We start from the raw sequence: 128,203 nt of genomic DNA on the forward strand, positions 1-128,203 counted from the left end.
TCCAGTGGTACCACAAGCACATTAATAAGAACAGACAAAACAGGTACATGTTCTGTACAAGTTTTATTTCACAATTTAAGGCACATTGAAATACTGTCACAAAGGCCCTTTAAGATGATCAAACCAGTGATAGAAGTCTGTAAAAAGCATCTTAGTTCTTTCTTCTGGATATTGAGTAGAAAGGTAGTTTCAGAGGTAAAAGTAAGGATCAGAAAGACGCTTGACTACCATTTCTCTTCCCTGAGACTTAGATCTCGGAAATGCAATGTTCAGTTTGGTCACTAGACATGTAATTTACTGAACTTCCATGAATTTCAATAAAAGCGTCTATGAGCTTTTAAAGGTCAACAAAGAATACACTAATTATTACTGTTTCACTTGAGTCAAAATCCTTAGGTTGTGCATGCAGTTCATCCACTATATTTGGCCTCTTTGGAAATCTCTTAGTTGCATTATGTTGCTTTGAAAAATTGTGAAAGTGCTGACACATACTGCTGTTTCTTTATCACAATTGTGATTTAGTTACTCCAAAAAGTCAAACTTCATCATGTGGAGTTCATTATTTGTCCATACCCTGTAACTTCTCAGCTGTAGCATTTAACATTTCATGACTTCTCAATAAGCCTTTAAAAACTCAAATGTCCATATCATGCTGTGGGAAACTCTTTATAAGTCACACATTCTGAAAGCCTTTGCTTGATTCAACGTTTGGCGAAAAGTGGTGCCTAGGGAAAAAAAAGTCACATTTTGGTCCGAATCACGTATGTTCTGACCAAGAAATAAAAGAATGAAATAATGTGAGGGTTTATTACAGTTATCAGATGTTTATGAAACATTGACTTTAATAAGGCCAAATTCAATTATTATTATAAATGAAGCATGATTAAATTTGACCCTTTGTAACAGACCCCGGCTCCAGCTTCGAGTTGTAAGGTGGGCAAAGTGACAGTCGTGGTGGGGGTGAGGGGAGAGAGTTGTGGGGCGAAGGTTAATGAGGCTTTTGTAAAGTGTAATGTGGGCCAAGTCACAATGGGTGTGTGGAGCTGGGCCTGCTTTGTAAACAACAACAGTTAAAATTAATGTTTAATTTTTCCATTAAACTATATCAATAAAAACTAAGTGCTTATGTTTTAACAAGTTTAAAGTTTGTGACCAAACAGCAATAGTATTTTTTAGATTAAGATTTATTTTCATGCCAAATCTTGACCACTGATTAAGTAGTGATGAAGACACTTAAATATAAAAACAGTTCCAGCATGCTTTGATGTAATATCAGGATGATTAATTTATTTTTGGGATAAAGTAGTATAAGATGACAGTGGAATATAGACACAGACAATATATAACAACACTGGTTCATGTCAGTATAAACAACCTCAAATATTTACACACCAAGCAGATTTAGACTATATTTACATGTCTCCAATAACCCACGTGCACATGCACAAATGCATACAAATGCACATGTTCTGTTGTTTTGTTTTTTAAACCATCAGTTTTCCATGTCACTACATGATGTCCTTGAATTTTTCCAAAGGAAAGTGGTATCAGAATTCTGATCGGTCATTGGTTAAGATATGTTTCCTTGGAAAACTATGCGGAGCTCTGAACGTTCTTCACAAACACACAGTTCTTGGTTCAGGTTCCGGACTGATCACACCCTCACAGTTCCTTTCTGCTGACGGTGCTAAGAATTCTCAAGATACCACTGGAGTCATGTCCCACAGCTGCATGCAAGCACAAAACCATTGAAATCTCATTTCCAGACACTTTATCAAACATTTGTGTGTGAATAGTACTGACCTTGATGACTTTGTCAGTCCCAGAGGTGAGCAGCCAGCCCCTGGTTGGTTCATACTGTATATGTACGATGCTGTGCTTACTATCATGGAATGTTGCTGTGGGGGCCCGTCTAAACAAAAAAAGTTTGATTCTATGTCATCTAGAATCATAAGAAGTAATTTATAATTCTCACAACACTGATGACAATTAAAGTCCGACTTACTCCTCATCGGTAATGGAGTCATGACAGCTGTCACAAACCCGCACCTCAAACTCAAATCCCATGAGAGGAATAGTGGAACGCTTAGAAGAGCACTTTCCACACACGGCTTGGCCACACTTCCTACAGTGATGCTGGAAGAAAGAACCAAACATGCTGCTTCATACAGTATACTGAAAATTCTGTAATTATTTACTCACCCTCGTGTGGTTCCAAACCTGTATGCTATTATTTGTAATAAAAATACAAAAGTTTTGAAAGAATCATTAACTAGGACTTGCCAAACAATTCCTATTGAACTCCATACGACTATTGCCGAATATTCACAATAAATTTGCGATGATTTTGCTGACGATATAAAATTAAACAATATCATGAATATCGTGATTATTTTAATGCACTTTTTTATTTGGCCATTACGTTTCACAAAGAGGGCATCGGTAGACTTGTTTTACAATCCTTCAGCGCTGCACAATCAAAATGACATCAAAATGGTGATATGTTCAAATGCCATTATCAAAGATAAACATGGGCTGTGTTTCAGGATAAAGGGGTGACACACTCTTCGGTGTTCGCGCAGGGCTTTTGGGCTGGTGTTTTTGCACTTTTAGAGCAAATCACATGCATTGTGAAAGAAATGACTAACTGTAAAACTACTTCAGGTTAAAGCATTCGTGCAATTCCAAACATTAGTAACCCGCTACAAGTTATTTTACAAATCTACAAACGCGGCACAGTATAACAGAAAAGGAGGAGATGACAGCGTTTCACCAGATGCAGAAGATTGTAAACGGTTAAATACACACTGCACTTTCAGTGTCAAAATATAAGCTCAGAAATGGACAGAAGTATATTACTTCTATTGTACTTCTATTTCAAATTTAATCCTGAAAATTATAATTCAGTATTATATTATAATGATAACTTCACTGGGTAAAGTGTTACCATACTTTATGCCGTATTTAACTGGGTTTCAAAAAATAAGTAGTTTTTTCACACCTTGTTCCTTCACAAAAAATGTTTTACTAAAAATATATGAAGGTAAATAATGCTTTTTATTAAGCTACTATGTTTAATTGTATATATAATATACATATAAAGGTGCATTTTAATGAAAATGATTAAATATCACTCTCCCTTGTGATTTTTGTTTTGTCGTTTTTTTGTTGTTGTTTTTGTGATAAAACTGGTGGAAACATGCCTTCATTATTTTAAAATACATTTTTATTCAATGCCTTTAAAATACTGAATCTACTTGGCTACAAAGGCTGTTTGGATGAAATTATGTTTCCTCTGATTTAGAAAAAACAACAACTTTTGAGCCATTTGAAAGCAAATGTAATTATTGAGTCTAGAGATATACTTTTGTAGCAATATTGCCCAGCCCTATGCCCTATATTTATATTACATGTGAAAAATAATTCCATTTTTGTGTCAATGATGTTGATGTGGCATTTTTGAATCTGGACAAGCTTTGGCAAAGGTAAAGATTATGCATTTTGGTCTGTTCTTCACAAAATCTATCATTTGGCTTCAGAAAACATGGAATATAGACCAAGAGTCGCATGGTGCTTTTTTGTCCTTTTAAGAGCTTGACAGCCCCTGGTCATTTTCCCAGTAACTATCCTTCAAAACCTTTGTGTTCCATGGAAAAAATTGTTTAAAATAAAAATAAACAGTATCAGAGATGTACTGTGTACTGTATGTACTGTGAACTACCTGCCGCAGGCCAATTTTTTTAAAGTCCCACATCTGTTTGAAGTTCCAGAAGAACGGCTGTTCACACTTCTGACACGAGTCACTGTCTAGCCACTCGGGGGTCTGAGACAGAGAATATGAAATCATTTAAATAAAACACATACTGTACAATATGTAACTAACATAATTAGGTATACCCTGTTGAGTGGAACTCTCCCTTTTTGTCCTAGATGCTTCATTCTCTCTATATCCTTCCACTTTCAGTGAGTTTTCTCTCACCTCCTGTCGTGTGACGTCCATGTTCCAGATAACTATTCCTCCATCTAAGCCACAGGAAATGAGCTGACGAGTGTGAGGAGCATAACACAAACCCTGCACTTTATCACTTCATCAGACACACACACACACACACACACACACACACACACACACACACACACACATTAGAACACAACAAGCATGTTTTGTTTTTCATTTTTCATATTTTATATATATTCATGATATTACTCCAGCAATTTCCTACTTGTGTCCCTGCAGTTCGATGGCTGTGCCTTTTCGGCCCCCGATGTCCCACATGATGATTGAATGATCAGAACTTCCAGAAAATAAAACCCTTTGAACGGGATCCCAACACAGAGCAGTAACATTGCCTGCAAACATAAACATACACAGGGGCAATATTAAAAGATTCAATATGATTTTTCCTTATGCTTTTAATTATTCTGTGACTGTCTGTTTAACAATAACATTTTGCAGGGCCCATTTCTATGAGCTTAAGTAATGGAATACTGGAATAAATGGGGCACGTACTGTTTTTGATTAAAGATTACGAGGGCATATCTTTTTTTTTTTTTTTAAATAATGATGTGCAGGGATAAATTGTTATAATAAACACGGCAACATTCCATTAAAAAAAAAGAAAGAAAAAAAGGTCAATTTTGATTTCATGACAACTTTAAGTAATGGTGTTTTTCATATTCTGTTCATGTTAAAAAAAATTGTGACAAATAAGCCAGTCTGTTTATATGTAACTTTACGCTGTCCACAGATAAACAGCTTTTAGTCTGAGTTAAACAGTATGTCTATTGTATTCTATTCATTCATTAATGTCAGCAGGTGCCTTCTGTGGTTATTATTTCTGATATTTGAAACACTCTTTGTTATGCAAAATTATCCGGTTCACTGACTGAATGTTTTTACTTCGATGAAACGTCATTTTGAGGGAATGTGAGTTGCGTTTGTCAGCAGCTAGAGTTTGTTAACACAATACTGTCACAATAGACAGAATATTTTGCATAAAATCCTTAATGATGGCAAAATAATCTATAAAGGCAAAATACTCTGAATAGGCAACTTTAAAACGCTATGTCTCGATAACTGATGTTTAATGTTTGTGTGTAAGTATATGTGTTGTGGTGTGCAACATGTTTGATCAGCAGACATATTTTTTTACATGGTAATATTATCTCCAAAATAGGAAAAAAAATCTGGTTAATATTTATTGACTTTAAAATCAGTAACGACAGAAATTTAAAGGTCAGTGTAATGTGAATCCTTTTAACAAATGACCAAACAAATGTAAGACAAATGTTTGGAAATTAAGTTTTATAATGTTACTAAAATATATATATATATATTTTGTACAAATTTGAAGTCTTTTTTGTGATTAATGTAATTTTATTGCAATTAAAATATTGAAATGGTGATATAATGTAAATTATTAAATAAATTATTATTAAAGTTCAAATTTGGGTTGTCTGGGGGAGACTGGTTTTGAGATATGATGGGGGTCCAGTACTCAAAAAAGGTAGAGAACCACTGACCTTGGGCACCACCAGCTAGGTGGGTGCCAATAAGGGCAGTCTCAATAGGGATGTCGACTAGGGCACCAAAATGGTCAGAAACTGCACTGGATTATGAGGATGTCCTTGAAGCTACTCTCCATATTTAAGAGGTAAATTTTGGTTTTATTATTACTTTGGCACAGTGTATTATATTGTGTGTGTGGATTTGTAATGAGTTTATCTTGATCATGTGCAGTTTGTGTGAGTAAGCACCTGTGTGGCCTTTAAAGGTGGTGACCAAGCTGCAGTTGTCCTGCTCCAGCTTTAGGATTGTTACTTGACCGGAATGATCTCCAACAAAAGCATGTCTGGTTTCCACATCAAATCTTACACAGAGATCGTGAAGGAACCCAACCAAGTCCTTATCATCTCCTGAATCACTTTTATCCACACAATTTCAGAGCATTTACAAATATATTACCCATACCCCTCTATTTCAAAAAGCATTTAACTATTTATATTACATGTGTAATAAAATAGTAAACTACAGTACAAACACTTAATAGTTAACTATTTGTGGTTTTGTTTTCATGATTTCAGTTACGAGAGCAAATTATTTAAAGAATCGTATTCCTTATGATGAAGGCAAGTCTTTTGAATTCTATCAAAACTGACTTCCGTCATGGCTCTCTACTTTACTGACAAGATATAGAGCAATCTGTAAACATTTAGTACGATCTGAAATGTGTGAGAGGTTTTAGGTTGAAGTAGGCCACTCCGATCACTTGGCTGTAGCATATGAATGGATACTGGAGTCCAGACACCCATGCTGTGGTTCTGTATGAGCCCAGCTGCTGTCCACTCTCTGAGCAGTGCCACGTAAAGCTCTTGTCCTGACCTGTGCTTAGAACCCACTCCATCTCTAAGACAAACAACACCACAGTCACACCACCCTGATGAGCTAAACACAAACAAAAGAAAAAAATACAATGAGTGAAGGGGGGGATCAAATTACCAGCATAAACACAGCATCTCACCATATGTTTTCAAGAAGGTTAGCTAGTTGCATCACATTCATGACCATAATGGAACAACTAATAATATAGTTGTTTTGCACCTATATTGTACTTTTCTGTATTTTATATGACCTTCTATAACATAACTATTAAATGAGTAGCCATCTACTGTTATTTGATTGCTGTTATGTAAATGGAACTTTCTGAATCATCTGTTTGTTCTAGAATAACCATTCAATGAAAACCAGAAATAAACTGCCAATACAGGGTTACTTTCACTTAAAGGGTTAGTTCACTCAAAAATGACACTTCTTTCATCATTTACTCACCCTCATGCCATGCCAGATGTGCATGACTTTCTTTCTTCTGCAGAACATAAACAAAGATTTTTAGAAGAACAGCTCAGCTCTGTAGGTCCATACAATGCAAGTGAATGGGCTCCTTTAAAGACGTTTTAAGATGCATCCTTTGATGCTATCTGCATCATTGAGAGCTGTTTGAAGTGCATTTGGACTGCAAACTGCATCTTCTTCCTCTCGTGGTGCAGCAGCTCTGGTTAAAACGGATCAGTTTAATATGATCTCATGTTAAACAGGTCAGATTAATCCGTGAGTGCTCGATGATTAAGAAAACAATAATTAATTTTTTATGATAACTATTTTATTTCAGTTCGTTTTTCAATAACCGTTGTTAGTTAAGTTTTAGTTTTTCATTTACTTTGCAATATTTATTTTATTTCAGTTTATGAAACAATTTAAACAAATAGTTTTCATATTAGTTTACAAAAATAAACCTAGGCACAATCATGATTTAAAGCTCGATTACACTTCCTAGTGCTTGACGCATGCACAGAGTGCTAGAGGGCATTAGAAAGTGTAATTGAGCTTGAAATCATGATCGCCAAGAAGACTGCAGATGTCACGGTGTACAGTGAAAAAGGAGTTCTGTTCCGTTCTCACCCAATACCAACTGGATCACTTCAGAAGACATGGATTAAACCACTGGAGTTTTATGGATTACTTTTATGCAGCATTTATGTGCTTTTTGAAGCTTCAAAATTTTGGTCACCATTCGCTTGCATTGTATGGACCTACAGAGCTGAAATATTCTTCTAAAAATCTTTGTTTGTGTTCTGGAGAAGAAAGAAAGTCATACACATCTAAGACTGCATGAGGGTGAGTAAATAATGAGAGAATTTTCTATGAACTATGCCTTTAATCAATAAGAAAGGTCTGCTTTTAAAATATTTTTCATATCATCCTTTCTAAAAATGTGGAAGAATATTGTTAAATTGATGATGGTGTTGATAAATAAGATGATTATCGACATGGTGAAAGATACCTAAAAAACTACTAACAGAAATGACAGAAAAATATAAAAATCATGTGACTAAACTCCTCACTGATTATGCTTTTCTGTAAATATTACATAAAGCCACATCTTATGTAAAGATTTTATCTTAAATCTCAAATCAGAGGGACAGAAAGTGATGCTTTCACATGTTCATATGATGTAAGTTTAGCACTTACCTTAAACTAAACATGCAGTTAAAGGTGCACTCAGTGATTTTTTTACTAATAGCTAAACCTTTTAAACAAAAAGAAATGGTAACAGTAGAATAGTATTTCTGAAAAATATGTTTAAAGTGATGTACACACAAATACGAAGACTCGAGAAATCAGTCTTTATTCTTGCTGGACAGACATTCATGAGTACTGACATGCTGAGATCATATGACTGCCCAAATATTAGGGCTACTCACTTTATCTCAATAATCCCTTGTAATTGGATGCTTTCACTTGCAGTATAAATGAATCATGGCTGAATGAGCATAGCGCATTTCTACAATGGCATCTGTACCTTAGAACTTATGTTCTAGCGCCGCTAGGTGTCAGTGCATCATAAACACAAATATTACAGAGGGCACCTTTAAGAAAACAAACTTCATGCATGCGTGACAGTCTGACACTAGATTTGTGACTCACCCTGATATGTTCGTGCAGGAGTCATCTTGTTATAGTCCTCTGACAGGACAAACTCCTAGAAAGAGAAGAAACGCACCCATACACACAGAGAAAAAACAAAGGGGGAAACATAAGTGTAGCTCAGTCTTTGTATATTAGAACCGGCTATTGACATATTATTAGGTACTAGATAGAAAAGAGTTGTGTGTAAGACTATAACAGCAGTTCAGTTTAAGCTGCAGTTAGCAATAATGTTTAATCAGCATACCGACACAACGCCATTATCCATCCCAACAGATATCCTCCTTGTCTCTGGGTTGAAGGACATACATGAACATGGAGCTACAACATAAGAAAGACAAACTTTGAGTATGAGTATCTCTCCCAACATAATATATGCTGCAGGCATTCAACCGTACACATTGACACATGCCCTCTTCTGGGAGCCAGTGACTTCTAGTCATAGTCTGCAATAGTTAACTAGAGAGCAAGCAAATGACATAATTACTGAGAAATGAAACTGATGAATGTTGGATTCTGTCTGAACATGAACACAAGAAGACGTTTATGCCCAGACTCATTGCATGCCCCATTATGCTTAGACAAGAATTAGGCCTAACTGTTCTGGCTCTCAGAAATCAGCAGCATGTTGGAAAGTGGACTCACCAGACATTGTGTGATAGACGCTGGGCCAGTACTGACCGCTGTCCCTCTTCAACCACACACGGATTGTCCTAAAAAAAAAAAAAAAATGATAATCTTAACTATGTAGTTATTTCGCTTTTTGACCTAAACAGGGTACAATACAGTGCACAAATCAGCATTACAGATGACGGCTGAGAATACAAGCTGTCAATACGTACGTAGGCTTTAAATAAGAAAATGTTCACTCATCCACTGAAACAGGCATATCACAAGATTGATTTTGGGATTAAAGTAATGTTCTGGGTTCAATACAAGTTAAGAGCAATCGACAGCATTTGTTGCATAATGTTGATTACCACAAAAATGTATTACGACTAGTCTGTCCTTTTCTTTTAAAAAAAAGAAGCAAAAATCAAAGTTACAGTGAGGCACTTACAATGGAAGTGAATGGGGCCAATTCTGGAGGGTTTAAAGGCAGAAATGTGAAGCTTAATTATAATTTATAATTATAATTATAATTTTATAAAAAGCACTTACAATAATTTGTTTGATAAAACTCATGTACTATTTGAGCTGTAAAGTTGTTTATTTAAATAGTCATTTTTACAGTTGTTTTAGGGTTTGTTGACATTTCATCGTCATTGCTAGGAAGTTTTAAAACTAGCTATAACTTTACACAGATGCGGTTAGTAAGCGATTTTATCACACTAAAATCATATTTAAATACGTACTGTTTATGTCTTGTGGCTTTACTTTTGAAACTGTGAGTATTTTAATGTTAAAAAATTGGCCCCATTCACTTCCATTGTAAGTGCCACACTGTAACCCCGATTTTTGCTTTTTTTTAAAGAAAAGGAGGGGCAAACCAAAATATTTTTTTGTGGTAATCAATATTATGCCACAAATGCTGTCCATTGAGCTTAACTTTTATTGAACCTGGAATATTCCTTCAAGATTCAATAAAAAAATCATTCAAATGAGGACCACGATTAATTGGAAAAACTGTGTCTGTGTGTGATTGTCTGGGGAGTTGGCAAAAATATAAAGGCTGCTTGGCTTGGACAAGTGAAAACCGTTCATGAGGACAGAAGGGAAATCTAGACATGAATTAGAAGTGGCTGATCTTCAGGGCTAGTCTGCAGCTGCGTAAGACAGAAAAAGTATTTTGAACTGGCAGTCAATGTAGAGACTTGATCGGAGGTGTGCCATGAGAATTTATTGAGATAAAAAAAGAAACAAAAAAGTGTGATAACTATTTCGCCATATTTGTCAACTTCATTTGTATTCCAGCTTAATTATGAGGTCACTGACTAATCAGAAGCACTATTTATTTTTTTACATATTCAAATAGCAGTAAATACAAATTATGACAACATCTTACTTTAGATCTTGCATCCTGTCATCCCATCCCTGATCAACCTATATTATTCCTGATCAATATATCTATATTTCTTTTCAAATAATATACACAAGCATAACTAACCAGCCGCCTTGAACATCCCACAAACCCATTTATAAAAGCAGGCATGCAAACTAATATTACAATGTGAGAGGAAACATGAGTTCTCGCACTGGCTTGCTTTTTACGGAAGTAGGGTCTGACATTAACGGTGAACTCGGTGGCTCATATTAGTTTTACTTGCTTGCAAAGCCAATCATAAGACATGCATTACTCTGTGCTGTGAACTCAATGCAGCTTTAATCTGAGCACTGAATCCGACTGTAACGTAGACCGGATGTGATTTGATGAGTAGGAAAATAAATGCACAGCACGGCGTTGTATGTTTTTGCATTGAATGGAAATGGGGGCGGATACAGCGGAGAAGCTCGCTGTTTTTTTTTTTTTTTTGTTTGTTTGGTTTTTTTTTTTTGGAGCGGAACCGCAGGCAAATGCTCGGAATACTTTACAGTAAGTTCAGTAATACATGCACACGATGTTCCTCGAGATCAGCGGCTTAAGGGGCCGTTCAGACCGAACATGTTGGTGCGCTAAAAAAAACACACAGCTAGACGCAGTGCAACGCATTTAACAGAACGCAGCGGTCTAGAGACGCGTTTTAACAGCTGAAGTTCTTAACTCGGCGTCTAAAAAATGCTGAATTAACATTGAAATGCGGCGCAACGGTAAACAACGTCAGTCCAGCGCATGTTTAGATAGAAAAACAATTGAAAATGGCGGTAACGGACGCAAAACGCATTCGGTGTGAACGGCCCCTAGGGCAGCCGTGTTTGCATGTTGAAAGCGTATTATTACCTTCCATTTGCGCACCAAAATGTGATAATTACTACTGGATATACTTTGGACATTTTACAAGTCCTACAAACAAACATCGATTACTCAACCAGCTGAATATATAGTTTTCTGGTGAAAGAGAAAATAAGCATATTGCATTATTCATTGTTACTGACATTTAATTATTATTATTATTATTATTTCAAAAGTTATTTGTTAATATTTCAGTACCGGTTACACAATTATTGTATTTATGTGATGCTCTCGAATATTAGTACATATAATATAAATGGTGGGTTAACCTGTCTTGAGATACGCTGATAACCCCGTCCTCTTTGGGAATGATCACAGCCGTGTTCACCACATCTTGGAAACCCTCGATTTTGCTCAACAGGACGGGCTTTCGTGTCTGCGGACGGGGTTGAATCTCTGCCGCCATGCTGCTGTTGTTTCTCCGTCACCTGAATTCTCTCTCGGCAGCATAACACGCGCTCTGCAGGTCGATTATTAAACCAACAACACGGTGAACGGCAGCAGTCAGTCAGTCAAGGATGCTGCTAGTCAGCTGATCACCCCTCGCAATCAGTCAACCGCTTTACATTGATACGCGATCTTTATGTCATGTTCGGTACAGAGAGACGTGTATTCGCACGACCTTGTCTGTGTAATCAGACGATCCGACTTCTGAATGAATCACATATGTTTGCGTTTGCGATGTGCAGTGTTGACCTCAACGAATACCATATTTCTAGAACCGAAAGTTGAGGGTCATTTCTTTCTTTTTTCCATTTCATGAAAAGTTTTAACATTTTTACATGGTTCATTGCACCAAATCTGGGACAATGCTTTGGCAGCCGTGTGGGCTTTGTTTGAAATTATTATTATTATTATTATTATTATTATTATTATAGATAAGTCCAGTGTATTTCTTTTCAGCCCTTTTTTTTTTTCATTAATTCAGTCCTAGTCAAAACAGTCTGTTTATTCTATTTATAGTTTAGCCTTATCATGTACCAACACTGGCACAAAACTATTGCAGCCAACATGTTCTCACAACTCTGCAACACACTTAAAGTGTCCCATTTTTTAAATCAGTTTTGTTTTATACAGATTAAATCTTAAATATCCTTCACATTGTGTCACACAAATTATTCACTATTTTTACTTTTAAAAGTAAAGTGTCCAATCAGTGTGCACTTCAGAATCTTGCCGGATGTTAGTATTTCTCTCAAAATGTTTATGAATACAGAGATTTCTGACAGCTTACACAACTGACATACTGCTTTTGACATACTATATAGTAGGGAAGTATGCATATTTAGACGCAACCTTTTCTTTATTGAAAAGATTCATGCCACATGTTTGTCCTTTGCTACAGATGCAGTTTGTTCATGTCTGATATTGTTTATTGTGAATCTGTTCTTCTTGTGAAATTAAAAATATTTCCAGGTTGTTGTTTTGTTTGTTTTGTTTTTTACCAATGAACATGGCATTTCTGTTATATAGCTCTCTGTACAGCAAAGCAGGTTATGTATTGATTGACTAGTTATAATTTGTATAAAATGAAATGTGGTGATCCTAGATTTAGCACTAAATACTTTTCCTATACACTGCAATGGACTTGTTTGCTTTAGTAATATATATATGTATATATATATATATATATATATATATATATATATATATATATATATATATATATATATATATATATAGTTGTGCTCAAACGTTTACATACCCTTGGAGAATTGGTAATATATGTACCATTTTTAAAGAAAACATGAGTGAGCAGGCAAAACACATTTCTTTTATTTCTTATGGGATTCATATTCAACTGTAGGTTATAACAGAATGGCACAATCATAAAACAAAATATGGCAACAAAGAAAAAAATGAAATGATCCCTGTTCAAAAGTCTGCATACCCTTAGTTCTTAATACTGTGTATTGCCCCCTTTAGCATCAATGACAGTGTGCAGTCTTTTGTAATAGTTGTCTATGAGGCCCCAAATTCTTGCAGGTGGTATAGCTGCCCATTTGTCTTGGCAAAATGCCTCCAGGTCATGCAAAGTCTTCGGTCATCTTGCATGAATCACACGTTTGAGATCTCCCCAGAGTGGCTCGATGATATTAAGGTCAGGAGACTGTGATGGCCACTCCAGAACCTTCACCTTTTTCTGCTGAAACCACTGGAGGGTCAACTTGGCCTTGTGCTTAGGGTCACTGTCGTGCTGGAAAGTCCAAGAGCCTCCCATGCGCAGCTTTCGTGCACAAGAATGCAAATTGTCTGCCAGTATTTTCTGATAACATGCTGCATTCAACTTGCCATCAATTTTCACAAGATTCCCCGTGCCTTTAGAGCTCACACACCCCCAAAACATCAGTGAGCCACCACCATGCTTCACACTGGGGATGGTATTCTTTTCACTATAGGCCTTGTTGACCCCTCTCTAAACATAGTGCTTATGGTTGTGACCATAAAGCTTTATTTTGGTCTCATCACTCCAAATTACAGTGTGCCAGAAGCTGTGAGGCATGTCAAGGTGTTGTCGGGCATATTGTAACCAGGATTTTTTGTGGCATTGGCGCAGTAAAGGCTTCTTTCTGGCAACTTGACCATGCAGCTCATTTTTGTTCAAGTATCGTCGTATTGTGCTCCTTGAAACAAACACACCATCTTTTTCCAGAGCAGCCTGTATTTCTCCTGAGGTTACCTGTGGGTTTTTCTTTGTATCCCAAACAATTCTTCTGGCAGTTGTGGCTGAAATCTTTCTTGGTCTACCTGACCTTGGCTTGGTATCAAGAGATCCCCAAATTTTCCACTTCTTAATAAGTGATTGAACAGTACTGACTGGCATTTTCAAGGCTTTGGATATATTGTTATATCCTTTTCCATCTTTATAAAGTTCCATTACCTTGTTATGCAGGTCTTTTGACAGTTCTTTTCTGCTCCCCATGGCTCAGTATCTAGCCTGCTCAGTGTATCCACGTGAGAGCTAACAAACTCATTGACTATTTATACACAGACACTAATTGCAATTTAAAAAGCCGCAGGTGTGGGAAATTAAACTTTAATTGCCATTTAAACCTGTGTGTGTCACCTTGTGTGTCTGTAACAAGGCCAAACATTCAAGGGTATGTAAACTTTTGATCAGGGCCATTTGGGTGATATCTGTTACCCTTATGATTTAAAAAGGAGCCAAACAACTCTATGATAATAAATGGCTTCATATGATCACTATCCTTAAATAAAAGACCATTTTTTTGCATGATCAGTCATATTTTCAAAATCAATGCCAAAATTTCACAATTTCTGCCAGGGTATGCAAAATTTTGAGCACAACTGTATATATTACTAAAGACTGAGTGTTGGTATATGGTCAGTTATATCCAGAAAAGGCGACAAACACATTCCCATAGCTTGTAAAAATGAAGAATAAATATAAATACTTTAGTTTTGTATGAAAATTAATAATTTGAAAAAATCTTAAAATGACAATACAAATTGCAATAACTTATAAGCCTACAATAACTGCATAAAATACTTATAGGTCATTTATACAGGGTGGTACTAGGATGTAATCTTTGAGAGGGCATTTTGACCTTTTGGGTGGGCAATATGTTCTCTCTTTGTCTGATTGGGGGGAAGGGGGGTGTAGTCCCCTTTAGTTGTTTCGCCATCCCCCTAGCCCCCCTTTAGACCGGGTCATAAGTTCATATAAAAAATACAACATTTGGAGCATTGCTAAACAGGTTGGCCTTCATATTACATACTGTAAGAGATAGGCCTATAGCTCATATTTTTAATGCCATACAAAGGCAAATAAACAAAACACATGTCAATAAACGTTAGGACAGGAATCAGCGCATACGTCCATAAAGTAATAACATGTCACAACAATTTAATACTTGTACGAGCTACTCCACACACTTTCCATGGCTAATTCACAATCATATACGCATGCTCCTGTTTTTTTTTATTTTATTTTTTTTATGATATGCTAATCATCTATTTTCAAGTGCCAATAAGATGAGGCGTTTTGACGCATTGTACTCGGGCAGCGCTTGGGAGGCGGAGTCAAGTGCTCAGCGAAGAATAAAACCACTGCAGCCCGCGAGCAACCTTTAGTGAGAGAAGAATCATGGACGTAAACTAAACAGAAAGTTACCATGGTAAAAGTTAGGCATTTCGTAAAATTGCAGCAACAACATCAGTTTCCCTTGTAAATCAATAACCTTTCCCCCCAGGGTCTGAGGTTTTGCTCAAGTTTACAAGGCATCGCTCTTTAAACACTAACTACAATTACACTCTGACAGAAAGAATGCGCGAGCCAGTTAGCATTAGCCGGCTAGCAGCGTGCTGACAGCAGCGACAGGAGGCGAACAAAAGATTTCTCTGAATTTGTCCGCTTGCTCTGACACTCGGTCCATGTAGTAGGGGTGATTATCAACACAATGCCCGTGTTACTTTTTCTGATAGACACGTCAGCCTCCATGAACCAGCGCTCCCATCTGGGCACTAGCTATCTGGACATTGCGAAGGGCGCAGTTGAGACTTTCCTGAAGGTAAATGAACACAATTTTCTGCTCCACACTGTCTCGCTTTGATAGAAACGTACTAAAAACAAGCGTTTCTATTCGGGTTTTCCCCAGCTGAGGAGCAGAGATCCGGCAAGCAGAGGAGACAGATACATGTTAGTGAGTTTCGAGGAAGCACCGGCTGGAATAAAGGTACAAACTGTTTTTATTTAACTCCAGACACTTTCAGCTTTTGGTTGTTTGCTTGCTGTTAAAACACGACGGCTTAATCTGTGATGTGAAAACATCAACCCAAAACGAACGTGTGTGTGTTTAAACATGGCCGACATTTTGTTCAGTGTGGCAGCACAGAGCTGTGTGTGTTGTGGACTTGAGAAAACCGAGATGGGGTGGGAAGGCTAACCTAACTTAGTTTTCCACCCAGAGAGGGCGAGAGAGATCCTCAAAGCTAGCTATCTGTCCAGAGCTGTCTGCGCTCTACATCACTGCCTCCGTGAAATTTTCCCAGCAATGTCCAATAACAGATCAGTGTGTCTGTCTGAGGTGTGATGTTGAGGGTGATTGGATGTCTGGATGTTTTAGAAGGGATAACACATACTTTTGCTCTGCCTTGTCTTGGTATTTCAGGCTGGATGGAAGGACAGTCATGCCACTTTTATGACAGAGCTGAGGAACCTCCAAGCAACTGGATTAACAACATTTGGCCAGTCTTTAAGGACCGCTTTTGATTTGCTCAACCTCAATAGATTAGTATCGGGGATAGACAACTATGGACAGGTATGTTATGGACCAGTGACTGGTATAAAGTCTCTGGCCTGACCTAATGAGCCCTCCCCCCACACACATCTCACAGTTTTACAAGCACCCAATAGGCTTACACTGAGCCAACACAATCCCAAGAGACCCTGGTGAAACATGGTAGTAGTTAAAAAAAAACACTTTGGATGCAAATAAGGGCCAAGACAAACTGAACCAGGTCTTGTGTGGAGACTAGTGTTTATGCTGCGTATTAATGCTCAAGTTCTAATTGTTCCAGGTTAATCTTGGTATGCTTTTAGGTAGTATACAAAACACAAACATTTAAATTCTCATGGGTAATGGGTAACAAGTATTTTTCAAGACGGCTATTGTTTTTGAGCATATAGGATAAGTAGTGAAACTACTACAGATTGACTGCATCATCACCTTGCATACATTTGACAATAACAGAAGTTGTTATTGTGGCCATGTGTGATGAATAAAAAAACCACTGTGGTAGATTAGGTTCTATTCTTAGGTTTCCCTTGGAGAATTTCCTGCTGCAATCTATGTGGTTATGCAACTCAAACAAACATCTGTTGAAGAATATTATTAAACTGGATTTTTACATTTTCTGAAGAAAAAAAAACTTGCAAAACTTGTGGCTTTAATGCTAAGGTATTATGTGGTGTTTAGGGTGTTGTGGTTGGTTGCCAGGTGTGCACTAAATGGCCCATGTCAAAAGAGCCCACCCCCATGTCTGTAGTATTCTGGTCTGTCATGTAATTTTATAGGCTATGTTTACACTGCAGCTGAATGTGGCCCAAATCTGATTTTCTGCACAAATCTATTTTTTAATTTTTTTGTATGGTCGTTCACACTATATTTCAAATGTGGCCCATATGAGACACTAGCCTGAACAGCTGATGCTTGTTAAGTGACCCGCATGCGTATAACAAACAGACATGTTGATTATTTTAACATTTATAATTATTGGGGGCCTGGGTAGCTCAGCGAGTGTTGACGCTGACAACCACCCCTGTAGTCGCGAGTTCGAATCCAGGGCGTGCTGAGTGACTCCAGCCAGGTCTCCTAAGCAACCAAATTGGCCTGGTTGCCAGGGAGGGTAGAGTCACATGGGGTAACCTCCTCGTGGTCGCTATAATGTGTGGTTCTCGCTCTCGGTGGGGCGTGTGGTGAGTTGTGCGTGGATGCCACGGAGAATAGCATGGGCCTCCACACGCACTACGTCTCCGCAGTAACGCGCTCAACAAGCCACGTGATAAGATTGTCTGTCTCAGACACGGAGGCAACTGAGATTCGTCCTCTGCCACCCGGATTGAGGCGAGTCACTATGCCACCACAAGGACTTGGAGTGCATTGGGAATTGGGCATTCCAAATTGGGGAGAAAAAGGGATAAAAATAAAAACATTTATTATTTTTAAATTTTTTTTTTTTTTTTTTTTTTTTTTTTTTTGCTGAATAGGACACTTAATGACTATATAATAAAATATCAGCAATTGATGGAAGACCACATGGAAAGTAATTTTAAATCAAGTAATTTGCAGTGATGTGGTGGAATTTCATTACCATTGAAGCTCAAGAATGTAATATGAGCGAGACTAAATAAAATTATTTTGTGAACAGTGGTAAAATGGCATATATATTATACACACCGTACTGTGCAAAAGTTTTGGGCACTTGGGAAAAGTGTTGCATAGTGAAGATGTCTTCAAAAAAGAATGCCATAAATAGTTTTAATTTATCAATTAAATCAAATCACTTTTATTGTCACACAACCATATACACAAGTGCAATAGTGTGTGAAATTCTTGGGTGCAGTTCCGAGCAACATAGTCGTGACAGTGATGAGACATATACCGATTTACAATAACATCAGATTTACACAACACAATTTAAAATATAATGTACACATAATTACACACAACACAATATACAAATAATAACATACAATGTACAGTATACAATACACACAATATAGAATACACATTATACAATAAAAAAGTATATATAGTATATATAAAATATACAGTAGGTTGTATTGTACTGTATTGACATTCAGGCTGTCGGTTGATAGTCAGTTGCCATTGTGTTGTTAAGAGAGAATATAATTTATGACAGTCCAGTGTGAGATATAAGAGTAAGAGTAATAAAGTGCAGTGCTGATGTATTTTGATCGTGGGAGATCAAGAGTTCAAAAGTCTGATTGCTTGGGGGAAGACGCTATCATGAAGTCGGTAGGTGCGGGTCCTGATGCTGCGATACCGCCTACCTGATGGTAGCAGTGAGAACAGCCCATGGCCCGGGTGGCTGGAGTCTCTGATGATCCTCCGAGCTTTTTTCACACACCGCCTGGTATATATGTCCTGGAGGGAGGGAAGCTCACCTCCAATGATGTGTCTGGCAGTTCGCACCACCCTTTGCAGTGCTTTGCGGTTGTGGGCTGTGCTATTGCCGTACCAGGCGGAGATGCAGCCAGTCAGGATGCTATCTACAGTGCAGGTGTAGAGCCGTGTGAGGATGTGGCGGTTCATTCCAAACTTCCTCAGCCATCTCAGGAAGAAGAGGTGCTGATGAGCCTTCACAACGGCTTCAGTGTGGATGGACCATGTGAGTTCCTCAGTGATGTGGACACCCAGGAACTTGAAGCTGCTGACTCTCTCCACTGGTGCTCCATTGATGGTGATGGGACTGTGTTCTCTGTCTTTTCTCCTAAAGTCCACCACAAGATCCTTTGTCTTACTGACATTGAGGGAGAGGTTGTGCTGCTGACACCAGTGTGTCAGAGTGTGCACCTCCTCTTTGTAGGCTGTTTCATCATTGTCAGCGATCAGACCTACCACCGTCGTATCATCAGCAAACTTAATGATGGCATTGGAGCTGTGTGTTGCCACACAGTCATGTGTGTACAAGGAATACAGTAGTGGGCTGAGAACACAGCCCTGTGGGGCTCCAGTGTTGAGGGTCAGTGATGAGATGTTGCTGCCTATTCTAACCACCTGGTGTCTGCTTGACAGGAAGTCCAGGATCCAGCTGCACAGCGAGCTGTTTAAGCCCAGAGCCCGGAGATCCTCATCAAGCTTGGAGGGCACTATGGTGTTGAATGCTGAGCTGTAGATTACAAACAACATTCTCACATAAGTGTTCTTTTTTCCAGGTGGGAGAGAGCAGTGTGTATTGTAGATGCAATGGCATCATCAGTGGAGCGTTTGTTGCGGTAAGCAAACTGCAGTGGTTCTAGTGATGGAGGCAGCACAGAGCAGATGTAATCTCTGATTAGTCTCTCAAAGCATTTGCTGATGATGGGGGTCAGAGCAACAGGACGCCAGTCATTTAAGCAAGTGATTTTGGATTGCTTTGGAACAGGCACAATGGTGGACATTTCAAAGTATGTGGGGACTACAGACAAAGAGAGGGAAAGGTTGAAAATGTCCGTAAAACACCAGCCAGTTGGTTCACGCACGCTCTGATGACGCAGCCTGGAATGCCATCTGGACCCGCGGCTTTGCGGATATACACCCGTCGGAAGGATCGGGTTACATCCGCTACAGAGACAGAGAGTGAACTAACCTCTGTAGCTTCGGCCGCGAGAGCTCTCTCCGTGAGGACGGTGTTATTTCCCTCGAGACGAGCATAAAAATATTTAGCTCATCCGGAAGAGAGGCAGCGGTGTTCACGGCGGAGTTTTTATTCCCTTTGAAGTCCGTGATGATATTAATTCCCTGCCACATGCTTCTAGAGTTGGTGGTGTTGAACTGTCCTTCAATCTTACTCCTGTACTGGCGTTTTGCGGTTCTGATAGTTTTTCGGAGGGCATAACTGGCTTGTTTATGCTCCTCCGCGTTCCTGGAATTAAAAGCGGAGGTCCGCGCATCAAGTGCCGCGTGAACATCACTATTAACCCAAGGTTTATTGTTCGGGTAGATCCGAATTGTTCTGGTTGGAACGACGTCCTCTGCGTACTTTCTGATGAAACAGGTTACGCTATCAGCGTATACCTCGATGTCGTCATCAGAGGCGGACCGGAACATCTCCTAGTCCGCATGATCAAAACAGTCTTGTGGCAGAGTCTGATTGGTCCGACCAGCACTGGATCGTTCTGAGGGCGGGTGCTGCCCGTTTCAGTTTCTGCCTGTAAACAGTGGGTCAGCATTGAGGTATTTAAAGTCTGGTTTTCGGTGTGCTATTGTAGAACCAATGTCCAAAAGTGTTTGTCTATCATAGACAATGAGGCAGACAACATCCAAGACAAAAAAACATAAGAATTGTAGACAAAACAAACAACTGCAACATTGAGTTGGAGCTTATCGCATATCCCAGCTAAGCTGGGGTCAGAGTGCAGGGTCAGCCATGATACGGCGCCCCCTGGAGCAGATGGGGTCAAGGGCCTTGCTCATGGCCCCAACAGGGGCATCATGGAAGTGTTGGGGCTTGAACCCCCAACCTTCTGGTCAGTAACCTAGAGCCTTAACCGCCGAGCCACCACTGCCCCTGAAAAAAAAAGCATTTTTAAAATATGCTTTGTTTAATATGGTATGAGATGGTTTATTGAGTTCTTTCTCTTAATTGCTTAGTCATGTATTAGAACTGAATGTAATGACATGTCTCAAGGAAAAGGGGCCAATTACAATTTTCCTCTGGCTGCTTGTGATGAATGCGGAATGCTTGCTGAGTAATGAATCTATCAACTGACTAGCAATTCTAGTTCACTTAATTGTTGTAGAAATGACATACCAATGCTTTTAGTATTATTTTGTCATCCATAAAATCTACACTATGCTGACAATACTGTTAATTGTGTAGTCTTAAAGGGAAGAGATTTTGATTGAGTAAATGATTACACCTTATTATCTCTGTGTATGTGTGCCAAAATGTTGCTATGGCAAACATCAAGAACAGTGAGTGTATTTTAAGCTCTGCATTTGTCTCAGCTGCACCTCAGGTTATTTTTTGTTTTATAATTTGTTTGTTGTATAATTTTTGCAGGGTAGAAACCCCTTTTTCTTGGAGCCTGCTATAATTTTGGCCATAACTGATGGAAACAAGCTGACCGGCAGTTCAGGGGTCCAAGATGAGGTGGGTCAACATAGGCCGGTCTTGAGGACTTTGTCTAGTCATCAGTTTCCTATTCTCCTCTTTATCTCTTGCTTGCTTTCTCCAGCTTTTTTTCCGCTCACCCATTTTCCTCTGATATAATTCACTCCTCTGCTTCCTTTTGCATGTCTTAATTTTAGTTGTACTCTTATATGCATGCAGTATGACTTGCAGATCTGTTAAAATAAGTCTTTAGCTGGTAAGAGGAGAAAAAGGTCAAGTCACTGAGAAAGATAACAGGAGAGTTGTGGACACAACTGCAATTAAAGAATGTACTTTTACAATATCCCTTGCAAAATCTCTGTGCTGACATGTACAGTACATTTATTTCATCCTATTTCTCTCCTGCAGTTACATTTACCACTGACAACACCGTTGCCAGGCAGTGAGCTGACAAAAGAGCCATTCCGATGGGACCAGCGACTATTCTCTTTAGTGCTACGCATTCCAGGCCACACCTCCCCTGATCCTGAACCAATGGGTGGAGTTCCACCCGACTCCTCTCCTATTACGCCCATGTGTGAAGTCACAGGAGGTGTGTGTTTCTTTAGTTTATGTACCTTAATTTTATACATTTGAAAGTTTGGGCACAAAGAAGGGATATAATTCTCAAAGGCTGAATTCAGTTGTCATAAACATTGCAAGCTAATTAATAAAAATACTAATCTTTTATTGTACTACTGTCATAATCTGAGTGCTTTATACTTTAATGGTGGGCTATTAAAGTAACTTTGAACAAAATCCAGTTTGATTAGTGTGGCATTAACAAGCAGGTCATTGAGCAAGTTTGAAATTGTTGAAATTTGAAAATATTGGCAGAATTGACAGGCAACAATGCCTGACAAATGCTCTGTCAGGTCAGACCTGTAAAGTGGTATTTAAGTGCTGTGGAAATGTTTGAATTGTGAATGAAGAAAATTGCTGATTTGTCAAGGGTAAATTCTGCTGAACACAGGTGTGCTGACTAATACAGCTGTGTAATAGAGACAAACTGAACAATACAATAGAGAGGAAGAGAGTCTGTGCTCTCGTGCTGATCAAATACTTAACACAATAGGGCAGCTACTTTGTAGTGTGTGCACTTGCATGTGAATAGCTGTGGCCTGGCAATGAACTGATAAGAAAAAAAGCACACAGACCAGGGGCCGGTTGCATAAACATAGCCATTAAGACTTATTCTAACAATTAGTCTAGCTAAAGATGCCATAGAAAGCCTGTTGCATAAAACAAGCTCATAGTTGTCTTTAGTAAGACAGTCTAATTCACATTGCATTGTGGAAAAAGTAAGACACTGAACAGCTTTAAAAAAAAAAAAAAAAAGGCCAAATGTGGACACTCAATGCAGTTTTCATTTGCTGAAAATATTTGCTTATTAGAGAAATACAATGCTTCAAAATGTATTCTAATTAACACATTTAGTGATTTTAACCCAAATAATAAAAATACACAAGAAATTTTGTTACCATCGTAGAAGTCAAAGTCTTCTACAAAGTCTCAACTCAAGCCCCTACTGGTTCAGCTGACAGTTATTTTCCATGACAACATGGAATGTAAAAAAAGTTGGCCTGGGGGTGTGCTGTCTTACATTTTGGTCTTAAATTAGACCGATCTAAGTTTTTATGCAACTGACTGAAAAAGTTAAGACCAAAATTTTAAACTACTAACTAGTCTAAAAAAGTTGTATGCAACCAGCCCCTGTTCAGCTTAATCCAGGCTGTGGTTTAAATTTAAGTTACTGTTCACAGTCTACTTCAGATAAGAATAGCTCTGAACAAAATGTACATTTTTAAATTGTGTGTAGGCCGATCATACAGCGTGTTTTCCCAGCGAATGCTAAACCAGTGCCTGGAGTCTCTGGTGCAGAAGATCCACAGTGGAGTAGTCATCAATTTTGAGAAGACGGGTCCTGACCCTACACCAACTGAAGGTAAGGGAGGCTCATAAAGAAGAGTTCAATAGCTCATATTTCTGTAGTTAACTCTTCAGAAGTATTTCAAAAAAGTGAAAAGAATGTTACATAATAGTATTTTGCCTATAACGGTAAATGCAAACAAATGCTGTGGATCTACAGTACTTGCATGTCCTTTTGTATGATACACATGCATTTTTGGATGAAATGTAGGTACAGTTTATTTGTTTTTACAGCATTGTCAGTGAGTTGTATGGATGGATGGATACTTATTAATCCAATGTAGGAAATTATGGTGCTTTTGCAAATAAAAATTTTTTTAGAAATAAAATAGAAATCGCAATATGACAGTTGCAAAAGCTGCGATTTCATTAAATAAATAGTTTGCACTCGCTGCTTGTTGCGCTTATTGCATGTGCATAGAGCTGATCTCTAGTGTTAAACATACTCCAAGAGCACATGATGCTGAGTGAGCGTGTAATATTTACAACACTCTAGATTCACTAATTGCCCATTTGTGAAATTCCAAATTTGCTTTGTTGCTAAAAGTTACTATCCAAATCTAAAGTAACCTCATTACAATGGGTATTTGTGGACAAGAGTGGATGAGAGCATTTTTATGCATTACAAGGCCATTATCAACTCTACTACTTCCTTCAGTGTACCGCCAAAACAAAGGCCTGCATAGCTTTGCAGCATGCAGGTTAAGAAAATATTACATAAATATGGTATTGTTTCATAATAATACTAATAATAATTAATATTATACAAAATTATATTTGCATAATTTCTTAAATTAAGAGCACGTATTATGGTTTTTAAACGTGCCTAATTTTGTTTTAAAGGTCTCATACAATAGATTTACATGCATCCAAGGCCAACACTTTAATTTGCTCATAATTTAAATTGCAGCATTACCTTTTTTCCCCACTGTCAAAAACGACTCGTTCAATGATCCGTTCTAAAGGATTCATTCTAAACTCCTCCTTTCAGAGAGCCTACTCTGCTCTGATTGGTCAGATGTCCCAGTCTGTTGTGATTGGTCTACTGCTTAGTGTAGCGTTTGAGGGCGGGTCAAAGCTGTTAGCGAGCAGCCAATGAAGACCAGAGGCAGGTTTTTTGTTACCAAATTAGGTTATTACAGGAAGTAAGTCTGGAATTACTAAATGACTCATTTCAGGTGTTCAGAATTGGTTCTTTCTTTTGGGAGTCAATAACTCCATTTGTCGTGCACTTTGAATTTTGAAACTTTGCAGACTTTTTTACATTCACAAACCGCTATATAACACACTACATGAAAGGTAATATTTGAAAAACCATAATAGGTGCTTTTTAACTTATAATTGGACTCCAATAATGATGAAAAGTGTGCTGAGACCCTATCACAAAGTTGACAAAAACAAGTGCACAGTGAACAGATACAGTGTAAAGATGATTTCATGATAAAGATGACATAAATAAAATTATCATATTTTTCCCAGATTGTCCAGCAGAGGTGAAGTATGGACCTCAGCCATGGCACAGCTGTCATAAACTCATCTATGTCAGACCAAACCCTAAAACTGGTGTTCCTGTGGGCCATTGGCCTATCCCAGAGTCTTTTTGGCCTGATCAAAACTCACCTACTTTGGTACGAGAAAAGTGTGTCTGTGTGTTTCATTCCCTGTGTGTTTTGTATGTTAAATGCTAGGTTTATAACGATATTTTGTATAGGTTTGCACTGTATGCTTTTGTTTTTTCCAGTGTCATGAATCATGTAAATACAATGTACTGTTCCCCTGCAGCCTCCACGTGCAGCTCACCCACAGGTAAAGTTCTCATGTGTGGATTCGGAGCCCATGGTGGTGGATAAAGTGCCCTTTGACAAGTACGAGTTGGAACCTTCACCTCTCACTCAGTATATACTGGAGAGGAAATCACCACACAACTGCTGGCAGGTACTGCTCATCTCAATAGTTAACAGTTAATAGCTAAGTCTAAAGCAGCATACTCTAATCACTCAACAGACGAGCTATAAATCAAATACTGTCCTTGATTGCTACTGCTGTGGCTGAACATTAACTGCTGTAACATTTTGTTCTCTTTTAGGTTTTTGTGTGTAACAGTGCTAAGTATGGAGAGCTTGGGCAGCCATTTGGCTATCTGAAGGCCAGCACAGCTCTCAACTGTGTCAACCTTTTTGTCATGCCCTACAACTATCCTGTGGTGCTGCCTTTACTTGGTAAGTTTCATTTTTTACCATTTTATTAAACTTTTTGTAAAGACAAGTTTGAAGGGAATAATTAATTCAGAGAAAAGTCTGAAACCCTGTGTTTGCTTCAAAACAGATTAAAACTAGCCACACTTTTTTTCTGTGTGCGGCAATGAATCTAACCGTGTTTGTGCATTTTTACATTTTTAGATGACTTGATTACTGTGCATAAGTTTAAGCCTCCAGCTAAATGGCGACAATCTTTTGAAAACTATCTTAAGGCAATGCCCCCCTACTACATCACTGTAAGTAATGAAATTACTCATTCATTTTATTATTACAACAGTGTGTTATAGTATGTGTTGAAGTTATTCCTTAATATTTTCTCATCCTGATCCTGCCAGGCCTTGCGGAAAGCACTTAGAATGATGGGAGCTCCAAACCTGTTAGCTGACAGCATGGAGTATGGCCTCAGCTACAGTGTTGTGTCCTACCTCAAAAAACTCAGTCAGCAGGTAGTTGCCAACATACAGCCTGCTTTTAACATCTGTATTGTGAAATCATGAAGTTAAGTTGGACTTGCGTGTATGTATTACAGACGAAGGTGGAGGCTGATAGAGTTTGTGCATCAGTAGGAAAGAAGGTGGCACCAGAGGGTGGGATTAAACTTCGCTGCAGAAGCTCCGCCCTTTCTCTGGCTCACCGGAAGGATTTCACACAGCTACTGCACAGTATCATGGGAGATGGGCCAGCTCTGCCATTGGAGGCAAACCCCAAGGAGTTTGCTGGGTTTCAGCTTGCTGCTCTGAATAAAGTACATGTACATAGAAAACTTTGTCATGCCAAAATGCTACACACAATGTGTTGTACTTTTCTCATGTGCACAGAGAATACACAAATTACATCTCAGTGAAGCCTCTGTTCTAAAAGAGACTCTCAGAAGTAGGTCTGTTGCGATCATTAAATAATCGTCTGATCATGGTTATTTAATCTAACCACGGTTATTTGAGAACTGCGATTATTGTGCACTTCAAATTTCCAATTACATTTTAATGCCCAGATAAGGCAATTTTAAGCAAATTTACAGTATAGATCTAGTGACAAAAATGTTTGTCATTCAGTTGAACTCCGAGTGTCACTGAGCCACACCGCCGATGTCCGGAAGAGTGCGTGAAGCTCTTGAGAGCTCTGATGCGTGTGCATCCAAACTCCTGCGAAAATATAAACTAAAAAATCTAAACTTTGATAGTGAATGCAAAGCGCTCCGGCGGGTTTATACCCAGTTATAATGGCACAGAGGACGGGACACACGTTTGCTCCATTTCTGTCGAGTAATAAAGGACTTGTGGGTTTAATCAAAGAGCATTAAAATAACATATGAAAGTGAAGAAATTAGGACAGAAATAATATACTATTGCATAATAAATATATATATATATATTTTTTTTTCCAAAAACAACTGTGTAAATGTAATGTTGACCAAAAAGAGATATTTTTAGAAATATTTTGATATTTAAAACATTTTTCATGTGATTTGTAAGTTTTTAAAGCCTTAAAAGGAAATGATCCCTATTTAATTATTTGTTTCATATATTTGAAGTTAAATATGTAAAAATGACTTAAGGTGGGGGCCTGGGTTGCTTAGCGAGTAGGTCTCCTAAGCAACCAAAAGGGAGTGTAGAGTCACATGGGGTAACCTCGTGGTCGCGATTAGTGGTTCTTGCTCTCAATGGGGCGTGTGGTAAGTTGTGCGTGGATCGCGGAGAGTGGCATGAGCCTCTACATGCTGGGAGTCTCCGGTGTCATGCACAACGAGCCACATAAGATACACAGATTGACTGTCTCGGAAGCGGAGGCAACTGAGACTTGTCTTCCGCCACCTGGATTGAGGTGAGTAACTGCGCCACCACGAGGACCTACGAGGAAGTAGTGGGAATTGGGCGTTCCAAGTTGGGAGAAAAGGGGATAAAAAAAAAAATAAAAAAATGACTTAAGCACACATACACTTTAAGAAATATTACAATTTATGACAATTAATTGTGAAAGCCCTAAAGGAGATAATTAATCGTCATTGTCCTGAAACAGACAATTAGTTGCATAATCGCAATAATTTGTTAGGCAAATAATCATCAGCCAGATTTAATAATCGTGGCAGCCCTACTCAGAAGACTTTCTGAATGTTCAGTTAAATACACACAAATGCAGTTAAACATCTCAAGTGGTAGAAATTCTTAATGTTACAAGAACAGATGAGGCATTAATGTTATTTGAATGATAACCCACAAGTGTTTTGGCAGTTTTCTCATGGCACATGTGTGATTTATGCACCAGTATCATAAAGACAAATGTATCACATCGAGGCACAGTGCCCCACTCAACACAGTTTATGCATACTGCGTATCTGGTACTAGGTCAGTTTTCACTGATTCAGCTCCCATAGCTTCTCCATTATCCTTCATTGCTCTTTCTCTATTCACACAGGCTTTGAAACCACAAGGATTGCGGAACCCATATGATATCCCAAGAGCTCATCTGCTGGACCAGCTGAGCCGCATGCGGAGGAACCTCCTGCATGCCAGCATCTGCATTCTGAAAGGACAGGATCAAGGTAAAATTCAGAGGGGCCATAAATGGATATTGATATTCTTGGGGCAAGCTTGGTTGTATTTTACTCCATGATTTCAAAGAGAAGCACGAGTCTCTGACTACATAACTATATTTTTTTTTAAAGTAATCTTACCTTAATGTAATATTATCTTACATGGTATATTTTGATAACTGTTATTTTTATCATTTTAAAATCATTGATTTTCCTAGATGAACTTCACAGTGTGCCTATTGCTCAGATGGGCAACTATCAGGACTTCCTGAAGAATTGCCCGGCCCCTCTGAGAGAGGCAGACCCAGACCAGCCTAAACGTCTGCACACTTTTGGCAACCCCTTCAAACTGGACAAGAAGGTACTGTCAGTTTTTTTGTGTTCTGATTATTGAAGTATGGACTTTCAGAAAGAGGCACTAAAACATATATATACACACATTTTTAGCCATAAATCACTCTGCTTTTCTCTGTCAGGCAATGATGGTGGATGAAGCAGATGAATTTGTTACTGGGACTCAAGGCAAAGGCAAACGTCCTGGAGAGCCCAGCAGTACTGCAGTGGGAGGGGCCCCGAAACGCAGGCGCTGTATGTCTCCTCTGCTTCGGCCAGGGCGAGCATACACTCCTCCAAAAACACCACCCAGAAGTTAGTCTGACCAACACACTCGTGTAGAAAAACTCTTTTAGTTGCTTTTATATGCACACAAATTTACATTCTACATCAGGTACTGGATACGCTGTCACACGTTACAACATGAATTCCTTAGCCTTAGAAAGTTGTGTAAAAATTTTCCATGCTTTTGGACTGACAAGTGTCTGATTCCTCATAGCTCCAGAAAATGATCATACAGCATTGGTGAATGACATTGCTAACCATCTCGAGCCAAACCACGGCCCAGACAGGGAGCCGAGTCCTGGGCCAGAATCTGATCCCCTCCAGCAGATAAACCACTTTCAGCTGGATGAAGCAGAGAACCAGCAGGAAGAAGTGCAGGAGAACGGACAGTCCAGTGAGAGTGAGCTGTCTCTGGGCAGTGAGGGTGAAGAGGAGGCCCCTCGACGTTACCCTTCCCCCTGCCAGCTGAAGAAGATCCGAAACAAAGAAAGCGAGGAGCTGAACTCTGAACTCCGAGTGCTCATCACCAAGGAGATAAGGAAACCTGGGAGACGTACGTCAAGTAACAAAATATTCATACATGTTTGTAGGCATCTGCAAATTAACTCTGCCCAAGTTTTTTCACCATTTCCTCTCACATTACGTGATGCTCTGAGGTAGTGTCGGAACATTTAAACCATATGTTTTGGGGGTCTGAGTAGCTCGGCGGGTATTGACGCTGACTACCACCCCTGGAGTCACGAGTTCGAATCCAGGGTGTGCTGAGTGACTCCAGCCAGGTCTCCTAAGCAACCAAATTAGCCCGGTTGCTAGGGAGGGTAGAGTCAACCTCCTCGTGGTCACAATTAGTGGTTCTCACTCTCAGTGGGGCACGTGGCAAGTTGTGCGTGGATCGCAGAGAGTAGCATGAGCCTCTACATGCTGGGAGTCTCTGCGATGTCATGCACAACGAGCCACATGATAAGATGCACAGATTGACTGTCTCAGAAGCGGAGGCATCTGAGACTTGTCCTCCGCCACCCACATTGAGGTGAGTAACCGTGCCACCATGAGGACCTACTAAGTAGTGGGAATTGGGCATTCCAAATTGGGAGAAAAGGGGATACATTTTTTTAAATCATGTTTTGCACATTCAATTTGAAAATATGTGTGGAAAAATGCTGCACAATCTGGAAGATTTTTTTTTTTTTTTTTTTTTTTTTTTTTTATGGGAACCTTGATTGCCTTTGCTCAGAGAAATTCACACTTCACAGTGTATCCACAGCAATTGAAAAATGGCTGCTTTTTATTGTCATATTTTCATTTATTTTAGTTATTCACTTTAGTTATAGTAGTTATACTAAAGGGTTACTTAATTGTTAATACATAGTTGAAATACACAATTTTAATTTTTTTTTTTTTTTTTTTTTTTACATTTATATGTGCAGATAATGTTGAGTCATCCCTTGTGCTTTAACTTACATACAAATTTGCCACTGATGCAAGAAAATTATTTGTGGTTTATAAATTATATTATGCATAAATATTAGTGCTGTCAGTCGATTCAGTTTTTTTTAGTTAATCACAGATTTTGAAATTGCTGAAATTGACACTATACTCACTACTCAGTGCATTTATTTCCATCTTGGTTAAGAAAACAAAACGATATTTGACAATAAAATGCTTTACTAACATTTTCTAAACAAAGCCTTCCACAGTATAATGATAGAAATGCACTAAAATAGCACCAATTCAAGTAACATTAAACGTTTCCCAAAGTCTAAGCGGGAGGTTGATTAATTGAAAAAACTAGTCTCCACATAGGTAGCATTTTCATTGCAATCGGCATTAAATATCTTAAGTGTTTCTCAACTGGTGGGTTGCAGGTCTGTTCAGACTGGGTCGCAGACAGCAGGGAAAGAACATGCATGGTTCTCCCATTAAAAAATGTTTGCCAGCTGCCTAAGTAAAATATAAACGCTTTATACACGCAAAAGGCTTCTCATCTGTAACGCGATATTTTCGCGATGTGATTTAAAGCTTGTTTTTCGCGCAAGTGTATTGGACCAATTATCTGTGCCAATGATCTGCTCTCTGATCCATTGTATCTCTGGTGTGCATCAACGGCCATTTGAATTCTAGTGTGAATTTTTCTAGTTTAAATCGCTATGGAGGAAGTCAAACCTCTCAAACAGGCAGCCCCGACATTATAAACAGCAGTGAGGTGGAACAGAGCAACACTGTGCTTTGCGCCAAAATAAAGTTGTTGTTTGTAAAATTACACATCACCTATACAAAAATGTTTCACGATTTTACAGTAGTAACAGGAACTGATATTTTGACATGTTATAGTTTCACATTAAATAATCTATTGTATAGAATCTGTACTATTTTTCATTAACACTAATTTATTATTATTATTATTATTATTATTATTATTATTAGAAAAACTAGCTACATTGACTTATAGCCATAGTAATGAGGGGCCATCATGGTCTTATGCCTGTGCTTATATATTATTACACTGTAAATATAAGGGCAAATACATAAATGGCTTTAAAGTCTGAAGCTCTAAGACTTGTGGACAAATTATGAATAAAGTTTTCCTCCTGTGTAATATATGTTCTGTTAGAATGATGTTTGATATTAGGAAATAAACTGGATAATAAATTTAATGGGCTCATCAATATGCTCATCAACTTTTAAAAGGGGGAAGAGAACTTCTTTGTTGTTGACAACAACAAAATAATGTCATGATGCATGCATTTATACTGGAAAACCATGAACAAAACTATGCAAGATAAAAGAAAATGCGACCCAGGATACATTAAATACAGGTTATGTTTTTTACTATGGTGGGTCGCCATTTGATATCCAGTGTAAAATTTGGGTACTGAAGCAAAACCAGTTGAGAACCACTGTCTTAAACTCTCCTACTCCACAGTATTAATCAGCCTGCAGACTGTGGCTATTCACTTTCCTACAGCAATCGTAAAGCTGAGTTTATGATTTGCATCAGGGCGGCAACGCTAGCGTCAAGCACCGCTTTGAACTCCACATGAAAAGCACTTGCAGACAAAAACGTTTATTCTGTGTTTTGGTGATGGTTAAGACTTGACCTGCTTCTGTGGTAATTCAGATGTGTCTTACATATGCTGAAAAATACTTGATTTCTATCACAAGTCCCATCTGGGCTTGTTTTGTACATCAAATAGCATTAGGAGGTCCTTTGGCCGTCATTTGATCACTGACAGGGAGCGCTACTGTGTGTGTGTGTGTGTAATGACTCCAGGCGGGTACATTACAAAGTCCCCCCCCCCTTCCAACCAGTGTTTATGCTTGTTTATGCTGTTTTAACAGTAAATGCATTAATTGCGATTAAGAAAAATGAACGAGTTAAACTTTAATTAATTGCATGCGTTAATGTGTTTATTTTGACAGCTCTAATAAATATTAATTACAGTACCTTTTCTGTGGACCTTTTATGGGGCACTCCAACTTGGAATATTGTCCTAGGGCTAATAACTGGGGACCTGGATGACGATCAATAAGCACAAACATTTTTGCCCATGGACCTGCATTGGCTGTACTTGCTAAATGTAAAAGCTAAATCATTGCTACAAATGGTTTCCATTTGCCGGTTTTATTTGCACATTTGTATTGAATGTTACAGTTTCTTGGTAAATGGATTTGGCCTCCAGTTTTTCATTTCCTGATTGATTTGACATTGCTCATAACAGCATTGCTTTTAACAGCATACTGTTTGTCAAACCTCATCTGTCTGCAGGAGAATTGTTAGCAGGTATTTATCTCCACTTCAAAGTCCCCTTTTCCTTGTGTGTTAATGCAGGTTATGAGAAAATCTTCTACCTCCTCAAGCAAATCCAAGGCAGTTTGGAAACGCGTCTGATTTTCTTGCAAAGCATAATCAAAGAGGCTGCCAGGTACTCCTTCCTTCCGTGGGAAAATGCAGTTTATTGGAGTAGATGTTAAAGGCTACATGCGATACTAGTATTTGTTTTTGTGAGCCCAACTCCATATATTCACAATACATTATAAGCAAGTTTCCACTTGTTCTGTAATGATGCACACGGAAAACAATTCTAGGTATTCTCTCTTTATCTCCATATTAATAGCAATCCTGTTCTGTGTGCATAGACTAAGCTCTTTTTTTTCTCTATAACTAGATGTCTTTGTCCTACATAGTAGTTTAACTTATCACCTTTTTCAGAATACACTGGATACAGAATGCCTTGATAGACTGCATGAATGATTAGTGTGTGAATGATGCATTTTGGCTTTTGTGTGTGTAGGTTCAAGAAGAGGGTCTTGATTGAGCAACTGGAGAACTTCTTAGAGGAGATTCACTTAAGAGCCAACAGCATGAATCATCTTGATGGTTTCTGAGCAATCTTATTTGCCCTACTTGAAGAACTTACACACAGATCTGCACTATTTATGTAATGTTACTTGGGACTCTTGTGTTTCGGGTCTTTAGCAGTATTGAAGCTGATTTTATTGATGAGGAATTTGGGTCTTATTTCTAAACCTCAGGGCTGGGGGGGAAGTAAGAGTTTCTTTTTCTATGAAACAGGCACAACAACGCACTTCTCTTTCTCTTTCTTAGTCCAGTTTTCTTTCTAATTGTGCCAAGCTGAATTGATTAATAGCATCAGATTCTTCCTTGGCTCATTTGCTTTACTGCATCCCCCCTAACCATCTGCTGTGACATTAGACACGTGGCATTGATCACCAATACAAATATGCTTTCCTTTAATTTCAGTCTGGGAAAGCACCTTTACAAACTCTTCACTGCATTCAGTCTCAGACCAGACAGACGGTCAAATTACTGGTGGAAGTTCCTAGGTTGGATTTATATAATATAGAGACTAAATCAGCAATATTCTCCATAAATAAAAGGCGAGTTATCAAGCAATTCTTTAATGTTGGAGGATTGAGTTGCTTTGGGAGACTATAACTACTTCTAGACTTGCACACACCACACTCCAAAAGTAGTTGTTTAATCTACTAATCTCTGGAAGGATGTCATTTCAAAAGATTTCACAGTTGGCAGCAGAGGGACATCTTTCTGGCATTTTGTTTTCGTAATTCTTAAAGCGATTTTCTTTCTTCTACAACAAAATTAGGTTCTGCTGATCCTTTTGCAACTTGGACATCAGATGTTCTGTACTGATGTGGCTTGCAGACCTTAATAACCGGCAGCATTTTTGTACACAACAAAATTAAGGATTGTTCACTTATCTGAACTTTGAGGTCTCTTAATTTAGGTATCTTTGGAAAAACCTTTTCAGCATTTAGTAGCCAATTTTTATTTACACTGAAGCTACAAAAGGAACTATATATAAAAAATTAAAAAAGAGGCAGAATTGACTTAAAAGATGTCAAAATAACTGGGAAAAGGTTTTTTCCTCCCGAAAATGTAAAACATCTTTATTGTATAAGCATCCAGGATATGGTCACTTATTAATTTACATGGGAGGCAGTTGCTGCTAATGTATTCCTACATTACTACCAAATATACAGTTTCCCAGTTTTTTTTTTTTCCCCGTCTCTTGTCCTGTCTCATCCTTTTAACCCTGCACCCTAATGTAGGGACCAAGTCTTTGCCATATGTGTATCGATAAAGATGAATCAGTGGCTTCTTTAAAAAATAAATTAAAAAAAAATATTTTTAATATGATGTGTATATATGTACATAGTGACAATGAAAGTATTATTTAAGAGAATGTTTGTTGGAAAGCCTCTTTTTGTATGTATTTGAATAAAGTCTATTTTATACTGTGAATAGTCATGCAAATAAATGCAATTTTTCTGTGAATAACTTTTCAGTAGCATGATGTTATTAAAAGGATTGCAAGTCTTGCCATCTTTAACCTACGTTGTGATTTGAAGGAATCTGTTTTGAGAAAGAATGGTTGAAGTGATTTTTTTTTTTCCTTTTTTTTCTTTTTCTCAGCGCTCATGTTCAGGTGTTGTTCGTTTATTGGCATAGGACATATGCAATTTCAGAGGCAGCCCTGCCATATGTTCTAGATTTTTATGGGGAGTTTATGGTCTTCCGAGGCACTAGCTTATTTGATCAAAAGACTCCAGTGTAGCCTATGAGGAAGTTTATCTTGCAGATTTTTCACTGCAGCACAACACTTCAGACTCCCTCAACTTAAAGGTGCACTTAGTAATTTTTTCCTCATTAAAAAAAAGTTAAACTCTTAAAGACATACATTTTAATTTTGCAATGTGTATATATAGGAAATAATGAGCACTCACATTAAAATCAAGACTCCAGTCAAATCAGTAACCTTATAAAAGCTGATTTATTCTACATGGAGAGGCTCATCACATGATCAGCAGAAGTTCGCTTAATCTCAGTAACTGTCCTGTTATTTGACACTTTCACTCATTGATTAAAGTAATCATGGCTGACTGTGAACACTACATTTCTACAATGTCATCTGAAACTGAAAACTATTGATTTTAAATTTAAATTATATTCAAACCGCTAGGTGTCAGTGTAAGTCCAAGATGACACAAAGACAAAAGTTACTGAGTGCATCTTTAAACTTATTCAAACTTTGTGTTCTGGCAGAACTTTTTAATTTCAGACACATATCGCTAATTTGCTATCAAACTTATTTAACTTTCTTGTGCAGCTGCATTTATGATTTATTTCAGTATTATACATTTGAATTCATAAACCACTATATGTAAATAAATGTACTTAAAAATGACAGTCAGCATGTGGGCAAACAACATCATGGGTTTAAAGCTGAAAATCTTTGGGATCTACTGAATTTAAATCCTTGAAATCAATAACCGATGGTAACCAAAACAATTCTACCGGAAATAAGATAATTTATTGAGCGTAGAGGAAATAAATGACAGCAGACACTTTGAAGTGCAAAAAACCCTTATGTAATAAAATTTTATTTACAGATATGTACAAAAGTCTTGTCCCTCTTCCTGAAGTGTCAGTTGACCCTCCTAATGGTCCCCAGATATTCCTCTCACCCTCTACTCCCATGAGGGAGGTTGGGGTGTGCTGAGTTGGCAAAATCATTTGGATTAAAGTATTTATAAATGTAGGACTCCTGTGTGTGTGTGTGTGTGTTCATTATTTCAAGTAGATGTCACTGCATGTATCTTCTCAAGACATCTGTTCTGCTGGATTCAAAACTCGACCTATAAACAGCAATAAACCTGTGGAATAAAATCCCAACAATGAACCTCAATCATGTCTTACATCTGCAGACTGACATATGTTGAAGCAAAGCAGATTTCATGCAGGTCTATCTAGTTTTTAGTATTTACCTGTACTGATTTGACGTAAGATGAAGAAAAATGGTCGATCTGCTTTAAAAACTGCTGCACGAGATCTTTTCAATAGCACCATTGCTAAAGAAGAAAGAGACATCAGTGAGTGGTTAAGCTCTGTGAAAAGAGCTTTTACTAGTAACTTGACCTTAGAATACACTCTCCAAGTGAAATGTAGGTCCAACTTCAGCCTTAAAAAGTGCGGCTACAAAGTGGAGCATTGAGATGCCGCAAGCATGCTGGAGGAACTGATCAACAGTCCATCCTATTTGCCAGTGGATTCATAGATCTATCTGACAGTTCAGCTGTATCCAACATGTTCACTTAAATCAAATACTACAATGCTGCAGTAAACAGTAATTGTGAGTGTAGATTTGGAGTCTAAATACATTATTTCCTGAGAACAAATGTCTGATTATAATTATTCAAGTTCTTTTAGGTATAATGCTCTAGGACAAGCTTTGCTAAGTGCAATATCAAATTCATATTTCAAAGCCTGAGACTTCATTATCTGATTAACACAACATGAAAAAGACAAACTGTCAGGTTCTTACCTGTGACTGAAGCTGCTTTTGTCCCTTCCTCTGTCACCTCTATTCTTGCCTCATGGAAAGCCTCAGATACAAAAAGTCCTTCCCCATCTGTAGAGATATTGGCGGTAAACATACACTTCTCAGGCTACAAGATTACTAGCCACAAGCTAAAGACTACTAGGGCTCTGGTAAATGCTCAGTGTTTTGAAATGAGTTTTCCATAAACAGTTCATTCCCCAGTGTAATGGCTTTATATCAAACAAAAAGTCCAAATATCAAAAAATTAAATGAACTAGTGTTTGAAATAAAATGTGTCCTCACCATTAGTGATTGTGTTTAAACTGAATGTCTGTGTTCAATAACACTACCTGAGATCCCTCTAAAATCTGCTGCCGAAGGACTGAAGACGTCAGAGATACCAAGAGACTGTAGAACAGGCTTCAGATTGAACCTGCTCTGCATTTTAAACCTGAAATACACACAACAGCAGTGCATTCCACTGATGTTAAACCCCCGTATGTATGAAATTACAGTACATTTAACATGATGTATTTTTTCACAGTGTTACCTGGGCAAAAAGATATCCATCTTGGTTCGTCTTAATCCAGTATCCCAAAGTCCCACAGCACGGGCTGTGAGCTGTGATTCTAGCTGTGATAGAGGGGTCTTTCTGTCACCAGGTAATGCCACCAACAGCCTGAGTGAGCGATCCAGGTATGGCAGCTCCAATACAGTGTATTGCTGATCTGAAGGCAGGCGAAACTGTCCTGTGTGCAGCCAATACAGGTGGACAGATAAAGTGAGGGCACTTTCATTATTTACGTAACGTTCGTTAATATGACGGAAGCATTTCTTTAACACTGTAGTGCTGAAAATGTTTATACACTCACTGAGCACTTTATTAGGAAGACTTGTACACCTACTTATTTATGCGATTATCTAATCAGCCAATCATGTGGCAGCAGTGTAATGCATAAAATAATTCATGATTGTTGGTGCTAGACAGGCTCATTTGAGTACTTCTGTAACTGCTGATCTCCTGGGATTTTCACGCAAAAAAGTCTCTAGAGTTTACTCAGAATGGTCCAAAAATGGTTCTGTGGACAGATATGTCTGGTTGATGAGAGAGGTAAACAGAGAATGGCCAGACTGGTTCAAGCTGACAGAAAGGCAATGGTAACTCAGATAACCACTCTGTACCTGAGCAGAATAGCATTCTCAGAATGCACAACACGTCGAACCTTGAGGTGTATGGGCTACAACAACAGAAGACAATGTGAGGCACTTTATTAGGACCATAGTGTTCCTAATAAATTGCTCAGTGAGTGTATATTTCAATCAATCAACCATCGTCCACATATACCTGAATTTACATTGAAAACCTGGGATTAAAAATCTTATGTAGACAGAAATAAACAGAAAGTTTTCAAACAAAGAAACGTTATTATGACATAAAATAAGACATATTTAAGATTCTGCACTAGGTCACTAGTCAAATAAGTAAATTTGTGACATTGACCATGTTATCTAAAATTCATGCAAATTTTTCATTCTAACTTTTCACTCAAATTGTTATGCTGATAATATACTTGATGGAAAAAAAAAAACTATTATTTTAGACATTGCAAAATAAAATAATATTCTCAAGTCGACTCAAACGTTTGAACAGCAACTTTTGAAAAAATATTGTTTAGCACTTCTTAAAAATATATAAAAAGCATTGTGTGATTGGAGCTGCTGTGTTTCTTAGTGGTCCATGATTAAATCAGTGTCTTTTCCATAAATGTCCCCCATGGATGTCTTCTACTATGACTCATAGCAGAGCAGTGAACTGCTGATTTTCATTTAACTCTTGTGCTCTTTTTTTTTTTTTTTTTGCTCCTTCCCTTACCAAAGTTGACTTCAGTTGACTGGTACATCATTGGCACTTTGACTGTGCTGCCATCAGAGAGGGTGAAGGGCAGGTTTTGAGTCTCTGTGAAGAGGAATTGTTTCTGCCAGGCTCCTTGGAACACCACTGTACTCAGTAGAGTCATGTGTGGCAATATATCCTGCCTGGAGGCCTCTTCTTGTGGTTCATCAGACTGTAGTAGCTCCTCTTTAGCCTGAAGGTGGTCATCAGCTGTAGAAATAAGATTAATTACATTTAACTATAGATGTAACCAAACACAGGGGAACTAAATTTAATAATTTAAAGACCACCATGTCTATGGTGGTTACAGCCCTGCATGTAACGGTCTCTTATGTTTTTGTCATATTTTCAATATAATTTGTATATTACTTAAATATTTACACTATACACATACTGTATAAATCTAGTATATACACTAAGTTTAGAAAAAATTCAAGTAAAGAGCCAATGAAAAGCAGTTAGCATCTAACCAGAAGTGCAAATAGTGATATAACTATGGCACTATACAAACTGAAATGAGACACTCACATAATCTAAAAAACCCCCAACAAACAATACAAACTCACCTTTACTATGGTAGTGTGCCCATTGCTGTAGCTGAGTGTAGTTGGAATTAATGAAGTTTACACTCAGTAGGCTATTGTTACCCCATCCCAAGGCATTCTGAGTAAACTCTGGCAGGAGTTTCACACCACTTTGGACAAATAAGGCATTAGCAAGCTCGAGCCGCACACCCTTACTGGAATTAACCAGGTCACCTTGTGGCCAAGACAGAACATCCTGCACACGAGCATCTATGAAGAGACCACTATATTGTCATGACTGCTGTATCATCATAACCAAAATGTTTAGTTAATATTTGTCATTAGGACACCAACATGCATGATACAAGTAATATATGAACGCTGAAAAATCTGTCGATCTGCGATTCATTTCTCAAATTCTTTTAAAGTAGTTAATCCAAAAATGAAAATTCTGCCATTATTTACTCATATCTCATGTCTTTTGAAATGACTTTATTTCTTCCGGGGAACACAAAATTAGTAATTTATGGCAGAATGTCCAAGCGCTCTTTCAAACACAATGAAAGTGAATAGTAACCACGGCTGTCAAGCAAGATTTTATTCCAGGTTCAATACAAGTTAAACTCAATCGACAGCATTTGTGGCACAATGTTGATTAACACAAAAAAATTAATTTGATTCCTCCCTCCTTTTCTTTAAAAAAAAAGAAGAAGCAAAAATCAAGGTTACAGAGAGGTACTTACAATGGAAGTGAATGGGGCCAATTTTTGTAGGGTTTAAAGGCAGAAATGTGAATCTTAAATTTGATAAAAGCACTTACATTAATTCTTCTGTTAAAACACATGTACTATTTGAGCTGTAAAGTTGTTTAAATCGTCATTTTTACAGTCATTTTAGGGGTTTAGGGTTTGTTGACATTACATCCTCATGGCAACGAAGTTGTAAAACTGGCTATAACTTTACACAGAAAAGGTTAGTAATGGATTTTATCACACTAAAATCATGTTAACATACATACTGTTTACATCTTGTGGCCATACTTTTGAATTTGTGAGTATTTTAACATTTACAGATTGGCACTATTCACTTCCATTGTAAGTGCCTCACACTAACCACAATTTTTGCTTTTCTATAAAGAAAAGGAGGAGCAAGTCATAATTAACTTTTGTGGTAATCAATATTATGCCACAAATGCTGTCTATTGAGCTTAACTTGTTTTGAACCCGTAATATTCCTTTAAAGGTGAAATGACATGCAGAAAATGCCTTTATTACCTGTCAGATATCACTGAAATAGGTGCCATAAAATATCACACCTGTCTCTGTAACAACTCTAGGCTGGGTAAACAGTGGAGGAAAAGATGTTCGCGGGTCACGGTCAGATTATATGTTTAGCCAATAAGAATACTTTCTGCCTGTCAATCATTGTGCGCATTCACAGGGCAGCCCATAAAATGCTCGTACAAGTGCCGGAACGGTGTCCTGCTCACTAACCCCTGTGCCTCTGTGGCGCTAAAAAGATTGCTCTGTTTGTTTCGAGTGACCTGTCCAGCCCAAGACAGCATCATCTGTCTATCTGTTTTTTGATCAATGGCAGACAGGGGGAGTGTTCGAAAAAGCAGTTTGAATACAATTTTTATTTTTGCAGCTCTGTTTGGTGATGCTCATGGCAGAAGTTTTACACACTTCAGCTTTAGTTTTCAGTGTGATCCTCACACAAAGCTATTATATAGCTCCAGAATACTCAGAATATAGTGCTTCTGTGCATGAGTCATATGGACTACATTTATGATGCCTTTATGTCCTATTTGGAGCTTGACAGCCCCTGGTCCCAATCTGCTTTAAATGTATGAAAGAGAGCAGCATGAACATTCTTCAAAACCTCTCCATTTGTGTTCCATGGAAGAAATAAAATCACAAAAGTTTGAAATAATTTGAGGTTGTGCCAAGGAGAGTCAGGCTCTTACCGTTTACATTATAACCCAGAGTTCTATCAAGCTGTGCTAGAGTGTTCCCTCTGGCACCTAGCTGCAGAAGGCCCAGACACAGTGAGATGCTGGCTGGAGACATGATCAGGTTGGAGTTGTTCTCTGTCTCAGTAAGTGTTTGGTAGAGGCTGACACCAAACTGTGTGTGAAGATCATTGAGACTGTTGCCCAAGCTACTGTTGCAATGGCTGTGCTCCACTAGCCACAGGCAGACAAACAGGGACACAGACAGCTGATGCATGATGTCAGATCAGAGGATCAACAAGTCAAAACCTGGAGAGGGGGGGGCAGCTGTCAGTAGGTGGCTCGTAATTGTATTTTTTACTCTGTGCTTGTGCATTGTGGAATTTAAATGTATCCAAGTGACTCGAGTGTTTTGACTACGTTCACCAAATGAGTGTCTTGTGTGAAATTAGTTAGTCACTGAATCAACGATCAAAAGAAAATTTTCATCCTTTTTTTTCATCCCCTTTTTCTCCCAATTTGGAATACCCAATTCCCACTACTTAGTAGGTCCTCATGGTGGCGTGGTTTCTCACCTCAATCGGATGGTGGAGGACAAGTCTTAGTTGCCTCTGCTTCTGAGATAGTCAATCCGTGCATCTTATCACGTGGCTTATTGTGCATGACATCACGGAGACTCCGCATGTGGAGGCTCATGCTATTCTCCACGATCCATGCACAACTTACCACGTGCCCTATTGAGAGCGAGAACCACTAATTGTGACCATGAGGAGCTTACCCCATGTGACTCTACCCTCCCTAGCAACTGGATCAATTTGGTTGCTTAGGAGACCTGGCTGGAGTCACTCAGCATGCCCTGGATTCGAACTCATGACTCCAGGGGTGGTAGTCACCGTCAATACTCGCTGAGCTACCCAGGCCCCCAAAATTTTAATCCTTTAAAATTTGTATATCTATGTAATGGTAGCCAGCTGGTAGGTAGCTGTGCAGTGTGTAAACTTCACTCCCCTGGCCTCAAGAGGCGCACTAGCGACTGACGCTAGAGGCTGTAGCCTTTAGCCTCCTTGATAGCGCGCCCACCTCCCACACTGGAGACGCCGGTTCAAATCACATTTGGAGCGGGTCGAGCAGGACTGTTTACATCTACAGACCTACAAACAGACTTTAGTAGAGGTTTTAAGCATTATAAGAACAAAGCAAATCTATAATTTCCCTACAGTTTGTGAGCTGCTGAGCATGACTTTTATCAAAAGACAACAATAAATAGTCTTATAATAATTATAATTAGTTTCAATAATGTCCGTATGTTTTCATGTATAAAAAAGCGGGTCTGCATATCTATTGACTTCAGTAAAATGCCTAAGTGTTCTAAGAACACAGCAGATCTATCTTTTTTCCTACAGTTTGTCAGCTGCACACCAATATAGAGGTAAAAAACAGGAGCTGATGTTAAAATAGCTTTACATATTTAACACAGATCTAGTAATCTGCTTAAATTGGCAAAAACAACCGATCAAACTATTACCTTACAAACATTATGTAAAAGAATAACTTAATGAAGACTCATGCGCTGATATAAACTCCACTTACAATGTGTGCTTAAAAGAAGGATTGTCCTCTGTTTTTTTCTGCAGTGCATTTCACATTTATAACTCTCATTTGTCTGTTCCTCATCTCTAGATTATACATTTAGATCACCATCAATGCCTGATAAAAAACATGGATAAATGAGCATTGTTGAAAGCAACTTTGAATGAATGGAGCCGCGTTGATTAGACTGTCTGATTGATGGCCTATTACGTAAGGGTTGTTTCGGCTCATGAAACTCACCTGTGATTGGCTGGATGGCTGCTCAATCAACCCAAAGTAACAAAACGCAAAGAATACTGTACACAAATCCACCATTTGGACTCGGTATGGGTTTAGCTTGGAAAAGTGCGGGGAACAAAAATCACCTTTTTATAGAATGAGGGGGACATGTATCCCACGTCCCCCACGGCTGCTACGCCCTTGAATAGTTTACAGCGTAACAGCAACATTCTATTACACAATATTTAAATTGTAATATTCCAGTCTGGCTGTGAGTTGAAAGAGCTGTTAGATGACTCTGAACGAATATGAGAGCTAAGTCCATATTGCCCGAAATCAAAAAAAACTTTGTAAACAATATTAATAGCCTGCAATATGAAACTTTGAAAGACAATATTGAAAGACAATACAGAAACATACCAATTAAACATTTGCAGAAATACTTACTAAACTGATGTTGTCATTCAAGCTCCCAAAAAAGTACTGATCGTGATTATTGATCTATGTAGAATTGCTGAATTATTATTATTATTATTATTATTATTATTATTATTATTATTATCATCATCATCTAACCTGTTGGCTCGTCCTCTATGAGAATTCTTTAAGTGTCAGCTGCGTTTCCTCGAGACCTTTCAGTGATGTTCACTTTGCTCCAACGTCACTCAGCGCACTTGCTTTAAGTGTAGGAAGGACGTGGGTTCGCCTTGATCCTCCACGACTGGACAACTGATTGAAAGAGTTGTCGATCATGAGACCTTGTTTAAAGGGAGAGCTCCGTGTTTGTGGTCTCCGGCGGCGATGTCCGTACCACTCGGTCAGAATTCCTGCCTCCTGCCGGCACTATAAGGAGCCAGGCAGAGGGAGGCATTCCCCCGACCAGCAAATCCGCACTGGAGCTGAGAATAAGGCAGACACACACATATACACACTGGCACACACACATAATAGAGAGAGGAGGTCGCTTCGTTACAAAAGTGGCTTGTTCTGTTGATGGGGCAATCAAATTACATCCCAACTATCTCTCAAGAATGTGGCCTGAACTCTGGGCCAGCTTGCTGCATCAGCATTTCTGCATGGGATGCAATTCAGTATGAGCGTAATTACATTGTTGGTAACACTTTACAATAAGGTTAATGCATTAGGTATCATGAACAAACAATTAACAATATACATTTTTTAAATTATTTATCAATCTTTGTTAATGTTAGTTAATAAATATACTGTTGTATAATCATCCCTTCAGTGTCAGTACATGTGCTTGGTTACTGCACTAATTTATTTGTTAGTTTTAAACATAAGGGGGTGCAACGGGGGATAAAGGAACTACCACAGCACTTTCCTAAACACCTGTTTGTCCCGATGCACTGCAGAAATACATGAGGTCATCACGTCCAATGTCTAAAGGTTGATTGTGAGGTAATTTGAGATGACATTTAATAATTTTTTAAATGTTACAAAGTTGTGTAGCTAATGAGAATCCCTAAAATGATCACATTTGTTGTGAAACAAAATGCAGTCATTGTCATTTTCTGTTTTGTTCAAGGTGATAAAAAAAAAAAAAAAAATATATATATATATATATATATATATATATATATATATATATATGTGTGTGTGTGTGTGTGTGTGTGTGTGTGTGTGTGTGTGTTTGGGGTAAAAAGTGCCCTTGTTGCAGGGGCTAAAGGCCCCCACATAAAACATTCTTAAGTAGGGGAATAGATTTGCTATGAAGTATATTCAAAGTATATTCAAAGTGGGCACACACTGACTGATCAAATCACAATGGAGATTCATTTGAGATGTTATGAAATGCCGAACTGGAAATGGTGGACCCTTTTCTGAAGAGGTTATTATGAATACACATTATCTTAATTTGTTACTCACAAAAGCATCTTCTCTCAAACGTATTAAAATAAGTTGACAAATTTTGCTCTATAACTATTGTCCCTAAAGCTTCACTATACAACCCCTTTTCCCTTCCCCTAAAAACAACATTCTGTTATTATTTCTTTTCACACAAATTAGGTTGCTCCAAAAATTTTCAATATATATATATATATTTTATCTCAATACTTTGCAACCAGAAAAAAAAAAAAAAAAAAAAAAAAAAACACCCCATTGTACCCCATACTTACTAAAGTTTTCTCAGTACATTATGGATTGCTTCTAAGTAAATATCCAAATTACCCAGCCCTATACATTACATAGACATTTACCTAGTCTTTTTGTGTAGAAGCAGTCCTGTTTGTTATAACTTGATTCTTATCAGTGGATACTGATATTTAAGGTTATTTCTCATTGTCCAGTTAGATCTCCACAATAAGGTTTCCATATCAAATAACCCTATAATGCACTGAAAGCACATTTTCCCATGATAAATTGCAAGCGGGAAATGATCAGTAAGCATCGGGTATTTGGACTGTGCCCATCAGAAGGCATGTTAATTAGTAGAGCCAACTTGGCAACAGTCAGTGGAGAAGATTCTTTAATTCCAGGTTTCCATCCATGGAATTTGAATTTTTAAGGACATGATGGGAAAGTCACGGTAATTTGCGCAAGAACAATGGACCCGAAATCAATAGCAGCCTAAGTAAACAACTCTTTCATCTTGAGGTCAGTTTTTTAGAAGGTTGCTATGAAAACCCTCTTTGAAAACAGAAATGTGTTCAGTGGCCAAAATGTTCATACTGTAATTGTAAAATTCTCAGCAGTGTTAATTAAACTGATGAACATGTATAAAATGTTAGAAACTCTTTTTTTTTCCTTGAAGGAACAGGGTTAAAAATAGGTAATCCCTAAGTGGGAGTAGCCTGTCAGGGTCAATGTGTGACATACACTGCCTGGACATGCTAGGTCCCAGTTTAGCATTAAACTTACATACTTAAGTGTGTTATAGAGAAGGAATGTTGATGAGGCAGATAGACAGAAGAACAATATAGAAATGATAAAAAAAAAAAAAAAAATAGGAAAGGACACATAAAAGATGTGATCGCAATATTTGGGATGAATGTGCAAATTTCAGAAATTGAGCAGATTGAGGGATGTGGTACTGCTGGTGTAGTATGCAGTGTCTCTGTGACTTGTTAGATAGATGATAGATAGATAGATAGATAGATAGAAGGTAAATTAAGCATTGTATCTTAGCATATTTTCTATACAAAATGATCTACTGGCCTGCTCCAACATGTGATGCTGTCTTCACTAGGACGACTTAACTGTATAGGGGTCTTCTTACCAAAGTGATGTTCAGTAACGTGCATGTAGTGTTGGGTGTAACAGTAGTCTTCCCAGGTGCTGTGTGCTGAAACTGAGCTCTGTGACATTTGGAGAGTACTCTCTATCATTCACCTCTTGTGCCCTATTTCCGTAGCACTATGGCTGCTGGGCCGGATTAACAGAATCCCAGAACAGTGCCGGAGCGCAGTAGCACTGAGAGCCGGTATCGCCGTAGCAATGTGCCAGGTACGCTCATGGGATTAGTTGGGTGGGTGCTGGCACTGAGAGAGGGGACCAAACTCAGGCACGTCTGTCCTGTGTATTTATGTATGTGTGTATGAACATCAACAGTTTACATGGGTGTACTAAAATCTGAAGTTTATGAGGTAAACAGTTGCAACAGCAAAACATATTTTACCTTTGGCCCTACATAATGCCATTACAGTAATTTATGATATTTATGGTTTTGTTAAAGGAAGTAATGGAAATGAATAAGCAGGGGCTGGAAACAATAACGAATACCACAGGATGTAATGTTTAAGTGGATGAAGAAGTTGAGCTTTTTATATCAATCTCCAAATATGTAACACATTTTCTACGATAAGAAAGAGAAGAAAGACTAGAGAAAATCACTGAGTGGTACAAATGTTGAAAATTAACATTAACATTTTTCTTATCAGGATAGATACAAGAGCAGCATCAAACATCAATCATTTAAGCCAACCAAAGCAGACAATGGCATTCTTTGCTTGTTTTTTGGTTGTTATTTTTGGTCAATAAATGAGATTCATTTTCATTGTTATTTAGAATTATAATTTAGATTGCCTTTACCTACAGTATAGTATTGTGTTAAAACAAAGACCAAATATGCAACCATGCACAAAACTTTTCAAAGGCTTTTCCTTCCTTGTTAACAGCACTGCATTCTTTGTATTAGTATTTGAGTTTATATCACAGCACTGCATCCTTTTGTGTAATATTAGCCAATGCCATGAATGTTTCATATATCTTTATGTGTAAATCCTCCCTCCTGTGTTTGACAAGATAAATAGATTTATTATGCATAATATGCAATTTTTCATGAAAGAGTAACCACTGTAAAATCTTATTATAAGTGAAATCCCATTCAAATACATTACTTAAAAAGTGAACAAAAATAAAAGCAAATAGCTGCTAACTGCTCTAATAAACATTAGTTTTAATACAACATCTTGTTTAATACTTGCATCTTGTCTTTTTTATTTTTTTAAATAATATTTTTTTATTTTAGACAGAGGTCTAATGAAATCACAGTGTAGCTCACTCACTGGGAGATAATTTAAAACAAAATCATTTAAGCCCTTTAGACTTCAGCCAAAAGGATCTCCTCACTGACAGAAAAACAAACATGATTTTATTCTACAATTTAAAATGTTTTATAATATAAACACTACATTCAGAACAAAAGCAATTTTCTTAAACAATACAGAGCTGTTGAAACAATAATGAAGACATTATAGAGAAGTAAATAATTTCTCTTGTGACATTAATTTCCCTATACTGTATATGGTGTTTAGGACATGCCAAGTTCAGCCATTGGGTGGCAGAGTTATATTCCTTCTTTGTGGCCAGTTAAACCGATTTCCTGCTACATAAAAGCAATAATGCTAAAACTACAGAATACCACACCATAACAAAACACAAGCATGACAAAGTAAATTTAATTTATCTTAAAATCTTTCATTATGAATGTTATTTTTCATGCATGACATGTTGCTAATAAAACAAATTTGATATAGAACAACAAAGCTTCAGAGTTTCTCACAACTGAATATTTAGCTGCTGACAATTGTAGACAAGAAGATATCAAAATGTTCCTCTTCTTGCAACACCTGCTGAAATGTAGATCTGCTAACTGTGTGTACATATTTATGAGATGATTGTCCTGCAATCGCTAGACTATGTGTCAAATATAAAACTCCTGTTCGTCTTCCTCTGGGCCCTGTTTGCTAAAGTCATTTATTGCTGCAATGCCATTGTCATTCTGTTGTCCCTTGTCCTGCAACGCATCTGGCTGTGACACATACATATTCTTTGGCTGGGGCTTGTATACAATGCAAGGTTTGGACTTTTCAGAGACACTCTGTGTTCTAGGTGTTAAAGCAGTCTGTCTCATGGAGAAGGAGGCATTATTATTGGTCAGTTTAGCAAAGTCAGAGCCTCCATCTGATGGAGGAGCAGACTTGGGCCGTGGAGGCGGGGCCTTTTGATGAGGCCTCATCTGTGGACAAGAGTAACCCGAAACCACTGACAGGTCCACTGTGCTGCCGCTGATGGTCTGTCCCGTGTCCACATCTGTTTCTTCAGCACCCACCAGCGCATCAACATTGACACGGAAGATTGGGGCAGCCATGGAGGAAAAGCATCGAGGACGGGAGCTTGAAGGGGAGGCACATGTTGAGGAGAGGTTGTCTGTAGGCAAAGAATAGAGGGACTGTGTACGGTGGCCTGTCCATTTGGCCCGAAAGAGTTCCACATCCCTTTGGGTTCTCTCCATGTGGCTGTCCTGATCACACAGCAGAGGCAGAGACGTCTTGGAGCCATGTGTGACCAGAGCAGGGAGGGTTTGGGTTCGTGAGCGCAATGAGTTGCGGTGGAAACGTCGGTTCCGGTAAGAGGCGGGGCCACGGCCGTAGGGTGGAGGAGGAGGAGGAGCCTCAGGTGGAGGAGGGGAGGTGATCAGAGTATCATCAGGTGGAAGATGGGAGAACTTTGCAATGGTGTGTTTGCGGTAATACCGTGAACCTTGAACCTGACAAAGACAGAATGAGAACAGAGCTGTGAGTAGCCTACTCCAGTCACTTTGGGGGATTCAGTCAAGTTGTATTTGAAATCACACACACACACACACACACACACACACACACACACACACACACACACACACACTTCTGAAGATATGTTAGTGAGCAACACTCATGGATGCAATAGTTTTTATACTAAGTATATATTTTTATTATCCCTAAACCTAACCCTCACTGAAATCTTTCGACATAATTATATTTGTAGAAATACATGATCTGGCATATTTATGAGCATTATGTGAGGACATTTTCAAACATTTGAGCCTCACAAGTATACTTTAACCAGTACACACACACATTCATGATACCCTCTCTAATAATAACTCAGGTAAAAACAATCAGTGACGTCCATTTCATACAGAAAGACATAATATGCAAATAAACAGCAATTCACATCAATCCCACAGCAGGAACACCTCTCAGTTCCCAGTTTTATCGATAAAAACATGCATCCTAAATAATCTAGTTATGCTGCAGGCACATTATATTGCATTGTGACATACCTGCAATATATTTCTAAGAAGATGGCACATAACATGTCCATGAGCTTTCTTTTTTATTTATTTTTATGAACATCAAGATTGTAGGTTAAAATTGATATGAATGTATAATGGAAAGTGTATATTTTTGGTACTGTGACTGGTAAGTTTCTTTAAAATTTTTCACCATAGATTTATTGGCCTTCCATTTAATGTAGTCTGGTGTAATAGCTTTAGGAGACCACAAAAGGGTGATATGCATTTACTGAAGCCGGTCGTGGGCAGGACAAGGCACAGTATCACATCACACAGGATGCATTGATGCGGTGCAAGTGGAAGTTGTGAATCTAGTACCATACGCACCAAGGTTATGAGGGTTTTTGTACTTCTTTTTTTTTTCATTTTGAAGTGAAGCTTTATTTGACTAATTCAGTTTCACACCAAGCCAAGATGCTCATTAAGTACTACATAGTTAAAGGAATGTTCCGGGTTCAAAACAATTCAATCTCAGTAACAGCATTTGTGGCATAATGTTTTTGTAATTAAATTTTTTTATTAAATCATATAATAACAAGAAACACTGTGGCAAGGTGGAGGGCGGGGCCGGGTCATGATGCCGCACACCTGGCCCCTAATTGGGCTGATTAGCCCGAGAGGGATAAAGGCCGACTGGAGACGGCAGTGTGGCAGAGAGAGAGTTACGGACGCATCCCTCCCCCTTCCCGGGTTTCGGCACCAGTGTAACACATCAATGGAAAGGAGGAGGCGAGAACTGGCTTGACAATATAAATAATATTTAATGAGAAACTGAACCAAAAAGACGAACACCCACAGGTGTCAGACAGCTGTCCGTAACTCTCTTTCTGTCGCACTGCCGTCTCCAGTCGGCCTTTATCCCTCTCGGGCTAATCAGCCCAATTAGGGACCGGGTGTGCGGAATCACAACCCGGCCCTGCCCTCCACCCTGCTACAAACACACACACACACACACACATATATATATATATATATATATATATATATATATATATATATATATATATATATATATATATATATATATATATATATATATATATATATATATATATATATACCCACAACATTTAAGCCTCAGAACCTCCCCTTCCCCAACCCTGCCTCCCCAAAAAACAATCCTGTTACATACATACATACATACACATACATATGCATATACGCACATAATAATCACACTCACTTAAAAACTATACTACAGTACTCTCTCCACGCCCCACCCGAGAGCCCCCCAAAAATTCCAAATACCTGCCCCATTTCCGGACATACAAATCTAAATCACCCCGTCTTCCCAATGACACCTCCTCATAAGCCGCTACCCTCCCCATCTCCATGCAATACTCCGGATATGGGGGCACACCAGCTGACTTCTAACCCCTCAAAATAACCTGCCTGGCAATCATCACACAGGTCAGAACCCAGTTCTCTATATGGCCATCCCCCACATCGATGACCGCCCCATCACCCAGAACATAAAGTCATAAAGTGGGGCAAAACAAAACCCGAGTGCCCATCTCGACACACCACCAAAAAACATGGGCCATGTCTCCATTCTCCGATTGGCATCTCCAGCAGGTGGGTGTGTCTTTAAGACCAAGCCTATACAGTCTAGAGGGGGTCCAATAAAATCTATGCAATTTTTTTAATTGTATAATATGCACCCTTGCATCTCTATATGCAGACTTAATGTTTTTAAGAATCTTAACCCACACTCCTTCCTCAAATGCCAAGTTGAAATCTTTCTCCCATACTCTCTTGAGAGAAGTTAAGGCTCCGTCCCCCAGACTCTGAATTAACAGGGAGTAGTACACTGATGCCTTTTCCAAAAGCCGCAATCACCTCTCCCAAAGCAGGGGTGTGTGCTACTCCCAAAAATAGTACAAAGCAGGTGGCGCAGTTGTAAATACCTATAAAACTGAGGTCTGGGGATCCCAAAATGTTGGACCAAGTTTTCAAACAATCTCAACACTCCACTCTCATATAGGTCACCGAGCGTAGCAACCCCCCTCACAATCTATTCCAGCCAGCAGAAAGGGGACTTGTCAACACACAATCTTGGGTTCTGCCATATTCTCGAGACAACATTTAAATAAGTGTCCAATTTAAACAATCTGGACACTTTAGTCCATACCGAGTGTAAATGCGAAATAACGGGGTGTAACTTAACTTTTCCGATAAGTTTGATAGAGATGTTTTGTAATGGCGAAATAGGGGCAAGAACTGCCTGTTGAATAACAAACCAGGGAGGGGCTCTCTCAGGTGGAAGTGACCAATGAGCCAAATGTCTGAGACTGAATGCATAGTAATAAAACAAAATCTTGGGTAGGCCTAGCCCACCTTTGTCTATCGGCCTATGTAACTTATTAAAATGCAATCTGGGACGTTTACCATTCCAAATGAAGGACTTCGCTATGCTATCAAATTGCTTGAAATATGAGAGGGGGACATCTACAGGGAAAGACTGTAGCAGGTAGTTAAATTTTGGAATACAATTAATTTTAATAACATTAACCTTCCCAATCATTGATAAATGTAATGAAGCCCACCTGCCCACATCGCTCAAAAAACTTTTTATTAAAGGGTCAAAATTAACTCTAACTAAATCAGACAAATTTGCTGGGAATAAAATACTTAATGCCCTGTTTGGGCCACTGGAAGGCGCCCGGCTGGAAAGCCGTTACTGGACAGTACGCTGTCAGAGACAAAGCTTCGGATTTAGACCAATTGACTATGTATCCTGAGAACTTGGAAAAGGAATTAATAATTCTGTGGAGGCAAGGCATAGATCTAGTAGGTTCAGAGACAAATAATAAAACGTAAAGCAGAAGCTTATGTGCCACACCTACCGCAACCACCCCTGGAAAATCATCCTCCTTTCTTATCGCGGCTGCTAATGGTTCCAGGGCAAGACAGAACAATAATGGGGAAAGAGGGCAACCCTGCCGAGTGCCCCTATCCAGAGTAAAATAATCTGAAATTAATCCATTTGTTTGTACCGCTGCTACAGGGTGTCTATAAAGTAACTTAATCCAACCAATGAATGTACTCCCAAACCCGTATATTTCCAAAACCTTAAAAAGATAAACCCATTCTACCATATCAAATGCCTTTTCAGCATCAAGTGGGATGGCAGTGACCGGAGACTGATCATTCGTTACTGACCACATAATATTGATGAGACGCCTGATGTTATCAGAAGAGCTGCGGCCCCGAATATACCCCACCTGATCTATGTGTATAAGAGATGTCATAACCTTACTTAATCGGTTAGCCAAAATTTTTGACAAAATGTTTACATCTAGTTGGATCAGGGAGATTGGATGGTAACTTTTACACTCGCTTGGATCTTTATCCTTTTTAAGAATCAGACTGATCCGGGCTTGTGTCATGGTTGGAGGAAGCTTTCCATTCTTTAATGATTCAGTATAAACTTCTAACAAAAGTGGAGCCAGTTCTGTAGCATAGGATCTAAAAAATTCTGCGGCAAAACCATCTGGCCCCGGAGCCTTGCCAGTAGGTAGGGACTTAATTACCTTGTCAAGCTCCTCCAAGGTTATCTCAGAATCAAGAGAGTTTTTTTGCTCAGTCTTCAGTTTAGGAAGATCTAATGGTTCCACAAAGTTTCTAATATCTTCATCAGTAGACGAAGACGAGGAACTATAAAGATCAAGATAGAACTCTTTAAAGGCATTATTAATATCAATGGCTGAGGTGAAAATTTTACCACCAGCAAATTTCACTGAGGGAATGGTTGAAAGAGACTCTCTCTGTTTTATATATCTAGCCAAAAGCTTCCCTGCTTTGTCCTCCGACTCAAAGTATAACTGTCTTGCCCTGAATAACCAATACTCCACTTTCTGCGACAAAAGAGTATTATATCTATATTTCAATCAGGTCAATTCTCTGAGGCCATCAGATGACATACAGCGCTTCAGCTCTGCCTCTGCACTTTTAATATTTCCTTCCAACTCCACGAGTTCTCGTGCTTTGGATTTCTTGATGAATGAGGCATACTGTATGATCCGACCCCTAAGAACTGCCTTAAGTGCCTCCCAAGCCAAGCCCACAGAGGATACTGAGGACCAGTTGGTCTCCATATAAACACTGATTTCAGTCTTTAACATTTGTTGGAAATCAGGATTTTGCAAAAGGGATACATTAAGGCGCCAACTATATGATTTCTTTTGCTCTATATGTGGGAACACCTCTAAACTCACCAGGGCGTGATCTGAGACTAAAATGTTTCCAATTGAGCAATCAACAACAGATGAAATGAGGGATTTGGATATATATATATATATATATATATATATATATATATATATATATATATATATATAAAAATCTTTTCTAGAATAAATCTTATGGACTGATGACATTTTTTTATTTTCATTACCAGATGGGTTCAAAAGTCTCCAAATATCTGTAAGATCAAGATTTTTACACATCCTGTGAAGTGTCAATGTTGCTCTAGGGGCTTACACACTTTTGCTTCACTATGATCAAGGACTGAGTCCATCAAAAGATTAAAGTCTCCTCCCAAAATTATATCATGAGGGGTGCCAGCGACTTGCAACATCCCTTCAAGATCTTTAAAAAAGCCCTGATCATCAGCGTTAGGTGCGCAAGTATTAGCCAAAATCAGACTTTGCCCCTGAATTTCTGCTAAAACAATAATTTCTCTTCCTAATTTATCATTAAACTGTTTGAGACATTTGAATTGTAAATGTTTATTTTCCAATATAATGACTCCCTTTCTCTTACTTGAGCCAACACTAAAAAAAAAAAACATGTCCACCCCATATCTTCCCAAATTTTTCAGCTTCAGGGGAAAGATGCATTTCTTGAAGAAACACTGTATCATATTTCTTACGTTTAAGAAAAGAAATAACCTTCCTTCTTTTTATGGGGTGCCCCAACCCATTCACATTCCATGTGGAGAGAGATAGTACACTCATATTAACATTTGACATCTTGATATAATAGAAAAAATTAATTGTGTGCCAAAAACAAAATTATGAGGACCACATTTCAACATTAACGCAACAATAAAACCCCTAACTTCCCCTCGAACAAAACAAACAGAAAAAAAAAAAAGCGCCAACCGCCGTCAATCCTTTTAAACTCAAAGAGTCCATGTACGCCTACGACTGCCCCCGTGACAAATTTGCCATCGGATTGCTCAATTTTGCCTCACAAATTTGTAAGGCAAAATTACATAACATCAAATATTTTGTAAAACAAACCCCAGCCAATAGGCAGAATAAACACAAAGAACATGTAGACTCATTCACAGAACTGTCTCAAAGGTGTGTTCCTTCACAAAACAAATTCCAGTCGATATAAAGCTGTTCATTTTCCTCAGACAGACAAACGAATCTTCAGTGAGCCATCTGATGAGTGCAGCAGATGACGTAATCATTCCAATGTCCCACGAAAATACTCCACAAATCATACTCCAGCCAACAGCAGGCATAAGCACAAGGAACTGACAGATTCATCCATAACTGTCCCGAAGTAGTGTTATTTAACAAAACAAGCTCCAACCGCTAAGCGGAACCAGCACAAAAGGAAACGAAACACGCATCCCGGTTCCTCGGATGGTGAAGAGTCAATTCACTCGGAGACCGCATAAAAGTATATCCCATGATTTACACAGTCTGCCAACTTTATAAAAGTCATCCTTTGTGTGGGCATGTAGATATTTTGCGGTCATGCGTAGTGTCTATTCTCAATCTGCCCGGGAACTTCATTGTAACAGTGATCTTCCATCAATGCAGTTTCTTTAAGGAAAAGCCAACGCAAAAAGAAACAAAAATGGCACCCAACTTCCTCCGAAAGCCAGAGTATGTACAGTGAGTCAATCCACTCACAAGAAAAACACCCAATGGTTACTCACCCACTGTTTCAATAAAAGACATTGCTTGTTTGGGACATGTAAATACTTTGCTGCTGTCCTTGGTGTTTATTCTCAGTTTGGCCGGAAACATCAGAGCAAAAGTGATCTTCCGCTGATGTAAGAGTTTCTTGCATTCCTTAAACCGATCGTGTTTCTCTCTTGTTGAGTTCGCAAAGTCCGGGAACAAGAAAATATTGTGATTCTTCCAAGAAAACTTTCCTTTGCTCCTCGCCTGGCTCAACACGAGATCTTTATCGGATGATCTAAAAGATTTGGCCAGAATCGATCGGGGCCTTTCTCCCTCAGCAGATTTGTGAGCTTGCTCAATTTCCAGCTTGTGGCCTGTTATGTCAAGCAGACTCGGGAAAACTCGTCTAGGAATTTCACCATATCTCTGCCCTCCTCATGCTCAGGAATTCCAACAATTCGAATGTTATTCCTGCGGCTTCTATTCTCAAGATCTTCAAGCTTTTCAAGAACACGCTCCAAATCAACTTTGGTCGCGGAGTGGCTAATTCCCTCTCTGATGACTCCAAATAATCGATTTGTTTCTTAACATCACTCTTGTGACTAACTCAGAGAAATTTTTCCCATCACCGTAATCGATCGACATATTACAGCGAGATCCTCCAAGTCCGCAAGTACCTTTGTCAACATCACCGACATGTTGGACAGTTAATGCTGGATTCCTTCTTTCACCGCGCCATCCAAATCGAGTCCCCAGTCCGCAGGCCTGTCTGGGCTTTCATCTTGAACCCGTAAGTGTCTTTTAATGTCTCCAGAGCCAACGAGACGTTAATGAGTTTGCAGGTTAGTGTATGAAAATGGTGTACAATAACTGTGCAAACTGAATGATACAATTCTCTGTATGTAGCCTTGAATATGTTTCATTCAAGCATTCAATCCACAAAAAGACTGAATATACAGTACTATGCAAAAGTATAAGGCACATAAGATATTTCACAAAAACATTTGTCTTAAGATGGTTATTTATACCTTCAGATTTAGTGTATCAATAGGAAATATAAATTTTAGACTCCCAAAAATTCCCTATGCAAATAGAATAGAACAGAAGAATAGGGAGCCCTGCAACAGTTGGCATGGCCCCCAAAGAGCCCCCTACTGAACATTGAGTCAGTCTGGGATTACATGAAGAGACAGAAGCAGTTGAGACAGCCGAAAAATAGAGAAGAACTGTGGTGAATTCTCCAAGAAGCTTTATTCTATCTGGAGGGTATGAAGGAACATCCTATCTACCAACAACCAAGAAAAACTGTGTCCAGGTATACCTAGGAGAATTGGTGCCATTTTGAAGGCAAAGGAGGTCACACCAAATACTGATTTAGGTTTTTTATGTTTACTGGACTTTGTACGACATTAAGTGATAAATGAAAACTATTTACTAAACAAAATCCAAAATAAATCAAAACTTATAATTTAGTATCTTCTAAGTACTCACCCTTTGCCTAGAATTTGCAGACATGTTCTCTTGACATTTTCTCAACCAACTTCTTGAGGTATCACCCTGGGATGCTTTTTAAACAGTATTAAAGGAGTTCCCATCTATGTTGGGCACTTATTGACTGCTTTTCTTCATTATTTCTTTATTATATAAGTCATCCATTTCAAAACCTTTTTTTTTTTTTTTTTTATATGAAAAATGCCAATATATATTGGTAAATATAGAACAGTTAGTTCCGGTCCTCGAATCTGATTGGACGAGAGACGTTCCATGAGTACTGATGGTCTGACACCATCAGCACTCGGACGCTTCACTGTGTGTATCACTCCGCTTGTGTTCGTTCTAAACTTGCAATTGTGCTATATGGCCCTAAATCAGCACTGCTGTGATTACCTACTGCACTCGGCCTGCAGCCTCGTGCCTGCAGCCGAATCACAGCAGTGCTGATGTAGGGCCATATCGCACTCTTGCTCGTGTGATATTACTTAATCATCAGGAAAATTTTCTGATTATCAATGTATGAAAAAGGCAATGATCCCAAGCCTATCTCTAAATACAGACTTATTTAAACATGACTAACAATATGAAGTCCTGTGTTAGATGATTCCTTGGTTAGCTGTCATACTAATTTGACATTTGACAAAAATAACTAGGGAAAAGCAGCTATGTTCCTGCAACTCCCAAACAAAACACAATGTGGGAATGTGACTTCGATAAGGTAACTGTATACCTGTGTATGTGAAAGAGAGAGAAAGAAAGAGGGAGGAAAATTTCTCTTTAAACTTGTGGTTTGAGTGTGTGTGCGGGAGTGTAACAAAGTTCCACTGTTTCCTCTTTCACAGCTCACTGCACATTCCCTCTATCCCTCTAACTCTCCGTCTAACTTTTTCCTCAGTAGCTTTTTTTGTTTTGTTGCTTTTCCATCCATCCATCCATCCATCCATCCATCTTTGTTCCTCTTTGTGTAGTTTTCTCTCTCACTGTTCCAGTCTCACACATTTTCCACATTCTCAACATTTATGCATTTCTTATTTTTGGACATTGTTCTATTAATTTTTCTAAAGGTTCTAAAGATGAAATGTAGGTGGAGCAGTTGATTACAGTCCACTCTATATGACTGTTGTAAATTCTGATGAGATTTCAGGGAAGTGAGGGGGTCTATGACTTAGTTCACACTGCACACAAATCAGATTTGATTTTCAAATCTGGTCTTTAGGATTGGATACATCAAAATATTGGATTTCTGCTGCATGACTACAAAGCCTATATCTATATACAGTATGTCTGTTCACTCAGTACACGTTCTTTACTCATTTGAAAGATAATGTGTATTATGTGTGAAATCCTCACTGCCATTTGGCACCAGCAGGGGTTACTTAATGAGGCTATAGACAGAGGGCCAAACCCTGCTTTGATCTTAGCTAATCCAGGTCAGACAGAATGGACCTGTATGTGTTTGTGTGTTAGTTTGGTTGTCTTTAGGTATGTTTGACTATCTTTAAATAGTTCAGTATCAAGTCTTTCAACTGCACACACAAACGCAAGAGTTTGTATGGAACTAGAATAAGGACTAAAGTATTTGAATCTGAAATGTGTAAATTTGTAATCTAGAAATGTGACAAAAAATATTTTTTTGGTGTATTTTATAAATTTTTATTTTTAAACAGCAGATTTTTGGTTTACATTTTTTTAGAGGTGGAATTAGCTATAAAAAATCAGATTAAAGAATTACAGGTTAAAATGTTCAGATTAAGAAAAATTCAGAACTCCAAATACAAATCTCTCACATTTAGATCTCAGAAATTCAGATTGGAAACAAACTAGGCCTAAGGTGAAGCAAAGCTGGGTTATTAACATGCGCCACCCAGTGGTCAGCGCTGCGTGGACCAAACAGACCCATGCAGCGCAAGCCAAATTTATGTTGTTGTAAACATTGCAAACATAAAGTAAATTGCTGCTACATGGAAGCAATATTGTTTTCAGACAGTATGAAGTCATTCATTTTCCTTTGTTTATTATGTTTCATTTTACTTCTTGTCATTGCAGACTTTATATTGCCAGAGTATGTTGTAACACAAGCTTGTATTAAACGCAATAGTTAACGTAACATGAACTACAATGGACAAAACTTTTACAGCATATATTAATCTTGGCCAATGTTAATTTCTTAATATATATGCTGACCACTAGTAAATAATAGACCACTGGTGCAAGTAAATAACCCAGCTTTGCTTGAACTTTGGCATAGTTTGTTTACGATGATATAATCGGAATTTCTGAGATCGGAATGTGAGAGATTTGTATTGAAAGTTCTGAATTTCTTCATATTATAAAAAATTTCTTCAGTTTATAAAATACAAATTTTTTGTCACATTTCTAGATTTCAAATTAACTAATTTCAGATTCAAATAATTTAGTCCTTATTCTAGTTCCATCCAAACTCTTGTTTGTCTAAAATATGGCACAAAAATCTTCAGTTTTGTTAAATGTCACATGTCTAGAATTCAAATTAACAAATTTCAGATTCAAATTATTTAGTCTTTGTTTAAGTTTGAAGTTGTCTGGATCACACTTTATTCGGCCTTGGAGCAAATTTACAATAACAATTTGGAACTTTGAAATAGTTGCATGATCATGATGTATCTTCTGTTTATTTGCATATTATGTTTTCCTGTATGCATATATTGTATGTCATTGAGAGAATACATAACCATCACATTTGATTAAGTATTATATTATGTAAGTCATCTGATAAATTGTGTTTTCACAGGAACAAAATACTCTAATAAAACATGGCACATTACTAGCTTACTGACTTTTACACACACACATACAGTACACTGGCATGCTGTCTTACCTGTAGCAATATTTTATTCCCATCGTAATCGCTTGTTTGCCAGCGGACATCACTGATGGGTGTGCAGGGGCGTGGCAGCAGTGGCACAAGTTCACCGATGTCCCTAACTCGAATCTCCATCACAGCATTTTCAGTGGGGGTTGAGCTCTGTCCACGGGGCATTCTCTTGAATGACAGCTGGATTTCTGTGTCAGGGTTGGAGTAGACCACACAGAAGCAGAAATCGTCTTTCTTCTGGGCCAACCTTCGGCGCAGGAGCAGTCTGTACAGACGCACCTGTTCGGTATAGCTCTCGTAGCAACAGTAGACAGTAAAACGCACAATTTCTTTGCCATAGTGCACCTGGCGAAGCGCCCAGAGTGGCGTGCCTGGTGCCAGTGTAACAAAGTCCTGGCTGGCAGGGGAAAGGGGTAACAGGCCTCGTCCATTCACCCGCTCTGTGTGGTGGTATCGCCATGGGGGGCATCTCAGCAAACTGTGGAGACATTTGAGACTCTCCTCGCCTCCATACTCATCTTGCAGAAAGAGGATGACTGCCAGGGCTGGCTGTCGTAGTGTTTCGGTGGAGCGCTGCAGGCGGATTTTAGGCTTGCGGGATAGGCCAGATGCACGTTCTGACACCCTGAAGAGGGTGAGATCAGGGTGAAGCCAAGAGAGCACCTGATCAGCAGCTTGCTGGAGGGTTCTGGCCTGACCTGGGTCAGTGATGATGTGGATAGAAACTAGAAATGGGTCTTGTAGGTCCCCCATGGACAAATCACCTAATAGAATACACGATAAAGAAGACGTGGGAAGGTAGAGAGACAGGGATAACATAATTCATACACATATCCAACTGTACTTTTTATTTATATACTTTATACTTTAAAGACTCATTTGCATGTATAATCAAGCTACAGTAGGTTTTTGCATAGTTGAGATTTTTTATCTGTGTGTCCAATTATACATGATACAATGGGTAATATTTGAAGAAAGGACGATGTGTTAAATACATGTTGTGTGTCAGTTCTGTCTTTTGAAATGTGCACAATGCTGGGTCCATGTAATGTGTATACATTCAGGATGAAACCGAGCTACAAACACATTATCTAGGTCTGTTAGTCCAACTTCGCAAAATTTGGACTTGTACAATTTGAGTCAGACAAAAGCGTTTACAAGACATTTAAAAAAGACGAATGACTGTTTTTGTCTGCCTGAAATCAAACACTTAAAGTGCATGTAAACATGCTGACTGTTTTTCACATGAACCAGTTTCTCCAGGAGTCAGTGTATTTTGATTCCTCTCTTACCATGTAGGAGAGAAATGACAATAAACCTTCTTTTGACTTTGTTAAAAGACAGTACTAATAGAAATAAAAAAACAGATCAGACTCAATGACATTTTTTAATCTGTGAGCTCTCTTGTTCTGTAATCAGGCTGTATAGTGAACACCACAGCCTCATTAGTTGCATTAGTGGATGGTTAGTAACCCTGGAGAAATACTTTGGCTCCCTGTAGGACTTCTGAATAAGGTGTGCCCTTCTGCTGACCCTTTGACCATAACAAGTCCGAGTGTGCGTGCACACACACACACACACACACACACACATTTTAAATATTTATTTATATCCACTCTACATAGAAATACAAAAAGGACATAAATAGTTCAGATGCTTGTTTGCGAGAAACTTGCAGGTTACATGTCAGTATTCAATCATTAGCATCAAGGTTACAAATAACAATGCCTCCTCCACACACTGCGACTACCGATAATGGTTGATACAGAACAGTATCTGGCCAACTGTTTGGCCTTCCTTTTGGACATACCTGTAACCTGTAACCTCCTCACTACAAGCCTGGCATATGTGACATTTTATGATAGCAGAATAAGAATAAACCACAATTTTGCCCAGGAAATGTTCACATGTGATGACGAATTTTGAGAAATGTTGGGTAATGAAACAGCCCCTTTAAACTCAATTACTTACAAAGTAGTCTATTTACTTTGTAACAGCACAAATGATATGACCTAGCAACAACAGCAAAAATCTTTGTTTGTTATTACAGGATGAGAACAGAATTATTGTGAGGCTACTCTCACAAACCCAGTATTACAAATTCCCCAGTAAATACCAGAAAGTGGCAGTACATGGACAGCTGCCTCTTTCTCCACCCCCCCAACTCTGTCTCCTGGCTCAGGGGACTTGTCCCACTTTGTTTGTTGTTTAAGGCTGGGGGCACCAGAGGCAGAGGGAATGCTATGCTCTTACACACTTACACACAAAAACACACTCACACAAGTAAACACACCTCTCTGGTTGCACTGCACTCAACTAACGCACAACTGAGTGCTATTTCCGTAAGTACCCTTTCAGTCCATGAGGTGTATAAAAACCAAGCAGTACATTTACAAGGCAACACTACTGGTTCAGACATCAATAAAACACAGAGAATATTATATTTTTATGATCTCTGTTTGTATACACATATACAGTGGGGTCCAAAAATCTGAGACCACTAGTGAAAATGCTTCCATTTTGTGTTTCTTTCTAAATTTAATGGGATTTCAATTAAAAAATCAACATGATTTTCATAAGTTCTCAGTATTTGGTATGCCTCAATTTTACTTTAATGACAGCATGCACTTGAGCTGACATGGACTCCACAAGTTTGTGCAAAACCTGATTTGAGAATTGTTAAAAGAACATCTTGTCTACTTCATGGAAGCAAGGAAATCAGCCCTTCTGTACAAAAGAGATAATATGGCCAGTGTCATAAATATGCTTCCGTTTGATTAGTGATAATATTTGATTAAATATTTCTTCTTCAGAAACCCCAGGGTTTCAATGTGATCTCAGACTTTTGGACCCCACTGTATATACAGTATCACAATGACCTAATGTGTTCCATTTGTTGCAGTAATATTTCAATTACCAAAAGCTTTCAGCTGAAAACCATGATATTTATGCTTGTTAGCATATGTCTGAACCTAAAGCTGGTCTGTACGTTTCTGTGCATCTTTCTTGTCTAGAGACACAGCTCTCTGTTAAATTATGTTTAGGTGCCTTAAAGAATTCTTGATCACTTTTAACCATCTCTAATCTCAGTTGAGTCCGTTGTGGAATGTAATCTGTTTGGCTGTGATGGACTTAAGCAACAGCATTAAATAAGGCCCCATAATTAGCACCAGCTTAATCATTCCTAATATACAACCCTCAAGCTGATGTCATTCTTATAAAGGTATCCAAAGCTAGTGATGTGTCAGTGATGTGTCATATTGAGGATACAGAGAGGAAAGTGAACATCGACACAGGGAAAATCTGATTAGATGGGACTGAAGAGTTGCATAGGAAATGTTGAAAATGCTAAATCAAATCATCATGTACATTTAATATATCAGCCAAGCCTTAAAGATTGTTATTTAATTTGCTGATTAGGTGCTGCAGTTCTTTTCAATCATTTTTAATGTTTAGCTCAAAAAATCTATGGATAGCTACTAAAACATACTACAAATCCAGTACTTACACAGATATCTGTCCAAAGATGGAATACAGATATAAGAAATAAAAAGAGATGGACAGAAAGATAGAAAAAGCTAAAGAGATAAAGAGAGAGAATTTTCCCCATTCTGATGGTTGATGTTAACATTAACTGAAGCTCCTGACCAGTATCTGCATGATTTTATACATAGCACTGCTGCCACACGATTAGATCATTTGATTAGAATGGCTGATTAGATAATCGCATGAATAAGTAGGTGTACAGGTGTTCCTAATAAAGTGCTTGGTGAAAACAAGGTATGAACATTGGAATACAGCCAAGGGCAGCTAATACTCTTTCAAACATGTTATTCCACTTATTCAATTTATTCCCCTTTATTCTTCTGTCTCTTATATGGTCTCATTTTGTTTTCTTTATATTCTGTCCCTTATTCCACATCAAACCACTTTTCATCCTTCTTCAGTAAATTATACACAGTATATTATGTGGTGTCCTTGATTAGTGTGTGTGTGTGTGTGTGTGTGTGTGTGTGTGTGTGTGTGTGTGTGTGTGGGTGGGTGGGTGAGTGCTTCCTGCGTTGTCACTGGGAGGAGTGTGTTTCCTGCTGCCCAGATTAATGGGCTAATATTGGACATTAATCCCCCCATAGGGAAACATACTGGGCCTGACACAGCCATTGGGAAAAGGTCACACACACACACACACACACACACACACTCCCACACAAACAAGCGGAGGTGTTAGAACTCTCAAAGCACTTCAAGCAGTGATTCTGAGAACAACCTAATCTCATCGTCATGGCAACAATCTATCAAGTCAAGACTAAAATCTTTTACATGGAATCTAGCAGAAAGACAATCTGATTTGTTATTTAGAGCAGTTATTCTCATCTAGACTTTATATTAGACATCAAGTGACAATCCAACACAGTACCAAAAATGTTTATTGTACATAAGTATGCAATAAGCCCTTAAAATCAAACATTTAAATTTATGAATATTACCATGAACTACACAAGCCTAATAATATGCATATTTATTAAAGTGGCATAGGCTGAATAAGAATATTGACAATTTTGGTTTCTAGATGTCCCTTTAATGGTTTCATGCTCTCAAAATACAAATAATTAATTGCACAAAACACACTGTGGTCAGCATAAGCCATGTTATCCTATTTGTTGTGTTGTTTTGTTCATGGTTTTCGAAGATAAGTGCAAATCATATAACCTGTTCATGTTGACATCTCCCTAATTTGGCTAGTTTCTTTTAATTGAACAGATGAATTTGCGGCAAAATGCCATAGTTTGATTGGACGTCAACAACTATAGATGTTTGGGAAGTGTTTCTTCTCTCTTCTCTAGGCTACAGTAACTCAGATAACCACTCTGTACAATTGTAGTGAGCAGAATAGCATCTCAGAATGCACAACATGTTGAACCTTGAGGAGGATGGGCTACAACAGCAGAAGACCACGTCAGGCACTTTATCAGGACATAGTGTTCCTATTATAGTGCTCTGTGCGTGTACATAAGTACGCATGCACACACAGATAGAGAGACTTGAGTCGCGACCAACTAACAGAGCCTTGATGTTAATGCACCACCACTAACAGTGGCAACGGGAAAGCTATATACAAGAATGGCTACGCTATTGCTGAGAAGTATTCTTAAACATACATTTTGGCAATTTACTATGTTGCTGCTGATGAGAGCCACAGCAAAGTAATCCCAACCATGATCTCTATCAATTTCTTTCTTTCTCTCTCTCTCTCTCACTCATACACACGTACACACACACACACATACAAATGCATTACCCTGTTACTCCAGTAAGTGCTTGAAAGCAGCGTAAGCCTCTGTTCCTAGGTCAAAAGTGACTCTTTGAACTAGCAATGAAGGCTTGGGCTGTATCAAAGCAAGACACTGAATCTGTGGCAGAAGAAAGTAGTTCTACTCACGAAAGCGTTTTAGGGACGAAAACCAGAACATGTCTTGAGATAAAACCCTGAACAATGTCTTAAGGTGTGGTAACTGTAGTATAATGAGAATAATTGACTCTGGCCCGTTGAAGTAATTGAAAAATAATGCACACCCGTGGTGTAATGGCCTCTCCTGCTGTCCGCGACCCTGAACTGACCTTTGACCCCTTTTTGGGTTGCAACCTCCCAGTTCATAACCAACGATTTAAAGGCCATCAGTCAGATTTAGCAAATTTGTCTTCCCAAAGTTGTAAAATATGTGTAATGTTTTATTTTAGTCTGAATAGCATAAAAGTGGAGTGTACAATCAAATTGCATGTACTTACTACTTGCTGATGACGTAAGACTGAAGTCAGACCTGAGAAGAGAGTGAATAACAGAAAAGGAGACAGAGAAACAGAGACTTTTGTTAGAGACTGTTAGAGTGATTTAGAGCTTTAGGATCCCACGGTTTCAAAGGAAGGTCCTACATCTGGATAAACAATCCTGGGTGTCATGGTATAGAGGGTGTTTGTGTAGTAGCCTCTCTGGTTTATACACACACAGGTTATGATCAAAGATTTTGTCTTTTGCTGCTCTGGGATGAAAATATGGTCTATTCTCACAATTACATATTTGCTGAGGACATTTAAAAACAAGCAAACAATAAAACTAATCCAAAATGTACCCATATTTATCATACCTTATGTGCATGTACTGTACAGAGTGGCCTTGAAAAGTTTTTCCATTGTACATGTTTTTCTTCCTCCTTTTATCGCTCTCTGGCCAATATTTTTCCCTTTCCTTTCTCTCTCTCTCTCTCTTTCCTGTTTCTCTGGTTATACAAAATATAAAATGCTTTCTAAGCATATGGAAATTCCATGTAGTTCCAAGTAGTTTTAATATAATTCTGTAATACTAAGTGTTTTATATTTGCGAATGCTAAACCATTTGGAGCTGCACAGAGCTCTACAGAATGATGTGATAAGGTGGACTAGTGGTTAATTTTCTGCATGTTGAGTCTTCATTGATGTGTGGCTTTAACCTCGGAAAAAGGTAAATGAACACTGATGGCACACTAATCATCCACACTCACACATGCACAATGAACTCTTGAGCATCACTAGAGAGATGCTCAGAACAGCTCATCCTTTTTGAAAGCCCCTGATCTACTGCCATCCAGTCCATTTACTGTAACTGTTGTTAAAGGTGAAGTGTCACTTCTGCACCACTAGCGTCACTGAAAAAGATTCCCAAACCCTCCTTCCCAAACACTCACAAACAGACTGTCCCAGCTTTAAAAGTAAGCGATTGTAGGTTCAAACTCACCAAGTGTGGGTGAGCTATCACCATTATACATTTGAGCTTAAACCCCAAGTTGCTCCTGTATTAAGTACTGTAAGTGGATTTGGATAAAAGCATCAGCTAATTGCCAAATTAGTAATTAGAAACTGCAAAGATTCTTCAGTACAAGGAATCTATTGGAGTGCTCTGGGACCATTTCCTTAATTTCGCTGTGATACAGAGAGTTGGTTAAAACATGGTTTCAAATTAAGTATACAGTACATACCATATAAACCTATCTACAAATACATTTGTCACATGTTTTCCAAATGATGGATTCAAGCAGTGTGCCAGTGTGTCAACTGTCTTTCTACTGTCCTACTAAACACAGACACACCTACATTCATTTTTATCTAAGACAGCCACTATGATGTAACATACCTAAAAACAACCCGGGATGCATCTTTTCTTATTTTCCACAGCTGAAAGCACAGAATGATTGTAGAGATCATGCACATGACTTTTCTTGCATATAAAAACAACTGATGCCAGTTTTAGGTTATTCAAATATTGGTTACTTCTGTTATTCTCTTAGCTCCAGTGTTTTATTAAGACACTCATTGGCTTTCTATCTAGGCTCCCTTCCACAAACACTTTAAGCAGTAAATCTCTGCGCCAGATGTCTTGGTGTTAATTCCAAGCAACAGATGGTTAAAAAAGAAATAGACCACAACAGGTAGAAACGAAATGAAAGTGTTCAAATATGCGCTTTTCTTAACATTCTCATTGACGTTATTACCTCAGTATTATCCACAAATGAAAAACACTGACTAAAGCCCTATTCGGACGGGATTCGTTTTCTAAACGACGTTTGAGTTACAATTATTACCACACGACGTCTGAGATTTAATGTACTGATTCGGACGGGACTAAATACCTCCGTGTTTATTACAGAGGTGGGAGTGTCTGTTTTCTAGATGTGGGCGTTACAGAAGGTTAAACACATAATTTAGGTGGTAAAATTAACGTATCTTTTAAATTTTATCAGTTTAAATTGAAAATTTCTTATAATTTTACAAATGAATTTTAAACAATTAATTTGATTTAGTTGTAATTTATTAGTTATACTTGCATGTGCATACGTGATAATAATAAACCCAATGAAATAATAAATATATTTCATATATTAAATATCTTTACCAGAGGCTGATATTACAGTGGCCAGTTTTAGCAGTTTCCGCAATTTGGCTCTCCTTTTTGATTTGATTTTATCATAGTTTCCTCGGATGGCCAAAAAAATTTACATCCAAATTGAAAGTCACGCAGTAGGCAGAAGACTGGCGCGCACAGTGCATATAAGTATGATCTTAACGGTAGTTCATTCAGGTCAAAATACATGAGGTGAAGCGTTGTGAAAATTCCGTATCAGCAATCACTGACATTCGCATTCGGACGGGATTAGATTTCTCAGAGGACCCTTGAGTTTGCCGGAAAACAGTAGGTAATTTGCTCTGGAAATATTTGACAGAGGTTGTGTGTGAGAAAAACACAGACTTTAAATCACAAAGTACATCTGTGAAACAGGAATTTCCCTAACCTCCTCAGGGAAAACTAGTCCAGACCGAATAGGGATTAACACTTGAAATGAATTAGATTCTGCGCGTTGATGTTTTAGCGTATTGATGTATATTGCATTGGTTACACTCTCTATCCTGTTTATTTTTTCCCACTTGCTCTTTTAAACGCTTTAGCAAATATTGCTCCTTTATCATCACTCACCCTCCGGTCTCCGCTCCCGAATCGGCGCACTCATCTTCCGCTGAATTCTCCATCTCTGGTGAAAGTGACAGCAACTTCACATGCCTTCCGTTTTCTTTTCCTGCTCTTTATCGCCCTGCGTATAGGCTACTTAAAAAGTGAATGCTTTTTAGTAACTTTCAAGACTTGAGGAGGTCAGGCTCCACTAAAGGTGATGAACACAGCTAACAGTGATAGGACACGCCAGAGTCTGTCGGATCCGGTTCACGAATCGCTCCTGCGTCACCGCAGTCCATCCATTCAATAGCAGTACATTTACCGCTCCCAGGTGGCACAACACAGTTAAAGCGCGTATCACGCACTGTCTGTGACCTAGACGGACGTCATACGCACTGTGTGGATGGTCATAAATTAAAGCAGGCCTACTGATTAGTCTAAACTATTAAAGCCATTGTATCAATAAAATATTGATACACTAAGAAAATATATTAAATATGTTTTTTTAATTATTATTTAATATTAAAAATATTTTAAGATTTGTGATAGGCTTCTCTTTTTAACCGTAAAAAGGCAAGATAAAGAAACCTCAGAAACTTAATTTGTTGGTGTTTTCTGACACATTAGGCCCCAAATAATACAATTTCATGTTTTTCTTAAGTAAGTAACATTGCTTTGCATACGCTTTAAAATAAATAAATTAATAAAAAATATTGTTTCCCCACCCCCTAAAAGGGCAACATATCCCCTGAGATACAAACATTGTGTCAGATTATGAAACATTACAAAATTTAATTTATACATTTTCAACATGATCATATTAGTACAATTCCAAGCAAAATTATCCTCGAAATATAGTTAACGTGTAAAAGATATAAACTTTTATCTCGGGGTCAGCAGTTTTCTCACAACATGCTACCATGTCACATTAAGATAAAGAATGTGAGCTGATGCCTGAGTTTTTATACAAAGTCAAATAACCTCAGTATTTGGAACCCCTTTTCAATAATTTACACAGAAATTTTGTCCACTTGCTCAGTTCTCCTTTCCCCACCTCTCAAATGTTTTTCTTCCAAATCTTCCAGGATACAAAAACCTTTTTAGGGTTAATTAATTCATAATGAATGGGAAGGGATATGGTTTGACATTAATTTTAACAGAGTCAAGACTGATGAAGTATATTATTTTATTGGAGGACAAACAAGAAAGACATGTTCTAATAAAATAATGACGTAGTAGGCTAAACATTAAATGATCCAAATGTGTATATGAAAAATAATGATGGTAGCATACCATGCAGCTAACACAGTCAATCAAACAATAAAATGTGTCATCTTAAATCTATTCTGTAATGCTAATATGAGTTTACACTTAAATATAAACTGGATTACAGGTGATATTATGAGCTCTTAAAGACATCACAGTAAGCTGATTTTATAAGGTGAAATGAAAGACAGTCAGCTTGTCAAATTCAGAATGATTTATGCATAACATTAAAAAAGGCTTTCAAAGTTCAAAGGACTAGTCAATGTAGCCCTCGGGTTCCAGAAGAAGATACTGCTGTAGTGCGTTTGGCACAGGGAGCCTTGGAATGAGTGAGCAGCAGTTCTTCCCAAAGTATTTCCTCAGTGCAGACCGACACAGATGCGCTAAACTACGGGGTTTATACTCCAATGCAAAAAGAGACTCATAAAAGGGTCTGTGAAGCTAAAGACAAACATGTTAATGTTGTTAAATATCATTATTTGTATTAGCATCAATATGTGATAATAAAGCAGGTCATGTTGATCTACATATCTAGTAGTATCCTGTAGTCATAAAAGACTCACATAAAAAATATCCTCAGGTATGGCTTTAACCCATCTGTAAGTTACAGGAACAAGTGTGTATGAGTTAAATAGGATTTCCACAGTTTTAGGTGCTCCTGCGCAGGCTGTTAATACCTTAAAACAAAAGAAATATAAAAAAGATTATGTATGACACAGATACAATTACATCACAACACTACGAAAAGTTTTTGCCAAACTGCTATGGCATCCTGAGTAGGAACTATAAGAAACCTATCTTTATCCAGTGTTATTTGTTTATCTAATGAAAACTTTATGGAATAAGAGGAGTGTTTAACATAGACTATACTGTATATCCCTATATACAGTATAGGGATATACAGGCCTGCTGCTGTTTGTCCTGTTGTGTTTGATGGTTTATCTTTTAATATACTGCAAAGTGCTAATTCAGTAGTTCGTATGTTAATGTAATCTTGTGTTGAAGCAGTAAACGTATTTGGATGGCTGTCCGTATACTGGAGGGCTCGGAGCTTGAGACTCGACTCAAATCCTGATTACCTCCCAATAAAGGCGTTAAGATGAAAGATCAGTACCATGACTATGGCAGGAAGTATTTAGGACAGCAAGCCAGCAACAATCTAGTTGGTAAATTGGCTTGGCAGATACTTCTGAATTGTTCTTCCCCCCAAAATCTGTATAGAGGGAGCACTTGTGCGTTTGAAGGTGTGTTCTTGTACGAAGGCTGGTCGAGAGGGCTACACTGCAAGTTGAACAGGAGACCACCACTCGTCGCAGAAGTGGATGGGCTCATGGCAGGTGAATAGGGAAGGTGAAAATGAGAGTTGGCTCGTGCTGCGTTAGAAAGGGAGGGCTCACACTGTGATTCAAATGCAAGACTGTTCTAAAGAGAGAGAGGTTTAGCTCACGCCGTTTGAACGGGTAAGGCCAGCATGCATTCGAACGTGGAAGGTGAGAATGAGAGTTCGAAAGGGAGGGCTCACTCTGTGATTCGAAACGGGAGACTGCTCTATGGAGAGAGAGCTCACGGCATTTGAACGGGTAAGCCCAGCAAACAATCGAATGGAGGAAAATGAGAACGAGAGTTGGCTCACGCTGCGTTCGAAAGGGAGGGCTCACACTGCGATTTGAATGGGAGTCTGTTCTATGGAGAGAGAGCGCTTACGGCATTTGAACGGGTAAGCCCAGCAAGCAATCAAACTGGGAAAATGAGAACGAGAGTTGGCTTGCACTGCATTCACAAGGGAGGGCTCACAATGCTATTCGAACAGGAGACTGTTCTAGTGAGAGAGAGCTCACGGCATTCGAATGGGTAAGCCCAGCAAGCAATCGAATGGGGAAAGTGAGAACGAGAGTTGGTCGTGCTGTGTTCGAAAGGGAGAGCTCACACTGTGATTCGAAAGGGAGACTGCTCTATATAGAGAGAGAGCTCACGGCATTCGAATAGGTAAGCACAGCAAGCAATCGAACTGGGAAAATGAGAACGAGTTGGCTCACGCTGCGTTCGAAAGGGAGGGCTCACACTGCGATTAAAAATGGTGACTGCTCTATAGAGAGAGAGAGAGCTCACGGCATTCGAATGTGTAAGCCCAGCATGCATTCGAACAGGGGCCACTCTGTGTCTGAGGCGGAAAGTCCATCAATCGCCTTGGAGGGGAGAAGCCGTGATACGAGTACGTGGATGAGCATGTGCGGCATTTGATCGAGGGGGCTATGCTGTGATTCGAATGGGAGGGCTCTAGTTTAAATATATATATGCACATGTACACGTGCCCATGTATGCACATGCACGCACACCTGCCCTTATATGTACGTGTACATGTTTGCGCCTGTGCATGTAGGATGTATTGAGATGGCAGCGGGTGGTGACGTGAGTGACGGTGACAGGTGGTTCTGATAAAGGATAAGCTGATTGGTGATTGATGAGCTTTCCTGATATGGAAACGATTGGATCTGATGTAGCTGTGATATGTGTCTGAGGACCAATGATCGAGAGATTGAATTTGTTGTTCTGATAAACCTTTTTGGGCAGCTGTGGTTGCTGCGCCGGTACGGAATGAATGACTGGAGTAAAATTTTGCCGGGATGCCGGAATGGAGGAGGACTGATTTAAGGTGCTTTTGGAACCAGAATCTTGAAACTGCATGGTTAGTATCATCGGTGAATAACAGTGGGAATGTCTGTAAGTGAGAAATGATGCGAGAGATTGGTAAGGTTGGATGGGGGAGGGCAAGTTGAAAATGTAAATCGAATGCCCCTTTTTTAATTGATCTGTTTTGCTTTGTTTAATTAAGAGTCTGATTGTTTCGTTATCTATAATTTGCAAGTCTGAGAAGTTGGGATGGATTTTGGGTTCGAATTGTGTGTTGACAGTGATTTCTGAGCAAAGCAGAAAGCCGAAAAAGGCTAGGATAAACATAGCGTCGAGCGTGCGGGCTGTGTTTAATGAATGGTAACCAAGGCGGAGGGTTGTTAGGCATTTTGTTAAAATATCAATGTTAGAGGCATTCTGGTGTCTGGGCGTGTGGGTTGGGATTTTTTAATTCCTTTAATGAGCAGAGAAATTTGGGGGTTATTGAATGCTGGGGCTGACTTGCCAAATATTAATTTGTGGAAAAAATGCCTCTCAGATAGCATTCTGGTGTCTGGGCATGCAGGTTGTGATTTTTTAATTCCTTTAATGAGCAGAGAAATCTGGGGGTTATTGATTGCTGGGGCTGACTTGCCGAATATTAATTTGTGGAAAAATGCCTATGATGGTACCTGGTAGAATGCCTTTGAATTGATTTAGGAATGAAATAAAAGATGAAATGGATAATAAGGAAAAAGTTTGAGAACTGCAGCTTATAGGTTTGGTGAAATTGTTTGAAACTTTTCCAGGCTGGTTTGGAGAGTTACATTGAGAAGTTGTTTGTGGGGATGGTCTATAGGAATCTCAGCTCCAAACAGGGAAGTACCGGGATCGGAGTCGAGTCCACCTCTGGAGCTAATGCTCTGAATTTCTGACAAAATCTGGGTCCGGAGATTATTGGACACTTGCGGAGGCTCCATGGCTGTGCCATCTGAGGGAATGGCTAGGGAAATAGCTGTATGGAGGGTGAAAGTAGGAGGGCGGGCTGGTTGAGGCCCACCGGGAAGGAGTGGGGGTGGAGCCGGCGCTGAATGCGGAGGCATCCTCAAGCCTGGGGCGGCTACGAAGGCAGGATAGAGTGAGGAGGGGAAGAGCTGGAAAAGGTAAACATTGGGCTGGAGTGTTTGCCATTAGCAGAGGCAGCCTCATGCTCGATTCCACTACGGAAGCCCAAGGGTAAGACAGGTGGAGAGAGCTGGGGAAGGCTGGTTGAGGAGAAGGATTTAGGGCCTCTGAGGTTGGTGATACGCCGAGCGGTGGTGGCGGGAAGGCTCCTGCATCAGGGTGCCTGGTGGTTGGGTGCGAAGTAAGCGGAGGCTGGAATGGGAGAGAAAGGAGAGATGGTGGCTTGCTAGGCATTTGGCCTGACGCCGACACTGTGCTGGCTGAAGGTCTTTTATAGGATGGAAGTTTGGTGAGGGAGAAATCGCCTTTATCTGGAAAACCGGAGGGTTGAGAGCAGGAGCGCCGCGTCTAGAGGAATGGGTAGAAGGTAAGGATTGATCTATAACGTTTTCAGGGGTTTTAGGTGTAGAGGGAATATCATGTTGGGAAGAAACGTATAAATCATATAGTTGGATTTTACTTAACGTGCATGAAAAGTGGATGTTGGAAGCGGCTAAAGCGTGGTGAAGTTTGTTCACTGTCCATTTTGAAATGACAGGTATAGTTGGGCGGTCGACAGAAGTTGAAGATCTGAGTGATCTGGACAGTGGAGGAGAGGGTTGATTCCTACGTCTTGGTGTATGGTTTGCTGAGCGAGAAGCTCTGCGTCCTCGGCTTGGAGCAGCTAGATTGATAATGGCGTTGGACGGAGGAGTGTCTTTGCCGGGATCGGATGGCTGCGATGAAGTATTGAGGGGGGAGTTGAAGAGTTCCTCGTCAGAGGGAAAGAGATCCAGTTCAGACATCTTGCTGGCTTGAGGGTGGGACCCAAATATCAGGACAGTTGTCACAGGAAGTAGGTAAGCTGAGGCTTATATACTCCTGCATGCTTGCTGTTATTTGTCAGATTAAAATTAACATGCTCCTTCCGAACCTCTGTTAATTAACTCCATTTTATTTTTATATAAATATATTTTTTAAACCGAGCCAGTATGAACGCCCTTGTGACTTGCCTTGTGGCAGTTCTTGCTGGATTGTTTTTGGCGGGCATGGCAGCTGACGCTAAATTTGTTCAGGTGTTGCCAAAACAGACCATCGCCTACTCAAGGGATTTCCTACTCTCCTTGCGGTGCAACGCTGACATCACCTGCACTGGTGCTTTTACGATTGCTGGCTACTCCAGAAAGGGGAGATTAAAGACGAAAAAGCATGGGTCCAGAGGGGGAATTCATAACCAGCTTCAGAAATGGGGAAGCTGCCATCCTCTTCCAGTAATTACACTGTCTAATATCAGGTCCCTCAACAATAAAATGGACGATGTTACACTTTGTGTCAAGCGGGAAGAGGAATTCAGACGCAGCAATTTCATTTGCTTCACTGAAACGTGACTAAATGATAATCACAATGTGGACATCGAAAATCCAGGTTTGGATTAAGGAGGACATGTTGAAGGATTGCTTTGTTCCACAAACTGGGATGTGTTCTTTGATACATGCAGAGACCCTCATGATTAACTGACTGTATTACATCATATATACAGTTCCCTTACGACTCAGTACATTTGACATTGCATTTGCTAATGCATATGTGGAGTGTCCTTCCACACGACCTAGTTGAAACCTCTCTACAATAACGGCAATATTCTAATATTGGCTATGGTGTTTGAGCCCCGCCCTTTTAGGCGGAAAGCTGTCCACTATAAAAGCAGGCACGCAAACACCATTCCTCATAAATTTTTTCCTTCAAGAATTCATCTCTCGTCTAGAAGTTCTCTACTGCTTCGCTGATCTTAATGGCAATGAGAAAACTCTCCACTCCCCTGTAGTGCTCCAGCGAACATCACTCCACCTCGCCGCTTGACTCTTCACTGGTGAACGGGCCACTTCACCATCCTGATTCCCTGCAGCACTTCGGCAGGAGTTGTGTATCCTTATAAGAAATTGTATATGGTTATATTGTGTGTGTATATATACACTATATTGCCAAAAGTATTCGCTCATCTGCCTTTAGACGCATATTAACTTAAGTGACATCCCATTCTTAATCCATAGGGTTTAATATGAAGTCGGCCCACCCTTTGCAGCTATAACAGCTTCAACTCTTCTGGGAAGGCTTTCCACAAGGTTTAGGAGTGTGTTTATGGGACTTTTTGACCATTCTTCCAGAAGCGCATTTGTGAGGTCAGACACTGATGTTGGACGAGAAGGCCTGGCTCGCAGTCTTCGCTCTAATTCATCCCAAACGTGCTCTATCGGGTTGAGGTCAGGACTCTGTGCAGGCCAGTCAAGTTCTTCCACACCAAACTCGCTCATCCATGTCTTTATGGACCTTGCTTTGTGCACTGGTCCGCAGTCATGTTGGAACAGGAAGGGGTCATCCCCAAACTGTTCCCACAAAGTTGGGAGCATGGAATTGTCCAAAATCTCTTGGTATGCTGAAGCATTCAGAGTTCCTTTCACTGGAACTAAGGGGCCAAGCCCAGCTCCTGAAAAACAACCCCACACCATAATCCCCCCCTCCACCAAACTTCACAGCTGGCACAATGCAGTCAGACAAGTACCGTTCTCCTGGCAACCGCCAAACCCAGACTCGTCCATCAGATTGCCAGATGGAGAAGCGTGATTCGTCACTCCAGAGAACGCGTCTCCACTGCTCTAGAGTCCAGTAGCGGCGTGCTTTACACCACTGCATCCGATGCTTTGTATTGCACTTGGTGATGTATGGCTTGGATGCAGCTGCTCGGCCATGGAAACCCATTCCATGAAGCTCTCTACGCACTGTTCTTGAGCTAATCTGAAGGCCACATGAACTTTGGAGGTCTGTAGCGATTGACTCTGCAGAAAGTTGGCGACCTCTGCGCACTATGCGCCTCAGTATACTCTGTCATTTTACGTGGCCTACCACTTCGTGGCTGAGTTGCTGTCATTCCCAATTGCTTCCACTTTGTTATAATACCACTGACAGTTGACTGTGGAATATTTAGTAGCGAGGAAATTTCACGACTGGACTTGTTGCACAGGTGGCATCCTATCACAGTACCACGCTGGAATTCACTGAGCTCCTGAGAGCGGCCCATTCTTTCACAAATGTTTGTAGAAGCAGTCTGCATGCCTAGGTGCTTCATTTTATACACCTGTGGCCATGGAAGTGATTGGAACACCTTAATTCAGTTATTTGGATGGGTGAGCGAATACTTTTGACAATATAGTGTATATTCTCATTCTGAGGGACGATTTAACCTCCTGCGCCCTCCCACCCACCTCTTCTGTGACACCCAAGGGATCACACGAGGAGGCATGGCGGGGCCACGAGGTCGAGCAGGATGAATTTGAGGAGCACACTTTTCCCCAGTCAGTAAATATTCTTTTTGGAGTTCATGCATGCACACCTCATGAACGAGTGCGTACAGACCATTCTTCAGTTCAAACTGAAAAAACATTACCACTGAAGTCATTTCATTTTCATGTGCATTGCGGTAACTCGCCACTGTCTGGCTGCTCTAGCACCATGGACAGTGCCAGCCTTCTACCAACAGGGTGTTATGCTGGGTCAAGTTTTCATAAAGAAAGTACGAACCACAAATGCATCCAACACAGGTTAGAGCACAGTGTGTAATGGATGCCTGACTTTCTACACCTGGAAACAGGTGCGAAACGGCTGTGACATGTCAACTACCTAGAGCTACTGGCTGTCTTTCTAGCTTTGAGAGCTTTTCATTCTGATATTGTGAATCAACACAATCTGATTCATTGGGACAACACTGTAGTGTTGTATATATGTCGCCATGTTGCGCTGGCCCACGTATGGCTGGCGAAACGCAAGTATGCGCTTCCCCCGGTGTGCCTCCATTCTGTCATCAGCAAAGTCCGAGTGGACATGGAAACTGTTCTGTTTATTGCGCCGAAATGGCCCAATCAGTCCTGGTTTCTGGAGATGGTAGAAATACTGGACGGGCCTCCATGGGAAATACCGCTGAAGAAAGATATTCTATCTCAAACACAAGGCATGGTTTAGCATCCCCAGCCAGAGCTGCGCAGCCTACATGTGTGGCGTTTGAACAGAGCACTCTAATTGCGCCAAAACTGATGCATTCAGTCATGAACACCATTTTACAGGCCAGAGAGCCGTCCACGAGAGGCCTCTATGTGCTAAAAAGGAATGTGTTCACTGATTGGTGTCTTTCACATGGCAGAGACCCAGTAAACTGCCCCATACATGAAATTATCATATTTCTTCAAGAGCGAATAGACGCAGGACTCACTCAATGCTCGAAGTCTCGACTGCGTATCACACACCTGAAGCCGGCGCCACTATAGGCAAACATGATTTAATCATAAAGTTCCTTAGAGGAGCAAGACAATTAAATCCACCTCAGCTGGCTACAGTCCTGACTTGGGACCTAACTTTGATCCTAAAAGCACTCGCAGGGTCCCCCTCCTTTGGGCTCGTGGATTTGCGCATGCTCTCCATAAGTCCAATACTATTGCTGGCTCTGGCATCTGTAAAATGGGTCAGTGACTTACATGCACTATCAACTGACAATTCATATCTAGAGTTTGGCCCCTGACTTTCAAAAGCCACTGTCAAACCCAGAAAAGGCTATGTGCCTTAAGTTCTAACCACGCCCTTCAGAGCGCAGGTGGTTCACATTCAGGCCTTCTTCCCTCCTCAATTTAATTCGGATGAGGAACAATCCTTGCATTTGTTATGCCTTGTGTGGGCACTACACGCATACATTGAGCACACCTGCCAGTTCAGACTGTCTGATCAGCTCTTTGTGTGCTATGGAGGATGCATGAAAGGAATGTCCATCTCCAAGCAAAGACTTTCTCACTGGATCGTTGATGCGATTGCCCGGGCTTTCGAGTCGCAGGGTAAGATTTGCCCAATTGGTGTTAAAGCACGCTCAACTAGAGGCATGGCCTCCTCATGGGCATGGACGAACGGCGTGTCTTTACAAAACATATGTTTTGCAGCAGGATGGTCTTCTCAAAACATATTTATAAGGTTTAACAACCTAGACTTAACGTCTCTCTCTTCACAAGTCCTCTCTGTTTAGAGCGCTTGCTATTTCGTTTGCCAAACATATACTTATGCTCCTCCATTTAAGTACAGGCTCCCCATCATTTTACACAGCCGCCTGCATTCAGGCCATTGTAATTTACCATAAAGTCACAAGCACATTCATTATAAATAAACTCCCTTCCCGACTGGGTTTGTGAAGGTGTTAATTCATACTATATGACTATAGTTCATATATTCATTCTGAGTGCTTCCCTCCTGGCCCAACATGAGGGGCACTCACTTGTGGCATACTCATATTGGTCGCCGTCCCGCAGAACTATGGCATCATGTTTCCTCTCTGGAAGGTTATGTCGTGTAGTGTTCTGTTCCCCATATGCATTAGAAAATGCAATGTCAAGTGTACCGAGTCGTAAGGGAACGTCTCAGTTACGTACTTAACCTTGGTTCCCTGAGACGAAGGGAACGAAACATTGCGAACACTGGCCGCACTACAAGACTCAGAGTTCTTTTGAGGTGCGAGCGATGTGCTTCTTGTCCTTCAGTCAGAAAATTCTGAGGAATGGTGTTTGCGCACATGCTTTTATAGTGGACAGCTTTGCGCCTAAAAGGGTGGGGCTCGAACACCATAGCCAATATAAGAATATTGCCGTTATTGTAGAGAGGTTTCAACTAGGTCACGTGGAAGGACACTCCCCATATGCGTTAGCAAAAGCAATGTCTCGTTCCCTTCATCTCAGGGAACCGAGGTTACGTACGTAACTGAGACGTTTTGTGAAGAGACTGTTATAGACACTAAAGTTGTTAAAGTCTTTTCTAATAACAAACCATGGCTCTCAAAAGACCTAAAGATCTGTCTTAATGAAAAAAGGCAGCCTTCCTTAAAAATGACTGGGAAAGCTTCAGTGTTAAAAGGAAGGAATTGAGAGCTTAACTGATTTTAAAAAATGGCCAGTTGGTCAATCAGACCTTAAAGCTGCATGGCAAGGACTTAACATAGATTTGATGAATGTTACAATAGTGAAGACATTAATAATATGTATGCTGATATTCCTTTGAGCACTACAATTAAATTTACACAGGATGAGATCAGGACTTGTTTGGCACGGGTCAAGCCCCACTTGGACCTGGGCAAGATGGCCAATGAGGCCATGTTTTAAAGGTGTGCATCAGTGAACTGAAAGGAGTTTTAACAAGACCTTTTCAGTTCTTATTCAACACTCACACTGTGCCTCATATATATGGAAGGTGACTTTTATAGGACCACTGGCCAAAAAAATGGGTTCAAAAGCTTTAAAAGATTTTCGCCCTGTGGCACTAACATCAATTTTGGCTAAATGTATGGAGAGGGTAATTAGTCATCATCTTAGTTCACAAATTTGTGAGCAACTTGATCCTTTGCAGTTTGCCTATAAGTCTCATAGGAGAACAGAGAATGCTACACTTACTATGGTGGATACAATTGCTAGTCATTTACAACAACCAAAGGCTTATGCACAAATTGTATTTACTGACTATAGCTCTACTTTTAATATAATGCAGATATATCTGCTTTTAAAAAGCACCTTTTAGATTTGGGTGTAAGAGGGAAATGGTTCTTTGAATTCCGTTTTTTTTAATGGATCGCCCACAGAGAGTTTGTGCAAATGAAGCTATGTCTGACACAATTGTTTTAAATACGGGGGCACCTCAGGGTTGTGTGCTGTCACCGCTTTTATTTTCTGTTTACACAAATGAAATAAAACTGCATAGCAGGAATTTTAAACTTTTTAAATATGCAGATGACATGACACTAGTTGCACTGTTATAGGAATATTCCATAGGTCTCTAAGTTGGAACAATGGTCTAAATCAATTTTATTACAAATTAATGTTGAAAAAACAAAGGAACTGATTTTAAATCACCCAGAACCCCTCCTGGAAATAACATTATGTGGGCAGATGGTGGACATGGTTGATTGTTTTAAGTACTTGGGGACCTTGATTGACAGCAAACTAACTTTTTTCAAATAATGTCAATCTCATTTGTGAAAAAGCAAATCACAGGTTATTCTTGCCGAGGAAGTTGAGAGTTTGCTGTCAGCCAAGGTGTCCTGCAAAGAGTATATACCAGCCTGGTTGAAAGTATTCTAGTGTTCAACATAACAGTTTGGTACAGACAACTAACTTTGGTAAATAAAACAAAACTGGGTAGGATTGTTGAAATAGCTGGGAAAATTGTGGGTGCCAAACAAAAATCCTTAGACGACCTATACAATATGATGGTACACAGAAAAGCTTTGTCAATCACAAATGACATAACACTCCTCTTAATAATGAATTTCAGCTTCTTCCATCAGGATAGGACATAAAAATCTACAGTTAATTTATAAAAAATCCTTTGTTGATGTGCAATAAGCCTCCTTAATAAAACAAAGTAGAAGGCAAGAGTTTGCAAGGGCACACTTTTGGCTTAATTTTAATTATATTAATTAATTTTTGTGTGTGTGTGTGTGTGTGTGTGTGTGTGTGTGTCTGTGTACTGTATGTATTGTTTTTAGAAATCAGTTGTTTTGGTGTGTAAATGTGACTGTTTGTGGTTTTTTTTTGTTGAGACCAAAGAACAATTTTCTGCCATGGCTGGACAATAAAGTGAACTGAACTGAACTATATAGCCATTATTTAAAACTTTGTTCCTTTACAATGCTATTAGAAGTTACCTTCAGCAGTGCTTTTGGCCATACTTTAATTGAGCCGCGGTTTAACAGGGTCTGAACAATTGTATGAGGTTCCCACTCTTGTCGAACCACACAACTTTGTAGCACACTAGATAGTGGTGAACACCCATTATAGTCAATGGCATTAATGTCAGCACCATGGTCCAGGAGAAGCTCCACCAGCTTGTGCTGAACGTTGCGAGCTGCCTTGTGTAGAGGACTGCGGCGTTCTTTATCAGCCAAATTAATGTTTGCCCCTTTGGCTAGGAGGAGACGACAGAGCTGAAGGTATCGTTCATCTTGGCTGTTGGCTGTCTTTTCTGGGGCTACTCCACAAAGAACCCCCAGTGGTGTTTCACCTGATGAGCTGACATGGTTCACACAGGCTCCAAATCGTAGATAGAGTTGTGCGTGGTGGGGCAGACCATGTCTAGCTGCCACATGCAATGGTGTTTCATCTTCATCCTCACTAGGCAAGTTCACCTTGGCACCCTGTCTCACCAAGGCTTTTGCACAACTGCAAAAAGATTGTACAACAACTGCTAACAATGTGAGGTCAAAATCATTGCTGCTTGATTTTTCTAAAAACTAATTACAGATACTTTTTGAATAATCCATTTTGCAATTTGTGTCCTTTAAAGTACAGTGGAAGCAGAAAATGTAGTTTAAATTGCATTCATATCAAGCAAAGACCACAGTAGTGACAAATTCCTTGTATGTGTAAGCATACTTGGCAATAAAGCTGATTCTGATGTATAATGCACATACTAAGTGCTGGTACAGAATTCTAAAAAAGGAGTAAAAAATTCCTACTGAAAAATGAACCCCCCGATACTCTTATTGCAAGGTTAAAATGTATTAATTATTTTGCTATAGGCTAAAACCAAGTGTATAGTGCTAAGGTGCCTACACTCTAAGTCAAACATCAAACCTGTATGCCTTTTGCACTCTACATTGATAAATTATTACCTTGTTCAACTATATACTCATTTAACCATGAGACGTGACTATTCTGAGTTATCTGAATTACCATAGCCTTTCTGTCATCTCTAACCAGTCTGGCCATTCTTTGTTGACTCTCTCATCGACAAGGCTTTTCCGTCTGCAGAACTGCCGCTCACTGGATGTTTTTGGTACCATTCTGAGTAAACTCTAGAGACTGTTGTGCGTGAAAATTATCAGCAGTTAAGGAATACTCAAACCAGCCCATCTGGCACCAACAATCATGCCACGGTCGAAATCACTGATATCACATTTTCCCCCATTCTGATGGTTGATGTGAATATTAACTGAAGCTCCTGACCTGTATCTGCATGATTCTATGCATTGCACTGCTGCCACATGTTTGGCTGATTAGATAATCACATGAATAAGCAGGTGTACAGATGTTCCTAATCAAGTGCCCAGTGAGTGTTTATTAAGTATTTAAAAAAAAGAAACAAAGTTTGGAATAATGTACAGATTTTGCTGTTTCGGAATTTTTAATTCACTAAAGTGGCATTCAACTGATCACAAAGTATAGTCAGGACATTACTGATGTAAAAAAACAGCACCATCACTATTTGAAAAAAGTCATTTTTGATCAAATCTAGACAGGCCCCATTTCCAGAAGCCATCGCTCCAACACCTTATCCTTGAGTAATCATGCTAAATTGCTAATTTGGTACTAGAAAATCACTTGCCATTATATCAAACACTGCTGAAAGCTATTTGGTTCAATAAATGAAGCTTAACGTTGTCTTTGTGTTTGTTTTTGAGTTACCACAGTATGCAATAGACTGGCATGTCTTAAGGTAAATATTAGGTCAAAAATGGCAAAAAAGAAACTGCTTTCTCTAGAAACTCATCAGTCAATCATTGTTTTGAGGAATAAAGGCTATACAATGCTTGAAATAGCCAAAAAAACTGAAAATTTCATACAAAGGTGTACACTACAGTCTTCAAAGTCAAGGGACAACTGGCTCTAACAAGGACAGAATGAGATGTGGAAGGCCAGATGTACAAATAAACAAGAGTATAAGTGCATCAGAGTCTCTAGTTTGAGATCAGATAGACTGTAAGGTGTGAGAAGTGCCCGACAAGACAGCCACATCTATGGCAAGTGCTACAGGAAGCGTGGGGTGAAATGTCACCTGAGTATCTGGACAAACTGACAGCTAGAATGCCAAGGATCTGCAAAGCTGTCATTGCTGCACGTGGAGGATTTTTTGATGAGAACTCTTTGAAGTAGTTTAAGAAGATCTTAATTTTTTTTTCAAATTGTAATAGTAATTGTTCATGTTATTAATGTCCTGACTATAGATTGTGATCAGTTGAATGCCACTTTGGTGAATAAAAGTGTCAATTTCTTTCCATAAGACCAAAATCTCTACATTATTCCAAATTTTTGGCCACAAGTGTATATATATATATATATATATATATATATATATATATATATATATATATATATAAATAATTTATAAAGCATCTTGTATTATATTTCAGTTATACTATCTCTAGTATTTTATTATAGGACATGTCAGATCCATATCATACCGTATTGATGGTGGTGTCCTGCAAAGATGTAATGGAGTCAGCCCCTCTTCTGTCATTTGGTTAGGGTTAGCTCCATATTCCAGAAGCAGCTCCACACATTCAGTGTTGGCATTTGCACAGGCTTCATGAAGTGCTGCTTTTCCTCCTGCAATAAGGTTGGGATGTGCACCATGCTCCAGCAAGTACTGCAGGCATTCACTAAAGCCTTGTGCAGCAGCGATACACAGTGGGCTTGTCAGTTCTCTTTTATATTCCAAAGACCAAAGACCTGAAAAGGGACATTGACAGACCATTAAAGTTCTTCTAAGAATTTGAATATTTACAGTAAATCTAAATTCCACACCTGATACGTGAAACCATTTAGCAATTTAGGCAACTAACTAATTTTCAACATACACAGACTGACATTTACCGTAAATAATAACAGATTTTTTTCTGTCTTTTTCATAATAAGAGAATATACCTGTAAAATACAGAAAAATTGAAAGTTTTTCAATAAATCTGCTGTAAAAGCACAGTCAGAGTCTGTAACTTTAAATTATAAGAATCCACCACTTTATAACACGACTGTACAATTTTTTTTTTACGGTTTTGAGTGTTAATTTAATAGATATCAGTGTAAAAACACTGTTATCAGTGTAAAAACACTGACCAATAAATGTTTTTTTTTTTTTTTACATTTTTCATGCTCTGTGGGCATTTATTTAAAAATGCATGTTTGCTGTAAATTTTAAGTAATAAACACATTATAAAACCTATTAAAAAATCAGTTTTACAGAACTGTTCTATAAAATTACTTCCAATACAAATATTAATTATTTAAAAGTAAAAATATATTTGGACAGGGATATTTTAATCTCTACGCTCTAGCACAATACTTGTTTTGATTATAATGCACTGATCCTTCATACACACACAGAAAATCCCACCGGGAATAAAATAATAAAGGATATTTTGATTCAAATAATTTAATAATGTCAAAATGTTAAAGCTAGTGTGTGCAATCTTTTCCAGAAGCATTTTTTGTTATACTGATTGAAAGTCTCTTCACATTCTGATAGCAATCACTAATTTAAGTGGTCTAAATGTAAAAAAAAAAAAAAAATAAAGAAATATATATATATATATATATATATATATATATATATATATATATATATATATATGGAAGGGACAGGACTAAAAAAATGATCGACCAATCATTGCATTCGGTCCGAATGTAATGATAGGATGTCCTTCCTGTCTGTCAATCTATATTTGCATACCACCGCACAACTTGTTCGCGCAGACAATCACACGTCATCAGCGCGGGTTCCTTGACGCTGTGCAGAGCGAGCGCGAGAATGAAAGGCAAACCGCAGCTACCTTATGTTCCTCCTGAACCACCAGTAAAACCAAGAAAAGAAAGACCGTGTTTGAAACTTCTACAACGAAAAACCTTTGGCTCAATAGCGTGCTACAAGCAGAATTAACATTGGCATTGCTTTTCCACGCTGGAGGCACCTGCGGGATTCAAAGGGTCGCCATGGTTGCTGTTTTTCTTTTGGACAGGTAATTACATGGTTTGATTTGTTTTTGATATATTTTGTTAATGTAATTATGTATTTAGCTCATGTAGTTTGTGTACATTTACGAATTATCTCAACGCTAACAGCAGCTACGGTGTAAAATGAAACTTGCTTTTTTACATGAGGTAATCTGAAACCGTTGCGATGATTCCACCAACACGTCTCTCCTCCTGGCGCTAAGACTCTGCTCTGTGTGTGTGTTCATGTGTGATAGAGGAGGCGTGGCTTTGGAGACACCTCTGAAGCGAGGGCGGCCTCTCTGGGTTACACACCCTAGCTTTAAGTAATTGTTACCCCTCTCTTTAAAAATGTGGTAAATTGTAATGTCATCTTATATTTGGCAGAATATAACTTTATTGTAAACCACAGAAAATGAGGTCGGCAAACAGTTCTGTGTTGTGATTGGACAAAATCGTCGTTGCCGGAACTGTTCAGCCAATGAATGCCCGAGAATCAGCTGTTTGAATCTGAGCACCTGTGGGCCGCGGGAGAGCTGTCTGTCTGAAGAAGGAAGAGACAGCCTTCCTGCACAGAAGTCCGTGTTCACGGCAAGTGTTAATGTTTAGCATCAACTAAAGGTAATGTCTTGGTTTTATTTTTGTCAAATATCCACTGCTTTGCTGGGAGTGAAAACCGCTTACTTTGTTTTTAGTTAATTTATTATGAATAGTTCTGTTGTCAAGCTAAGTGATTTAGTGCAAGCTAACAGCAAGGTTAAGCTAAGTTGTCAAAGTGTACAGATTTAAGCTATCAAAACAATACCAGAGCTGAAGTTTTAACCCCTTTAACGAGCTGAGGGACATTAGTCTTAGAAATTTAATTTGATGGTGCATCTGTTAAGTTCAGTACAAGCAAACAAATGTAACTTAGTTTGTAGTGGTCGTTGTATTATTGAGCTTATTTTTAATGTGCTAACTTGGCAGTAAAAGTGAAAGATGCAGTTAGCTCTTGATAGAAGTCCAAAGAGCTAATGTTACATGTGATTATTGTTATAAAGCTGACTAAGGTAATAATGAAACCTTGTTAAATTTGTGTGGCATTTTGACACAGAAAATGTGTGGGAACCGTACTTAAATAGTAATTACAATTAACCCTTATAGTGAATAGTGGATTTTAACCCTTATATTATTTCGGACCATATTTCACTGTGTTCCCACATGTCTTCAGAAGATTCCTGCAAGCAAACAGATGTGACCAAGGTATGGTTCTTTAACATTAGAAAATGGAATAACCAAACTGATGTAGTATGAAGGCTGGAATGTTAGTGTTGCAACTACACATACTATGATTACATTTTTTTATTTTTATGAATTTGCCAGCAGGTTGTTTAATCAAACTGCTTATTATGCCAGACAACACACCCTTAAGTGTTAGAGTTACATTGGCAGAGCAGAGAAAAGTAGAAAATCAGTCAATGAAATTCAGTAACTTCCAGTTGATCAAATAATTCAGATACTAATACTAAGTTACTGATGATAACAATAACAGCAACAGTTATCATGATTTCAGATTTTTACATTTTACACACACCCCCAAAACATCAGTGAGCCACCACCATGCTTCACACTGGGGATGGTATTCTTTTCACTATAGGCCTTGTTTACCCCTCTCCAAACATAGCGCTTATGGTTGTGACCATAAAGCTTTATTTTGGTCTCATCACTCCAAATTACAGTGTGCCAGAAGCTGTGAGGCGTGTCAAGGTGTTGTCGGGCATACTGTAACCGGGCGTTTTTGTGGCATTGGCGCAGTAAAGGCTTCTTTCTGGCAACTCGACCATGCAGCTCATTTTTGTTCAAGTATCGTCGTATTGTGCTCCTTGAAACAACCACACTGTCTTTTTCCAGAGCAGCCTGTATTTCTCCTGAGGTTACCTGTTGGATTTTCTTTGTTTCCCAAACAACTCTTCTGGCAGATGTGGCTGAAATCTTTCTTGGTCTACCTGACCTTGGCTTGGTATCAAGAGATCCCCGAATTTTCCACTTCTTAATAAGTGACTGAACAGTACTGACTGGCATTTTCAAGGCTTTGGATATATTGTTATATCCTTTTCCATCTTTATAAAGTTCCATTACCTTGTTACGCAGGTCTTTTGACAGTTCTTTTTTGCTCCACATGGCTCAGTATCTAGCCTGCTCAGTGCATCCACGTGAGAGCTAACAAACTCATTGACTATTTATACACAGACACTAATTTCAATTTAAAAAGCCACAGGTGTGGGAAATTAACCTTTAATTGCCATTTAAACCTGTGTGTGTCACCTTGTTTGTCTGTAACAAGGCCAAACATTCAAGGGTATGTAAACTTTTGATCAGGGCCATTTGGGTGATTTCTGTTATCATTATGATTTAAAAAGGAGCCAAACAACTATGTGATAATAAATGGCTTCATATGATCACATATTAAATAAAAGACTAAAGAATAGAATAAAAGACATTTTTTTTGCATGATCAATCATATTTTCAAAATCAATGCCAAAATTTCACAATTTCTGCCAGGGTATGCAAACTTTTGAGCACAACTGTATATATGTGTGTGTGTGTGTGTGTGTGTGTGTGTATGTATATGTAACTACGCTATTTTTTTCTGTTAGTCAGACAATGTCTCTCATCAAGAGCAGCTTAATGCTTCATTTGCAGCTCAATGGGCAGAGGGAGTTGGGTTTGATACAGTGCTCTTTATTGAATCGAATTGTTTTGAGTCGTAAATTAAGAATTGATTTAAATCTAATTGTAACACCAAGAATCGGAATCAAACTGAATCGTGAGATTGCCCCAAATTCCCACCCCTACATGGCAGTACCACCATGTCCAAATAATATTTTCCCCATGCAATCCTAATCTGAATCTTTTAATAAATGTATACTGATACAGTCCATACTACAGATAAATTGAGAATTATACAGAAGGTAATTAGTGCCATTATTCACATTATTGTTTATATTTTAGATGCACATTATTATAAATCTTTAAAACCTTAGAAGCATTATTGTAAAGATCCACAGTAACCATTTCTTTGCTTCCATTTGGTGTTTATTTTGAATGGTAGGTTCAGTTGTCATGATTGTTGAATTTCAACTGTCAAAATAAAAGATTGAAAGCATGTATTGTTGTTGCGCTTTTATTGTTCTGGCCAATAGCTTCACATTGTTTTAAAAGAGCAATAGTGTATTGGTTGGTATGTATTTATATAAAATTAAAGTACACCATTCTTTTATCTGCTGAAGTAAAATGTTCACATAATTAAGCATATTGATTCCTGTATAAAACCTGTAATTTGAAGAACAAAAGAACCACAAAAATATGTATACTTATAGGAATATATTGTAAAATTGGTAGACCTTAAAGTGGTTTTAACAAACTTAAAATGTTATTACATCCCAAGCACTGTAAATGAATTGGAAAGTGTTGCATATTTAATGGATTATTTGATTTTAGAAATGTAAAATTTTCTATGAATTTCTGTGAATATATTGAATGATCACATAAAATAAAAGCTTAGATCTGTGAGCACACTAACCATAAACTTTTATATAGGGTTAATTACATGTAATTGTACATTATTTTTGTATTTAACCAATAGAATCTAGTGCTGTAACAGTGAGATCTCATGGATAAACAGTACATTGTAATAGTTTGTAGGCAGATCAAGCAATATTTAATGGTTATCCACTGTAAATTTATTGACAGATTACCTGTTTAAATTTTTTAAATAAGATTCAAAAAAAAAAAAACAGTAAAGTGACTGTTAATTTAAACAATTTTTCTTTATTCTACTTTTAAAAATGTGTACTTTGAAAGCGCATGTTGTAGATTAATTGAATAATTCATTCTGCTGTTATTTAAAAGATAGCAACCTTCAAATTGTGGGCTTTAATTGTATTTATGCAGTATTTCCTTGATTTTATTACATTTTAGAGATGTTTTCTAACAATAAAAATGTGTAATTCTACTCAAATTTGGTCGCAAAATTACAAAGAATATATACAGGGAAAAGCTGTAATTTTACAGTAATTGTTGAATTAAGTATCGTATTTTACTGTAAATTTATGGTAACAGTTTGGCAACTTTTGCTGCTGGACATTTTACTGTTTTTTTATTTTTTTATTTTATTTTTTCTTTACTTTTTTTTTTTTTGCAGTGTACATCCTGTTCTGACAAAACATCAAGAAAACCATGATTATTACTACAGAATTGCCAACACAAACAACTATATCTTAATAATGTCCTTTGCTAATGTCAAGATATCAAGCTAATGGTGGAAATATACATTAAATCTCCATTGTTGGGTTTCCAATATACTGTATGTATAGAGTGGGGTTCTATAAATTCAATATTTGTTTCTATGTTATATACTATACCATGCACAGAACCATGGACTATCCTTCTATAGATCTATAAGTTCTGATTGAAATTGTTTGATGTTAACATTTAGCTATAATAAATTAAATAAATTAAATCCTATTTTGTGGACAAATGCTAAGAAGAGAGATTTTACTAAAAATATTCATAGCAACAACATAAAATGTTTATTCACCTCATCAGACAATTAAATCAGTCTTTGTTGCATCCATCACCACAATACAGAAAAAATTGGATATTGTTGATATACATACGACATTCCTGTCTTTTTTTTTTTTTTTTATACCTGAGGGTCCAAAGGTGGTGTCAGGGTAAGCTTGCCATTCAAGTTCCTCCCGGCTCACATTGTAAAACACATCGACATCAATGTAGTTCCTTTTAAGGAGGGTACGAAGCCCTCTGGTATCTCCCTTCACTACAGCTCTATAGAGCCATAAGGAGCGTAAATGAGCTCTTTCACAATAATCCTGCCCTGACTCACTGTTATCATCCAGCAGTGCCTGCCATCCATTCAGCTGCACAGTGGAGCAGAGATTCTCAAAATGCATAGTTCTAAGCATCTCCAAACTTTTCAAATGGCTAAAGCTTTCAAGGACTTGAGTTTATATAGTCCTAGTCATGTATTCCTATGGCTCTGAGCAGTTTTTTGCTTCTATTTTTAGAAAGTCATTGTTCTCCATCAGTTGGTCATAGCTTATTGGGTCCAAAATTAGTTGTTGATGTATGAGATACGCTAAACCCTTTGAGCTGCAAATATCTAAGTCCATTTGTTGCCTTCCTTTTTATTTGAATAATAGACCTGTCTTTGCCAGGACATTTATGACATGCTTTATTGTTAAACAGATCAAATTTGACATGCTACTTCCATGTATGCCTAAAAAGCAACTACCAGCATTACAAATTAGATATTTATAGTATAGATTTTAAATTCAGTGGCATCATCTCTTAACTGTATGAGATCATTTTGGCTTTCAGCAGGAAAATCTTTACTGGAATTTGCAGAATGAATCGTAGGACTCAAGTGTTGCATGGAGACAGACCCAAACAATGACTGGAATCAGGACCCATGAGTATTGATCTATGCATGACATTCATATGCACAGAAGATTACCACAATCCCTTAGAAATCCAATGTCAACCCAACACAGATTCCTCACCGCAATAATACTGTAACCACTGACAGACAAAATAAAGCACAGTGCCATGATGAGCTAAGGGCTTTCCAAGTGATAAAGGACTTGTAGAGAGTGGCATGTTTAACTTATTTTGGATGAGGTTAGCTTTGTTATGCTTGCATGAAAAGCTCCAATATGTCAATGTGTATCATGTCTCTTTTGACAAAAGGAAGTCCAAGGAATGCAAGGGATGTTTACTAGCAGACATACTGTCCAAAGCAGAATCTCCTTGAACCTTTTAACAGCTCTTTAAAACCAAGATGAAAACACTCATATATTTCATAAATACATCCAGTTGATAATTTACAGTAGGCCATTACCAACATACTTAAATCTGGTAACTGATTACTTGATATTTTGCATGTAATTTAAAAATGTTAAATTTTACATCAGAATATTGAAACTCAAGAATGTGATTACAATTTTTGAATAGAAGATAATCATTTTAAAGAAGTTAAGACCCTTGAATGTACAAAGTTCTGTATTTCTGCATATTTTAGACTAACACAGTGGTGCTAAATACATCAGAGTCTCAAATAAACTAACCATTCATTATTGTTTTCCCTAAACAAACAGAGCAGATGCACCTTTTGTATGCCATCCTACTCATCAAATGTAACAAACCTTGTTTCTGAGCAGTCCACAGCAGTTCATCACTCTGAAATTCTAGCACCTTGTTCAGTTCCTCTGGATCATTGAATCCATCCTGCATGTCCCTCCAGTGGTGGGTTAGCTGGGCATCCAGAACAGGGGGACAAACAAAGTCTCTCCCTGGTTGCTTATAACCCTTAGCCTTGTCTTTCCCAACCCTCTGATCACTTTCTAAAGACAACCGCCTTCTCTCTGTCAAGAATGTGGCCTTACGATTAACAACACACGTCCCATTGCCTTGCGAGAACATTGCTACCAATGACAACACTATCCACTTTCCTTCTGGATTCTTACCTGCCTGTTTTTATGGCTATTTATATTATCACTGTTGCTCTACATAATGTATTTTTAGTACATATGACATGTGATCATTGTAGTGCAATTGCATTATAAGTGTGCCTTGATCATTGTTTTCATCAACAGCACAGCAGAGACTTTGGAGAGGTCAGTTTGATAAATATGCCAGATGCTCAGCTGAGTGGAGAGCACTACTGATGATATCACCACTGAATTACCCAGAAATAGAATCAGACCCTCCATTTCAACAAATCATGAAGGGAGAAAGCATTGTCCTCCAATCAGACTGGCCACACGTCTGCATGGGAACCTGATCCACACCAGTGCTTTACATTGTGACCTTAATTCCAAAAGTGCCCTGAACTGTCAACTCTAATTCCAGAGAGAGCGAATCATTCTTTCCTTGACACAAAATCATAGCTTTTTATTATGACAGTTGATTGACTTGCTCACTTCATTCAAGACAAAATTGTTCATAAACTATAGGGCTTCAGCTTTGCAAAATCACAATAGATATTATAAGGAGTTCATATGCATTGTGTAGGTGCCTGTCACACGTAAGTGTGGTCTTTAGCTGCACCTTAATGTGACCTCACATTTGAAAAGAAGTATTCATAAACAAGAGCAAGTAGAATTTAGCAGAGGGAAATATACACAACTATAAGATTGATTTTGAATCCCCTAATGAGCTGATGACATATGTGGGTATTTTATGGATTTTCAGATTTCAATTTATTTATAACATGCATATATATTTACATAAAACATTACACACACACACACACACACACACACACACACACATATATATATATATATATACAGGTGCATCTCAATAAATTAGAATGTCGTGGAAAAGTTCATTTATTTCAGTAATTCAACTCAAATTGTGAAACTCGTGTATTAAATAAATTCAATGCACACAGACTGAAGTAGTTTAAGTCTTTGGTTCTTTTAATTGTGATGATTTTGGCTCACATTTAACAAAAACCCACCAATTCACTATCTCAAAAAATTAGAATATGGTGACATGCCAATCAGCTAATCAACTCAAAACACCTGCAAAGGTTTCCTGAGCCTTCAAAATGGTCTCTCAGTTTGGTTCACTAGGCTACAAAATCATGGGGAAGACTGCTGATCTGACAGTTGTCCAGAAGACAATCATTGACACCCTTCACAAGGAGGGTAAGCCACAAACATTCATTGCCAAAGAAGCTGGCTGTTCACAGAGTGCTGTATCCAAGCATGTTAACAGAAAGTTGAGTGGAAGGAAAAAGTGTTGAAGAAAAAGATGCACAACCAACCAAGAGAACCGCAGCCTTATGATTGTCCAGCAAAATCGATTCAAGAATTTGGGTGAACTTCACAAGGAATGGACTGAGGCTGGGGTCAAGGCATCAAGAGCCACCACACACAGACGTGTCAAGGAATTTGGCTACAGTTGTCGTATTCCTCTCGTTAAGCCACTCCTGAACCACAGACAACGTCAGAGGCGTCTTACCTGGGCTAAGGAGAAGAAGAACTGGACTGTTGCCCAGTGTTCCAAAGTCCTCTTTTCAGATGAGAGCAAGTTTTGTATTTCATTTGGAAACCAAGGTCCTAGAGTCTGGAGGAAGGGTGGAGAAGCTCATAGCCCAAGTTGCTTGAAGTCCAGTGTTAAGTTTCCACAGTCTGTGATGATTTGGGGTGCAATGTCATCTGCTGGTGTTGGTCCATTGTGTTTTTAGAAAGTCACTGCACCCGTTTACCAAGAAATTTTGGAGCACTTCATGCTTCCTTCTGCTGACCAGCTTTTTAAAGATGCTGATTTCATTTTCCAGCAGGATTTGGCACCTGCCCACACTGCCAAAAGCACCAAAAGTTGGTTAAATGACCATGGTGTTGGTGTGCTTGACTGGCCAGCAAACTCACCAGACCTGAACCTCATAGAGAATCTATGGGGTATTGTCAAGAGGAAAATGAGAAACAAGAGACCAAAAAATGCAGATGAGCTGAAGGCCACTGTCAAAGAAACCTGGGCTTCCATACCACCTCGGCAGTGCCACAAACTGATCACCTCCATGCCACGCCAAATTGAGGCAGTAATTAAAGCAAAAGGAGCCCCTACCAAGTATTGAGTACATATACAGTAAATGAACATACTTTCCAGAAGGCCAACAATTCACTAAAAATGTTTTTTTTATTGGTCTTATGATGTATTCTAATTTTTTGAGATGGTGAATTGGTGGGTTTTTGTTAAATGTGAGCCAAAATCATCACAATTAAAAGAACCAAAGACTTAAACTACTTCAGTCTGTGTGCACTGAATTTATTTAATACACGAGTTTCACAATTTGAGTTGAATTACTGAAATAAATGAACTTTTCCACGACATTCTAATTTATTGAGATGCACCTGTATATATATATATATATATATATATATATATATATATACACACACACACACACACACACATATACATACAGGGTTGGGAGGGTTACTTTTTAAAATGTATTCCACTACAGATTACATTCTGTAAAATGTAATTTGTAAGACTGTACTGGCATACACATACAAATACACTTACATTAAAAATAAATTTTCTGATATTCTGATAAAATTTATGATCAAACGTGTTTTTTCTTGATATAAAATTAATCGTGGTAGGTAACATGTGCATGTAAAAGGGCTAGAAAAATCATTTCAGCTAAATTTTCACATGACAATTTACACAAGGTTAACCATTTCTGCTGCTCCAAACTTTAAAACCACACAGCTGTGTCTCGTTTGGAAGGCTGAATGCTAGGTAGGACGCGTCCTTTGAAGGCTGCAGTATACCGAGTGTCCTCATTTAAACAAGCCTCTTTAAACTAGATAGTCTTCGTAGGACAAACGGAAACGGAACGTAACATGGTTGCTATGACAGCACGCCACTCTTTAACAAGCGCGAGCGCTTTGAGTGAGAAGAGAACAAAGTCCCTTTAGAAGGGAATGTATGAGGTAAATTTTAGGAGAGTTATAATGATGTAAAGAGAAAAGAAAATAGATTTTACAGGTGTACTTTTAGTCTAATACTTTATTTTAATTATATATGAATATAATTATACATATTATTTACTCTGCACCCATCTACTGAGGTTCTTCAACTTGGGAATTAACATTCCTTGCGTTTGAACATCATATGTACGGGCAAATTGTTTTTTTTTTTTAGACATTTCCGTTGAAGCAAATAATTATGGGTTGTGAGTGCCCACGAAGGATACACCTCACGCATCCTCCGAATTCCCGTGAAAGAAGGTCGCATTCGAAGTGTCTTACTCGCTTTTCTGAAACGAGACAGCCTCAATGACGTATGCGGCCGGCAAATGCAACCTCTGGAGGACGCATCCTTCCAAACGAGACAGCCAGAGTGTACACAACCACATATTTTTCCTCAATGACGTCAAAGCCTCCTTTTCACTTATAACAGTGTGAAAGCGCCCTCTGTCTGCTTGTATGAATGTAACACATTACAAGAAAGTGTTTCACCACTGTTCAAACATTCCTTGGATCGCATCATTTATACAGATAAATGTTTTCCATCTGAAAGGACTAAATATTAAATGAAACAAATGACAATAAATGCAAAGTAATCTCTTCAGTAATCAAAATACATTTTGAATGTAACTGTATTCTAATTACCAATGATTTAAATTGTAACTGTAGTGGAATACAGTTACTTATATTTTGTATTTTAAATATGTAATCCTGTTACATGTATTCCGTTACTCCCCAAACCTGTAGATACTGTATATCTATACTGTTTATATATACTCTCACTTAGCACTTTATTAGGAATACCTGTAAACCTACTTATTCATGTGATTGTCTAATCAGCCAATCGTGTGGCTGCAGTGCATACAATCATGCAGATACGGATCAGGAGCTTCAGTTAATGTTCACATCAACCATCAGAATGGGGAAAAATGGTAATCTTGACTGTGGCATGATTGCTGGTGCCAAACGGGCGGGTTTGTATTTCTGAAACTGCTGATCTCCTGTGATTTTCACGCACAGTCTCTAGAGTTTTCTCAGAATGGTGCCAAAAGCAAAAAACATCCAGTGAGTGGCAGTTCTGTGGAAGGATATGCCTTGTTGATGATAGTGAAAATCCCAGTAGATCAGCAGTTACAGAAATACTCAAACCAGCCCGTCTGGCACGAACAATCATGCCACGGTCGAAATCACTGAGATCAAATTTTTTTCCCCATTCTGATGGTTGATGTGAACATTAACTGAAGCTCCTGATCCGTATATGCATGATTTTATGCATTGCACTGCTGCCACATGATTAGCTGATTAGAGAATCACATAAATAAGTATACAGGTGTTTCTAAAGTGTTAAGTGTGTATATACACGTATATATATGTGTGTGTGTGTGTGTGTGTGTGTGTGTGTATATATATATATATATATATATATATATATATATATATATATATATATATGTTTGTTTTATCAATTGATTATATAAAATAGATTCACTTTCTATTTAAATAAGTGTAAAACACAAAATATGGAGAAACGTCAATCAAGCAATCACCCACTTTTAAGCATCACCCATAATTAGCATGTCTTGATTGTATTTACCCAACAGCACAGCTGGGGGGAGTTGACACCAGGGTCTTTCATCCAGTCATCATTTGATAACTCGATGATATTCGGATTTCTTTGCTTGCTTCCCTGAGAAGGGTCTACACACATACTGTATAGAGTCCTCTCTATCTTCCTTAAGAGTCTCAACAAATTCTGATTCAAGCAGGTAATCCAAATCAATGTCTTCTGGCACTGTTTCATAGAACACTCTTAATAGTTTTCCCTCTTTCACACTAAGGCTGAGACTGTAATAAGTTTCATACGCTGGTGATCTGTTGTTCTCAGCAGTTACATCTAAATATAGACAAGTCAGACTGTAAGTTGATCTAAATGTTTATAAGACTGGGATGGGCACTTATACTGTTAAAATTCTCTGTGAAAAATCTGTCATGTGATTGTATTAGAATGGAGAAGTATAAAATGAAAAAGCACTAATAAAGTATAAACTGCTGTTCATAACCTTTCCCCCAGGTTCTGAGTATCACCTGTTTTAATTGGGCAACTCTAGAATGTTTCAAATGTGCTAATAACTTTGCATGAAGTATGCTCCCATGTGTTAACGTAGATGAGACAGTTACAGGAATGTCACAGTAATGATCTGATTTAAGACATGTTTCTAAATATAGTGTGGTGTTATGAGAGGTGGATTATGAGACAGTGAGAGGGGATTTTTAGACATACTTTTCCCACTAGACATAAAGCTGGTGAGCAGCTGGCCAGAACCTTCAGGACAGTCAATCAAATTTGACCTCACAAAATTCTGAGAAAAGCAATAAACTGTTGTAAGCCTTTTCTAATCACTGTTTTACATATTACAAAAGCATAGAGCAAAACCTCTGTCCTCTGTACAATACCTATTTGCAATAGAGTGCAACAGTCGGGTTACAGAAGTAAAAATCCCATTCATTTTTTCCATAGACAAATTCATTTTAAACGATAACTTATAAAACTTAAAAAAAAATGGCCTACAGTGAGCTCCTAAGTTATTAATTGATGGTATGCTTCTGTTGAAGCCATCACTTTGCGTTATTTTAACTTCAAATTTTAGAAATCATGTTTAATAGTGAAATTCCTGGTGAAGAACTACACTACCCATGACCCTGAAGTGAATTATCCACCAATCAAAGAAATGCGGCCAACAAAGCTTTCCAAACAAGCTCTGCAGCGACCACACAACTTCCATGAATCTGTCTTCCTAGACTATCAAACTACTTCGGCAATTAGTTTGTCTACACTCTTAGTTTGGACTAAACTCGTAGTAAAATATCATATAAAAAGACTCTTTACATGCAATACTTTACTAAGAGTGTACAAACTGTAGACAAATGAACTGCCGAACCTCACTGCTATTTTTATTGCAAGGATAAAATTACACATAAATTATTCCTGTAACGGTGCTCTTTTTCTCACAACACAAGAAACCCTGAATTTAATACAAAAATACAATCATTAAATAAAGAAAAGACCATAAGGCTGTGTCTAGTTTTATATTATTTTTAATATTATTCATCATATTTTATGCCATACCTATTTTTCTTAATGTACATTGAATTTATATCACTGTACCTATATTATCCTGGCATTAAAAAAAGAAGTGTCGAAACGAAGCTTCTGCCACGCTGCTTCTGATGTGAAAACTCTAACCATACGTTTCCACTGGCATGTTGTGAGCAAAGCTGTGTGAGCGTTTTCAGTTCTATCCTATGGAAGACAAGCACCATGCTCGCGAGGTGGATTCTCATTGGAATGGATTGAAAAGGCCCTCTTCGTTTTGCTCACCACGTGCCAGTGGAAACGTAACGTTAACATGGGTGCCACAAAAATACACACGGCTTCTGCTCTGTTTCAGCCTGGGATGTACAACAGAGTATAGAGCTTTTCAGCCGACATCAATTTGTAGAAGAAGCCGGGAGTCTAATTCACCATAGGCTCCCTCGAGATTTTCCTGTGTTTTTAAAATGGGGGTTTTCAACTTTTTTTGGTCTGTGTAAACATTACTTGAAGAAGTAATTGAAGAAACATAAATTACACACTTTCACACCTAAAACGTGCATTTTGAAGCAGTGTAATTTACTATTTGTTGTAGAACAAAATGTCCATGAATCATCAAGTAAGGTTTACCACAGATTTTTTTTCCTCAGAAGTTGAATATTATAAAAACCTATAGGAAAATCTCGATGGAACCCATGGCGAATTCTCTTCCGGGTTTTTGGACTACAACCAGAACAGCTCTACTGGAAATATTTCTATGAATGTAGGTTATGATGGCTCAAATTGCTTAATAACAAAACATTACTTGTCATTTTCTAAAGCACTTATTAGCCAAATACTTTAAATCAGTATGTACCGTAGTACTACTATGGTGTAGCCTAATTTCACCTTGTTTGAAGACAGGTATCTAAACACAACAAAAAATGTGCACACTGGAGAAATGGGGAGTCCCTATAGAAATGGATAGGCGCGCCCCCTGAAGGAGATGCACATATATGACAATCTTTTTCAACTACTCTGACACTAGTAGTTGTGGTTAAGGGGGTCATGAAATGCTCTTTTTTTATAGTTGTATTATCTTCCCTGAGGTCCACTGATAATGTTATTTATTTATTTATTTATTTTTTGCTTTAAAACAGTCATAATTTAGTAATAAAATATAATTTTCCACCCTGTCTCTGGCCCTGAAATGCTCAGTTATAAAAATAAATGACAGGGTTTACACATAACGCACATCCAACACATTGCATCCAAATATATTAAACTGTTCATCTCAAGCACAACTGTTAAAACTCACACCCTGTCTACACTGGATGCAAGAGGCACGTCGCGTCAAAAGCAATAGAACACATTATAATCAATGATGCTGTCTACCATGGTGCTGACATCCTGTTTACACCGGGCGTGTCCATTGATGCGACACAACGGCTTGAAGCTGTCTACACCAGGTGCGTCGACACAAACTTTCTAACCCGTTTATTTGTGTTGTTGGCGCAAAATGGAACGGAACATCTGTTTACTGTTGCGGTGTGTCGCGTTGCGCCGACAGTAAACAGATGTCCCGTTCCATTTTGCGCCAACAACACAAATAAACGGTTTAGAAAGTTTGTGTCGACGCACCTGGTGTAGACAGCCTCAAGCCGTTGTGTCGCATCAATGGATACGCCCGGTGTAAACAGGAAGTCAGCACCATAACCTATCACACGGTCATGACATATGAAATATTCATGAATTAAACTGTTTACTCACGGGTTTTGCGATCACGACCAAGTGTTTTTAACTGCCTTATCCTTCAATAACAGTTCCTTTGCAAAGCTTGAACCGTATTATGACTGGTATGTTATGAGCCGAACATACAATCCACTCTTAAATATGCTGAAGGCACATCCACATCCTGTTTCCAGTATCATTCCATCATGTTTATATACACCAACAACTAGAAACAGCGCAGATGGGTGAAAGAATGCATCCATGATGCGTTTGTGCTCAGCTGAATAACAGAGAGCTTCTCCTCTTTAGAGTTATAACTTGACACCACGTCATTTAAAAGTGGCCCGAGATATGTATCAAGCGGTCAAAGATGTCTGTCTATGCATGTTTATGTAGAAAAACATTTAAATCCAGACAGGCACATGAAGGTGTCCTGTGTAAGTCCGCTTAGGATGAATCTCCCATGACAGGCCCCATCTCTCTCCCCTTCACTTGTGTAACTGACTAAGCACCACTGGGCGGGGGCAAGGGTGCAATGATGGAAAATAGGCGTTGCATATGCAGATGTATTTGGTCCATGTGATGTCACAAGTTCCACAAATTCCAAACAAGCCATTTTTACAGCTTGGTTTAAATAAATGCTCTTTTTCTATTAACGAGGAAGTTTTCAGTTCTGAAATGTACAGAATGTTTTTATAGTACAATGACCTCTTATATGTCAAAAGATCAAGTGAAATTTTACTTCTCATGTCATGACTCCTTTAACAACATTCTTTAAAATGTGTCAGTAAATCAAAGTATGTGGAGACCTTAGCCTTAGGACCAGGGTTGTTCCAATTAAATTCCTGAATTTGGTCTGAATTTAAATTGAGGTAACAAAAACCATGTAGAATTGCGATTCTAATTTGAAACTGTAAGGAAGTAGAATTAAAATAGAATGAAATTCAAAGAAATTCATATTCTGTTTTTAAGTTTATTTTTTAATAATACATTTGATTTTTCAGTATATAATGAAACATGTTATAATATTATCACATGCATAACACATGGGGTATTTCCAGAAACATTAAACTGTAAAAAAAAAATTCTTAGATCAAGTAAATAAAGCTGAAAGAACAATAAAAGATTTACTTGATTATTGTAGTTTTTCAGCACAAGTAATGCATCTCAATGCTGCTTTGTTATAGCATTTATTTAAGTTTAAATTGGCCTACAAAACAGTTTATGTGGTTCAATCCCATTAAATCTCTTCCCAGCATGCACATGGGCATGAATATTATGGTTTCATTGTTTGGTCATTTGCATGGTTTTATTTACATTTTTGTTGTTGATTTTGTTGTCACGGTAGGTAATTTATTTTGTGATGTCAGGATGAATTTGTTTCTCTTATGCAGTTATCAGTTTGTTGATTATTACACTTGTCGTGTTTCATGTACCAAGTATTGAGGTCTGTGCGTGGCATTTTAAAATGTATGATTTTTTTCCCTGTGATGACTAGAAATGTGATTTTATTGGTTGAAGACAGCAAGCGCATCGCGTTCCATGAAATATACATTTATAGATATGTACATGAGATGCTTAGAATATTGAACAGTTTAAAACCATGTAAATAAAGCAATTGTCAACTGAGTTTAAAAAATATTCTTAAAGTTGCTTAATTTTAATATGTAATTGTTAAATATGTAAAATTGATATTTAATACATACAACTAATATGTAAAAGTCATGGCATGTTGACATTTTAAGTTCAGTTAATTTACTTAAAATTAAGTACGTAAATTCAGCTTCAACAATTCAACAAGAATCAGTGCAAACCTATGTAATTTCTTTATGTTGTACAAATATGTCACTTTTTACAGTATTAATAATCAATATAAAATAGAATAAAATGTAATCATATTTGAAATGCCACCAATAGAAATTTGAATTTAATTTATTTCACTATATTTAATACATTTTCATTTCACGGACCATGGTGCAGAACACTTCATTTCCCAGAATGCTCTAATTTGCTCAATATATTAAACAATCAATAGATTGAAATTTTGAATCTATTTCATGAAGTTATTTAAAAACAAAGTGGTGGACCATTTCTGGTGCTGTACAGCAAAAACAAAGTCTATTTTGATGGCTGTGTTCATTTTAGCGTTATTTTATTACTATTATATTTTCGATAAATGTTATGTCTAAAATGTTTAAACATGTAAATCTACATATTAGGAAATAAATAGGCACTTTGTCAAAAATAATAATGTCATTATTTGTCACAAAATGTGTCTTATAAAATGACTGTTTTGACAGTGACTGTTTTGAATTTCTTTGAATTGCAATTCAGTAAATTCCACTTCCTATCATTCCAATTCCAATTCAAATTCAACTTCCTGTGGGGCGTTGCCAATTACATTCAAATCCCAACTCATGCATTGAAAGGGAGTTAATTCTGAAATTTTGAATTTTGCACAACCCTGCTTAGAAGGACAATATATTTATTGCTTAACTGACTCATGTTTGCATTTTGTATTTCACATAATAATATACTCTCTTGTCATGGCTGACCACAAACCTCTTAACAACAGAAATCAGTCCAGTTGAAACGACTTAATTTCGATTTAATAACATTCTGCGACGACCTGTATGAACGAGAATCTTCCATCTCTACGGATTCTCCACAGACAGGTGTAGTTTGCTCTCCTGTCCAGCAGGTGGCGGTGTGGCGTCGCAAAGCCAAAGCTGAAGCGGGTTGTTTTCCTTAGCTGGTAGCCGTTAGCATTTGAAGCTTCTGTGAAAGATGCCCGTGTCTGTCATGATGGCTGAACTTGATGAAAATCTGCTGCTGCAGTTCGAAACTCAGGAGCTGGAGGTAAAAAATAGACAGACAGATAGGCGAGAGGTGGATCTGTTTTTGCATTTATTCTTTTACTGTTCGAGGTTTAGGCTAGTACCTGCTAAACAGCTGGGGGTGACAGTGAATTATTACTAGTCATGTAAAGCCAGTCTGACATTAGTAAGACTACAGAAGATATACGATATTAAAGACGAACTTTTATGCTTAACTCTTTTAATCTAGCCCTTAGCTTGTGCAACATCCTTGAGCTTGTGTGTAAATGTGGATTTAAGTACACAAACATGGCTTTATATGACTGTCTCTGTGTGTATTAATATAGCCTGTTTTTCATCTTCATTTCATACATCATTGCATCTCAGGCTCCTGGTGGCATTGCAACACCTCAGGTGTATTCACAGTTACTCGTCCTCTATCTCCTACATGACATGTGAGTATATTCACATATATAAAAAAATTAATGTTCATTTACATTTATATTACCAGTTGATCTTATCATAAAATATATTATAAATCATATTCCTAATTCCTTTATACAGGAACAATGCCAGATATCTTTGGAAGCGGATACCCCAAGCAATCAAGACAGTGAGTTTTATTTTGGTTTCCAGTTAGTTCTATGAAAAGCAAAAATAAAATGTAGAGCTCTGATTAAGTTTGTTTTTACAGGCAAACCCAGAGTTATCAGCTATATGGGCAGTAGGACAGCGTATCTGGCAGCGAGACTTTCCAGGGATCTACACTGCTATTGCTGCATACCAGTGGTCTGAAAACATTCTTCCTGTGATGGAAGCCTTACAAGGTATTGTGATCATGTGACTTTGGGTATATGCTGTTGGCTATTTTATGTATTATTCCTAAAATGAAGCTTATAATGAAAGATTGCAAGAGGAGTTCAATGATCAATAAATTGTTGGTCGGTCATTCGGATTGTAGTTTTGATATGAATGTGTCAGAGACAAGTTTGTTCCAAGTGTGCAAAGGTAAATCTCATGATGGCTGACAACAGTGTGTCTGTCTGAGTCATAATTCACTCCAAAATCCAGCCCCAATTTCTCATTAAGGTAATGTGAAAAAGTTATGTATATATTGTTATGTATATAAAAAGTTACGGAGACATAGTGCGTGTGGAGGCTTCACGCCATCCACCGCGGCATCCACGCTCAACTCCTCACGTGCCCCACTCAGAACGAACCACATTATAGTGGCCACGAGGAGGTTACCCCATGTGACTCTACCCTCCCTAGAAACCGGGCCAATTTGGTTGCTTAGGAGACCTTGCTGGAGTCACTCAGCACACCCTGGATTCGAACTAGCGAACTCCAGGGGTGGTAGCATTTATGCTATATTAATAAGAAAACATCATTGTGTCTAGACAGAATGATTTTCATTAGTGTATTACATGAGACTCCATCATGGGGAATAATTTAAAAATTACAAACAAACTTATGAATGAGGAAGGCGGCCATTGTGCTTAACTGTCTCGAAAATAATGTCACAATGCAATCTTAAAGGTGTCATGCATTGCATATTTTTTATTTTTTTATTTTTTTTTTTTTTTTTTTTTTTTGTAATGTTCACTGAGGTCCACTTATAATGTTAGTAAGGTTTTTTCATCAAAAATAGTCATAATTTAGAAATAATTGTCTATTTTTGTATCCTGTTTTTGGCCCTCTGATTAAAAAGCTAAATTTTCGGGTCGTGTCCCCTTTAAGACTTCAATGTAAAAGCCCACTGCTATGATTGGGTAACATCTTTGCAGTTTTGAGTTTCAGATATTTATATTGGAAAACAAGCCAAAACAAAAACAAATCAAAAACGTATTTTGTTGCAGTATATAATGGTGCGAAGACTACCCTTTCACACCTTTTTGTTCACTTCAATCCATCTTTAACTGTCAAAAAAAAACAAATTCTCTCTTATTAATAAAGCTGCGTGTTGCCAATTTTCTTCACGATAAGAATGCACAGTGACACATACAGTACTGTGCAAAAGTTTTAGGCACTTGTGAAAAATGCTGCATAGTGAGGATGTCTTCAAAAATAATGAAATAAATAGTTTTCATTTATCACTTAATGTCATTCAAAGTAAACATAAAAAAGCTAAATCAATATTTGGTATGACCACCTTTGCCTTTAAAACTGCACCAATTCTCCTAGGTACACCTGGACACAGTTTTTCTTGGTTGTTGACAGATAGGATGTTCCAAGCTTCTTGGAGAATTTGCCACAGTTCTTCTATCTGTTTCGGCTGTCTCAATTGCTTCTGTCTCTTTATGTGATCTCAGACAGACACGATGTTCAGTGGGGGGCTTTGTGGGGTCCATGCCATCTGTTGCAGGGCTCCCTGATCTTCTGTTCTAATCTTTTCTATTTGCAAAAGTAATGTTTGGGAGTCTAACATTTATATTTCCTATTGTCACACTAAAGCTGAAGATATAAATAATCATCTTAAGACAAATGCTTTTGTGAAACATTGACGTTTGCACAGTACTGTATATTATGACTCAATAAGTCACGAGCCATGACGTTATAATCTAGCTGCAGCAAGTGCATGTTCGTGGGGCGAACATCCCCGTGACAGAGTGTGCATCAACCGGGTGCAGTTTCAGTCTCTTCCCCCTTAGATTGGGACACTTCACACAACTCATAGAAGAAGATCTGACCACACAGAGAAATGCCAGTTTCAGAGTTTGTAGTTATTTACATGATCTGCTTCCATATTATTTGAACTTGAACTAAAGCTATAACACATTAAATATAACTGCATTTAAGATGTCACGCTGGGGTGTTTCCTTTAAAGACGCTCGAAAGACGCTCCTGCTCCAATTACTCCACAATGAGAGTGCTTCTGTATTTACTTATTTTGTATTTTTGCATTATAATTCCCTCATACTTTGCAATCTACATCACCTGAAGCTGTTTGGAAAGTTTAGAGTGCATCTGGACTGTGAGTTGTGTAATTCTTCCTCAGTCAGGCGCGAACTGCAGCGCTGCTCTCGCGCATCATCATTAGAGTTTAATGTGATCCCATGTTACGTTTAATGCTGATGATTGAGCTTAACTTGTATTTAACCCGGAATATTTCTTTAATGGTACAAAAATAGATGAGGCGGGGTTAAATATGACCCAGATGTTTTTGTGATATTCTACTCAAGCTGCATTAATCACAAATGTAAGGTACTGTATGATCCTCTTCTTAAGTCGACATCTCCAAGACATTCAGTGAAATTGTTTCAATGTGCCCTATAAGCACTTCTGCTTACGGCTCTGCTTTATGGTGAAATCATTTATTTTTTGTGCTGCTTTTCTCTCTTTATGCAGTTTTCATCTTTAGATTTCTTTGTGCCCTTGTAGTATAATAAATTTGAATATAAACTCAACTATCATTTCATGAACAGATTTGCAGCTGTTTAGTACTATGAAAAACCTTAAGGATAGGAATCATAATTCTTAGAAAATTAAAGCTTTCGTGAAATAGCTGAACTGCATAAATCAAATGGGCATCACATAACACGTATGACAAATAGTATTAACAAATTGTTAATTATACTGTATATCTGTCAACAAGGTTTCAAATTCTCATTCTCTGAAGAATGATTGCTTTTCAAGGAAACTATGAGGTCTTTATTTATTTTCTGTGCTTGCTAAAATAAACCAATCAGCTATGGCAGCTCTACACAAAACAAGCTGGCTGCTACACAGGGTAAAAGGAGAAAGAAATCTAAGTGTGCTCATGGAGTTTCCAAACAGATGCAATACACTATTACAACAGCAGAGAGTGAGTGTACTATATGCTTTCATCCCTATGTGTTTTGTCTTTATAAATAACTGCAGGGCTTAATTACTCTGAAAGAATATTTGAAAGTTTCAGTTAAAGGTATAGGATTAAAATACAGATTTAATATTTCTTTGCTAAATTTACTGTGCTCAGACAAGGTTTCCCCAAGTTGTTCTTTGATGGTCAGATTTTCTCAGTGTTAGGAATATACATAACATGTTATGGTTGTGGTTGATTAACTTTCTCCCACAAGTATAAAACATGGGAAATAGACCTTTGAATGTAGATGGATGTAAATGAAAATTTACCCTGGGGAGTGCCATGTATCTTGCTCAGATTCCACTTCAAGTGGTTCATGACTATACTTAGCACAGGCATTATCTCCCAAGGACCAAGTGTGAATCCTTTGAAATATGACTGCTGTTAGATGAAGGGGATCAATTATAAGTGTGAAAGTTACTTTTTAAGTCTGTCTTGCTTCCCTCTTATACTGATTTTCTGAGAGTGAAAAGTTCTTTTAAATCTCTTCTCTGTATTTAATATAGTAATCTCAGGGATCAAGCTAAAACACAACATTCATTTGATCCCCATGTGCCAACACCTGACCAACCCGGGCCAAGGATAGATTTAAAAATAACCCTTTCCATGTGTTCATGGGTTCCCTGTGTACTGTTTTTTTAGGACATTGATAGTTGTCTGTTATTTCACCAACAAATTACTCAAACATTTGAATAAGTCAGAAGTCTTGGGTTTGTATGTTTATTTTGAGAAACAGCAAATTTTGAGTGACTTAAAGATTGTTCAACAGATAAAAGTGAGGCTGAATCCTCAAAAATAAAATTATTGTTATTAGATCCATTAAATCTGGTTATTATACTCATTACACTTGTAAATAATATAAATTATTAAAAAGTAATGGGTTATGTGGTATAATAAGCTTTCATACTTTTTTTACTTTAGAAAATATCCTAAAGTAAGCTAAATATATATCCTTTATTTTTTCATAAAGAATGTTTGTAGATTACTAGGCATAGTTTTTGACACAATTTTTCAATGGAGGTATGAGTGTACAATTTGGTATTTTCTTGTGTAAAACCCCTTAAGTAATTAGTCTATGCTTTTCCAGCAACGCAGCTAGGCAGTAACAATTCAAATGGTGTTTTGAAACAGACAGGGGTTTGTTTTCTTCTAATACACTTTGCATTGCCCAGCACATTAACCTTGTTTGTCACAGCTCACATATTTCACCATTGAAATCTCACTTTACATGGAAGGGTAGCAGTGTTGTGGTATCTTCATGACAGCACATGGATTCAAAAGGTGTGGGGGCTTTTGCTTTTCCAAAAATGAATCTTGAAAACAAGTGGATAGGAATTTGTGCTCTGATTGGTTGGAGGAATGGCATGTCACCCACTGCCTGAGGGACGTATAAAGACCAGGGCCACTGTGCCCCAGAACAAATCTGGCAACTGCAAGGACTCCGTTACAGCCGCACTGCAGCTTATTTAACCATTTTTTTTTTTTTTTTTTTTTTAAAACCAAGCACTACAGCCACTAAAGTGATACAGAAAAAGGTGACAAAGCCTTTACTGACATGGAAATTCAGCGAACTGCCTCCTTGTTGGGGACTCCTGGCTCCATGGAGAGCCTTGAGAAACAGCTGAGCTGTCCGATATGTCTGGACATGTTCACCAAACCAGTGGTGATCCTGCCATGTCAACATAACCTCTGCCGAGGATGTGCGAGTGATCTTTATGACTCTCGAAACCCTTATCGTTTCTCTGGTGGTGTCTTCCGGTGCCCTACATGTCGTTTTGAAGTGGTTCTTGATCGTCATGGTGTACATGGACTTCAAAGAAATCTTCTAGTGGAGAACATAATTGACATATACAAACAGCAACAAGAGGGTGGAGGTGGTGGTGGCACCTCAGAATCTCCTATAAGCCCCAAGAGTTCCAAGGAGCTAATGTGCCAAGAGCACGAGGATGAGAAAATCAACATTTACTGCATGACCCACCAAATTCCCACTTGCTCCATGTGTAAGGTGTTTGGGCAACATAAAGACTGTGAGGTGTCACCACTTGCTAGTGTCTACCAGGCTCAAAAAGGAGAGCTGAGTAATGCTATTGATGCTCTGGTGGCAGGGAATGGTCGCCTTCAGGCTCTGCTTAACCAGATGGAGGAAGCCTGCACAGTCGTTCAGGAAAACGCTCAACGTGCCAAGCAAAAGCTTGGTGAACGTTTTGATTCACTGTATGCAGCCTTGGAAGAGCGGAAGAATGCCCTCTTGGAACGTATTGGTAAGGAGCAGGATGAGAAGGTAACTGCCCTCAGGAGTCTGGCTAGGCGTTATGGAGATCATCTTCAGGCAGCCACGGAGTTGACAGACACGGCTGTACGCGCGTTGGAGCAAAGTGGTGCTGCAGAGTTCTTGCAAGCCTCCAAGAACCTGATTGCACAGACAAAGGACGCGGCGAAGGGTTCGCTGGGTGAAGAAAGGCCTGAGCCAGGCTTTGAGAGAATGGACCATTTCACTCTAGATACAGAACATGTGGAGACTTTGTTGTCCAAGATGGACTTTGGGGGAGATGATGATGAGGAATATGAAGATGCTGAAGATGAAGAGGAAGAGGAGTAAACAGATTGCACTGAAGGAAAAGTGACAAACTTGAATGTTGATGTTAATGATGGTGATTAAAAAGGATGTAAAGAAGGACAAAATTAACAAGGCTGAAGAACCACAGACCGTGACGATGACAATATGTTACTGAAGTTTTAATGTTTGTATATCGCTGCTAAGCAGTGTGAGCATTTCAACTCATATGATCATAAGAATATTTCAGAGTAACATTTTATTTAGGTGCCATTTTTATACTTTTCTATTTTAGTTAATATCCTTCCATTGTCACTGTAGGAGTTATCTTTCTACTTTTACTGTACTAAGAACGAGAAATGAAATATGACTCATGTTTATCTTATTTTACTATATGTGATTCAGTATGTTCTGTTTTCTCATGTGTGGACTTATGCTTTATTGTGAAATAAAATGTTTGAATATCATAATTGTGTTTGTTTTTTGGGACGTGTCAATCCACAAGTTAAACATTTAAGGATACAGTATATATAGGATGGAGTGTCTAGGACCTACTCTAAAGGTAACTTTTAAAGTGGGCTTTACCGCTTCAAGCAAGCACTCTTTACTCTCAACTTCCTTCTCTGGTAAAGGCACATTCTATTTTTAAAAGGTAACAGGATGAGATATGGCTGGGGGGGGACATTAGGGTAGAATACCAGAATAGGACAGATGGACAGAGCTCCCATCCCCCTTTCCTTGCTCACCAGCTCTTGCTGATCATTATAGAGGGTCGAGGCTAGTGAGAAATCAAGAACTGGGAGTCAGTTTGGCTAGCAAGGATCACTGTTGCTAAAAATAAACAAGCAAAATAAAAAATAAAAAAAAAAATCCTCTTGAACCCCCCAAATGTACAATAACTCTATGATCAACTCTTGTTACTCGAGGTGCTAAGACCAGACATGTTTCCCACATGTTTTCTTTTTGTAGAGGTCATCCTTGTAAATGCCATGTTCCCATCTGACTGTTCGTGTCTAAACAGCCCTCTTGTAATCACCATATATCACTGGTTCTACACTCATAGGGTGTTGCTGTTTAGTTCAAGAACTAAAACTGTTGGAATGACACACCAGCCTCTGTGACTGGTTGTATAGACAACACTGGAGAAATTAGTGGAAAATTTGTGTAGATTTTGATCAGAATATCTTTCCACATACAGTTATGCTCAAAAGTTTGCATACCCTGGCAGAAATTGTGAAATTTTGGCATGGATTTTGAAAATATGACTGATCATGCAAAAAAATTGTCTTTTATTTAAGAATAGTGATCATATGAAGCCACTTATTATCACATAGTTGTTTGGCTCCTTTTTAAATCATAATGATAACAGAAATCACCCAAATGGCCCTGATCAAAAGTTTACATACCCTTGAATGTTTGGCCTCGTTACAGACACACAAGGTGACGCACACAGGTTTAAATGGCAATTAAAGTTTAATTTCCCACACCTGTGGCTTTAAAATTGCAATTAGTGTCTTGTGTAATTAATAGCCAATGAGTTTGTTAGCTCTCACGTGGATGCACTGAGCAGGCTAGATACTGAGCCATGGGGAGCAGAAAAGAACTGTCAAAAGACCTGCATAACAAGGTAATGGAACTTTATAAAGATGGTAAAGGATATAACAATATATCCAAAGCCTTGAAAATGCCAGTCAGTACTGTTCAGTCACTTATTAAGAAGTGGAAAATTCGGGGATCTCTTGATACCAAGACAAGGTCAGGTAGACCAAGAAAGATTTCAGCCACAACTGCCAGAAGAATTGTTTGGGATACAAAGAAAAACCCACAGGTAACCTCAGGAGAAATACAGGCTGCTCTGGAAAAAGAGGGTGTGGTTGTTTTTGCAGACACTAATTGCAATTTAAAAAGCCAAATTAATTGCCATTTAAACCTGTGTGTGTCACCTTGTGTGTCTGTAACAAGACCAAACATTCAAGGGTATGTAATCTTTTGATCAGGGCCATTTGGGTGATTTCTGTTATCATTATGATTTAAAAAGGAGCCAAACAACTATGTGATAATAAATGGCTTCATATGATCACTATCCTTAAATAAAAGACAGTTTTTTTGCATGATCAGTCATATTTTCAAAATCAATGCCAAAATTTCACAATTTCTGCCAGGGTATGCAAACTTTTGAGCACAACTGTATCTCAGAAAAACAAGTAGAATACACAGTTGTGCTGAAGAATATCACAAAGTTCCTCAAACAAAACGCTAAATATTCCTAAATGCATCAAATGGTCAGTGAACAGACTGTGGGTGGTTCATCTGAGACCATTAATTGAAGGGTGGTAAAAGTATATTGAAAGAAAACATGGTTCAGTGTAGAAAGTAGCCACTGTCCACTTATGTCCAACTTATTATTATTAAAGTGTAAAGCCTGGTTTATACTTTTGAAGAAGCCAAACTTTTTTCTCTTGGATGAACTAAAGTACCCCAAGTGAACAAAGCCGCCGTTTATAATATGTGCGACAACGTTTTTGAAATTAGTTTGTTTAGGGTAATGTCACGGTGTTTAACGTACTGTTCCAGCCACAAGTAAAGCCAATAATGCTGGTTTTTCTCTCCATGGACCGCTGCTTTTAGTGCTGTGCTGCTTCTTTGCTTTATTAAATTTGTCATGGCCCCTTTCACTTATAAAAACTCAAATTTCTCTCCACTCATTTATCATGGCTGTGCTGTCTGTGTAGAGTTTGTGTTGCAAATAATGTAAAAAAAAAGTATACTTCCACACTTCAAAGTTTTAACAACAGTAGCCTAGGTAACATCTCCTCAGCTGGCACGTGCGATTGTAAATAAAAAGCATCATGTCCAAACCACTCCTATGAATAGTTTTAACCAATTATCAACGCTCTTCGACCAGCTGAGTTCTCATGGGTCAAGAATTTCAGAGATGTGCGTGAACAGGAGAAATCTCACCAAACGAACACCTTGGCAGAACAAAAACATCACTGCATTTTGTCATCATTTGTAGACGAATTAAGCTAAGCCTGTTCACCCAGTAAGTATAAATTAGCCTTATAGGGTTGCGCGGTTTACCGGTACTAACGAAGTATCATCAAAATCAAAAATTAATATGGTACGATATCATCTTGTTGCTAATTTCGGTACCATATTACAGTATGCTGTCATTACCAAAATGATATGAGATGTGACAAATTTGAGATGAAATCAATTACAATTTGAAAAAAAAACAAACAAAAAAAAAACAGCTGGATATGGCCAAGTGTGATCATTAAACAGCAGAAGGATGTAATTTAATTAAATAAAGTCACATGCATGATGGGATTATCCCAGCATTAATGGGAAGATTGATATAACTAACCCGTCAAAAACAGGAAGAACTCAAAGGCTTGTCAAAATAAAAGTCCCACTTAAATGAAACCTCTATTCAACTGTATGCGTGATATTGTTGGGCCTCATGTATTCAGATAGAAGACGAAGGCAGGCCTAACACAGTCATAAAAACATTCCTCAAGCCCCCTCCAAGTCGTAAATTTTACTGATAAAAATCGCACCAAAATCAAACAAAGGGAGTCCAAAACAGACTACAAATCCATGAAGCCTTGCTCACTAAAGGATCGAGTGCTCAACTCCTATAGGATGAGGCACACAACAGAACGTCCCTCAAACATGACATCATCAGGACTTCAAATAATTCTGAAATGCTTCCAAAGTTGCTTCCAGAGACTTTGTTCACCGAATACGGACGTAGCTTTTTGCTGCTCTCAGGTGCAACCTTGTGGCTTAAGGAAGTAATGTCCGACTTGAAACTGTAGCCACGCAATCTCCATCTCGCTGGACGAGTTGAGATTACTCTGTGTTCAACCGAACACTCTAACGGATCCGAAGGAGACCGCTGAGCAATTCGCATCTTCATCCGTTTGCCTACAGAAGTGAAGAGATTAAAGATTTCTCTTCCATCTTCAATCAAGTCGACATTTCTGAGTTCTCCGCCCGCCCGCCGACAATCGACAGCGCGAGGAAACGGCCTCCCGTCATCACACGAGCCTCAAGGAACCGGGTCAAAGTTAAAGGACGGAGGAAAACACATTCTACCTGTGTCCTCATGCGATTCAAGTAAGAGGTTTACGTCTGGGCAGAGATAGAATATTATAGTGTGTTATTCTTGTGTTTCAAGGTTTTTGCTTGTACAGTTTACGGGCCGCCATGTCCGCTCATTATTAATACTCAGGGTATTAATTATCACGAATTTGTTTTGCTGTATTGTGGTCCAACCAAATTGGACTGTTGTGCATTTTCGCCATCGCGGGTGAGACAGCAACTGAGTTCATCCATTTAAAGAGTCAAATAACAAGGGACTTTTACGAGCCCCGCTCGTAAAACCGCGTCTCTGAGTGATGAACACGGCTGCTTTATCTCCAGCTATCGCGAAATCAGCTTTCGGGCTGTCACTTAATCATCTCTCTCTCTCTCTCTCTCACTAACCACACTGACACACACACACACACACCTTATGTGTTATAGGATTATTTTATTTCCATATCTAATCATATCACTGTTTAGTTTGTAGTTGTAAGTCGGAAGTTTATTGACTGCGTTGTATTAATTATTAATTGATATTACTGCATAAATAAACTTTGTTTATATTACAAAGAGAAGTGTTCTGGTTTGTTTTGCATACGCCTGTGTCACGCTGACGGGATGTCAGTGCTCGGATTCAAACCTTCATTCATTGTTTTTTTTTTCCCGAAAATCGATATTCTTCGGATGTCGATTTTCCTAAGAAAACAATCTAATATTGAGACTGTTTTAATATTTGGTTATTAGTCCCTGATTCCAGGGTGGTGCCCCGTCAATGTTAATCCTTATTAATATTCTATTGATTTTTGATAATTGATAATTATCTTTGATTGAATTTGAATGATCAATAAGCTAGTGTTAATTTTAATGTTTCATCGATGTTAACAATTGATAAGTGTTGATTTTAAAGGATTAAAAAAAAAAGCTAACATTGATTCTCATCAATGTTCTATTGATTTTAATAATTAATAATTATCTTTGATAATTATTAATTATTGCTAATAACCAAACTTGCTCCTAAACGTAGCACACTACATTTACTGGAGTCCCATATGAGGTTTTAATGAGTTAGATCCAATTAATTAATTTAAATATTGATTAATAACTACAGAAATAACTATTAATTATTTCTGATAGTAACACTGATCTAAACAACCAGTAAAGCCCTACAATATTGAAGACAGAATAATATAACTGCTGTATAAAAATGTAATATTCAAAAAGTAACAATAATACTCATAATAATTATTTAAAATGAAATGGTTTATTATTATTATTATTATTATTATTATCTGTAAGCAATATCACAAACGCAAGCAGGCTTGTGCCACAGGTAATCCGATTTTTTATTTTTTATTAATGTTTTCATTAACACTGTGAAGCTCTGTTGTGCAGCATTTTATTTTGGCAAAAATAAAATTGCAATTTTTTGTAAAAAGAAACAAAATTATATTTTTATTTGATTAAAACTGTATGTATCAATTTGATTAAACACCATTTGATCATAACATTTAATTAAAATATTTAACATGGACACCAAAGCATACCAAAGCCAAAATTTTGGTATCAGAGCAACCCTATAGCCTTAAGACTTTGCAACAAGCAGAACTTTAATTTTACTTCTATAGGATATTTTAGTATTATATTTCCCTGAACAACTCAGTGCTATAATGTAAAAACATTTTTAAACATGGTTAAAGTTTCATACTGCATGTAGTTTAGTCTTAAAGGTGGACACATTTTTTCCACTGTGAAAAAAAGATTTACCACTAAAGAAATTAATAGAACTTTAACAATAGTTTAAAGGGTAAAAATAAGTATTTCATTCTACATAAGGGTGTTTACCCTCATGGTGGCCACATGTTGAGATCAGATAACCAGCGGAATTCTGCTCTGTTTATCTTGGTAACTCCCCTATTAACAGACACTTTCGGTTGCGGAATAAATGAAAAATGGGGATATTTGTGAGACAGGACACTTTCACGGTCCATAGTACTTTGCTTGTCCATGCTTGGATGCAAAGATTTAAATACAACAGATTGAAGGGTGAGAGGAAAGAGTTTGCAGGTGTGATGGGAAATGGTGCTGTAAGTGATTTTAGCCATTCTAACTTCCACAAGACTGAGCCTTTTATTTAGTCATGCCCCCGCTTTTCAAAACACTGCACTGATACCGTTGAAACATTCCTAGGGTTGTCAAACACAACAGTAACAAAATAGCGCCCTCAACTGACAAATTATAAATCAGAATATGGCATTAAGCCTAAATAATTAGCTGAAACGACAAAACTATGAGAATGCACAAAATAATTGACAAACAGATATCATCAGAGACTGTTGCCCAGTGACACATTTTTGTTTGCTGTTTACAAAGTCTTGAGTGGTCACAGAGACAGGTGAGATATCTCAGGAACTTATTTCAGTGATATTTTTCAGGGAGTAGGAAATTTTTTTTTTGCATACCTTTCCATGAAAAAATCGCTTGCAGCACCTTTAAGGGATAGATAGCCAAAAATAAAATAAAAATCCTCACATCATTTACTCACCCTCATGTCATCCTGGATGTGCAAGACATTCTTTCTTCTGCTGAACACAAACAAAGATTTTTCAGAAAAATACCTCTGCTTTGTAGGTCAATACAATACAAGTGAATGGTGGCCAGAACTTTGAAGGTCCAAAAAGAATATAAAGGCAGCATAAAAGTAATCCATATGACTCCAGTGGTTCAATATATACGCTGATCAGCCACAACATTAAAACCACTGATAGGTGAAGTGAATGACATGTATTATGTTGTTACAATGGCACCTGTCAAAGGGTGGGATATATTAGGCATCAAGTGATCAGTCAGTTCTTGAATTTCATGTGGTGGAAGCAGGAAAAGTGGGCAAGCATAAGGATCTGAGCGACTTTGACAAGGGCCAAATTGTGATGGCTAGACAAATGGGTACCTACCAAAAGTGGTCCAAGGAAGGGCAACTGGTGAACCAGCAACAGGGTCATGGGTGCCCAAGGCTCATTGATGCGCGTGGGGAGCGAAGGCTAGCCCGTCTGGTCCGATCCCACAGAAGAGCTACTGTAGCACAAATTGCTGAAAAACTTAATGCTGTCATGATATAAAGGTGTCCGGACACACAGTGCATCGCAGCTTGCTGCGTATGGGGCTGCGTAGCCGCAAACTGGTCAGAGTGCCCATGCTGACCCCTGTCCACTGGCGAAAGCGCCTACAATGGACATGTGAGCATCAGAACTGGAACATGGAGCAATGGAAGAAGGTGGCCTGTTCTGATGAATCATGTTTTCTTTTAGATCATGTAGACGGCGGGTGCGTGTGTGTTGTTTACCTGGGGAAGAGATGGCAGCAGGTTGCACCATGGGAAGAATGCAGGCCGGCGGAGGCAGTGTGATGATCTGGGCAATGTTCTGCTGGGAAACCTTGGGTCCTGGCATTCATGTGGATGTTAATTCGACACGTACAGTTGAAGTCAGAAGTTTACATACACTTAGGTTGAAGTCATTAAAACTCATTTTTTAACCACTCCACAGATTAAATATTAGCAAACTATAGTTTTGGCAAGTCATTTTGGACATCTACTTTGTGCATGACACGAGTAATTATTCCAACAATTGTTTACAGACAGATTGTTTAACTTTTTATTGACTATATCACAATTCCAGTGGGTCAGAAGTTTACAAACACTAAGTTAACTCGGAAAGTTAGCTTGGAAAATTCCAGAAAATGATGTCAAGCCTGTAGACAGTTAACCAATTAGCTTCTGATAGGAGGTGTACTGAATTGGAGGTGTACCTGTGGATGTATTTTGAGGCCTACCTGCAAACTCAGTGCATCTTTGCTTGGCATCATGGGAAAATCAAAAGAAATCAGCCAAAAAATTGTGGACCTCCACAAGTCTGGTTCATCCTTAGGAGCAGTTTCCAAATGCCTGAAGGTACCACATTCATCTGTACAAACAATAGTATGCAAATATAAACACCATGGGACTACGCAGTCATCATACCACTCAGGAATGAGACGCATTCTGTCTCCTAGAGATTAACATAGTTTGGTGTGAAAAGTGCAAATCAATCCCAGAACAACAGCAAAGGACCTTGTGAAGATGCTGGAGGAAACAGGTAGACAAGTATCTATATCCACAGTAAAACGAGTTCTATATCGACATAACCTGAAAGGCTGCTCAGCAAGGAAGAAGCCACTGCTCCAAAACTGCCATAAAAAAGCCAGACTACAGTTTGCAAGTGCAACGAGAAATATCCTCTGGTCTGATGAAACAAATTTTTTTTTTTTGGCCATATTGACCATTGTTATGTTTGGAGGAAAAATGGTGAGGCTTGCAAGCCGAAGGACACCATCCCAACCGTGAAGCATGGGGGTGGCAGCATCATGTTGTGGGGGTGCTTTGCTGCAGGAGGTAGTGGTGCACTTCACAAAATAGATGGCATAATGAGGAAGGAAAATTATGTGGATATATTGAAACAACATCTCAAGACATCAGCCAGGAAGTTAAAGCTCGGTCACAAATGGCTCTTCCAAATGGACAATGACCCCAAGCATACCTCCAAAGTTGTGGCAAAATGGCTTAAGGACAACAAAGTCAAGGTATTGGAGTGGCCATCACAAAGCCCTGACCTCAATCAGATAGAAAGTTTTTTGTGGGCATAACTGAAATAGCGTGTGTGAGCAAGGAGGCCTTCAAACCTGACTCAGTTACACCACTTCTGTCTGGAGGAATGGACCAAAATTCCAGCAACTTTATTGTGAGAAGCTTGTGGAAGTCTTCCCAAAACGTTTGACCCAAGTTAAACAATTTAAAGGCAATGCTACCTAATACTATCAAAGTGTATGTAAACTTCTGACCCACTGGGAATGTGATGAAAGAAATAAAAGCTGAAATAAATCTCTACAATTATTCTGACATTTAACATTCTTAAAATAGTGATCCTAACTGACCTAAGACAGGGAATGTTTTCTATGATTAAATGTCAGGAAGGAGTTTAAATGTATTTGGCTAAGGTGTATATAAACTTCTGACTTCAACTGTACCACCTACCTAAAGATTGTTGCAGACCAGGTACAACCATTCATGGCAACGTTATTCCCTGATGGCAGTGGCCATTCAACATGATAATGCGACCTGCCACACTGCAAACATTTTTCAGGAATGGTTTGAGGAAAATTACAAAGAGTTCAAGGTGTTGACTTGGCCTCCAAATTCCCCAGATCTCAATCCGACTGAGCATCTATGTGATGTGCTGGACCAACAAGTCTGATCCATGGAGGCCCCACCTTGCAACTTACAGGACTTAATGGATCTGCTGCTAATGTCTTGGTGCCAGATACCACAGGACACCTTCGGAGGTCTTGTGGAGTCCATGCCTCGACAGGTCAGAGCTGTTTTGGTGGCACGAGGGGGACCTACATGATATTAGGCAAGTGGTTTTAATGTTGTGGCTCATCGGTGTATCTTCAGAAGCGATATGATAGGTGTGGGTGAAAAACAGATAAAAAGCCCTGTTTTACTATAAATTGTCCTCCCTGCCCAGTTGGCAGCAATATGCACAAAGAATGCGATTCGCCTAAAGCAAAAGAACAAAGTAAAAGTGAAGGTGAAGATTTATAGTAAAAAATAGCTTATATATATATTTAACCCACACCTGTCATATTGCTTCCGAAGATATATATTTAACCACTGGAGTCATATGGATTACTTTTATGCTGCCTTTATGTGGTTTTAAGGCCTTTAAATTTCTGGTCACCATTCACTTGCATTGTATTGACCTACAGAGCAGAGATATTTTTCTAAAAATATTTGTTCGTGTTCAGCAAAAGAAAGAAAGTCATACACATCTGAGATAATCTGGCATGAGTGTGAGTAAATGATGAGAGAATTTTCATTTTTGGGTGAACTAACCCTTTATGCCTTGGAAACGTTATGTTACATTCTGTGGCTATGCTAAGCAGAGTTTTCTTGTTTGTTTTTCTTCTAGAGTCCACCCGTAGCAGGGCATATGGGCTAGTAGCCCAAGCTTACACCTCAATCAGTGCAGATGACTTTGCTGCCTTTGTGGGATACTCTGTAGAAGAGGCGGTGAAAGGTACATAACATCATATGGTTTGAGACAAGTCTGCCACTAAATATTTGAGCTTGCTCTAGTGTGAAACATTTATAAGGTTGCAAATATACTTCACTAAATTTCTGCCTGTTGTAACCTGCTCCACTATTTGAGTCACTTTGACCTGAAACACACATTAAGTTTAATGTGCTAAAGCAAAAAGGAAAACATTTAAATGGTCACATCAGCCAACATTTAAATGACTATATCGTTGCAAGGGTTTGGATTAAAAACATAATAATCACATAATATAATATCATCAGAAAGCTGGGACATTCCTTGTTATTTATTGCATAAAGTTCTACATGTGTTTTGGGGTCATAGTGACTCAAATGACGGAGTAGTTCACATACATCTATAAATGTTTTCCGTTTATTGGATTTTAAATATTTTCCCCTCCAGTGATTCTTACATTTTTTCTTTTCAATATGCTCCCCCATCTCCTTGCGTCTCTCTGCCTTATTCTTTCCAGCTTTTTATGCATTCTCTCTGTTCCAGTCCTCATTTTATATATTTTGAATGCATTTTTAACAAGTCCTCCAATATTACACAAAATTTGAGTAAAGTATAAAAATCTCTTTCTCATTTGCTCAAGGTGTAGTCAGCCATGGGTGGCAGGCAGATCCCAACACCAGGATGATCATGCCACAGAAACCAGGTGGGGGCACTGTTTCACTTCTTTTTACCAATAAGACTAAAAGTTTTTTCCCCTCTATGACTCATTCCTCCATAAGGTTTCATTCATAGCCTGTCCTTTGTACAAAAAACTTGTTCCATCAAGTTGACATTTCTGCATGGTTGTGTCATAACAGGCACATGAACTTGCTCTCACGGTCTCTACAGACTCTTCATGTCATGTTTTTGGTCACTTTCTAATCATAGTTCTGCCCTTGCTGTCCTGTGCCATTCTTTTTTTGCCCTACTTAGTGACACAGCTCTGTATTGTGTGTTTTCAAGGCAAACAGCTTTTAATGTGTTCGCCAGTAACAGTTGAGCACCATTTTACGAGGCACATTTATTCCAAAGGAACAGGAACGAGCAGCATCTGGGTTTCTGCATGCCCCTCATGATACATTGCAGATGTCTGTAATGTGTTTGAAGAACTGATGATTGAGAAATAAGTCCCAGTGCGTCTGTCCTGCAGCTTTCAGTAAAAAAAACGGCTGATATTTATTAATTTAACACTGTTGGCATTGAATTTTGTTTACTTTGGTTGTTGCATCTCTAACAGTTCAGTCTCATGCACACATTCATGCATTTGTTTTGGTCACATCTTTGGACTGTTTACATTCGTATGTCTTTGTGTTAAAAAGCAGATCGTAAAAGACATGGAAGGAATCCCCTCTTCTCTCATGTTTCTCTTCTGCTTTTTCCTCTCTGCAGATCCGCCCCCAGTCTCACTGGTTCCAAACGAACAACAGCTGGCCAGACTTACTGACTACGTGGCTTTTCTTGAGAACTGATAAGCACTTAGCTCTCTCCTATCCACTTCCCCACCACCTCTCAGATACTCTGTTTTAGGAAGGAAGCCTCCTCCTCCTTTCTTCTGGTGTCCAGGAATCTGTCACACAAGCTCCCAGTGAAGGAACCTCCATGTCTCTCTTTTCTCTTTTGCTTTTTGAACTCATTTGAACAAGATTTCCAAATAGTTTTTACTTTTACAAATTTGATGTCCACTATGGAGTGTGACACTGTTGTCAAAATTGTAAATTATTATTTTTCATCATAAATACTTCACTATATCTACATAATGTATGGGCCTCATGTTTATGAGAGCTGTTTGTGTTGTTTTAATATTACAGGTTAACATTTGCTTTTTCTGCAACGTTTATTTTTATCCTTGAATTTTGCACCTAAAAAAGCAATATGTTCTGAATTTTTGGAGCATATCATAAAGATTTAGACTTCCTTGATGTGGAACATCAAAGAGTAAGAGAATGTCTTTTCAAAGAAATCCCTCAGCAATCAAATGAATCACCATAATTGTCCATGCTTGATTATAATTTTATCAACTCATTTCAGACTTAGAACATCTTACTGGATGCTATATATAATTTGAAACCTCCGTTACACTTTGGAGGCCCTGTTTACATAACCTGGAGCCACGCACTTTGTGTAATTGTAAATGTACACAATATTATCTTGCGTTATTGCAGTGAACAAATGTTTTTGTTCATTTTTAACCACTAAATGATTGTTTTGCTTCTTGAAGGTTACTTAAAGATTTTCTTGACATCTTCAGAGTGAAAAATGAGACTGTATTTAAGCACATCTTTATCATCAGAGAAAGCTTAACTTTGAGAGCAATTAAAGGGATAGTTCACCCCAAAATGAAAAGTCTCTCATCATTTACTCACCCTCATACCCAGATGTTATTAAAGGGATAGTTCACCCCAAAATGAAAATTCTATTTTAGAAGGAAATTTCAGCTCTGTAGGTCCATACAATGCAAGTGAATGGTGACCAGACCTTTCAAGCTCCAAAAATCACATAAAGGCAGCATAAAAGTAATCTACAAGACTCCAGTGGGTAAATCCATATCTTCAGAAATATTATAATAGGTGTGTGTGAGAAACAGATCAATATTTAAGTCCTTTTTTTACTATAAATCTCCACTTTCACGTTCACATTTTCACATTCTGAAAGTGGAGATTTATAGTAAAAACCGTTTTAAATATTGATCTGTTTCCCACCCCAAGTGATTGCATCGCTTCAGAAGATGTACAGTATATTTTATTTATTTATTTTTTATTTTCTCCATTTTTCTCCCCAATGTGGAATTCCCAATGTGCTCTTAAGTCCTCGTGGTGGCGTAGTGACTCGCCTCAATCCGGGTGGCGGAGGACGAATCTCAGTTGCCTCCGCGTCTGAGACCGTCAATCCACGTATCTTATCATGTGGCTTGTTGAGTGCGTTACCACGGAGACATAGCTTCACGCTATTCTCCGCGGCATCCACGAACAACTCACCATGCGCCCCACTGAGAGCGAACCGCATTATAGCGACCACGAGGAGGTTACCCCATGTGACTCTACCCTCCCCAAAAACCGGGCCAATTTGGTTGCTTAGGAGACCTGGCTGGAGTCACTAAGCACACCCTGTTTTCGAACTTGCAAATCCAGGGGTGGTAGTCAGCGTCTTTTACTCGCTGAGCTACCCAGGCCCCCAGACATACAGTATATTAAACCACTGGAGTTGTATGGATTACTTTTATGCTGCCTTTATTTTTGGAGTTTCAAAAGTCTGGCAACTATTCACTTGCATTGAAAGGACATCCAGAGCTGAGATATTCTTCTAAAAATCTTTGTTTGTGTCCCGCAGAAGAAAGTTAAACACACCTGGGATGGCATGAGGAAGAGTAAATTATGAGAGGATTTTCATTTTTGGGTGAACTATCCCTTTAATAGGAATGTGACACTTTGTCATTGGTATACTTTATAATAGGTTTTTGATTTTATTTTAGACTTACAATGTAGGATTTGATGATTGCATATGTGTCTGTGATAATGTGGAACATTTAAGTCAACCAACAGTAGTGGAGGTGCTCATTTTCGGAGGCACACAGTTGTATTTAAAATGTTTCCACTGTTTGACAAGTATCTGGTTGACAGTGCATCTGTGTCTGTCCGCTTTTCAGATGTTTTGAACCCCCTCTTCAGTTTCTTACACATTGTGGGTTTGAAAAACAAGAGGAAACATTCCAGCTGTTGGCCACTGTCACATCATTTTTAGCATGCAAATAAAAGTGTGCTCCTTCACATGTGCTGAAACTACAGTTGCACATGGGACCTAGAAAATACATATTGTCTCTTTTACTGTTGATTGGTTTATATGCATATCTTACTTGGCATGTTCTCTTTTTTTGACTTTTTGAAATAGCACCAACATGATCTTATTTTTAACATAGCAGATGCTTTTTTTAATATTACAGGACAATATTAAACTTGTGTCCCACCCAAAGGCATAATGGTGAGAGAAAGAGCAAGATCTCAGGAACTCTAAGTTCATTCTTTCCCTAGCTGAAATTCAAAACTGCATCATCCAGCAGCTTTGAGCCTTAAACATTATTCTACTACTAGGGTGTTTTATTCTCAAAATCTGAACTTAAGCTTTGCTTTTGATTTCCAGCATGATTCTTTATGCTATAATACGACTAAACATATTAGTGAAATATTGAAAAATATCTCTCTTGATTCTGCATGGATTTCCTTTGGACGTTATTACACTGTGACTGGTATTGGCAGTGTTTCTTTGTGTAAACTGAAACCTGGCAGTCCTGAGAGATGAATGTAGCCATATGGCCTCCACACTAGTCCAGCTCGGGCAAAATGGTACTACTAAAACTAGGGACCTTGTTTTAATTGTCATTTGGACTAGCCTAATTTTTTTTATATACTTATTTTAAAAAATAAGTATATTTTTTGCTGTTTGAGCAAAATAATCTATATTGCATAAAACTTCAAAAGGAGTTTTTATGTCTAATGTGATCTGTCGATGATCTGAGATCACCATTGAGCATCTTGACCTTACATTACAATAAACAGAAATAAATGCAGACCAGATGAACTTTGTAGTCTTTGTCAATGAGAACGGTCAGAGTTCACAGACATCCTCACTGGAGCAGCTGGTGTGCGTGTGTGAATCTCAGCTTTTTCTTTTGGACACTAATGAATGTCCCCTTCCAGGTTTTGAAAATGTTGCTTTTTTCTATGCTTAATTCCTCTGGTCTGTTTGACAAATAACAAATCAGCATTGTTATGGTACAGGGTTTTTCTTAGACCTTTGGTGTCTCTCAAAGAAAATGAGCACCCCTGAGGTAGGTTAACAAAGGCCAGGTCGTACTGCTTTTTAAACAGATGTTTAAGTGCTATAGTTGACATTCCTAATGAGGTCACTTTTTCCCAAGGGTTAAGGGTTATGTCTGTATCTCATCATGTTACATGCGTAGAAGGTGAGGTGTGGAAGAGGTAAACGGGTCTTGAATCCTTCACTTGCCTCAGTTTCTAAATGATCTAAAATTATTTAGCTTATACATTCCTTTTTGAGGACAATGTAAACATTGTGTCAGTGATTCATATTACCCAGTGCTGAAGCCGGTCTTGAGAGCATCTAAATAGTTTTTTGCAATGGCATATTTCAGATTCAACCAGATGGTTTGTCATTTGTTTATTACTGTGATTATTTTTTGAATGTCATTGGATTAGTGTTTGAATAACTTGAAATTAATATACAGTTGTGCTCAAAAGTTTGCATATCCATGGAGAATTGGTAATATATGTACCATTTTTAAAGAAAACATGAGTGAGCAGGCAAAACACATTTATTTCTTATGGGATTCATATTCAGCTGTAGGTTATAACAGAATGGCACAATCATAAAACAAAATATGGCAACAAAGAAAAAAATGAAATGACCCCTGTTCAAAAGTCTGCATACCCTTAGTTCTTAATACTGTGTATTGTCCCCTTTAGCATCAATGACAGCATGCAGTCTTTTGTAATAGTTGTCTATGGCCAACTATGTTATGGTATGACTATGGTAACAAGGCCAAACATTCAAGGGTATGTAAACTTTTGATCAGGGCCATTTGGGTGATTTCTGTTATCATTATGTTTTAAAAAGGAGCCAAACAACTATGTGATAATAAATGGCTTCATATGATCACTGTCCTTAAATAAAAGACTAAAGAATAGAATAAAAGACATTTTTTTGCATGATCAATCATATTTTCAAAATCAATGCCAAGATTTCAAAATTTCTGCCAGTGTATGCAAACTTTTGAGCATAACTGTATGCGCTTTTGCTGCAGAACCAGTGCATTGCTTCTTAAAATGGTGTTTTCGCTGTTTCCTAAAGAAAATGTAACTCTTAATATCACATATTTTCTGCATCTGCTTAGAATTTTTGATTTAATGTACTACAAGAGTTGTCTTCTAATCTAAAATCTGCTTCAGGGCTGCCCCTCTGTTTATGGATAGAAAGGGTTATGAGCCATTTAGGAAGGGCGGTTATTTGTCAAAACACAAAGTAAAGGATTTTTTGAATTTATACAAACAAAAATCCTGCTACATTTGAGGAGAAAATGTTTCCATATGGGCAGATGAGTCATAGGCTGGTGGCCTGAGCTCGCTCTCTCTCTCACTGTGTGTGTGTATAAGTGTGAGAGAGCTGGAACAGAGAAATACTTTTTTAACATAGTAAAATCTTCTGAAGAAGCCATTTGTTCTGGTTGATTGATGGTGTAAAACATCAAAGTCTTTGAAGTATTAACAGCTGCAATGTTGCATTTTTTAAATTATTATTATAATTACACTATGTAACACAATTTTTGTTTCTGGGTAGTAAGTGTTATTTCCTAATTGCTTATGCCTCAAAAGTATAGAAAATGGCTGTTATTCCCCACACACTTTGCTTTTGTGACCAGGACGGTGATATTTTGAAATGTACCTATTTCCAATGAGAAAACAAGCGAATTTGTGTCTTTTCGTTCACATAAATTCAGAAAAAAACAACATATAAATCCAAAATCCTTCTTAATCTGTGGTCTGACGAAGACACTGGCTTTGACCTTTGCCTCAAACAGCTTAGGTAAGAAGTATTGAAGGTACTTGAAGACTGCCGACTCCTTATCTAGACAAATTGTTTCATAAGGCCCAATTTGATGTGCAGTGGTGGCATCAGCACCTTCCGGGGGTCCACCAGTGGCTCCCACTTGACGGTTGTTCCTCTCCACAGAGAACTCGGTCCGCTGCGGCCAGTCCCGCCTGTGGTAGTGCGCCTTGGTGTCCCTGCTGTCCCAAAGGCAAAGATAGCAGGGAAACTTGGTAAAACCACCTTGGAGACCCATCAGGAATGCCACCATTTTGAAGTCTCCTATGACCTCCCAGACGTACTCATCATACTTCAAGGCGTCAAAGTCTTGATGCTGTTGTAATCCACTTTGAAGTGTACCGAGTGAGCCAGGGGAAGAGATGGGTACTTGTTACCATTATGGACCAGCACAGCTTTGAATATTACTTTAGTAAATACATGTTAATTTGGATTCATATGTTGTTTTTTTCTGACTTTATGTGAATGAAAAGACACGCATTCGCCCGTTTTCTCATTGGAAATAGGTACATTTCAAGATATCACTGTCCTGGTCACAAAAGCAAAGTTTGTGGGGCATAATAGCCATTTTCTATACTTTTGAGGCATAAGCAATTAGGAAATAACACTTACTACCCAGGAAAAAACAAAACAAAACAAAAAATCTGTTGCACAGTGTTATTCTTTTAGCTTTTTTAATTTTACCCATTTAGAATTGGAAGTAAATTTAGTATATAGCATTTGTCTTGTTAGTCCAGGAAAAAACAGCTAGTCAGAGGTGGGTGAGACATGGGCTTTGAGTCATTGCGGTCAGACCAGCAGGAACACCAACAAACCACACATCAAGGTGGCTTCCAAACACAGTCAACACATAGAGCAGCAAACTGCTCTCAGTTCTCTGTGAAGAAGAGATGAACTCATGCTTCTTCATGAACTCATCTCCAACAGCCAGTTGAAGACATTCAAACCTGAACTGCAGCTGCTTGTTGTCTGACTCCAAGTTTTTGGGCATTTATTTTGAATCAGCTTTTTTTATTTAAATCTTGGGTTAATAGAGAATTTGTTTTTTATGTTTCTTCAAATGTCTGAATCACATTGTTTTTCTTTGTACAGAGGTTTAGCTGTCATCTAAGATTGTGTCCCATTCCTAATTTAATCTCTGCAGTCTGTTCTGTGTTATGAAGCTGTTTAGATGTCTGGTTGTGTATCTCTTAGCTGATCTACAATGTGCTTTCGTGTACTGCATGGGAAGTTGACCTGGTGCGCATGTAGCAGGGAGCCCAGATCTACACCATTGTTATTGCATCACGTTGCAAGTGTTATATGAGGGATTTCTATGTGTGTGTGTTTGTTTTATAATATATTTTCATTGGGGAGGGACCTGTCAAATTCTAATTACACCACTGGACAAAACCTCCCGTCAGCACTATTATTTAGCAGTATTTATTAAGTTGCAGAGTGCTGCATCATAGCAAAAGAAAAAAAATTGGAGAATAATGAACTTGCGAGAATAATGGAACACATGTCATTTTCGTAATTTTAAACATTGCTGAGAAATCTCTTGCTATTCCAACCTGCAACAACTCCACAAGGTTTAGAGTATTTGGGCCAATAAATTATATAATGCTCCCTAGAAGCTGAAGTCTGTCAGGATATGGAAAGATGTGCTAACCACTCAGTCAAAGCAGCCAAAGTTTTCATGAAACTTAAGCTAGTTCCAATTCATTTGCTTGTTACTCTTTGACTGCAGTCACTAGAAGACAAAGTGGGTCATTTAGAATAATCAGTTGTACAAAAAAAAAAATATTTTTTTTTTACCAGAGCAGTCCACACTTTTATGTCAAAAAGTTCTATGGACCAAGCATTATGACCTGCTTTACCCGGCTCTGGGATGTGGTGGATCAGAAGACGTGAGCATGTGGTTTCTCATTGCAGACTTCTTTGCATTTTTTTTTTTTTTTAAAAAACCAAAATAGAGGCAGATTAGAAGCATCAGGATGTTGATAGTCAGTGGGGAAAAAAAGCCCCTTTCCAAACTTTAATTCAGAGCAGGGCGATGTCTGTGGGTTGAAGGCTACTCAGTCTTCTGAGGATAGAAGTCCAAAGATGAGTGTGTATTTTGATTGAGCAGGGGCGGACATAATGGGGCTTTTTACTAAATAAACAGACAGTTGTAAAAATATCAAGATAATTAGACGATAAGACTGTCAATCGATTAAAAGTTTTAATCAAGTTAATTTCATAATACACTGTTTAATTAATCGAAATAATTGCAGTTAATTTAATATGTCAATTTAAAGATATTACATAATGTCAGACATTGGTGGCGCTAGATTTGGGCTTAAGCCATGAATGTTTTCCATTTTGCTTCTTCGATACGGGAATTCCCCATCAAGCATTTCGCCACTTAACCGTGGGACAAGAGGAGCTAAAATATGGGATGACCCGACTAATACAGGACATTTGGCTTTGCAACCCTAGAATACTGATTCAATTCAGCACCCACACAATGCAATGCAATGTGTGTTGATAAATGGAAAGCTGTGTGGGTAAGACAGACGTGTCCCACACTTCTCTCACGCTGTGGCTAGTTGCGGATATACTGTGCAGTTTAATCGGGTAGTGCAGATTTGTCACACTGAGTGTTTTAAGTGGC

The 128,203-nt window shown here is 38.4% G+C and overlaps 7 protein-coding genes across 9 annotated transcripts; 3 read left to right on the top strand and 4 right to left on the bottom strand.

The window, feature by feature from the left end:
* Positions 1 to 1,166: 1,166 nt before the first annotated feature.
* On the bottom strand, positions 1,167 to 12,012 carry wdfy2 (WD repeat and FYVE domain containing 2). The gene is made up of 12 exons (XM_051709171.1): positions 11,645 to 12,012; positions 9,131 to 9,198; positions 8,733 to 8,806; positions 8,486 to 8,540; positions 6,295 to 6,445; positions 5,758 to 5,870; positions 4,224 to 4,350; positions 3,980 to 4,085; positions 3,722 to 3,823; positions 2,006 to 2,136; positions 1,804 to 1,912; positions 1,167 to 1,727 (listed from the first exon to the last, which is right to left on the bottom strand). The coding sequence occupies exons 1-12, from the start codon at positions 11,779 to 11,781 to the stop codon at positions 1,698 to 1,700; spliced, it is 1,203 nt and encodes a 400-aa protein (XP_051565131.1). The 5' UTR covers positions 11,782 to 12,012; the 3' UTR covers positions 1,167 to 1,697.
* A 3,470-nt stretch (positions 12,013 to 15,482) lies between these two features.
* LOC127447079 (integrator complex subunit 6-like) lies at positions 15,483 to 34,872 on the top strand. 2 transcript variants are annotated; one of them, XM_051708595.1, is made up of 18 exons: positions 15,483 to 15,907; positions 15,995 to 16,072; positions 16,508 to 16,657; positions 21,627 to 21,716; positions 22,086 to 22,269; positions 23,536 to 23,661; positions 25,125 to 25,273; positions 25,428 to 25,580; positions 25,732 to 25,864; positions 26,045 to 26,139; positions 26,239 to 26,349; positions 26,433 to 26,654; positions 28,316 to 28,442; positions 28,652 to 28,794; positions 28,910 to 29,081; positions 29,266 to 29,604; positions 32,881 to 32,974; positions 33,344 to 34,872. In XM_051708595.1, the coding sequence occupies exons 1-18, from the start codon at positions 15,797 to 15,799 to the stop codon at positions 33,435 to 33,437; spliced, it is 2,571 nt and encodes an 856-aa protein (XP_051564555.1). In that variant the 5' UTR covers positions 15,483 to 15,796; the 3' UTR covers positions 33,438 to 34,872. The 2 variants fall into 2 exon arrangements, with proteins under 2 accessions (XP_051564555.1, XP_051564557.1); XM_051708597.1 differs by having other exon boundaries at positions 26,433 to 26,648.
* Positions 34,240 to 43,973, bottom strand: LOC127447082 (probable serpin E3). Its single transcript, XM_051708601.1, has 9 exons — positions 43,668 to 43,973; positions 41,298 to 41,591; positions 39,374 to 39,601; positions 38,787 to 39,017; positions 37,464 to 37,662; positions 37,264 to 37,364; positions 36,917 to 37,003; positions 36,360 to 36,443; positions 34,240 to 36,248 (listed from the first exon to the last, which is right to left on the bottom strand). Exons 2-9 carry the CDS (start codon positions 41,557 to 41,559, stop codon positions 36,196 to 36,198), a joined length of 1,245 nt encoding a protein of 414 aa, XP_051564561.1. The 5' UTR covers positions 41,560 to 41,591; positions 43,668 to 43,973; the 3' UTR covers positions 34,240 to 36,195.
* Positions 43,974 to 47,681: 3,708 nt separating this feature from the next.
* Positions 47,682 to 68,657, bottom strand: LOC127447080 (protein FAM124A-like). 2 transcript variants are annotated; one of them, XM_051708599.1, is made up of 5 exons: positions 68,387 to 68,657; positions 67,049 to 67,089; positions 65,671 to 65,702; positions 59,887 to 60,647; positions 47,682 to 49,101 (listed from the first exon to the last, which is right to left on the bottom strand). In XM_051708599.1, the coding sequence occupies exons 4-5, from the start codon at positions 60,634 to 60,636 to the stop codon at positions 48,256 to 48,258; spliced, it is 1,596 nt and encodes a 531-aa protein (XP_051564559.1). In that variant the 5' UTR covers positions 60,637 to 60,647; positions 65,671 to 65,702; positions 67,049 to 67,089; positions 68,387 to 68,657; the 3' UTR covers positions 47,682 to 48,255. The 2 variants fall into 2 exon arrangements, with proteins under 2 accessions (XP_051564559.1, XP_051564558.1); XM_051708598.1 differs by lacking the exon at positions 67,049 to 67,089.
* An 874-nt stretch (positions 68,658 to 69,531) lies between these two features.
* On the bottom strand, positions 69,532 to 91,667 carry LOC127447081 (ankyrin repeat and SOCS box protein 18-like). The gene is made up of 5 exons (XM_051708600.1): positions 91,386 to 91,667; positions 83,658 to 83,925; positions 81,123 to 81,636; positions 70,192 to 70,305; positions 69,532 to 70,069 (listed from the first exon to the last, which is right to left on the bottom strand). The coding sequence occupies exons 1-5, from the start codon at positions 91,660 to 91,662 to the stop codon at positions 69,884 to 69,886; spliced, it is 1,359 nt and encodes a 452-aa protein (XP_051564560.1). The 5' UTR covers positions 91,663 to 91,667; the 3' UTR covers positions 69,532 to 69,883.
* Positions 91,668 to 102,259: 10,592 nt separating this feature from the next.
* On the top strand, positions 102,260 to 124,665 carry LOC127447084 (COP9 signalosome complex subunit 8-like). The gene is made up of 7 exons (XM_051708603.1): positions 102,260 to 102,387; positions 102,732 to 102,799; positions 102,909 to 102,957; positions 103,039 to 103,171; positions 118,834 to 118,941; positions 119,555 to 119,617; positions 120,343 to 124,665. The coding sequence occupies exons 1-7, from the start codon at positions 102,316 to 102,318 to the stop codon at positions 120,420 to 120,422; spliced, it is 573 nt and encodes a 190-aa protein (XP_051564563.1). The 5' UTR covers positions 102,260 to 102,315; the 3' UTR covers positions 120,423 to 124,665.
* On the top strand, positions 107,121 to 109,212 carry LOC127447083 (tripartite motif-containing protein 54-like). Its single transcript, XM_051708602.1, has one exon. It carries the CDS (start codon positions 107,744 to 107,746, stop codon positions 108,785 to 108,787), a length of 1,044 nt encoding a protein of 347 aa, XP_051564562.1. The 5' UTR covers positions 107,121 to 107,743; the 3' UTR covers positions 108,788 to 109,212.
* Positions 124,666 to 128,203: the final 3,538 nt, after the last annotated feature.

This window comes from Myxocyprinus asiaticus, chromosome 10, assembly GCF_019703515.2.
Source record: "Myxocyprinus asiaticus isolate MX2 ecotype Aquarium Trade chromosome 10, UBuf_Myxa_2, whole genome shotgun sequence".
NCBI classification, from domain to species: Eukaryota; Metazoa; Chordata; class Actinopteri; order Cypriniformes; family Catostomidae; genus Myxocyprinus; species Myxocyprinus asiaticus.

Bases quoted from the DNA above. Each gene is read 5' to 3' on its own strand.
- LOC127447079 (XM_051708595.1), top strand. From the start codon at position 15,797: ATGCCCGTGTTACTTTTTCTGATAGACACGTCAGCCTCCATGAACCAG. The intron at 21,717-22,085 runs GTGGGTCAACAT...TCTCTCCTGCAG, and splicing joins GTTCAGGGGTCCAAGATGAG to TTACATTTACCACTGACAAC. The intron at 28,443-28,651 runs GTAAAATTCAGA...TGATTTTCCTAG, and splicing joins TCTGAAAGGACAGGATCAAG to ATGAACTTCACAGTGTGCCT.
- LOC127447081 (XM_051708600.1), bottom strand. From the start codon at position 91,662: ATGTTCTCGCAAGGCAATGGGACGTGTGTTGTTAATCGTAAGGCCACA. The intron at 83,926-91,385 runs GTTTGTTACATT...GTCCCTTTTCAG, and splicing joins GTGGACTGCTCAGAAACAAG to GTCTTTGGTCTTTGGAATAT. The intron at 70,070-70,191 runs GTGAGTCTTTTA...GTTTGTCTTTAG, and splicing joins TACCTGAGGATATTTTTTAT to CTTCACAGACCCTTTTATGA.
- LOC127447082 (XM_051708601.1), bottom strand. From the start codon at position 41,559: ATGCATCAGCTGTCTGTGTCCCTGTTTGTCTGCCTGTGGCTAGTGGAG. The intron at 37,365-37,463 runs GTAACACTGTGA...TGTGTATTTCAG, and splicing joins ATGGATATCTTTTTGCCCAG to GTTTAAAATGCAGAGCAGGT. The intron at 36,249-36,359 runs GTAAATACTAAA...TTTATTCCACAG, and splicing joins CTTACGTCAAATCAGTACAG to GTTTATTGCTGTTTATAGGT.
- LOC127447080 (XM_051708598.1), bottom strand. From the start codon at position 68,439: ATGGAGAATTCAGCGGAAGATGAGTGCGCCGATTCGGGAGCGGAGACC. The intron at 65,703-68,386 runs GTGAGTGATGAT...CTCTCTTCTCAG, and splicing joins TCGGGAGCGGAGACCGGAGG to GTCTGACTTCAGTCTTACGT. The intron at 49,102-59,886 runs GTAAGACAGCAT...TGTCTTTGTCAG, and splicing joins GGAATAAAATATTGCTACAG to GTTCAAGGTTCACGGTATTA.
- LOC127447084 (XM_051708603.1), top strand. From the start codon at position 102,316: ATGCCCGTGTCTGTCATGATGGCTGAACTTGATGAAAATCTGCTGCTG. The intron at 118,942-119,554 runs GTACATAACATC...CATTTGCTCAAG, and splicing joins TGTAGAAGAGGCGGTGAAAG to GTGTAGTCAGCCATGGGTGG. The intron at 119,618-120,342 runs GTGGGGGCACTG...TCCTCTCTGCAG, and splicing joins GATCATGCCACAGAAACCAG to ATCCGCCCCCAGTCTCACTG.
- LOC127447083 (XM_051708602.1), top strand. From the start codon at position 107,744: ATGGAAATTCAGCGAACTGCCTCCTTGTTGGGGACTCCTGGCTCCATG.
- wdfy2 (XM_051709171.1), bottom strand. From the start codon at position 11,781: ATGGCGGCAGAGATTCAACCCCGTCCGCAGACACGAAAGCCCGTCCTG. The intron at 5,871-6,294 runs GTATCCATTCAT...TCTCTGTGTAAG, and splicing joins GCATGGGTGTCTGGACTCCA to ATTTGATGTGGAAACCAGAC. The intron at 1,913-2,005 runs GTAAGTCGGACT...TTTTTTGTTTAG, and splicing joins GACTCCATTACCGATGAGGA to ACGGGCCCCCACAGCAACAT.